The following is a 127,405-nucleotide window of genomic DNA, read 5'->3' on the forward strand; positions in this document are numbered from 1 at the left end:
GTGCTTGTGGAATGAATGCTGCTTTCTCCAAGAAAGCTAGGAAACTTGCCGTTCTTCTAGAATGTTTTATTCTTCTGGTGCATTAAAGAGGATGTTTTGGATTTTCGGGAAGCTTAATAACTATCTATAGCCATAATTAAGGATCTCATTTCAGAACAAAAGAATAATTTATAGGATTTTAATTATTTTAAGATCTAATCATATGTAGACTGGAAAATAATGTTGGGATCAAGGTTTAGTTTGATTTAAAGAAATCTTGATGAATGCAGGCATTCCTATATGCATGTATGGAACATGTATATGGATTAAAACACTCAGTACTAAGGCTCTGATTTCCTTTAAGTGGATGTGTATCATACCTGCAGTATTTGAGCCTAAATTGTTGTAATATAGTCCCTTTACTATACATAGCATAATAATAATGCATTAAACTGACTGCATGTAGAGACCAAGTTTTTGTTATCGGTTTGGTATTTGTGCTTTATGAGGTAACATCTCTAGACTTCTGATAGCACAGGAGATGCGGAAGCAGAAGGAAGGGCACACATTTCAAAATCTGGCTTCATATAAATAATATGAATTCAGGAATAAAAATTTTATTTATGCATTATAAACAAAGACCAAATATATTCTTTCACAACCAAATGCTCTTTTGCAGTACCCCATGTCGCTGCTAGGCCTGTATGCTCCCTGACCCATTTTCTCTTTTTTCCTGGAAATTTTTCCCTGTATTGATTCTGAGGACATCATAAATTTCCCTATGATTTCTGCACATGTGGAAGCCTGACCAGAGTTACTGTTACACATGCCTGTAAACTGTGCAACAATGTGGGGCAGAAAGTAATATAATGTGCTGTGCTGCTAGTCTGAGTGTATTCAGTCAGCCTACTGCATCCTGGAAATACCAGATTTACTGAGATTTATTGTGGATACACAATATATATGACACTAATTGGAAGTTTCTGCTTTACCGCATATATGCCACACAGCATCTATGCTACACTGCACATACTTCTGGCCAAAAAATCCTTGCAAGCAATGTGATAGTGCTAGCCAGAGAGATTCAGGTTCTAGCTATCTCATCAAATTTAACATACCTGAATCTAAACTGTGTTGTTACGAAATAATGACAGAGCATGCTTATCCTTTAAGACTGTATTCCCAGTGCCAGCTCCTGCAGCAAAAGAATAATAGAGCTGTATTTTATGTGGATGGGGACTGTCAGCCATCTGTATTATGTAAACCAGTTTCTGGAATGGCAGCTTTTCTGAGTTGCCATTCTTCTGTTACTTTGTTGTGACACCAACTAGACTGAATTCAAACTTGCAAAGATTTCAGTTCATTTGGCGGAATTTATTTGTGCTCACATTGAAGTATTCCACATTTCCCCCATGTCTCTCACTCACCTTTGTGTTACCTATCCTATAATGGACTGGAAACGGCCTGGTGGTGTTAATTACACCTATGCACAGAACCACGGACTTTTATGAGCATCCCAAGAGATTAAATTCTTAGTAGCAAATACATAACATATTATCCAACTTTTATAGACTTACGTGGCTAGTGGTTGTTGGAGACTTCATTGATTTCCTGAGCAGTCACAGAAGATGCTCTCTGTTCAGACATTCTCTGAAAAGAAAGAGGGAGCGTTACTAAAAAGTAGATATTAAAATCTGGGGGCAGTGTATATCCTTAAGGTCCAGATTTGCACTATTTAGTAGAACCCCAAACAGTTTTTGCTCCTATGCGATTCTCACCAAAAAAAATTAAGAATGCATAACAGAGGAATGCTCGGTTGCTACTACTCCTCCCTGACTCTTTGTAAGAATCCTCATCCCCCTCCAGCTTAGGGAAATTCACTGGCACGGAAAGGTATGAATTACATCTCCGTGTGCCAGCTTCAGAGAGCCCATCCACAAATACTTAAGCTGAGAAGATATTACTCATTCCTTTAAAGGACAGTGACAAAGTTTTCTGCTTTCTCTGATCTCGTAACACACAAAAAAATTATTACAACAACCTTTAAGTCAAAGGATAGTTAAGTAAATGTTTATTTTAGACTTTCATTATTAAGTGCAACTGCTTAAAAGTGAACAATTGCTATCAAAGAGGGCACATGTGAAAGGAGTAAAATGAGATAAATGCATAGGAGAGTAAAAATGCAAAGAAAAAGTCGCTTTTAGCATAGCAATTAACCACCCAATCTACCCTTCCTTTATTCATTGCAGGATAATTCATTGTAACTAAATTAATGGCGAAACATCCAGTAATAGGCCTCCGTAAGGAAACAGGAGCAGTGTATCAGGATATCCTTTTTCCGCCCCAGAGTACCAATACTTTCAATTTTATATACAACGGAAGTAATTAATTGTAACACAAAGAAGCACAGCTGTGTTTCCTGATGGTCACACATGCAATAGCTACTATTGTTTAGCATTTTGAGTATGTACACTGAAAACTGTTCAACTACTTTGAACATTTTATATTTTAGGGATTTAATTTCCATTAGTAGCTTTTGAATTTACAGTGGAATTTTAATATGCTATTATCTTAGATCCAATCCTGCATCCCTAATCAGGTAATTTTTTGCTGATGCCAGTGGGAGTTTAAACTGAATTAGGTAAAGCTGCCAAAATCGGAGATTTGCAGACACAGGCCAGTTTCTCATTGGAAGCAAAGGAAGTTATAGACTATTTGTCAGGATTTGCTTTTAGTTGTGTGTGTTTCTTTAATTTGTTCAAGTTTCAGTTCTAGTACATATTCAAGTATCTCACACACTACAGGAGAAAAGTTTTATTGCTATGCCTTTAACTTCATTACATATTTTCAGACATATTAGCTGACTGCTGTGACTGAAATACAAGCGTATGCTTTTCTTATAATTAACTTAGTAACCTACATTATTTTGTTTTTTCTAGGACGTGAAAAAAGAGGAGAATGAGAGTATTTTGCTGCCTTTATTCTTATTTAACAGCAATGCATTCATGGTTAAAGATATGTTGAGACTGAGAAAAAAAATAAGGATCAATTAGTTGAAATTATTTGGTTAATTTGTTTTGTACAGGATTCAGATCTGTTTCATTCTAAGAGGCTTGGAAGAACATAGCATTTTCAGTCTCATAAATGTCCATCTTTGTAAATCTCTACACTACCCGCTATAGCTGCCAGAAACGCATCCACGCCTCGAATCCACGCCTCTTGAAGACAAAGCTGTTATACACACCAAGACAGAAATTTTCTGTATTGAAAAGAATTCTCCTTGTTTAACAGCAGGTTTAAAAAACATTTCGTCTTTCAGCATTGGTTCAGTTTCTGTTGCTGAAAAGTATCATTATCAAGAAGTGAATTTTTTGTTACAAAAGCTTGAGGGGATAAAGCCTCAGCATAAGGAGGAGAAATGTTAATACAATGTGGTTTTGGATCTAAGGATTATGTGAACTTGTAAAAGAAACTAACAAATACCTCATAATAAAAGGTGGAGGCACACAAACGTATCTTAGATATACCCATTCTCAGAGAGAAGCTAATAATTAAAACTTCCTTGTAGATCATTCAGCATTGCAGACTGATAGCTAATTCAGAATATAAATTTAAAATCAGCACTAGAGTCTAAATACTTAATCTTCTCAGAGGAAACTAAGACTTTCAAGATTTTAATTGCATGCATCTAGGGGAAAACATATTACTAATTCTCCAAACAGCTAATGTGAGTGAAGCACCCAGCTGAAGCCTCTGCTGAGCCTCCAAATGTTTTCTTTTTCTGTGTAAGACTTGTAATGTTCTTACTACCCAACATTGGCTTTAAAAAAACCCAAAATAATTTGAAATGTTTCTTTGTATTTATATGGAGAGTTGTCTCAGGGTTTATTATGGCCTGCTGAAAAGACTGCAATATGGTTTTTATACCTGGGAATCCATAAAAACAGAAACATACACCTCAATTAGGAAGAAAAAACAGCAAAAGCAACAGAAAGTTTGGTTCTTGACTGGCAAAATGGCTCCTAGAGCACTTGTAACATCAAGCAAAGTGCTCTGATTGCTACAGCCCTTTGCAAGATGCAATTGAGCTCCCTACTACACAGCTCAATAAGGAATCAGTTCACATCCTGCAGCAGCTGCCTAAGGCGCATGACAGGTACAGCCATTGTGTTCTCCTTCCTCTCTGCCCACCTGCACAAGGCTAAAGAAGAATCTGGTCTGCAGAAGCCCAGAAGTAACCCTGAAATACACCAAGTACTTAAGCTGCGGGAAGAGTTTCCTGTTTCCTTGTGCCTGCACTCTGCACATTGAGCTGTTTATTCTTTGGAGTATCTCCACAGTGCTCTCCACTGCTGCACTGTGCTCAGTTCCACATCACGCATGTTGGAGCGAAGGTTGGCCAGGGCTTACAGTGCTGATGAATACTTTTGCCTTTTTACTATCAGTGCTTCACTAGCAGAAATTTTAAAAAAACACCTCTCTTCACAGATTTGATTCTGTCTTATTGAATTAATTATGCTTACATTTAAAACGTTTAATAAAACCCATGACATTTCTAAGTAACAGAGAGCTGAATAAATTTATAATCAAAAGAATGTGCTTTGAAGTAAAATAATTCTGAAAAAAGACAAAGCCAAATTCATGTCATTTTAAGTGAAAAAATCGTGTCCCTGGCTGAAGGGCAATATTCTTTTAATATGTAACATGGAATATTTATTTTGGTAACAGTAACAGAGAAGCACTCATCTAATTGCAAACAGTTTTCAAAAATATATTTGTACCACAGATTTAAGACATATGAATTCCAGAGACTGAGGAAAGAAGGATCTACAAAGATAAAGTCCTATCACATGGATGACCTTCTCCCTATATATACCTCTTTGTTCTTAAAGATCTTTTGATATTTAAGATTTGCAGTTCCCAAGTGATTCCAAGAACTAATAAGAAATTCCTGGAGAGGAAATGACAAAGAAAGCAGCTGGAAGACTATCCAGTTCATGACTTAATTATTTTTTTAAATAAAGCTCTCTTCATCATGACAGTCAGTCTTGAACTGCTTCTTCCATATTTCATGTTAGGCTTCTACATCCCATCCTGGCCAAATGTTGAATGAACATATGTTTATTTTCAGATTTTTAGACTACAGTGTCTTTGAATGTCGCTCAATTAACAAAATAAATACTTCATGTTACCAAAACCTGATGTGTCCAAGTTTTTGCAGATTCCTAAAATCTTCACCAGGTGAGATGTCTGTTACTGAAAACTTGCTCACTGTAACCTTCTCTCGGAATCCCTATCACTCAAAGTGTTCATCTTCTGGTTTAAGTAGGTATCTATCTATACCTATCCCGTAAGGTAAACAAAGCAAAACAAATCAAGTTTGATTCTTCGTGGTTTACTTGACAAAAATCTCAGGTTAAATTTCCACAGTTACTTTCAACTGGGGAAATACAATCGGGTTCTTCAGGTGGCGCATAAAGAAAACTCTTACAGCATCAGGTTGAACACCTCACATGTCAGGATTGATCAACAATTCCCTTCTCAAACACAGATCGCTGTATGATTGTAAATAAGGAATTTTAGTTACTCACATAGTTGTCATACTTTTGTTGTAAATCTGTATGTTTCAAAAATGACAGTTTATACCTGTATGAAATCGAAAACATATTGTAAGTACTGCACTGTTTTGAAAGACACCGGTACCTTCCATGTGATGTTTCATCCATCACATCTAAATACTTTTTAAGGTTGTTACGATCCATCATTTTAGAGCAAGATTCAGTTCTGTCTCCTGCAGCCCTAATATTATTATAATGTGGTTTACTTTTACTGACTTTATTCTGTGATTAAGACGAGGATTTATACAGTGTTCATTTATGCGGAGAATGGGCATAATGGCCATGGCAATACAGACTTCATCCTCAGCAACGTTATTTCCGACCCGAGAGGGACTATCACTTGTGGTATCTTCAGTGCCTGAAGTACCAGCTGAGATGGCAATTTCTGCAGTGTGCAAATTTACTCACCAGGAATTGGATGAAAATAGTTGGTCCATTTCACACAAGGGATCAAATAAATTTCAAGGCTAGGGGCTTTTGCTAAATTCATGCATACTGGATTTAAATCAATATCCAACATCTGAAAAGCACAGGACTGTATTACCACACAGATTATTACTTAGAGAGATACTAGCTCTAACAGCTTTGGTTCTGGTTGGGAGCACACACAGGCATGTTGCATTCTTCTTCCATATTGAGTGTCTATTCTGTTGCTATAATCTGATAGTAGACAGAGTGGAAGAACAGCAGACTCATATTTTCCTTTGAAATTATAAACATAAGCATACAAGTTCTGTATTGCTTGGCATGAAAGCTGTGATTTTGTCTTTCTTGCAGGCTGTCTTTGTTTTGGATGCTGACAGATTTTTCTGGATGATGGTCATCGGAAAAAATCTTTCTAAAAGTCTAGTAAGACAAGACCTGTGTTTTTAAATGACTACGACTGCAGTATCTGGCCAGCTACACTTACTAGGTGTGCCTTTAGCTGCCTACATTTTAAAGGATTCTGTAAAGTTGACAGGTTTGAAATTATACTTGCACTTTTGTTTTGTCATATAGGATAGTATGCAAGCTAAGCACTTGCCTAATGATCCGTGAGTTATCACACATGTGAACAGTATCGCAGAGCCAGCACTCCCACCTTATATTCAGAGGTGATCACTCTGGAGTGCAGTACATAACATTTACAAGTCCTATCTGATACTAGCACACAAAAATGGAGCTAGACTGCGGAGAGGTCAACAAAATAAGCAAGCCTGAGTTTCCCACAATATATGCACATGTGGCTATTTGGCACTGATAAGCGAGATTGCTTCCCAGTTGGTTATTCTCTAGAAACAGTTTATCTGGGCAGGCATCTTGACACTAGCAATTGCTGGTGTGTCCTGAAGGCCTAAAGGGCGTTTTGGTCTGCAGCAATGGGAAACTGAGTAAGTTTGTATGATCCAAATGATCTTCATTTCCGCCCGTAGTTGGTTTTGTGTACAAAGTTCTTGACACAGAATAACCAAGTGACAGGACAAGTGAAGGGCAAGACCACATCAGCAGTGCAACTGCTGCCACTTTGTTGAGTGAAGGACCAAAACCAGCAGCCCAGGTGGGAACTGTGCAGTCTTCTCGTCATATGACATACTGTCATTAAAACTCCATCTGCACTACTGCTGGGAGACCTCACTTGAAGACAGACAGACAAATTATTACTTTGCTAATTTTGCCTAATGATGAGGAGCCTGGAAATGCAATGCAAATCATGGCCTTCAGCAACCTTATCAGTGTGCAAAGAAGCTCACTGCAGAAATTATAATGTATTCCAATCTAACTAACTGAGCTTATTTATTTAGAGATACAGGAAATGCAAAAAGGCAAACAAACAATTCTGTCATTTGCAATGGAACTCTATCCCTCATACGGCACTGCAACATCCACCTTTCTGGAACTACTTTTCACACAGCTAAAAGGCCTGTTTCAGGCCGTCATTTTTCCCTGTGCTGCTGCCACCACCGCTTGCTTGTCGCCCACCCCAGCTCACGCACAGGCCCCATTTTAATTCACATCAAAGCTGCTATGGTAATCCTCCACCCCACCTATTCTGTGAATCCTGGCAGCTTGTCCATTTTCCATGGCGCCAACTGCACCAGCATCTGGATGGAGCTTCCCAAATCTGCTGCCACATCCAGCCTTAGCTTCTCACATCTCGCTCCCTCTTCTTGGCCAGCAGTGTCTCCATAATACCGACTTGGCCACTTTTTGCCCTCACGCCTTCCTGGCCTTTCCTAGAGGAGGTCCCCCACCCTCTTCACTGGGAAAGCCCTTCTCGGCGGCAGGGTAAGATAAAGTCTCGGTTCCGGGACTGGGGGAGGGTGCCCGAGCGGGGCAAGGAGCCTAGCGACAAGCTCGCTCAGGCGACGGCTGGCTGCGGCCTGCGCTCCCGCCCGAGGAGGGACTACGGGGGAGGAAAAGCAGGCCCGGCTAGTTCCTCCCGGCCAACTTTTTTTCCCGGGGTGCCCCGCCAGCCCTCCCGCCCACGGCACGTGTTGATGGAAAGGCGGAGGAGGCGGGCGGGCGCCGCCGGGAGAGAGAAGAGAGGGGGGAGCCTGGGCCGCGTCTCCCGCCCGGCCGCTCTGAGGGGCGCCCGCTCCTGCCCCAACGGCCCTCCTCAGCGCCAACGGCCCTCCTCAGCGCCGCCAACGGCCCTCCTCAGCGCCCCCAACGGCCGGCCGCGCGCTCCCCCCCCGCCCCCCGCAACGGCCGCGCGCGCGCCCCCCGCAGCCCTCGGCTGCAGTGATTGGAATCCGGCTCGTTCCCGCCCCGCCCCGCCCGCGCGCCGCAGGGACGGGCCGCGCCGCGCCGGGAGCGCCTGCCGGGACCGAGCCTGCGCCGAGGCCGGGCCGCGCCGTCCCGCCCTTGTCGTCCTCCTCCCCCCCCCCCCCCCCCCCCGCCCCCGCCCGCCCGACACGCACCCGCCTTCGCCCCCGTCTCACCGGAGCCGTCGGGGGCCCCGGGAACGGCCTGCGGAGCGCGGCGGGGAGCGGGCCCCCTTCGCCTTCCCTCCCGCCGCGGAGGATGAGGAGCCCCCACCGCCGGTGAGTGCGGGGCCGCGCAGCGCTGCGGAGGCCCTGTCCGTGCCTGCGTGCGGCTGCGGAGCGTCGGGGCGCCCCGGGCAGCGCCGCCGCACCCCTCCTTAGCCCGGCCGGGGGGCGCGGGGCGCTCCACGGCGCTGTCGCTCCCCGTCGTCGGGGTGTCCCTCCCCGGGCAGGGTCTGCGTACCCGCCCGCCCCCGCGCTCGCTCTCCGCGGCTCGGCCCCCGGGCAGCGTCGTCGAGCGCGGACAGACGCTGCGGCTTCCCCGTCTGCTCGGCGGTTCTCCCGCCCCGGCCTTTCTCCTCCGGGGGCCGGGGAGCGCCCACCGCCCGGCCTCCGCGGCGCTGGGGGCGCTGCCCCGTCGCTCCCCGACCCGGCCCGGGGCGGCCGGCGGGGGTCGGGCCGCGGCCCAGGAGAGGCCGGGCGGCCGCCGCGCCGGCGCAGGGGCTCGGCGGGGCCGGCGGTTTCCTGCGTGGGCCGGGGGGCCGCCGGCACGGCGCTGGCGGGGCCGGGCCGCCTGGCAGCCCGCGTCGCCTTCTCGCCGTGCGTTCCCTCCTTCTCTCCCATCCTCCCCCCGCGTCTGCGCCCCTGGTGTTGTAATGCCGGGCTCGGTGCCCAGCAGCCCCAGCCGGAGCGAGCGGCAGCGCCCGTGGTGGGAAGGGTGCGAGGGATAAGGTGCTTCGCCTTCCTTTTGTGCGAGCTTTAAACAAAGCTGTCTGTGCGCCGGTTTCCCCGGCCTTTGCTCGTGGAAGAAAAACTCTGTCTGAAGGAACAATAAACCCAAATGATCGCACCTACCTCGGCAGCAGAAGATTGCACTGTTGAGTACCGATTAAGTACGATGTTTTCGTAACTGATTACAAAACCTATTGAAGAGTGTTTAAAAACGTGAATGGCTGTTTGCCACCTTCAATCAACCACTCTCTGATTTTATTTTTTTTTTTTTTTTAATTTTTTGGGGGGTATAAAATTAAGAGTGAATTCAGCAGCAGGGAATAAGTTGTGGTATTTCCATTCAGCAGTCGCCTGTCACTTTGTGTCGAAGGTTGGATGATGATTCTTCCCAGTGTAAATTGATTGTGGTTCTAATTTATGTTTTTTTGTTCTCTGTGGACAGGTAATTATTTTTGAGTTCTTTTATCCAGTTAGTGTCCTAGGAATTGTTCAGGCCTGTTATCTGTAGGAATAGAGAAGCTCCTTTTGTAGACGAGGAAGACGCGTTTGAAAAAGTTGCCTAATTTGTATTAGAACCTAGTTATGGAATGAAAAAGTTACATGAGAGCAATTTATATTCAGATACTTTATCAAGTCCATAGCCAAAAATACCCCATGTTGTGGCATTTGTAGCTGGATAAAATTCATGCTGGCAATGTATTTGTCCTTTGTTCTTGTACTTCTATTCCTCTTGTAACTTTTTTGTAGGTTATTCACCACGTTTCGTTTGTTATGTGTGTCTATATTGTATATATATTTTAGAGAGACATATAACCTGGTAGGGTTTGAGTTCTCGTCTGAAATTTTGTGGAGAATCTCCTCGCACAGCTGCAAAATTCAGCTGCCAGTCCTAAGTATGTGCCATTGGCCGCTCTGTTCCAGGGACAATGAATATATGTGGCTGGATCAGATTTTTTAATTATTATTTTTTTTTTTAGTTTTGAAGTAACTTAGGTTTGAAAGGGACGTCTGGATGTTATCTGGTCCATCCCTGGTTCGAATTGGAGAAGAAAGCTGTTAGTGTATTGTAAGTGTGAAACAGCATGTTACTTGGAATTCACCAATCAAATATATGTTTACTGAAACAATATGTAGCTAGTACGTACAGTTTCTTAAATTCAGTGTACTGGACCCAAATCCCAATGTTTTTGATACTGCTCGGCAAGGTTCTCGCAGTGAGAATTGTGTGCTTTGTTATGAGAATTAAAAGTACTGAATGTGGTAGAGCGTGTAAATGATATATATATATATATATATATGTACACATATACATATGTATATATATGTGTGTATATATATATATATACTTTTTCTGGATACCAGCATTCAGGAATTGAGGATCTAAAGTGTAAGTGATGTGACCAAACTAATTAACTTTATACTAGTTGGTGTATTGAACTACTTCAAGTCAGGGCTAACAAAATTTTGATCACATTTGGGATTGAATGTGGTGCTTGTTCAGATGTGCAGTAAGCGTGCTAACTTCTTTCAGAATGGACATGTGTTTTCCATAGATGAGCATTACTGTTTTATGAAATGTCATGGAGTATTGCATTGCAAAGGGAAAAGGATTTTGAAGAAGGAATAGATAGCTTTTTCTACTTCTTAGAGTCCTGAAAGGCACTACCTAAGTGCCTGAAAGGCAAGCAATTGATGGATAAATTAATTTTTGTTTTTAAAAAGAGAAAAAGTTATTTGTTATTTTTAGTTTTTTCTTGGTTTAAAATTAGGAATTATGATAATGTTTTATTTGTTCTCCAAGAAGCAGTATATAGATTCTGTGGCTATGGAATATTAAAAAAAAAAATGTAGGGAAGGACTTGCCAAATATTCATTAAATTGTGGTTTTATAATGAGATATTGGTGCAAGCTATACTTATATTTTAAAAGACAAAAGTGTTTTGAAAATAGTGGTATTAAATAACTCTGAATTAATGGAATCTCTCTTAAATTGTGGATCAGTCAGTGTAACTAAGAACTCTAGAGCTTTCCAAGGCACAGCAGGGCGCAAACGTGTAGATAGGAGGATCTGAGTACATCCCCTTCACAGAAGGGATCAAAGACCAGGTATTAGTGCTTGAGCTGATTTTGGTATAGCCAGGCTTTCCAAGAGAAACAAACCCACCTTCTCCAAAGCCCTTAAAAGCAAACAAACCAGAGAAAAACAAACTCCCCTCCTTTTCTTTTTTTTGTTTGTTGTTGTGACTGGTAACTTTTCTGATGAGGACAGTATCTCTTTCCAAGAGTAGATAACGGTCTGACACAGGGAGCTGCAGTAATTTCTTTGGTAAATTGCTGAAAAGCATAGATGGCTGAATGAGACCAGACAGTACATAGCAGTGTGTTACAAATGTGTGTTTCTCCCTTGCTCATGTCAAGCATCAGTTGAAGATCTGTCCCTTCGATGTGGATATCTGAGAAAGTGTCTGCTATTTCTTGATTACTCAGTAAAAAGAGGACATATCTTCAGTGCCTGGGACTTTCTTCACTTGCCTTATGGTCATCTGTAAATAAATGACAGAAGCAACTCAGTAATTATCTGAGATATAAAAGATATGTCACATGAGAGTAGTTGTATGTGGGTGCAGATGGCATACTTAGAGCCTTGTTTCACTTGCTAGTATTCCCAAAATGCAGGACCTGAGGCAGAGAGTGCATATGCTTGGTGGCCGGACAGCAAACTCTTCCTTTCACTGCTGCTGATTTAGTGGCTCCACTTTTTCCTTTCTTGGACAAGATCTGCAGAATCCTCTGTAGTCGCTCCTGTGCCTTCCATGATGGTTAGTGCTTTAAAGGGAAAGCAAGGAATTTCTTTCTGCCTGGTTTTCTTGCAATCCCTTAGAAGTTGCTGTGAAGTCTGTTGAGGGTTTGAAATTCTCAGACATAAAGTAGTTTTAAACATTTTTCAAAATACGTAAAACTGAAAACAAACATAAATTTTAATCTGCTATATTATGTGTCCTTTAAAAAAAATAATATGGAGACTGGAATAGGCGATGCTTGAAATTGGGCAAAAAGTTGAACTAGTCGCCTCATTTGCCTTCATTGTACAGAAAGCATTTTAGCATTCTGAATGCTCTTATTGAGAAGATACATGGAATAGCTATTTTGTGAGGGATTCAGTCAAGAAACACCTGCCCAGTACTTTGTACTCTGGTTATGTGATTCTCAAGAGGCTTAGTTTGATAGAAACAAAATAGTTGGCCCATTGCTGACCAGGCAGTCAACTAGGGGACAAGCTGCCAACTTACCAGAATGGTCTTCGTTGTGAATTGGCTTCCCAGCACCTCACCGGGTGTGTTTACAGACCGTATTAGGTGTAGTTTATGCTCCCTCTCCCCCAAAAGCAAAACAAAGCAATTACTCTACTAATCTTCAATTTATCTTCAATACAGATTTTGAAATTCATTGTAGTAGGTTTATGACGCTGAAGTATTTTTGGTTGTAGTATATTTGAAGTATTGAAAAGACTGAGAACTTCATTCATGTTGTGGTAGTGATAAGATGCATCAGTTTCTGGTTATAACCCTATTGCTTCAGCTGTACCCAGATGGTATGAAAAATATGGTCATTCTGTTTCAGATTTATAATCCAGATAGTTTTATTCCTTGACACTTTTCAAATGGGTGTCTTAAAGTTGCCTTCCTATTTAATTTGAATTCTGTGTGTGTCAGTTAGGTTTACCATTTTATGATGATATGGTTAATAAAATTGAAAATAAGTATTAAGGTAGGAAAATATACTCTAGTTCATGATTGTGATAATATTCATAGATTGTATATACGTGATGAAAGGAGAAGCAACAGCAAAGCCTTATTTAAGGTGTTACCACCTCATAATTTCTGTAGTGACATCTATTGTTACAAATGGAGCTCTTCCTGTGAGTCATCAGCTGAGTCTGATACCTGTATTGAATTCACTGGTCATTGGGTTCATTGGGGGGAAAGGTATTCTGAGTAGCATGAAGGGTATGAACTTTATTTAAGTGTTCTAAAAGGTTCTGATAAGACAAAAATCTGTGCAGTAGTAGTTCATAGGTTGCGTACCTGCAGCATGTGGCTGAATGCTCTGATACTCATTTTTTCCCCAAAATAGAATTTCCCAAAATAGAGAGGAAAACAGTAGTAGGTTTAAATGTAATTTTAGTATGTGGCAAGTTGGCTGTGCATTGAAAAAAAAATTAAAAAATCAGTATTACTACCTCAGCTCTGCAGTACTGTAGCTTAGTTTGCATTATGTTATAACAGCAGCAGTGTTTTTTACAAAATTTGAAATCACTTCCATTTTTTACAGTGTTTCTTCAGATAGTTGCTTTATGTGGTGGTTACAGTTAACTTCATTAACATAAAACATGGAAGCAACTAGCAATTCTTTGTGTCTGTATTCCCTCAGTTCACCATCTTAAAGAGAACAGTGTCAAAGTGTTTTGGCTGATAAAAATACAAGCAGATGTAGCAGAGATAAGTCGGAGAAATATCAAAGAAAGTCTCAGAAGATGTGTACCAGGATACAGACCTGGTTCATGGAAGCGATTTCCTTTTCATTGCTGCAGCTGTTGAAATGGTCTAAATTTGGTTTTCCTTAAGTCTCTTGTCTTTATAGCGTTAATTATTAACAACTTTTTCTTGATTTGAAAAAAGCCTAAAAGTGTTCATAGGCCTTCAGATTCCCTCTGTGCAAGCCTGATCCCAAACTTGACTGGAAATCAGTGGGTAGAACCGAAATGACTTCTTGAGGAGAAAAGTCGTCAGAGATTTCACTTCTGCAGAGAATTAATATTTTGCTCCTGAAAGCTAATGAGGTGCAGCCATTCTTCTTAGACTCAACACCCAAAGCATGGACTACTTTTGTTCAAATTATTGAAGGGATTTTAGAAATACTAAAAAATTCAGTAGTGGTACTGAATGTTAAATAGAATTATCCTGGATGATAGTGAATACAGGATGTTAATAGGAATTTTATTTTTATGGCTTTGAAGTATTTTTTTAAAACTTGTTTTGAAGGTCATCTTTCTCAGAGATGAAGCAAACAATACATCTCACAGAATGAAAAAGCACTCTTTTGTTTTTATGTATTGATGTATTTTTCTCATTTTGTCTTCTATATTTACTAGTTCATAACCATTTAATCTTTTTTTGGTGAAAATATCCTGTAGAAATTTTTCTGTAGGAGTGTTCTGAAGTGTATGCCATTCATTAGGATTGAAGATTGTGTCCTTCCTCACCCAGGCAAATTATTATTGTGAGCTGGAAATTAAAATAAAAATCAATAGGTTTTGCAGCCAGCCTGTCACATTTGCTGAGCTGAACCAGTGATCCTAGTAGTGATAATTCTTTAAAATTCATAGTGTGGACTGACATTTAAGACAGACAGTATTGTATGCCCTAGTCTTCTAGTTTGCGTAGATGAATTGAAATTTTTTTGAACAATGCTAATTCCATTTAAAATATTTTTTTAAAATACTTTTGTATTTATTGATTCTTTACTGGATTAAGTTGACAACCACTGATACTGGTTTACGTGTTTTGTGAAGCTCTTTTGGTACATGGTGAGTTAATTGTTTTTTTTTTTTAGGATTACGACTATAATTAACTTAATATGACTCTCTGACTCTAAAGAATCAAAATGGGGAACGTTGTCCTACCCAGAAGTTAGGGCAGAGGGCTCTGGTGAAGTGTAGAAACATTCCCATATAGTTGATATTCTTCAGTTTCCTGCTCTTAAAATTTCATGGAAGGAATGCAGTTAGAAACTCGCCAATTTGGGTTAAACCAGGAACTGCGAAATAAAACCCGACCCAGACAGGACAGTTTTTATTCAAGCCCGAGCCTCTGTTGAACTGTCTGTTTTTATTCCGCCCCTGGCCCTGCTTCACTCCCCCACCTCTCTTCAAATTCACAAGTTTTTAAATGTAGAGATGTTTCTAATTTAGAAAATTATTTTGGCATAATGAACTAAAACAGAAAAGAGGGGACTAAACTGAGGGAGGTCAAAAAACAGATGGAAATAGAAAATCTGAAAACATCTAGTAAAAAAGAAAATCACCCTTGAAATAATTGAATCTAAAATGCTGAAATTATACATCTGCTTGGCAGCTGTGCATTCCTTAGACAGAGGTTCTGCTGCAGAAATGGCATTAGTCAACTTTTTCTCAAAGTTTGAAGTGCTGTTGTATAATATTTACATCTCTCTGTAATACTTTGGGTAATAGTCTTAGGAACCTGGGATGGGGGGGAGAATAGATGTGGAGGGAAGAGCTGGTGTAATAATGTCTTTCTTTGTCCTTAAGCATCTGCAGCATGCATGGTTGTTCACTGCAACGAAATCCTGTGATTTTCACTCTTGGTGGTTCTTTATGAGTATCTTTTAATTTCTGCTGACTTAATTTCAGAGGTGAGGTTGGTTACAGGGAAAACAGCCAAATAAAAGTATATGAAATGAGGGTGCACTAGCGACAAAAGAGTGTTACAAATGAAGAAACTAGCCTCAAGTGTTTTGCTCCCAACAATGGCCGGCAGTATTGCTCCAGAGGAAAGCGCAAGACAATCTGCAGCAGACAACTGTGGAATTACACTGCTCTGTGGAAGCTTCTTCCTATATCCCAGTAACCTGTAGCTAGTTGACGCCGTAATGCACATAAAATACGTTTCAGTAGATATCTACAGCATGTTTTTATACAGTACCTTAAAACGTTAAACCATTTTAGTTAGAAAAGGTTTCTATAAGCTATTAAGCAGGTTTATAAAAATGTGTAATTTTATATTTTCCTTTGTGTTCTTCTTTTTCTTTGTACTGTTTTGATGATGTTGGTGTTCATCAGAGTTACCTCTTGGTACTGAGATTTATATATGTTAGAGCAGGTGTTTGAGCAGGGGTTGGTTTGAGTTCTGATGTAAACGGTGATTTAGTTAGTGTAAGAGCCTATGATGGTTTTTGCTCTGTAAAAAGATATCAACCAAGGTGACTCTTGCTTCAAAGAATTTTAGCCAAAATTTTAAAGTTTGAGGTTATAAATGTCGTGGTTTTCAGAAATGTTGAATATCATTTTCAAAGTGTATCTGTTTTTGGAACGAGTAATTGTTTACAGGACTACATGTACTTGGAACAACTGAAGGTAAAATAATTCTCCTTCAGGTTACTTTCAGTGAGAAGAGAAGCTGTGGGTGTGCTGGAAATACAGATGGTAGGGTCTCATGAGGATTTGAAAGAGCAGAAATGGGACTTGGGGCAGGGTCATCGGTGGCTCAGGTAACAGGGAGTGTGGGGCAGAGGAGCAGCGGGGTGGTGAGGAAGGCTTGCTGGGTTTGAGCCCTGCAGCACAGTGGGGAGGGCTATGTGGGCAGAGGTGGGACTTGTCCTTCACCAGAGCTGCCCTCTAACAGGCTTTCTTACCTGGGGGTCGGAGTGACAGAACTGTGTATCTCCCTTCTGTGCATAGCACCTCGTTCCATATCTATGCAAAGGTTTCCTTTCCGCAAGTAGTTATTCCATTGTCACTTTTGATTTTTCCCTCTAGCGTCAGTACTTTGTTATAGTGTGAAATGAGGTGTCAGGCTATTAAAGTATAGCCAATACGAAGTTTCCCTCTGCACAAAGTTTAATACGTTATTTATTTGGTTTTGACTCTGTTTGCCATATGTTGTAGAAAAGACTGGGCACAAACAGGAGAAATCTACATGCAGTTGCATGGCTGCAGTCTTGTTGAGATCACAGAGATGTGGTGGGACAGCTGACATGGCTGGAGTGCTGTGGGGTCTGGTTATGGGCTCTCCAGGAAGGATGGGCTAGGATGGCAAGGGGTGCAGGGTGTTGTGGGGTTTTTTTGTGAGGGCGCCATGGGAATGTGCGGAGCTCTGCTTTTTGGGTGGATGAGGAGTCAGTTGAGAGTTTATGGGTCGGGATTAGCAGCACGTCAGCACTGGTGATGTTGATGGGTGTCTGTCTGATTGATAGCCTTCTGTGATGAAATTACTAGCTCAGTGAACGATTGGAGAGCAGTGGATATTGTTTACCTTGACTTCCATAAGGCTTTTGACAGTGTCTCTTGTAACATCCTCATCACCAAACTGATGGAAATACAGATTTGACAAATGGACAGTGAGATAGATTGAAAACTGGATGAACTACCAGGGAACTACTTCAAAGAGTTGTGCTCAGCAGCAGGAAGTGCAGCTGGAGACCAGTCACTAGCAGTGTGTCCCAGGGGTTGATGCTGGGTTCCAGTACAATGCGACATCTTCATATGACCTGGATGATGGGACAGAGCGCACCCTCAGCAAGCTTGTAGGTGATACAGAACTGGGAGGAGTGTTTGGTAGGCCAGGTGGTTGTGCAGTCACTCAGAAGGACCTGAATGGACTGGAGAAGCGAGCAGAGAGGGACCTCATGAAGATCAATGAAGGGAAATGCAAAGCTCTGCACCTGGGGAGAAATAACCTCACATATTGGTACAGACTGGGGACTGACTGGCCTGCAAAGCAGCTTTGCAAAAAAGGACCTGGGGGTCATGCTGGACAGCAAGTTGAACATGATCCAGGGAACGCACCCTTGCGGCAAAGGGCCTCCTGGGCTGAGGGACGTGATGATGCCCTTCAGCTCGGCACTGCTGAGACACATCTGGAAGGCCCTAGCCAGTTCTAGGTTCACAGTAAGGAATCAGGGGGTACCCCTGTGGCAGAGAGGTGCGAACAGCCTTGCTGGAAGCAAATGTCAGGGCCTGTTCTGTGTGCTTGGACATAGCGTGGAAAGGGGAGTGGATGGTGAGGTGGTGAAACTTGTAGCTGATAGAGGTGGTGTAAACTGGCTGTAGCAGTACTGAACGCCTGGATGATAAAATATCAGATGAGGTACAGTAAGTGCAATGTAATTTAATTCAGACAGAGGAAAAACAGTAATAGGCTCTAAATGAGGTATTAAGATTTGGGGAAATCTTCAGTAGTTTTCCAACAGCTCTTTGCTGTGAAGCTCCAAAGATTGCGCCTATCTGCTTAGGGTGTTTAAAGCTTCCCCCCCCCCCCCCCCCTTTCTTCTCTTTGTGTGTTTCCACTGTCACTTTTGTATTTGTGTAATTGTGGCCACGTGGAGAGTTGGATTTGTTTGCTAATCTGGCTGAAAACTAACCCTATGAAAACCCAGGGGTTTTTAGTAGTTCCAGCTCACGGTGAGACCATATGAGGAGTAAGGAGAGAGAAGCAGCAGCACTTCCCTTCTTACAGTCAGAACAGTTTGAAGCAGCATTCTATAGAGTAATTACAAGTTTTTTAAAAATGTGATTATGCAGATGTACACATTTATTATATATGGACATATGTGTGTGTTATAGTTCTGGTAACACAATTTTAGCAATCCCATTAAAACTAGAAGGTAATTTTTTTTTGTTGTTTTAGTTTGTTTTTTAATTCCCCTAGCAGTACAAATGGGATGCAGAACTAAATAGACTTGGGCCTCTTGAGTCAGGGAAAGAGAAACAGCAGAGAGGGAAATGGTGATGGTGATCTATCAAACCTTAAATGAAATTAAGAACTGATAGGGAATAATTTTTCACCACTTTTTCTCTCCATGGTATAAGGGAAGGGCAGGATACAAGCACAGTAAAATGTGTTTCTTTCCCTCCTTGCAGCAAGTACTTTAGTTGAAAAGTCACTGCCAGAATATGTGGCTGGGGATGAAAGTATTGTGCAGGTTTGCAGTCATACGGATTTGTTGAAGGATGTGTCCACTGATGGCAGTAGTGGTCATTTGTGTCCAGTTGTAGATCAGGAACTACACAGGCTTCTGGATGGAGCAAGGGAGGGCTCTGTTCTTTCGTGTTTCCCAACTGGTCTGATAGCAGGCAGCGTCACAAATGGAGTGCTCGGCTAGACATCTGCTGCCATGCAGTAGGCTAATTCGTGTGCCTTTTATCACACCCACACACACCCAGGCACGTCAGCTTCTCTGCTGTTACATTCAGTAGTGTCTGTACCGCCTACAGCTTTTTTTTTTTATATTGCACTGGCATCTAGCTGCCTTCATTGACATATTCGTTGGCTTTGGTTTAATGATATTGCCATCAAACATGAAGTAACATGTTCTTAGTGTCTACCTTATCCTGAATATTTTCTGTTCAGCTACTTTATTTTGGTTAGTGTGGAAAGACTGATAGTATAGTTTCCTAAGGACTGGAGCAGTGCAGCCAGGTAGACTTTCATTGATGTCTGCAATGAAAATCTGCTAGATGAATAAATAAGTAGGAGATGAAGAGTGCAGTTCTGTGCTACAGATAAGCAAGCCTAGCAGCCGGGTACACTCGAAGGGCCAGTTCTACTCCCTGTTAACGCCACCCTTGTGCGTCCTTGCCTTTTCCTTTACAGCAGCACTGTCTGGCACTCCCGATGCTGTAAGAATTTAAACTGGCTTGAAAGCCAATTACCTTTTTTTTTCCTTTTTCTTTTTTGCGCCTTTTTTTTTTTCCCCATAGGCTTTGCTTCTTGCCAGCCTAGCTGCGGTTGTGGGGGCAGACCAAGCGCCAGTGTTGGTGTTCAGAACAAGAGTGCCCCTTCCAGATGCAGTTTAGTTGTAGCATAGTGTGCTTGTGGGTAAGGCTGTCATTTGGGAGTGTTACCCATTTTGGAACACTTTTTTTCATTAGCTTGAATAATAGCGATCCCATGTAACTTCTTCGTGTGTATTGAGTATATCCCACCTCCCCAAAGCAAAAGCTTACTTTCCCCTTCCCACATTCCTCTTTGCTCTTCTCCTTTTGCAGTCGTGTCCTTTGTTTTGTAGTTTTGTTAAATGTTTCTGTTTCTGATCTAGTATGTAAAGTTTTGGATTTTGGCAAATTCCTAATACATAAAACTTCAAAGACAAGCTGCATGTATCAGCAAGCTTGAAGATTAGATGCCTGGTAAGATTAGGGAGTGGATGGCACACTGCTTCGGTTTCAAAGGTCTTGAGCTGTGTTAATGTCCCCAGAGGTGAAGGATGTTATGATCAGAAGTGTTCAGTAAACTTGTTATGCCTGATAAGGGGGAAGTCAATATGCACATACTGTCCAGCCGGTGAGACATGTTGTTTGGCACCAGAGGATGTGGGAGGGAAAGGGAGAGGGAACTGTGGTTAGGGGAATATGCATGTGAGTGGGGGAATGGATATATTGCAAAGGACAGGGAGAGTGAAATCATACAGGGTATAGGGAGAGGGCTGTGGCAATTACGTTGGGAAAAGATACAGACCAAAATAGAACATAAATCTGTAGGAAACCAGGCCTTCCTAGGTCTGTTGCTCATAGTGTGCAATTTGTTTGATGTGTGATGACTTCTCCTCCCCCCCTCCCTTCCTCCCCACCCCTCCCCCTCCGAATGAAGAGGAAAATTTGAGATGAAAGAATCACTTGAGGTATGAAAACCAGAAATACCATAGGTGTGTGTTTGGCATCACTGCCAGGGCAGAAGGGATCAATTCAACTAAGTGTTTTTTTTCTTCTGTCTTCCTCATCTAACCTAGGCTTTAGTAGAACAGAGACAAGGCACAATAAAATCTTTATATAGCAGGGACAGATAGAACAACGTGTATGCTACTCTTAAATCCAAGGAGTTTTACAGAGGTGGTCAAAAACGAGCTTAAAGTGACATAGCATCTATCAAGTAAAACATGGGTGCTCCTTCCTGTGTATTACATGAAGCTGGCTCACGGCTATGAATGGGGGAAATATATTTGAGAATTAAATGCAGTTGTTTAAAATATATTTTTCAAAGGACTGCTGCAGTTGAAGCAGAAGACTAGCTTTTTGACAATGGTCATAGTGGAATTAAATGCATCTTAACAGTGCAGTTGGTATGAGAGAATAATCTAAAAATACAGTGTTGAAATGTCTGACAAGGTCATAGGAGTACTGATGCAGCCACATGTTTATATATTAGTATGTATGCAGACCACACTCCTCCACCTGCTGAACCGATTATACTGTAATAGAAAACAGATTCTGTGTACACTGCTTGTTGCAAATTCACTTGTTTTTTTCAAATGCTGGATTTTCCTAATGTCACCCTTTTGCACCAAATTTTGTTTTCAGTGGGAAGCATTATCATCCAGAACTTGTGCTTTTGGAAGTTATATTAGGAAATATTTTATCATCATGCAAACAAATTTCCCCATGTTGTTCAGTTTTTAATTTTAGTTTAGAATGCAAGTTTCTAAAAATAGACTTTAAAAATAACTTTATTTAAAACAGTAATTTTGATACATCTTTCAGAAGATAATTTCTCTGCTCTTGAAAGCAGTAACACATGGGCATAGCTTTGTTTGGCTAGACTTAGAGTTCAGTTATAGCTCAGTGGGGCGGCTTGGGCACAGTTATCTTAGAGATCAGTGTCTAAAGTGGCACTTGCTAAAACAGTTAGTAATGTTCACAGTGACGTTTCTCATACGGATAAAGTCTGTTCAAAAGGACAGTTCCTTTAGAATGACACCTGTCAGGGTCTGTATTGCTTGTGCACCCAGGAGTAGTACAGTTAAAAGAAGTTAGAGGAGATTTTCCATTTCAATACTCCTTTTTAACAGTACTTCATGTAATCTGTTTTGTGTCTCTTCTGCGGGTAACTTGTTTCACCATGTATGTAGTCTGCAGCTTTCAAAGAAGGCTGTGATTGTAAAAAAACCAAAAAGTTTTTATAAGCAAATATATTTCCTGACGCTATTTTTCATTTGTTATAATTAGTTTCCACTGACAATGTGAGTTTAGGGTTACTGGATTTTTTTGGTTGGTTTTGATTTGTTTTTTTTTTTTGTTGTTGTTCTTTGGTTTTGGGTTTTCCCCCCTCCAGTGACTGGTTGTAATCTTTGCTGGCATGAAACTTGTGCTGAACTGAAGTACTAAAGGCATTTGTGAATGTCCTCATAAAACTTCACAGTCATGTTTTCCTTTTGACCTTTTGGAAAATAGTGCATTAGCAGAGAATCCTCAATAAAACATGTATACGTTCTTTTATTTTTAGCGCAGTAGGTTGAAGCCTTCAGGATTACTCTGTATTTTTAGGGCTGTCTTAATTTTCTTTATATATAGTGCTTGTGTGAAATATCCCAATAATAGGTCTGGAGACCAAAACACGACCTGTGGGAGTGAGGGGGAAGTTTATGCTAAAAAAAACACACAACAAAGTTAACAACTACAGGGAGGGTGCGAAGGGTGGAACTGTTATATAGGCCTTCTGAAAGAGAATCAACACTAATAACTTCTTGCAAGCCATTTAATAGCTGTCAGGTAATCATGTTATGGTGTTTTGAGCTTCAGTTTTAATGTGTAAACATACTTGCTCTTCCACTTCAACCGTTTGAATAAATTTTATTCCAACTGAGTAAGTGTTATTAAATAAATTTTAAAAGAAAAATAACTGATGATGTGTTAGAATATTTGGAGCATTTTCTGTTACCTTGAGGTTAATATAGAAATGCTGAGTAAAACAGAAAATACTGTCAGTTAGAAATTGTGATCCTACTTTGAATTTTGGTTGTCTGATACAAATTACACATTGGAAATAAATGATCCAGAAAAAAAATTTTTAGATTAATAACATATAAGAGAGGTTCCATTGGGGAAAGATTTAAAAGATTTAGAGTTTTGCATAATCTGAAAGATTAAATGTATTTTATATAATGCATACAAGCAAAATGACTGTATGTTGCCTTCTGTAAAATAACAAGAGGTCTTGCAAATATAAGTCAATATTTGCACTAAATAAAAATATTCATGTTTAAAGTGCTCATATTCTGTAAGTAACAAAGGCATCTGAGTAGGATTTTTGCTCCGATACATAACAAAAAAACCCCGGCCCTGCATTTACTTTGCCTAGAACGTAAGGGTAAAGTAGCCAGCTGTTAGTGCTTCTGATCTTGACCTGCAATAACCAAGGTTAAGAAACGTTCATAGTGGGTTTTTTTGTAAATGTATTAGTATATTGATAGGGGTGATTATTTTAATCATCATGCCTACTCTAGTTTTTTTGCCAGATTTAAAATCTTCTGGAAGCCCCTATCATTAGTGGTATTTGACATTCCTCACTAGATTCTGGGGTTTTAGTGTGAAAACACTGTTTCAGATCAACACCTCTTAACATTCAGAATTTGTTCCTATTTTGTAGTTGGGAATCAATACAGGAGAAGCTGTGTGAGTGAAGGATCCTCTACCTAAAGATCCCTCATCTCTGAATTTCTGGTTTTGACTTCTTAAACATATTTAAAAATCTAGGCCCAAAGCTTGATGATAGTTAAGAGTTTCTGGCAGCCTTTGTTGTTGGCGAGATGTTTTTTACAGGAACAGAGTGGTTCTACAGATGGCCAAAGGTCTCCTCTTGTTAGAGTTGCAGAAGAATTGCCACCCTTACTGGTGTTTTGCAGTGTCATATTTAGTTAAGCCAACAAAAGTATAAACCACCTCCTATGGAAATCACACAAGAGAAAAATCAGTGTGAGCTCCTCACTGCCACGCTGATTCCCTAAAGGCTTGCACCCTCTCGAGATACCTTGAGGGTTTTTTTCTGTTCCTGGTAGAATAACATTTGGTATTTTGTTTAATGAGTAAAATTACTACTGCTTGAAAAATGTTTTTCGAGTTATTTTTTCTCTTTTATACTATGCTATCACTAGAATGATTGATAACTTATTTTTTTCAAGTCTTTGTCTCTTATCTAGTAGGTTAATGGTATCTTAGTAATTTCAGTATGTTCAGAATGGTAAAAATCTTGGCTATTTTGTTTACCGCAAAATACTTATGAAAAAAGGCTGTGGCAATTCGGAATGCTACAGAAATAGTATCTTTTAGAGAAAATAGATGGAGACAGTTTGTATATCTGTAAGATCAGCTCCTATGTTCTCGAGGGATAACTTTATTGTGCTTGTTGTTATTTCTGTGCATGTATGTAACTGATCTGAAAACTTAGACCTTGTAGTGTAGTTGTATCCTAAATAAACTATATGTGTATAGTTTGAAAAATTAAGTGAATTCATAGCAAAATTGTCCCTTTCATTTGGGTTTATGTAGTGGCATTCTGAATGAATTTCTGTCTCATTTGATGCCCAAGAATGTTTTGGTTCTGAGACGCAAAGCTCTCTGGGTGAAGAAGAGCTATTCTTGCTAACTCCTTGCTCCCGAGTAAGATCTGTTCGTTTGTTAGGGTAGTGAGAGTGAACTTTGAGTGCGGGTATGGTGAACTGAAGTGGTACCTCGGTGTCCCGAGTGCGCAGCAGCTGTCCCCCGGCCGGCGGCGGGCTTCGGGCTGTCACCGCCGGCGGCGCGGCTCCTCCGCCGCTCGGCAACAAATAAATCGTTTTCTTTCCTATTTCAGCTCCGTGCCCTGCTCGGCAGCGCCGAGATGCCATTTTAAGAGGTTAAATGACTTTCTGAGGGCTGCGGGGCGGGAGGAGGGGCGGGAGGAGATCGGGTTACCGGCCGCGAATTCCAGCGCCGCCGCCGGGCCCGGGCCCGGGCCCGGCCCCGTCGCGCTCCCCGCTGGCCCTGCCCCGCTCGGCAGGGCCGGGCCGGGCCCGGGGAGGTTCTCCGGGAGGGGGCCGGGGAAGGGGAGCCCGGCTCCCTGCCTCCAGCGCCCCTCCCAGGCACCCGGGATGCGAGAAGGACACCGGCTCGTCTAGTGTCTTTCGTTTCTCGAGGATTTCGGGGGTTTTGGGTTGGCTCCGAGTAAGCCTAAGAACTTGCTAGGAAACAACTCGGTTTTGAAGTATTTTTAGATACCAGAAATCCGCGTTTAATTCTGCTTAGCTGTAGCAGTGTTTATAAGGACTTTCTGGAAACAGGTTATTGTGCTTAAAATATTTCTTTCGAGAGCTGGAAAGTTAGTTATCTGATGCATTTATTTCCTTCTCATTTTTCAAGTTGCTACCTATATTTACAGTATTATGTAAATTCTAGGCAAATATTTACTTTTTTCATGGAGATATAGGTTTGTGTATTTTGCTTGTTTTCCCATCTCTTCCCATGGATACAAAATAGCAATTTGAAGTAATGTGTTTTAAAGATCGTATAATTTGCATTTAATGTTTGCACTGCAGCAGTACTTAGTTGTTCCTTGGCAGAACAATGGTTGTGTACTTAGTGCACACTTTTTAAAGCCTTCACCGTTAAAAAAAAAAAAGCAGGAGAATATCATTAAGGCTTTTTATAATAGAACTGTGTTTGTATTTAAAGTTTCAAGTTGACTTTGGAACAGAATGCTCTGTGGAATATTTATTGTAGTAGTTACAGTGCAAAGATACAGCAACGTCAGCTTATATCTACTCTTCCTGTAGGGTCATTACCATGTGTCTGGTGTACTTTCCTGAGGCTGCAAAAATATTTTCAGGTAAAAGAAACTAAGGAGGAAATCTTAATTTGAAACTCTGACCATGTTGTGTTGTGGGTTTTGGTGTGTTCCTTCCCTTTCCCCCCTCCCCCTTTTTAATTCAGGTTCTAAATCATTCTGCCAGTGAGGTGTCTGTAACTTGATTTTTTTTTTTCCCCCTATTTTCTGTATCACAGAAATTGGGTAAGTAATGACTCTAGATTTCCTCAAGAGCCAAGTACAGCTTTATTCAGAGAAGACAGCAAGAGCATGAGATACCACATTTATTGGAGGCTAAACGATGACCACTGTATATCAAGTGCTGTGAAATGTACAAAGCAAATCAACTGCAAAAATATCTTATATAGCAACTGGTTGGAGTTGTATTATTTGTAAAATAATATGGAGCTGTTAGATCATGGGATTTTTCTTCATGGCATGTAACCTCTTTGTAGCAAAAGAGGTAAAATGATCCTGGTTGTGGTTAGCAGTGCAGCTTTCTTGTCAAAGGAATTCCTTTTATTCCCCTCCCTCCTCCCACAAAAAAAAGCAATCACCCACTGAAATGGGGAGTCCTATGTCAAAATTCTACAGTTGTTTTAGTTAGCACAAAGCACTAGCAGAGAGTATCTTGTTCTGATGAAAATTCTTTCTAAGAGTTGCTGCTGCTTTATCCCTGAGCTCCCCTAAACCAATGGGGTCAGACTGGTTATTTCTGTTTCACTGCAGGGAGTCTTTTACCTCTCCCAGCAGAAGTGTCTCTGGGACAGGTTGGAGAATTTTTCTTCTCAGTCTGAACAGGAGAAATCTAGTCTTGACTGGTTACTGTCTTCTCCACAAGTTTAAAATCTGAACATAAATTTTCGGGAAGATGGAGTTTACCCCTAAGGTCAAGAAAATTTGACCTTAAGAGTAAAAATGAAAATGGACACTATCTCAGTTTTTTTAGTAAGACTATATATAGTAAAAATAAATGACTTGATCATCTCATCTACTCTTTAGCCAGATTCTTTTCAGCATTTTCTCAACTCAGCGTGTGCCACACTATATTTCAAAATCTGTTTAGTGTTGGTTAAAAAATATGTTTATTCCAAAAAAGCAGTATGCAGCAGAGGCAGCTGATATAAAAAGGTAACTGATATAAAAAACCTTCACCTTCTTGTTTCTGTTCCAGTGTGTATATCTATAATGGATTTCAGTGCAGTTCAGACAGTTTCATGATTTTTAAGCTGAGATCTCAGTGTGTATAATGCCTAGAAGTGGGAAAAGGACTATAAATGCATACGTAATGTATTTTACTTAGGTACTTGTGCCAGTTCAGAAACTTCAAGCAGTCTAACTGCGATGGTTAAGCCCCTGCGCTGGGATCCAGGGTGAATTAATAGATGGAGAGCTAAATGGGTAAAATGGTATCGCCAACGCTCCTGCCTTAGTTGAAACGGAGTGTAGCTGCTGCAGTCACGCTGTAAGTTAGCAACGAACATATCTGAATTATGTTGCTTCTGCCCACGCATGCTTACCTTGCAAAATGTTTGCATAGGTCTTCATTAAAAATACTTCCCTTAATCTGCTGTGGCAAGCAACAAGATTATTTTGGCACTAAAATAACCCGGTATTTGAGCTAACAGGCTTGCAAATGGAGGATATGCTGTATGTTTCCAGTGTTGCATTCTCAGTAAAACTCTCTCAGGTGTTTGTTTGTCTATCTGGTAGGGCAGTGAGCTAATGGGTGGTTCTGCGCCTTTCACTTCTTTTGTTATAGTCCATCTAGCAATTGTGGTGACCAGGTTAAGTCATTTCATTGTCCTGATCAGTCAGAAATCCAGCCTATCAAAAAACAAACCCAAACCAAACAAAAAACCCAACACCAAACCCATCACATCAGTTACTTGAGGAGCCTCATCCTTTGGTTACGTGGGGTACCAGCTCTGGTCTGCGAGTCGGGGGAAGGTAGCGGGATCAGGACTAAACCTTTTGGTTTTGACTCACTGTTCTGCTGAATTAGAACAGAAATTGTAGCCAGCAGGCTGCAGGCTTGGTCTCCCAAGTCTGGGTCCCCCAGTAAAAGAGCGACTGATGGAATGGCTTGGCCTGCAGCAGGGGGGCTGCCAACCACCAGGTGTGTTTGTTCTGCCTGCAGAAGGCTGAGGAATGATCTGTTTGTTGTCCTCAGCTACCCAATGGCTGTTTTAGAGAAGGTGGAGTTAGAGTCTTCCCAGGAGTGCAAGTTGAAAGGATGATAAACTACTGGTTACGAGTTACAGCAAGGTAATTTCTTACTGGATTAAAAAAAAAATAGAATAGCGAGGTACTGGGGCATGTTGCTGAGAGAGGCTGCAGAACTGCCATTCTTGGACATATTTAATGTATTACTGGACAAAGTCTTGAGCAACTTAACCTAACTTTGCATTTGGCTTTGTGTTGGGCAGGAGGTTGGACTGAGTGACTTCCAGAAATCTGTTCCATCCTCTGTGAGCTGATGGTTCTGTCTGACAGCAGCTAGAATGCATGAGGTTTCCAGTTCGTGTGGTCACCTTGTCTTCCTCTGGAGCTCTGACTGTTTGTATCTGATCTGATTTCTGACCCAGTCTAATAGATTGCTTGGTTGGTCCTTTTTGATTGGCATCATTTTACTCGAATGTGTGGGTGAATGGAGGACAGGAGCAAAAAATGCTTGACCTTGTTCAACAGCAGCCGTGTTAGTTTATCTATATGCAGTGGATAAATTTGATTTGTATTGTGTGTCAGTGAGTTAAAATGAAAACTGAAACTTTAGTGTATAGTTTGCAAGTGTACCACTGTCTTCCTTTTGTTTCACAGTTGAGGGAAGAACTCAGCTAATAGATGTGGCACTGAGTGATGGCCTTTTTTTTTTAGGGTCAGGTAGGTGGGCTTTTCTAGTAGATCTTTCTTTAGAAGGAGACTTCACAGGACTTTATTTTTTTTTCAATTCACTTCTAAAATTAGTTACTTGTAACTGAGGTATGCTTATTTCGGATGGCCTGAGTTCTCGCTTTCTAAAGATCTAGGTTGGGGCATGAAAAACTATGTAGGCAATTTTTTCTGTTTATCCCCCATTTGTGGTAGTCTTCTATTCCCTGATTTAAGTCTGTCTTTATACAGAGAACTGAGGTAGGAGAGCTGCCAAATGGTTTACTGCTACAGGCTATCTGAAAATCTCAATCTGAAAATATTTTGTCAGTGGGAGCTATTGGGTAGATGCCTAGCATTTTAATTTTTTTTTTGGTTGGTCTGACCACTTAGTTGTCTAAATCTATTTGGGCTCCTATTTTATTTTAAATCTTAGTATCTGTATTAGCAAAAGTAACTGTACGTAGTCTTGTGCTTACAGCAGTTACTACTTCGGGTTTTTTAAATTGTGGGTGTTTGTGACCTGGGAAAGAGAACGTAATACGATGGTTGTTAAAATGTTGTTTGTTTCTAAGTGCATATTTGAAACAATGGAAAGACTTTTAAAAATGTTGAAGTTCTGAAGTGTTTCTTCTGTCAGTGTTAGATTTGGCAGTGGTTCACAAACACAAGAAACAATTTGCCAGGAAAGGAGTAACTCTTAATGTACTTCTTGTGAGTCCCATGATTTTTCTGCAAATGTTAAAATCCTATTGTAGGACTTAGAAGGGGGGAGTTTACTTCCAAGTGAAGTAAAATTAGTTTTGTTCCTTCCTTTTGTGAGGTAGGATATGAAATGACTATAGGTGGAATCGTTGGCCTGTAAGCAATTATTTTTAAATAGATGCAATCGAAAACTGACGGCAAATTTTTTCAGCTTAAGTTCATGCACATCGGGTTTTCAAACTCAAGAAAGGACAAAGGTATCATTTGTGTAATAATATTTAATAAACTCTGGCAGGTTTTGAATTGGTGTTCTGGCTATCTGCAGGTCTTGCACAAGTAAATCATTACGTTCTTTTTTCAGTTGGGTTTTTCTTGGCTACGTTACCAAATGTGAATGTTATCACTCAACTCCATAGAATTCTTTCTATTTTAAATGTTTAAATCAGATTGTTAAAGAAACCATGTTGGAACTTGATGGAGGACCAGAAACCTTAAGGCAGATTGCTAAACTAGAGAAAATTCCACAAATACTAAAAGCAAGAATCTTTTTCACTCGTTCTTTGTATGTTTTCCAAATATCAGCTGTGGACTGGCATTAAGTAACATCTCTTAGTCTATCCTCTTGTTACTACTTCTTTCAATTTAGACTGTTTGAAAATTACAATTTCTATACTGCACATACGTATAAACGTATGAAGATAACTTTGAAGGACAAGCGTTAGCTTGCAAGTCATGTTTACTTGTAAGATGGTGCATATGAGTTAGGCCCAAAACCAAAATATTCCTTTATTTGTTTACATGGTGTGTTGATAGCCATTGTGCAACTGTTACTTCTTTTCTGTAGCTTGTTGTTTTCCCCCCAGACATCATTAGAAGGTAGAAATATAAACATTTAGTATCTTTCTTGGCTTTTATTTAAAACTGTGCATTTGATGTTTTCCTTTTTGTTAGAGTTTTTAATTAAAATGTACTGCAACATCAACAAGAAATAGGATGGATCTGTGAGCTGGAAAGCTTTCTCAAATATGACTGTAGTTTTATCAAAGAGAAAACTCAAGAAAACGTCAGGCAAATACAACTATGTTTTTTCATTAAGTGGGGTTTTTTTGTTTTCTTTTTTTTTTTTATCTTGCATTAACTCAGACTTTAAAAAAAACATGTTTCCTTGGAATTCAGGTCTTTCTTCCTTGTCTTTTGGGTTGTTTTTTTTTTTTGTGTGTATCATTTAAATTTGAATGATTGGTTTAAATATCATTACTGTCAGAAAAGTCGAGGTGTTCTTGCAGAGGATTAGCTAATGAAAGAAGTGAAAATTGTTCTTCCCCTGATATATTCTTTGTAACAACTGTATTTGAAAATTTTCTTAGGTAAGAAGTGGCTTTTTTGATTTTTTTTTTTAACTTTTTTTTAGTAGCACATAAACTGAATAGCATCAGAGGAAGCCTTGTTAAGGAGGATAAAATAAAGATAATAAGATAAATGTAATAAAGATAAGACCATATTATAGGCAACATCCCATCATAATTCTTGTGCAGTGTTTCTTAGTACTGCAGTAGCAGAAATCATGATTTCAGTAGTTCTAGATTCTCCATAAATTACTTTAGTTTCACTGTTGCTGACAGTGGCTTGGAAAGCTCTTTATCTGCTTTTCAGTGGTAGCTGCATATCCTGGTGGTGCTGTTTAATTGGTGTTTCACACAATTGTTTGTCCTAAAAACATAACATCAGAACAGTCTAAAGTATTAAATGTGCTTTTCTGTTTGTTCAGTGTTGTATCCTGTCATGCGTTTTAGCAAAGAGAAGCCCTTGTAGCACATCAAAATACATCCAACTTTACAGATAGAGCTTAAGCTGTGAAAAATTCTAACATTCATGACCACAGGAAAGAAAGAGCAGCTGACTAAAGAGTGTAAGAATTGTAAAAGTCTAAAAATAGAATTTTTTTTAAATGTGGAAAATGTTTTTAAAAATAATCCAGGTGCTGAAAGATCTGTAGAAAAATAATGTACTATTACTGTGCAATAATGGAAAAGTTGTTTGTCATTACTTCATATGCAGTAGACAATTTGCTTTTTCGGATGCCGCTCTATGGCATCAGTGCAGCTGAAGCAGCATGGCAGGGCTGAGGAGCTTTGGGGTGGGTACTTCCCTCGCTGTACAAGTAGGTTGAATTATGGAGTATTTTAACTTCTGTCTGGAGAGGAGCAGTAGCTATAACAAAGCTGTTCTCTCTGCACATCTTTTCCTTACCTCTTTCATTATCCTAAGCAGTCTCCCTGCTCTACATCCCATTCAAAGTATAAATATTTTCAGTTATTCAATTATTTAAGACGCCTTCCTATATACATTGCTGATAAACTTTTCTTTGTTATGACCTTTGAACCCGATGGTGGGTGAAATCTTGTTTTTCCTCCTCCTATTGATACACCTTTGAAAGTCTCATCTATCAACTCAAATAGAAGGGTATTGCTTCATCCTGCTAGTGTTTTTCCTGTATTTGGCTTAACATATTCTGTATCTTTAAGAGCATCTTGAGCATGTAGTTTTCAAATGATCAGGTGTCTTTTTTTTGACACACACTCCCCAGGCAGGTAATTCAGTTTGTCAATTCTAGGATCAAGTTACAAATAGTGTGGTAAGAATTACAGATCTGAACTGATGCTATTTTTCAGTATCTAAGAATGTTCCTCTTGAGATAAATTATAAATATTTTGCTACCTTTAATAAGGAGGAACTATGGGCAGGTCTCAGTTTATTTAACAGAACAAAACAGCCCCACACCAAGCAGCCAAGAAGACCCCCACCTCCGCCAAACCAGTTTGCTGGACTGCGCACAGAAGAACTGATACTGTCATTGTACAAATTGCAGCGTGTTAGGTTCTGTTGACAAAGAGATAAACCTTACCCCTGAGTGAGAGCATGGACAAGGAAAGCCCACAAGCTCCTCATTCATCAAAAGAATTCTTGAATGCTTCAATCTTTAAGCTTTTTTGAGCTGTATCTTGAAGAATATGTATTAAGAGGGTTGTCCTCTCTGCCTCCCAAGTTGGCTAGGGAAACACAAAATAACCGGAGGCTGTTTAATGCCTTTGCAAGCCTTGGCAAGAGTTAGCAGTCCAGTTCAAGGACACTATTGGGAGTTTTTGGTTTGGGTCATGCATATCTCTGTCCCGTGTCATCATTGTTTCCTCCTTATTTTCCCCGCTCCCTTCTCCAATTTCAGGAAAGGCCAAGACCCATGTAGTCTGATCTACGTGGGGTTTTGGTGGTTTGACAGTCTAAAACTTATTTAATCACATCACTGGATTATCCTGTAACATTCTGGTTTATTAGAGACAGACGTCCTCTATTTTAAAGAACTTCAGAATTTCTGGATCTCACCTGACTTCCAGGCATAAATGCACAAATAAAATACATTACAGCATCTTGGGCTCACCCTTTCCTGGGTTTCCTGTAACTTCAAACTTTTTTTTTTTTTTTTTTTTTTAGTTCTTACCCCAGGTATTCTTTTCCTCTCTAAATAAGGATGAGTTAGGCTATGGAGATGCTTATGTTACACTAATGGCAGGCATCTGCTCTAGTGACTGCCAGCATATGATTGCATACTTCTTTGATCGAAATGTAGTTGCATTGCTTAGATCTTTCAAGTTCTGTTTTCTTTTTAAATATAAAGAGCTGTAAACTGGTTATTGAGTTGTTGTGTGGTTCTGTTTAAATATACTCAAATCTGTTCTGTTTTAGTTTTGAGAATATACTAATGTGAGAAGGAATGTGCACGAGTACTGCATCTATTCAGCAGAACTTCTGTTTAAACATATTCATTTATTTCTGCTCACTTTAGTAACTTTTATTATCTTGTGACTCTTCTAGAGCCAGCAGAACCAAGTCAGACTTTCTAACCTTCCTCATGTGCTTGAAAGCTGTTTCCTGAGTTGCAGTCCTGTATACTTCAATAAATCACTTGAAGTAAATGCAGGGGCATATCTGGGGTACATGCTTTCTTAGCATTGTGTTAGTGGTGGAAGATTCCACAAAGGAAAGTAACCTGGTTTTGACCTTGGGTTGAGTTGGTAGGGCTGATAGTTAGGAAAGCTGCATACTTCTACGGGGCAAGATGAAAGATACTACTATAAACAGAGCCTGCTCCTGCATGGCTATGTAATTCTGTGTCAGTTTTAGTTGTTTTAGAAGATCCTTATAAAAAGGTGGAAAGTTGTTTCATCCTTCCTAACATTCTGTAGCTTATAAGGAAGGGGCTACAGAAATAACATGTTCTTTTACATTTTAAAAACATTGGAATATAAAACTTGTTCCTGCTTGCCGTTGTAAGACATATCATCTTACAAATTTTAAATCCATAACCTGTACATTTTTCCCAACAATTGTTTGTTCCAACAATTTTATTTCAGATTTGAATAAGCAAAAGCAGTCATGGTAGTGTCTGTATATCTCTTCCTTTTGTAATCTTGTTTAATTATGTGGTATTCATATCAGAGTTTTAATTGATGTACCTTGCTCTAAAAAGAAAACAGAGGCAAAATGTAAATAACCAATCCTTTTTAAAACACTTCAGGAGAACCTGACTTTTCTGTTGTTTACTTTCAGTTTGCTCTTGGACAGCCTTTCACCTTTCTTCACCTGAATAAGGAAGCTGCTGTCCTGAACTGGGATTCTTTGCTATTTTCAATGAATACTCTTGGAAACTATCCAGTGTTGAAATGTATCAGCACTTGCAAGTGTCTTGCATTCTAGTCAAAAGAGAATGCTGAAGTTCCAGTCAGTCATTAGTGGGCTGAAATTTGTTTCTGCAAGGAGTTAGGAAATTCAGTGGCTTCCTGGTTTGGTGGGAATGATGTTATGGTGAAAAGGCCTACCTGAAGACTGATGCTTCAGTTGCATTGTTATTATCTGTTTAAAGTATGAAAGTATTCCAAGGAGTGCTCCTGTTGGTGAGGTTTGTAAGTCATATGCAAGTTTGTCACACACCTAGATGAGGCTGAATTTCTTTAGAGCCCAGGAGATAATTCTTCTGCAGTTGAGCCCTTTCCTTGCTGCATCTTTGAGTAGTGCTATGTATAGTCTGTATTCTGTGACATAGAACATTAAAACACAGAAACATAAAAAATAAGATAATCTGACAACTTTATGTGGAAGCCTTTGGCCTTTGTTGCCTTCCCCTAAATTTCACAGTATTGATTGCTATTTTATAAATAGTTCTCTAAGTTGCTTAGGAGGAGTAGGCAGCTAGGATAGTAGGTCAAAATATTTAGCTGCAGTTTTCCCTCTATAATTTTATAAAATAGATGTGCATTTGAAGTGTTAAATCAACTGAGATTCATACAGAGCTTTCGTGTAGCCTATAAAGAAGCTACCAATGTTAAACATTTTGCTGTTTCCTTTATTTTTCTTTCTGTAAACCTTGGTACTTGCTTGACAGTTTAATAGAATCCAGATGATTCTCAGTGTAGAGAGGGACAGAGGTTACCTCTATATTTAAACTCCTTTTTGCATTTTTTTTCTTGGTTAAAATAAGAATTTTATTCACTTATTTGGGTAGGAAATGAAATACCTAAGTTAAGGGAACGTGTAAAGATGCTCTGTTTTCCTTTCTCTCGAATATCCCAGAAAATAACAATGGAGCAGCAATTACTTAGGGTAATTAATAATTTAAAGTGTATCTGTAAAATTTATTTTAGCTTTTTGTTAAAAGATATACATTACCTGGTATAATAATATATACATCTGCAATAGCTCTACTTCCATCTTTTTTCAAAGATTTTTTTTTTTTAACGTTTAAATATTATTAATTAGCAACAAGCGGGACAGTGCTGGAAAAATTAAAGATTAAAGATCTTCCTGTAATGGTCCATGCTCCGTGCAATGGAACTTTGCCTCCACTGAACTCAAAGTGGTTCTGTACATGAGGAGCTCTGCTTGGCTAGTCTGAACAGAGCAATGTGTGGTGTTTTCAAGTTTGAGGAATTTTACTTGAGATTGTTCTCTGTTCACGGACTTCAGGGCAAAAGAGGAAACCCACATAAATGCCTACCCCAGTGTGCCATAAATGCACTTAACTGTAATATATCCAGTATGCCTTTAGCAGACTGCTCACAGTGGAGAATCCACTGCAGTCATGGGTGAATCAGTCTATAATTGATAAGTCTTTAAAGTGTATTTCCTGTTTGAATTTAGATGAGATTCAAATGTCATCTGCTGGCTCTAGTGCCTTTACTAAGTAGAAAAAGCTGCTAGTGTCAGTGGGTTGGTGTGGGGTTTTTTTTCCTTTTTGTGTTAGAAGTCACATTAAAGCAACAATGTCAAATATCTTAAGTTTCTTGCAGCAGGGCAAGTTTTCCAGAACGAAAATAAACATGAAATTTCCAAAAACGTTCTTGAACAATGTAACTGTCACAAATGTACATATTTCCCTGATGGTCTCAATGTGGTGGAAAAGCTTTTATATTATTCTTTATGCCGCTCTGGAACACAGACAGTGAAGTCTAACTTACTTTCTCTACCTCCCAATAATAAATTAACTTCTTGTTTGGAGTGTATTTTGCTATAAAGCATACATTAAAACGTGGTCGTATTTCAAGAGTCTTCTCCTAACCCAAGTATGCTTGATTAGCTAAAAACCAATTAATACCCGTTTTCTCCCTTTTACCCTTTCTTCCATGAGCCTTGTGCTCTTCTCTGTAAACTGACATGTCTTCAGCAAGTGCAGCAGAGAACAATCACTTGTACTCATCAGGTCTATCTTGGAACACCCTGTTCATCCACAACTTGCAGGATGGTGCTTTAACTTCTGTACTAATATATTAAAATGTGTCTGAATGAAAGCATCTGTCAGTTAAGTTTGTGAGCATACATCAGTGTTGTCAGAGTGGTTAAAGGTATGTGCAGAATACCAAGCGTGTCGGAGTTCTCAGCAGGCTTAAGCAGATGGGTGCTTTTTAGCTTGGGTGGTAGCTACACCTCTGGTGCCTGTAGAGCTTTGTTGACAAAAGCCTCTCCCCAGCTGATGAAGCTATGGATTTAATTTAGCCATTCTTTTTAAAGTCCTTTTTTTCTGGATACATCCCATCTTTTACAGTATTTGTTCATAGAAGGTGGTTTTGCTATGTAAATGATCCTGTTCCCAGGCAGTTAACCAGAAGAGAGCTTTATTTTTCTCTGTAAGTGGCCTGTCACCAGTGTTTACCAGAATTTTTTTTCATTGTGTGTTTTCTTAAAAAAAAATTTAAAAATTAAAAAAAAAAATAAAAATGAAGGCACCAGCAGTCCTGTGAATTTGGAGAAGAGAATTTGAGATGAGATGAACGGGAATTCTTTACTGTTACTTCTGGATATATAAATTGGGAGGAAATGCGAGAGGCATTAGTTTAGATATTTAGGTAACTATGCGGCATGTCCGAGATCGCAGTGTTGAGTTTTCCTGCCCTGTTTTGCTGTGGGCCTCAGATCAATTCTGTATGGAGTATTTTTTTCACAAATCCGTCATTAGAAGTCTCAGGCCAAGTTGAAAGAGTCCATGATTTAGTGGCCAAAGAACTGCAGGCAGTATAATATTATAGCATTCTGAATATATAATTGTTAGACTTAGTAGCAGAAATGGCTGAGGATTTTTGAGCAGCTTAGTCTCTACACTGAATTACCCATGTGTATTACTGCCTACGTGATGCAGCAATGCCTTACTCCAACCCCTTCACCTCAGCTGGAGCCATGGTGGCCTGAGTTTAGACTTGCAAATCGAGTTTTATATCATCACGCAAGTGGTAAGGAGGGCAATTCTTTTTATGGTCATATCTTCTGAGATCCTAATGAATAAAATGGTACTTTAGCAGTATCCAGTTTGTTTTACTACTTGGGATTTTTCTTCTAATACCCCTAATTAATTTTTTTCAGAAATAACAATGTTTGCAGAAATTCCAGAGACAGAGTATGCAGGGATAAGTCCCCAGTGCAAACTTCTTAATAGAAGACTTCTGATTTCATGATTATATCTTTCTTTTGAGTTGCCTTTTTTTTTTTTAATGTGTAACCTCTTTTGCAAAAAAGGACAACTTGTGTTTTCTGGCGATGGGACTAACAGTTGTCTGAATAAAAAATCTGTCTTATTGCATGAGGAAGAGTAGTACTCTGTTGTTTTGGTTTTTTTTTAAACAGATGAAGGAAGGTTCAATCTGCTTGAGATCAGATACAATCAAATGCTACCAAGGTAATTTCATACAGGTTTCTGGATTATAAAGCACTCTTTCACTTATTCTTCTATATAGAAGGGTTTTTTTGTACCACTGAATTACAAAAAATGGTAAAACTTTTAGTTCTGTATCTTCTCTGCCAAAGACTTACAGTTATTTCTGTAACATCAGTAAATTGTGGAAAGCTAGAACATCCCGTTAAATAACCATGTGGGACACTGCATTAGAAGAACATCGCATTCTGATTTTCTGATGTTTCATCCAAAAGCTTCTAAAGTATATACCACGGAAATACCTGAATTTTAGATACTACACTTGGACCAAATGAATTCTGAAGTTGTCTAGAAAAATTTGAAATATTTTTATATGCCTTTCTTTTTTTGTTATACAATATTGTATAGTTAGTGACTTTAAAGAGAGCAGAAGGCTGGATGTAATGTCTTTTATCCTTATCTAAAAGCTGTTGTCCGCAAAAGGACAACTTTTGTGCTTGGTTGTCTCCTTTAAAGACTTTTTGGGGGAGTTCAGTTATTTTCCAAATGTCATATCACTATTTTACAGAAATGAGGTTGTATTTTGGGGAATCTGAATAGGCCTACTGGGAACAAAGCTTTATATATTTATATATCTTTTTATAGATGATTGTCAACAGCTGGAATCTCCAAAGGATGCACAGATCCTTTGCAACATTCTGAGCCACCCCATCTGCTTTCTATTTCAGCATCCTTACTGTAGTCAGTTTTTCCCAAAGCAGCATTGATAAGTCATAACTAGTCTGAAGGAAAACACTTTGCAATACGTTTTAAGAAAACTCTAGTGTTGATTAAAGTATGACTAATCAGTTATAGAAAATAAAGTATGCATTGTGGTTTTTTTATCACTAGGGATTGCATCAATAGGAGCCTAAATTTAGGGTTTGGTGTATAAATGTGAATGCTCTTCTCTATGTTCTTGATATGATGCACACTGTATGAATTTCATCTAAATGTACTTCAGTAGGTTTTGTAGTCACTGCCAATTTTAAGATTTAATGATAGTTGACCGATTCTTTCATTTTACTTTATAATGGTGGAAACAAATGCAAATTTTAAGGTTTATATGTTTTAGCAGAACTTAAACAGATTTTATTGAGCGAGGCAAGAATTCTGTGCTTTTGTGCCTCTAATGCCAATACGACTTTGTTTTCAGTACAGGCCATTTAATAGAATATGTACATTTTTATAGCGCCGGGGGAAAAAAAAAATGTTCAACTCTGTCTCTGTGCCAGCTACTAACTTCTGGACCTTAAGTTTTTCATATTCTTTTTAAACAGTTCTCATTGCAGACAACTAACATGCATCATGACTGACCTCCAACTGTTTTCTGTGTGTCAGATCCAATAGGGGAAACCATTCATACTTTGAGTGTTCTGTTGTGAAAGGCTTGAGTTATGACAGAGACATAGGTGTTTATTTTGCTTTTGGGAAAGAACACTTTTGAGCTAATAAAGAAGTGTTTTTTATGATTTTTAGAAGAATGTTAATTGTAAGGACTCTTAGTACTTAAAGTCTGTTTAAAGTGCCAAAAATGTCTAGATATGTTTGTATTCTCATATCTGAATGAAAAAGTAATTTTTTGAGCTCCAGCACATGTTCCCCCAGGAGTGTCATTTTACTCTCCTGAATGTTAGAGTATAGTCCACGTCATCTTCTGCAGGAAAACTTACGTACATGATAAGTCTGCTCATGTTGAAGGCCTTTAACCGTTTGGGGGAGGAAGTGAGTGTCTGAGGTGTCTCCTGATTTCCTTAAAGATGCTGTCAGGCTTCCATGTGTTCAGAGCTGTTGAGATGATGGCTCTGACTTAGTGGTTTGCTGAAGGCAGTGATCTCCTTTGAAAGGTTTTCTCATTCCCAATTATGTGTTCCTGTCACCCGTGTTCCTTGTCAGAAGTTACCAACCCCACAAGCTGTGTTTAATACGATTCTGTGTGGCTATGTGTATTGGGTTTGTGTGGCAAGGTTTTGGTAGCGGAGGGGTGGGGGAACGGCCTACAGGGGTGGCTTCTGTGAGAAGTTGCTAGAAGCTTCTCCTGTGTCTGATAGAGCCAATGACAACTGTTTCCAAGACAGATCCACCGCTGGCCAAGACCAAGCCCAGCAGTGACAGTGGTAGTGCCTCTGTGGTAATGTATTTAAGATGCCAAATATGAGAGAATATGAGAGAGCAACAATGCTGTAATCACCAAGGTCAGTGAAGAAGGAGGGGAGGAAGTGCTCCAGGTGATGGAGCAGAGATTTTTTTCCTTGCAGCCCATGGTAAAGACCACGGTGAGGCAGGCTGTCCCCCTGCAGCCCATGGCGGTTGACGGTGGAGCAGTTATCCACTTGCAGCCCATGGAGGACCCCATGCCAGAGCAGGTGGATGTCCCAAGGAGGCTGTGACCCTATTGGAAACCCACACTGGAGCAGGCCCCTGGCAGGACTTGTGACCCTGTGGGGGACCCACACTGGAGCAGTCTGTTCCTGAAAGACTGCACCCCAGGGAAGGGATCCATGCTGGAGCAGTTCATGAAGAACTGCAGCATGTGGGAAGGACTCAAGTTGGAGAAGTTCGTGGAGGACTGTCTCCTGTGGGAGGGACCCCATGCTGGAGCAGGGGAAGAGTGTGTGGAGTCCTCCCCCTGAGGAGGAAGGAGCTGGAGAGACAATGTGTGATGAACTGACCACAACCCCCATTCCCCATCCCTGTGTGCCGCTGGGGGGAGGACTGGTTGTTGTGGCAGAACTTTTTTTTTTTTTTTTTTTTTCAATCAAAGGGAAAATGTTTCTCACTATTTTAATTACTCTATAAAAATACAAATTGAAGAAATACTTGACCTTTTGCAGGAATCTTAAAGGGAGGGAGAAGAGGATCACCTATCAAAATGTGGTCTAATATGTCCTGCGGCACAGGCAGAAGCTAGATTTCATTGGCTCTTTCGTCAGAGAGAAATTGAAGTCTGGGCAGCATTCCCAGGATCAGTATTATGATAAGAATGCATGCCTCTGGGTCTGTGTGCCAAGTGATCCAATTCTGTTCTTTCTTCCATCCACACAGGGCAACCTATTAGCCAGGTGGCCAGCAGGACCCAGTGAGGGTCTGAAGCACGCTGGGAAAGTTGACTATGAAATTTGCTTGATACCTAAACAGCATGGAGCCTAGGTATTTTTTGACAAATTTTTGAAATTTGGGAAGGCTTGTGCAGTCTATGGTATCACAACTAGCCTTACGTTTTCAGGGGTGTCGAGTGTAACAGAAGACTTTTAATTGTGGGCCACTCTGTCTTCAGTATCCTGACAGAAAGTTCAGATTGTGCATGGAGGAGCTTTGGGTTGGGTACCTCCAAAGTTCAGGTAAAACAATTGAGTTTTAGATCTCTCTTGAAAATCAAAAGTACTTGTTAGAGAACTGTTTTGGATACTTAGAGAGCTGTGGGATATGGTGAAAGGAGTTGCACAGCAAAGGTTTTAGCCCAGTTGTTTTTTGACAAAGCTTGGCAAGTCAGATTCTGACTTGATCTCTCCATGCTGCATGAACTGTCTGGCTTTGATGCATCACCAGTGCTGCAGGCTGATGGGATTGCCTTTGAGGGTGGCCTACTATATAACCACCTTTGTTTTAATAGCGAGCTGTTGTCAGATTCCTTTTATCCCCAAAGTATGGAGAGTCAGCTGATTTTTCAGCTTCTGCTGGCTCATTGAATGAAGAACATTTACGACAACTGAGAGGAATACTGCAGCTTCACTGGGAGCGCAGAGCCTGCTCTGACAGCACAGCAGGCTATGAAGTCCTTCAGATGACTCCAGATGATGTAGCTAGGTGTGCCAAAATAAGATATCCTCTAAGAAATCAGGAGGCTTAAACTCTTTCTAATATAGGGAGTTACATCTGCCAGGATAAGGTAAAAGCCAAGGCAGGCTTACATTATGGGTCTAAGACGGTTTTTGTCTGGATTCTCATGGCCCCAGTAATGAATTCCTTGTGTCAGTAGATGCCGTGGAGAGTATGGTGCATTGTGATTCATGCAGATTCATGTCATTCTGGAAAATGCATCCTATCTGTCTGGTACTGCATAGTCCCGCCTTGCTCAGGAATTTGTGTTCTAATACTTCTAGATATATCCAGGGGCAATGATTTGCAGGAGCTTGATTGTGTAGAACACTTTGTTTTATATATTGGCAGGAAACTCAGATGATGAAAACAGAAATGTGTAAGGAGGACAGGGAGAGTGCCTAGCTGTGAAGCAGTGTGTCTGTTTTTCAGATATTGCCGGTTCAGGGTATTGTCTGTCTGTGCCCGCTTGCATGGTTTTAAGGCCTCAGAAGAAAAAGCTCAGGTTGTTCTACGGCACAGGTTCTCTCCTTCTATGTAAAGGGATCGAATGATGTGACATGTGAAGAGTCCTCTGATACCTGCCAAGTAGAAAAGTTCTTTAAGGACCTGGAAGAGCAGCTGTCTCTGTTTTGCAAAAAAATTACATCAGTGTGCTAGGTCTAGTCCATTGATTTAACTTCCGACTAATAATGTTCATGAAATAAATAAAAATTCTGTCTCAATAAGAAGAAAGTTGCATGCCTCTGATAGAGAAGAAAATTTTCCTAAAAAGAGGGAGACGTCACTTAAAGAAAAGCAGTTGTATTTTTTTTTTTTTTAAATTTACAGATTTGTCCTATATTTTCTGTCAGACTGGAAATGAAAGGTCAATCAAGAGATTTTGGACTAGTGGCAACATCACTCATTATTCTACCTACCTGCAAAAACAACCAGCCGGGTTAGATTAGTACTTAAATTGACTAGTTGATGCTTTTCTGTATTAGTTTAGGGAATGCAGTCATAAAATTAATTTTTAAAATTAGCTTTCATGTAGATATATTTTTACTTGGGTGATTTTTAATAATTTTGAACTAGCTTACCTCGAGGACTGGATGAATGTGCTTGAACCATATTTCAGGCTCTTATTTCCCATCTTGCTACTTGGAAAACTTGGTGACCAGAGGCTGGAAAGTGATACGTACGCTTGCTCAGCCTGTTCATTTTATTTCGTGTAACAGTCCCATTGAATTTGGAAGGGCCATTTGTTCAATGGGATGTTCTTGCTCATATACCTTCACTGTTCTACAGACAAAACTACCAAGCCCTAAATGTGCTACAGGCAGTATTACATTTGCTCTTTCCAGCATGCTGGGTTTTTTTTCTTGCATGTAAATTTGTTGAAGTTTTCCTTGAGAAATTCATGTCCTTGGACATGAACTTTGAAGTAGGATTTGGAAATTTGGTATGGCTGCTTTCCCTTTAAAATTCTACTCAAATTTCACAGCTATAGTAGACTTCTAAAAGCATTTTTCAAACTTTTTAGCTTCCAGCAACTCTGGCTAAACCAGGACAGGCAGTCATGAGACTGTTAACTGAAGCATCTTCTAGGTTGCTGTCTGGGCCTGCAGTGTATTTTTTTGGTGCATAAAAAGCCTTTTGTTTAGGACTGTAGCTTACCCAAAAATGAATAATTCTGCTTCTGAAACCTCTCCCATTTATGGTTAACAGAGCCATCAGCTGGCCATGGACTCTCTGACACTGCATACAGACACACGTTGCTAGCACAACCTGCTTTTCTCCTCCCCTTTGCTCCCACCCCAAATCAGATGCTGAAGGCTATCGCTGCTGGGTTGTTTTTTTTTTTCTGATTTAACTGTTTGTCTCTTATCACCCGAGCCCGTGTCAGTGACATGATCTGAATTTACAGGAACTTTAAAACAAGTTCTGTTTCGTAAAGTGGGGTAAAGGTCTGATTAGCTGAACAGTTAACCCTGCAGAAGTGAAGCACCGGTGGCTGGAGAAAGTAAAAGAGCAGGAAAGATGTAACTGGAAGCTGGAGTGAATGAAGAAGTATTTAACCCATAGTCCATAGCAATGAGTCCTTGCATGGTCGTGTACTCAATTGCAATTGAATTATTTTAACTGTTACGTTACTTCAATTAAAGTTAATTCCCAAATTTACGTTCCTTAAATACACATAATTTTGCATTTAAAATGCACACCTGAGTTAGAGATGTCTAATAGCACAAAGATTTGCCATTTGCACCCTTCTGTTTCTAAAAATTGTGGTAAGTCAATTTTCATAAAGATAAAGCCCTTCTGAGCATCCTGTCTTCCTGCAATTGCAGATTTCCCATGTGCCAGCCTTTCCTGTCTGTTTCTGGGCTAAAAGCTGCGGTGCTTATTCAGCTATAGGTTTGTCAGGGTGCTGGGTGGGTATAGCCACATCAGGAATGCCCTTCGTCTACTTCTGGTGTCGTATTCTGCTGTGAAATTTCTAATTCATACTGAAGGAATGAGTTACATATCCCACCCACCCCATCCCCCAAATAAAGGGCAGTTCTCAAATCTTGGCGTATTTCCCCAACCGTAACAAGTAGCAAGGTCCTTTGAGGAGGAAGATATAATTTAAGATGAATAAAGTAATTCAGCTGAAAACTCGTGAGGCAGTTGGGGCAAAGGGGGAAATGAATCGGACAAACAGCGTGCAGGGAGAGTCAAGTGCCAGGAAAGTTTTTAGCATGAAAAGAAAAGACAGGTGAGGGAATGAGTTGCACGTGGCCCTGGAGCTGGAGGAACCGGAGCTACTGAGAAGGGAAGCAGGATCTAGAGATAAGTAGGAAGACAAGAAAAAGGAATCCACAGCCTGAGTACGGTTTCCTCCTCAAGGTGAGTCAGTCTGACTCGAGCTTTGCTATTGCGAGTCCTTCCTGTCTGCCTGTCCTGCTCATGGCTGTTGGTTTCTGCCCTGTGCTAGCAGGGTACACACAGGATGAGGCTTAAATCCACTCGGCTTAGATATTCTGGCTGTTCCCTGGGACCTGCCAGTGGCACAAAATTTACATTTCTCTGGGTTAGCTAGGTAATTAGTGTATTCATGTAATTCAGATCTTTCTTTTCCCAGAGTGGGTGCTGATATTTCTGAGTTAATAGTACGTGAAGATCCTGAATTTAATCCTAATACTTAGAAAAAATTCCCAAATAAATCTGGATTTAATATGTAACTAGTGACAAGCACTGTGAGGCTCTGTACTTTTGAATTTGTTTGTGTGTCTTGTAGTCATCGTAGTAGACCAAGTTCTAATACAGTGGAGGTGGAGTTGTGCAAATAATTTATTCATAGTTTTATTTTGATCCTGATAGCACTTCTCTGGAAGATGCCATCAAGAATGGCACTAAACATTTTGAGAAACTAATCTATTAATAATTAAGCGTTTTGAATAACTGTATAAAATAAATATTTAAGTCAATTGATTTTTATAAAATTAAGTATGTTCTTAAGCAGCATCTCATGCTGATGAAGAATGGAAGAAATGGTAACACAGTGAGGTCACTCACATAAATTAGTAATTATCCTTAACTTCAGTCCCATCTCTGACAGTGGTTTTGTAGTTCCCCTTTTAAAAAAGGGAGAGATGAATTTGGAACTGACACAAAAATTTGGTAAGTCATAAAAGAGGCTGTGTCCACATTACCGAGCAGTGTGGTGTAATAGGATCAGATCTGTCAGGTGCTGAGAACCTGGCATCCACGCTGAACAGGTTGTGAGGGTTTTATTTCAAACTGGTCCTCGTCTGATTCTGTGGCTGGATTTCTGTTAGTGGTTGGAGCATGTACAATGCACACCTGAAGCTCATTCTCTGATCTAGTTTTATTCAAAAGAAATCTGGTTCACGTACTTGGAGACTGCTTTGCAATGTAAAGCAAAGCAAGGAAAATAAGAGTTGTTTGGGAGATGGATTTCAAAAGTGCAATCTTGATTTGAATTAAAATGCTAATGTAGACGTACCTACAGTTGTGCAGATCAGGAAGTTCACTAAAATAATTTTGTTTGGTAAGACAGCTTGGATAACTAATACGTGGGAGTGGGATCGGGAAATGCAATGAATGCTTACAGAAATTAACAGTTACTAAGAATTTCATCAATTTGAGAGTTTGGAAAAAATATCAGGAGGATATAATTTTAAAAACAAAACAGAATGCAAGTGTTGTTCAGAAATGTCTTTACCCTTGTAAAGCGGCCTCTTTAAATAATACAAAGTGGCCTTTGTATAAATCAGATACTAGATACAGGGGGATTGGAGGCGGTGTAAAAACAGAAAGCACACCAACTTTTTCTGTTTATAGTAGCTGTTCGTTTTGGAGTCCAACAGAAGATGAACTTGGGTTCCTTGGTTATATATAGAGAGATGGATATATTTTGCAAATTCTTTACTTAAAAAAACAAAACAAAACAAAAACAAAAAAACACAATTTCCACAAACACTTTTGCATGGCAAGAATGTTTTTTTTTTTCAGTTTTACCATGGAAGAAATAACAGTCAAGTGTCAGCCTGTCTGCTCGGTGGAGACAGTTGTCTTTAAGAACTGGTGCTATCTGATATTCAGGATGGTGTCGGGTTACCATTTTACACAAATTTATTATTTATTACCAAGACTATTAAACCTCAGTGTGTGAGGAACAGTGCTTATAAATGGGCATGGAGACAGAAGTATTCTGACCTTCTTGTAATGGTAGAGGTCTTTATGGTGCTTAGAAGGGAAAGGAGAAGGAAAGTGAATGCTGAAACTTCCTCTGCTGGAAATCACGCAGGCACATGGTCTACCCATCCCTGTTCCCAGTACCGTTGGCCTTGGCATTCAAAAATAACTCATTACATCTCTATACTATAAGATAGGTTGTATTTATTTTTTTTTAACAGTGTAGCTGGATTACCTGCATTTAAGCCTTTGTGTTACTTTCAAGGTTCTGTTTGCAGTCACAAGACTGGGACTTCTAAATGATAAAATTCTTGTATGATCTTTTTGAAAGCCTCAGGTGATGAAAACATTCAAAAATGGTGATGTTATAAAATGTGAAGAGTGGGCAATAGGTGGCGTACGCTCAAGATGGAATCTAAATAGTAAAGCTGATAGCCCAACTTAGTTATCCACAATGCATTTGAAAACTTTGGGACTTGACACAAGTCAGGCTTGCTCACAATTGTTAGAGTGCCGGGTAAGAGCCTGTGCCATACTTTCCTCTAGTGCTTGGATGTACGCCAGTTCAAAACACAAACAAAAAAGTCAAACCCACCCTATTGCCAGTATTTTTTTCCAAATTCTTGGCTTGCTTTTTCTTCCCAGGAGTAATCATGCCTGTGTGCAGCTACAATAAACCTATTGATTATTTCTCAGTATATTGCAGTTCCTTGTGTACTGGAACTAATGGGGTGAAAGCAGTGAATTTTTGTTGTGAAACTGCAGTCTTCCAGATTGTCTAGTGTTTATAAAGGTTGACTTGTGCATTGTTTGTTTGGTTTTCCCATTGGTGTCACCAACAATGTGTCCTTCCTCTAGTCTGCTAACTGTTTGAAAAAAATAAATAAGAAATGGGAGAAACCTGGTATCTGGAGGTTCGCAAGTTGGGCTGGTGTCGACCAGGTGAATCCAGGACTTATTGGGAGAGATCAGAATGGCTTATTTTCATAGGAAAACTACAGAGATTTTTAACACCCTTCCTTTCTGACAACACTTAATCTAAGGCAAACCTATATTTAAACTAAAGGATAGAAATCTTTTTTTTTTTAAGTATATGAGTGAATGACTTGATGATCTAATATATATAAAATGAATTTTAACGGCTTTTTAGTATATTTTACAAATATACTGCAACCATGCAACTATTAGTAATGCAGGAGTCTAGGAAATTCTTTATAGCTCATAATAGCAGAGAGCTTTCATAATTCCACATACCAGTATCTGCAATGTGCAGTTCACATTATGTACTATAAACTGTCAATACAATTTCTTTGGATATCTCTTAAGTCAAATTCCCTTCCTGTTTTACAGATTAATAGAAATATGCATTTCCATAATATCACCTTTGAACTAATGAAGTGGAAGTACAGATGAAAACAGTCTGGAGGAAGCTTGAAGTACAATACAGTTTAATTCAGTTTCCTAATTCTGAGGTAAGGTTAATGCATGCAAAATTTTATGTCAAGTATTTCAGGGATAAAAAGCATATGATATGCAGCCACCATATCTTTCTTACAAAAATTTCTGAGCCTTCATTTTTATGCTAGTGACAGCCTTTAATACCATACTGAAACAGCTGTTTGATCAACTCTCTGTCCGTGTTTCAGTTATGAAAAAAGACAAAACAGCATCAACTACACAGACATCTGTTGCAGAAAGATACATTGGAGACAAGTTACCGTATCAGACAAATTTTGTTTGGTACAGTCTGTCTGGCCATGGTTATTACTAATGCTTTAGTTGAAATAAAGGACTTGGTAACACAACTAAGTGGCATGCCTGCTGGGCATCTTGTCTTCTGGCACAGTGTTTAATTTGTATAAAATGTTATTACACTGGATTTTTTATTATTACTGCTATTAATAAAACATTCTGGGGTTTTTTTTCATACAAAATTCCACTGCCTTGATATCTTAAAGGCATTCCTGTGATTGATTATGAGTAGTGGGGGGTGTTTGCTTCATAGTTTGCTGCTTTGTGGTGTCTGAAGCTTTTTTTCCTTTATGTAACTAAGAGGCTGAGTAGAATAATCCTGAAATGTCAGATTTCTGACAGATTTCAGAATTCTCTTCTGCAACATTGAATCTGGTTTTTTAAAATAAAAAAAAAAGCCAACAAACAGATAGTGAGCACGGGCCCTCATCTATCTAGCGTCTCACTGTTCCAGTTTTGCTTAACTGGAGCTGAGGGAATGGCCACATACAGTGGTTTTTAAGCTGTGATGCTGTTGGCCCTTCTCACTTTTTCCCATTTGGGTAGAAGTGGGGTCTTTGTAACAGGTGGGACAGCTTCAAAGACTTAGGCTAGCAGGTTTCGCCAGTCATCATCTGCTCGTTCTCAAGGGAAGTTTGCATCTCCGATTATGCTGTCTTGCAGATTTGGGCCCCTGTTACAAACTGACGTTAGACCCCTTTTCAGGAAAACAGAAATTTTACTTACCACAGGACCGTGCCTCTTTCACTTATGGAGATCAGCCAAGGAATCTTAACATACATTTGACATTCATACATTTGACAGCGAGGAGCACGTATCCTCTTTTAGAGATCAAATTTTAGAGAAACAGCTCCTAGGGAAAGATCTGCATTGAATTCAGCTAACTTATTTTACCTTTAGCTGATTTATTGCTCAAAACTTTTAACTTTCAACTTTCTGCACACCGTAAGCAAATTCACAAAGCTATAAAGTTGGAGCTCATGTTGACAAGTGCAAAATTTGTAGTCAATCTACAGCATTTCAGGTGAGGAAGATCATAATCTGGTCTACATGCTGAATGCCTGTCTTGATAGTGTATGTTAGCTTCTTTCACCTTCCTGCTTTACTTGGGTTATTTTATGACTGACAAGACCAAGAAGACAGGCAAGTACTATTTCTCTTTCAATCACATACTCCTAAAAAGACGCTGGATAATTCGAAGGCCAGTTATACTGTGTATCTCACAAACAAAGCAACAGCTAGCATAGACTTAACGTACTTGTGTACTTCTCAAAAGTGGAGGACTTGAAGTCAGTGCTGAAAATTATGGACTTTGCACTGACACAAAACCAAGAACTAATTTCCTCCCTTTTTCTCCCTGAGGAAGGGAGCAGATCATTTTTCCTCCAATGAGACAGACAGTTGAACAATAAATAACAGTTCTCAAATTGCTTATCAGTAGAGGACTTTGCAGATGAGGCAGTGTCTTGAAAGATTGCTCTTTTGTCTACCAGAAAGAACAGTTTCTATTCTCAGGCTTGTAATTACAAGCAAATTTCAAAATGGAGATTAAGTGTTTGGGGAACATGTGCGTACTAATAGAAGACTCTGTGCTTTAATAGCTAGTTGTAGCATTAAATAGCTTCATTAACCTAGGTGGTCTGCCATGGACACCAGAACCACATAAGCCATTTAGAAGTGCAGTCAATGTGCTAAAGTGAAAAGATAATCTGCGTTTAGGTAAAACTCAGGGTTTTGTAGGATTAGAGAATGGTAGAGGGTAGAGAATGGGTCATCATAAAACAGTTCTTTGATATTCTGCTCTCGGTTCTCAATGGTCCCCCTCTCAAAGCATTTAGAGCTGATGCAGTATTTATAGAAGTGATGCTATAAACTTTATTAATGAAAAATCTCACTCCTTTCATATAAGAGATTTGAGGGAAGGGTAATGGTTAGAGACACCACGTATAATGAATAAAGAATAGCAGTAAATGCTAATTAATATGTCCTCAGGATACTATCTGTATTTCCCTCTTAAATGTCTTTCAGATGCTATCCCGAATTGAAATTAGCTGACAAATGGGTGGATGCCCTTCTGTTACAGAGGGTGGCAGGGCATAAGCATATGCACTTGGGTTGAAAACTCTCGATGCAATATTATTTTAAAAAGGGAAAAACAAAACAAACCCACCACCACCACCAGACTAGCTTCCCAAGTTTCCTTTTTTTCCCCTTCTTGTCCACTGTCTTTTTAAATAGTAATAGTATTGGCAACAATTGAGGGAGGGAGGTTGTTTAATGCTTTCCCTGTATGTAAGTAGCTGGCAAAAAATAAAATGGCAACACCACTCCACCACGAAATTTCCCCATCTTGACACAGCTTGTCCTGTTTTTACTGAGGTTTATGGGCTTGTAAGTCAAGAAGAAGAAGGGAGCTTATCAGAACCAAATAAAAACAAGTCCTTTTGCTAATCATTTCTGTTCCTATGTATGTTCTAACTCCTGTTTTCATAACTTTATACTTCAATTTCAGTAGCAAGGTGACAAAGAAAAACGACAAAAAATAAGGTTACTAAGGCTAAAAGAGGTAAAAGCTATAAATAACCAGATGTGGACAGAGTACATCATCCCACATGTTGATCAGACATTTTACATGCTTCCTGAGTGTGAGAGATCAGTGGTAATGTATTTCATAGCCTGACCTGCTTTCAGGTGTATGTTTTGAGCCCATTTATGATGTTTCACACCCGCAAAACTTTGTGAAATTGAATGCTTTAGTTTTAAATGTGCATTTTGTTTGCGTCTAAAATTACTGCCTGATAATGTTATTTGTTAGTTTCTAGTAGGTGTACAGAGAGAAATTTTGATTAAATCTCTCTGGTTATCTCCTCCATGTTATGCTCAATGAAGAGTATCATACATCTCTTTGACAGTTCTTAAGATGGTTATTTTAATCTTTCTTTAGTGTGAATTAGTGCAAGTCTTCAGCATTTCTAGTGTGATGTAACTGGAGAAATACTGCTTAGTATATTACACCTAATCGGTACGGCTATTATATGTGCTTAATTACCTTCTGCAGCTCGTCTCCTGTATCATGTTTTCTCTTTATTTAATATAAAAATTTGAGTTGAAAGATTACTTTGTTTTCCTTGGGGTATCGAAAACTGAGTTTGGATGACTCTCCCCCCACCCTCCATTAAAATGTAAAATACTCCCTTAGTTCGACGTGCCTGCAGCAAGGCATCAACTAGAATGAGATTAAAGACCTCTAATGTACAACTGTTGAACCAATAACTTTAGTTGACAGTTTAGCAATAACTTCCTACTTCAGCTTCTAGTGTCTGTAGAGTTGTCATCTTTCTGTCTCCTCCCACACCGGCTGTGGTAGAACCATCTTTTCTCATGTGATGGAGCTTTTTCGTTCAGTAGCCAGGAACACATGCCAAGTGTTTCAGAAGGAAATCTGCCAGTGATGAGATGGTGTTCCTGCAATGGTTTTCTTATTAACCATGAAGACTGCATAAGATCTGCTCTGTTCAGTTAGGAAGCAATTATTCTGCCACTGAATTTCCTTGGTGGCAAACTATTTGCTAGGATTTAATTCCATAACAAACAGGCTGAGCCACTTCAGGCTCAAACCACAAATGGGAAATGCAGGTCAGTGTGCTCAAAGCATTTTCCAGGAGTGGAGTAACCAGAAGTCCGTGTTGTCTTCTGAATCAGTTGATCAAAACAGGAAGTGCCAGTGATTCCACTCCAGAGCCGCTCTGTTCTGCGGCATGCTGTCACACGTGTTGCTGGGCCTTTGACCAGTATCCTCCTAGCAGTGCTTTGCTTACTTCCATTTGGCCTGGCTTTGCCCAGTTGGTTCCAGTAGTGTGACCATCTCGATCTCAGCCTGAAACAAGAGCCTGTTGCTAGGCCAAGACTGTCAGGTTCAGGAAGGTCAAGTTAAGCTGTCCAAGCATTCCTTCATTTTATAGTCTTTATGTTGGCTGTGTTTGGCTCAGAAGCTCCTGTTAAAAGTGTAGTGGGTAACAGATCTCAAAAAAAAATCCAGACAAGTTCCTATGTAATAAGAGGAGGCTAAATTTTATATCTTATTTCCATATCTGGAGATGGGTATTTTATGGGGTAGGATAGAGAACTAATTCAAGAACTTACAGGGAGAAAAGTATACAGGCAATGCATTCACAGTACAGTTTGAAGGTGTTTGTATTGATAGGAACATATCTTACAGTCAGATTATTGTAATGTGGATATGTAATTAGAAACATACCAGATTTTCTTTTTTGCTTATTTGTTGACTTAATGTTTAGATTAAGAATGGTAAAATGTGGTTACTACTAAACATTAATACAGGCATTGTTTTAATTTTCAAGAATTGCTTTTATTTTCCTTTTTATTTTTTTCTTGAATCAAAACCAAGCAGATAAACCTTTCCTTCTGATGGCAGTATTTTGAAACAGTCCTGAGAAGTCAGTTATGGAGTAGGTTCCTCTGAGCTAGATTTAAAAGTCAAGAATATCCTTCTCCAGAGGTTCCAAGGTTATGATGTTATGATAAGTTTCATGAAATGTTAGGTGAAATATTTCTGAAGTGTTGTAGTTGACACAGAATTGCATGGAAATAAATCTAGGTGTCCAGTTAAAATGTATTTTAAATAATAAAAAGCTACTTGTTAACTTACCAAAATCTTAAGATTGATTTAGATAAGGGTCCTTGTACAGTATCCTTAATCGTCATAAAAAACAGTGTGAGAAAAACTTGCCACTTTTCTTATTTCTAATCCAGATACGTAATATTATTTAAAAAACTTAAATGTGTATCATAGCCAAGTCTAGGTAAAGAAGACGTACTTTTATCATGTCCTTAAAATATGTACGTTTTGCATTTATAACATGGTACAGGAATTTCAGGATCTTGAGTAATAATTTGAATCTTCTAAAACTTAAATATTCTGTTCTGAAACTTTTCTTTGTTAAAATACCTATGGTGAAAAATAATCTGAATAATTGGGAAGTAAATACTCATGAATTGCTTAGTCATATGCCAGTTAATTTAAATATTTTGCCATTTTTGGAAAATAGGGAAATATCTTAATACTATAGAATGGAAGATAACTTCTTGAATGTACAGGTTAATTATTTTTTTAAGAGGAAAAAAAAGCAGTATTTTTTTTCTTTCATGTGCTTTGTCATGAATGGACATGATGCGATAATGCCAGTAGTTAGTTTTTAGTAACATAATCCGAATATTAGGATGGTGTGCTTTATATAGGGAAGAACAGATGTAAAACACGGGTTCAGCTATGATGTGCAAGTGCACAAAGTCTTAAAGTGTATGTACCTTTTAAAGTCTTAGGCTAGTAAGTTTGCTAGTTACAGTTAGAAATAGGCAGAAGTTGCTGAGAAAATTAGTGAGAAAAATATTATAACAATATTCTGGTTTCACAATGGAATGACTTGAAAAATAATTTAAAAAAAAAAAAGACAGGTGAGGCAGCTATATGCCAAGAAGTAGTAATACTTCAGTTGTATTTACTAATAATCTGAAGGGCAAGCTAACAGGAAAAAAGGCAAGGTAATATAGCTTGGGGAAAAATAGAGGAAGTACACAGCTCTAGAATGACTGAAGAAGCAAGGATGACGAAAGCAAAAATTTCTTTAGTAGTACTGTAGTATGAATTTAGGGTAAGGAAAATGTAACTATTTAGGTAGGATGAGCTGTGGTCAAATATTTGCTTTAGGGGAGGAAAGGGGAGCCTTGCTGCTGTCTCCACGAGAACAACGGTTTTGGTGTTGCCACAGTAGACAGTTCTTTATTTAGTTAAAGTAGTAAGGCACAATTGTAAAAAATTAGAACATTACAATAGATAAGAAATTGAGAAGTAGATGTTATTGTGAAGTTTTAGAAACATGTATCTGAAAAGCTGTGAGAGACTGTCATCTCGGTAAACAGAGACCTGCTAGAACCTGAGTGTTACCCATCCGTTCTCATGAACCTAGCTGTTAGCACCTGCACTACATGCATAAAGACAATGAAATGGATGCCCCTGTCTTCTGCAATTCTGTGAATGAACAAATCGGAAAGACAACATATGTAGAACTAAGTGCTTGGTTTACATAGTCCTCTGAGTTCTTGCCTCTCGGTGAAAACTTGTCTGCAACACTGTTTAATATGTATTAAAAAAGAATAATCATGTGGATGATCAAATGCATAAGTTGCATGGGAAAAAACTTATGCATATGCCTGCATTGGTCTGTGCTGTATACAAACTTTTGAAGAAAACAGCAGCTTCATGTTCCTGATTTTTAACGTGAATTTCCTAGAAGCTGTGGCTTGCTTACAGTAATGAGGAAATTTCTGTGCACTGATTATTCCATGTTTTGATATAAACAGGTCATCTTGCAGTCTGACTTTAAATGTTTGCAGTTAATCATAGTTAGTGACAGAAAATTGGAATCTGTTAGAGTAATGCTAGAGGGGTCCATAGTCCCATCTGTTAGGAAAATTTCCACAGGGATGATGTGCAGGAGACCCAGATGGCTACACTTGACCATGCTTCAAATGCATTTTGTTGTTCATCTCCCAAGATCTAAAATGCTTGCTCTCATTCAAACGTGTTCCTTCAAGTTGCCGGTTGTTCAAAAACAGTGATTTGTTTCAATTGTGAAATATGAAATTTTTTTATGGAAACAGTTTGGTCCTAGGTTTTCAATGGAATGATAGTGATTAAGGGTCCGCCTGTACATAGGAGACTCCCTGTAGTCTTTGAGATGGCAGTGGATGAGAAGAAGGATGTTTATACAGGTGTCTTGAAGTTCTGTGCACTTTAATTTATCATAGAATTTGTAAATGTACACTTGTAATCTACTCAGTTTTTGCCCTTAGTAGATTTGTTGTTTGGTGATGTCCCCAGTCTTTGAATTAACAAGACTTTTTTAACTGGGGGGGGGGGTGGTGTTCTTTATCAGTTTTACAAAGTTAGCATCAACAGTTCTGTTGGTTTTTACTGTCTCCATACATTAGTAGATGGTACCTTTCCCCCTCCCCTGCCTATTACTCTGCCAGAGCCTGATCAGTAGCTGAACCCTTATGTGGATGTACAGTCTCATGAAAAGAAAGCATATTGTCACCGTTCCTGTGAGTGGGAAGAAAATCCTAAAAAGCATCTGAAAAGATCTTCTGGAAGACTTAAACCAGTGAGAATGGCTGCACTTGCTGGGTTTTGTCGATCACATTTAATAGAATTCAAAATCCAATATGAAATGTACTGCGTACTTGAAAGCAATTAAGTCTCCTAATTCCTTGCTCTTGTAAACATTACTTTGAAATGCGCTAATGCATCTGAGGATTTTACAGTTGGTAAATTGATAAGCTGAAATGAATTCCTTGGAAAACTAAAACATTTGTCTCAGTGGCAAATAGGTATTTAGTTTGACTGTTCACCCCCAAAAAAGAAAAAAACGAATTATGTAACTCATGTTGTAACTGAAGAAAGAGGAAAAAATTCACAATTGAAAATAAAAGTTGGGGTTTTTTTTCTTAATAATCATACGTACTTACATAGAAATGCTTAAATTAGAGATTTAAGCTGCTGTTACTAAAAAGGGAGCAGTTACAACAGAACATGTAAAGCATTTATAGATTTGTGATCTGGGAGAAGTATATTGTCTACAGTCTGCTGTACTACTTCTGTGCCACAATATCAAAACTGTGCTTCAGATAGATAATAAAAAATACCTTCTTGTACGTTTCATGCTGTCCTGGGAGAAGCAAAATGCTTCTAAGGATTATGAAAGAAGTTCTATATTTTTCTTGTAAAACTGGAATTTTGGTAAAGTATGTTCGTGTACCTTGTGACAGCCAATTGATAGCTTATCACCGAAGTTTTTGAAAGCGTTAGCAGTGTTCATGTATCGGTTTCCAGGTCTTTGAGGTGTTCTGTTTTTTTTTTTTTTAAATATAGGGCAGATCTACATGGTGACATTCAGTTATTGCAAACTGTTGTAGAGACCGACATTTAAAATGGACTTAAAGGGTGTATATGGGGCACATTCATAGTGAGTAGATCCCTCTGTGGGTATTGGTGATACAAATAAATTTTGCAGCAGAGGCAATGATTGTAGTGGGATATCCGGACAAAGAACATCCTAATTGTTCTCTGGGTTTTATACTCTTGCCCTAAACACTTCCTTCTGACTGTTCTTAAAGTCAGGGCATAGGAACGGTGGGCCGATCTGCCTCTCTGGCAGAGCTGTGTTTATACTACAGTATTTCATCTGCTGGTTTTGTTTCAGTACAGTTCTTAAGTCATATGTGTGAAAAATCTCAAAGAAAAAAGGGAATGGAAAAAATACTTGGGAAGTGATAGAGAATTGCTCATTACAAGATACTGTATGGCATTTGATATAGAAGGTTCAATAACAACGACTTTTTTGTCCCCTTTCTTTCTCACTAAAGTAATTCCTTATTCTCTTCAACTTGCAACAAAAAATTCATCCCATTGTGGAATCTGTGGTTTTCCTGTAACCCTCAATTTTTCCTTCACAGATTTAATTTGAATCAGCCTTAATTCTGTCCTATTGGAGGTGATTAGTGTAGGCTGAAGAATCATGAAAGAAAGAAGGTTTTGATAGTGGAGATGTGGAAGGAATAAGTGACTTTTAGGTATAATAACTTCACAGAAGTAACACAAGAAAAGGCAGAATGAGATGGTTATAAGAATGTGATCTTGAATGATTGGGGAATAATTGAATTGCCAAAGTTAATGAAGAAGTGACTTGGGAGGCAGATGGATTTACTTTTAAGATTTTTAGCTTAAGGAGCTCTTGAGACGTCAGAGGAGATACTTTCAAGTTTAAGGATGATGGGGGAATGGGGGAAATATATGCAATTAAAAAAAAAAAGTGTCCAAATCATTCCTGTAGTACTGAGTATGGGCAGTTTAAGTTATATACCACAAGGGTCAAAGACAAGAAGTTGGAAAGCAAGTGAAATTGATAGAAGGAATATATAGTATAATCTCTGTACCTTCTTAGTTTCCTTAGGTACTAGTCCAGTTGCTTTCTTACAATATGGAGAGAAAAGCAAAGATTTGAATGAAAAAAGTAAGGATTTTATTAGCTGAATGTGAAGTTTCATTTAATCTAAAACCAAAACAAACAAAACCAACCAAACTGCTACCTTATGTGTTGATGTTTTGCTCTTCTTAGCTCTAATGTGCAAAAGTTGTTGAAAAACTTCTCTTTCTCAGTGTATTAAAATAACCTTTTTGCACTAAGAAAAGAAGTAGTGTAGTTGCTTGAATACTAATGGGAGAGATACTACTAATAAAACCTCAAAATTCTAAATTTAAATGTTTTAGTCTTATTGAGCTTTCTAGTCGTGCTTCTTGTGTGTGAAATAATGTTGTGTGGCGGAAAATAAATAAATAAATAATTACCAGTATTGCTTTAGCACTTCAGTGCAGGGAAATAGGGGACTATAACTGTTGAAGTATAAACATTACCTTTGAACTCTGTCTTTGTCTACTTATTGAAAGATTACTGTGTTTGGATTTAGAAATGTCTTTGAAGCTATATTTGATGAAAGTACATTGTTTAAACTTAGGAGTAGTATTTTGTGTGCAGGTGTGAGCCATGTTGTTTCTGTAGTTAGTTAACCAAGCGGATCTACAATGCACTTGGAGTTTAACTTTGGTTTGCATTAAAATGTATTTTCATCTCAGCAACACTTGCAGAATACTAACCCAGTAAGATAGGCTCAGACACATACATCTAGAGTCCTGGAAATTTTTCCCAGAGCAATAATATTTTCTTACAGACTTCACAATTAAAAATTAAGTATTGCAGATGAAAGTAGAAACCGAATGCAGCGTAGAATTCATTTTAGATTATTTGTACTGTGGAAGCACTTTCTTAATATAGCCATCTAATTTAGTATCTCCAGTATTTGTGAAATAACTCTGTGCGTGAGCATGTCATGCTTTATACAGAAGCATTTGTTGCTCTACAAAACTGGAAATAACCAAATACTTTGCAGGCTCTATGTAAGATAATGAATATTGTAATTACAAGGTACGCGCTCTTAGATGGATTTGGGGTTTTATTCTTTTTTCCTTTCTTGGTTTTTGTTTTTCTTTCTTTTTTTTTCCTCTTTTCTGCTTGGGCCTATTGAAGGTTTGTTAACCTACTTGTATGCATTAGGGTTCTCCTTGCAAGCTCTGGGAGTTCCTAGTGAGGCGGCTTGTGAGGTGACTACCCCCAGCTGTCCACCTTGCTCTTTTGCTGGAGGTCAGCACCTCTGTGGCAGTATCAAGCAAGCGGCAGCTCATCAGCCACAGCTGTTCAGAGCCCGACATATTAATTTAAACTGCCACTGATTCTGGTTTGGGCTATGCTAGACTTGCCACCGACAATACTCGCTCACTTCTCTTGCCCTTGCTGTGGAGGTGGTAACCTCCGTGTGTTTTGTGTCTGGAGCTTGTAACCTCGTAAAAATATCCCAACGTGAGTTTTTAGGGTGAGTGTCGAGGCTCACTGAGGACAGAAGAGCTATTAGCTGACTATTCATATAATTCAAAAGACTTGTAGGAGAGGTTGAAAGGGCGCGTTTCAGTAATTTAAAGTTAGAAGGGCAATGTAACTAACATGAAGAACAAACTTAACAGTTAAATGTAGTTTGCAAAGTACATATCTAAAATTTTATTTCTGTAGTAAGAACACTTTAAAGAATAATTTCCCCTCGCCACGTCTGTGTTTAGGGGAGTGTAAAGGAGCAGCATCTGCTACTTCATTTATTTGGCCTCCCCAGCTACGAAAAGGCCTCTTTGGAAGACTGGTGGAGATCACTCCTTTGAAAATATCCATGTGTTATTTACAGTGATTTGTGAGAACAGGTAGACAGAGACTTCATCCTATCAGCAGAATATGGTGCTTCTATGGGCATGGCAAGCAGGTGAGGAAAATGAGGATTAAGGTTTGCCAAGCAGTGTTTTGTATTAGCAAATCGTGATGACATTGAACTTGCCAGTCTTGTCTCTGCTGCTTGTATGTATTGAGCAAACACTGTTAAAGGCGGCTTTTCTCTTGCCCATTGCAATGAGGAGTGCTGAATTTGATGATTTAAAAATTATGCATCTTGCTTATAAAGTAACATTTGCAAGTGTGCTTTTATCTTGTTCACAAAACAATGTATGAATTAATTTGGGCAGCAGTTATCTTATGGGTAGCAGAACAAAAAATGATGTCCATGTTGACAGTTTTAAGCTTTTTGAGGGCAAGCAGTTTGCTTCTTGTGAAATGCTTTTCTTGTTGGCCTTTTTTTAATGTCTTTTTTGGCCTTTTTTTTCCACATGTCACTTGCTTTACAAGGGACACTGTAGTGTCTTGGTCAGATACCAGAGGAAAGGGTTTGCAGTTGTATAAGTAGGCAGCAGTGATTCCTGTGTTTAAGGTATCGCTACTAGCAGTTTGGAGGGGGGTTGTTTGTATTTTTGGCTGAGGGTTGTGTTGATAAGTAATGCTTTCTGTCTGTTCTCACTAATTTGAAATTCCCTCTTCCCAGGGGTAAATTTAAAAAAAAAAAGGGGGGGGGGCGGGTTTAAGGTCTTCTTTCTGTTACTCTTTCCTAGAACTTATTTATTCTCTGCTCTATTTGGAAAGTGTATCCTTTAATAACTAAAATCATAACCACAACGTGAGTGTGAGGAGTGAGGGCTCCATGAATAGCATTATCAAATTGACTCTTTTGACCTTGGTAATTACTAATCTATGCAATCGGTTATTTCTGAGCCTTGTCAGCCTTGCTTATTTAGCATTTTATTTATTTTATTGGTTTTTACAAGTCTTGAATAGGAAAAGGGGCTTTAAAGAGGAAAATCTGAGAAAAAGAAACCCAACCCCATGTTTATTCTTAAGGGGTAGAGGTCTTCTAGAGGGGAGCTGGCTTGCAGAGGGGGAAGACAGTATTCTTATGCTAATCCGCGCTCTGGATAAGGAGCAAAGCAGCCGTGCAAACAATGGAAGTGGAGCCAGAAAGTCTGCTCTGCAGTCTAGCACGCCTGGAAAAGCATGTCAGGCTGGGCGCCTAGGGCTGCTCAGGGAGGGGCCCGGGCAGAGGGGAGAGCTCCGCTCCGGCTGCCTTTATGGAGCTGGCAGCTGGCCATAAGACTTGGAAAAATCTTACTACCTAGAAAACAAGAATTAAGGGTGGAAGCGAGGGGAAGAGGGGAGAGAAGCTGTTGCAGTCTATTTTTCATGTTAAAAAAACCAACCCCTCCCCAAACCCCATTCAGCTGCCTCAGTTTTGTTGCTGCTATTTTCTTCTTTGTACCAAAATTGAGATTCAAGTGATGCGTGTGTTTTTTTTGAAATAGTAACCACTTTTTCTAAACAGCGTTCTGCGGGAGAGATGTAGATTTTAGCAACGTGCCCCTACTCAGAAATTAGCTTACACTACCCTCATGTGGGCAAAATGTTGGGATGGGAAAGTGTGCTGGAAGCTGGAGCTGCAGGCTGGCTTAAGGGCGGTGGGGGGGGGCTTTTGGTTTTCTACTCCTTGCTCTTCTCTTGGAGGAGAAAGCAATGTCAGTGACATCGGGGGAAAAGCATGGGTTTGTATATAGCATGCTTTGTTATTGATTAAATTCAGTATCCAAAAAAAGGCTGTTCTGCCTAGGCACCGTGAAATGAAAAATATGCTGTGTAACCACCAAACAAAATCCCAGTTTCTGGAGAACTCTTCACGAGTCCCAGAATTTGCATAATCGCCTTCGTTTTGGAGACAAAAAGTAGTTGGGGATTTCTTTTTCTAGATTGGGCAAAGGTTATAAGTGTAACAGAAACAAGCCAAGAGCATGGGATCTAAGTATAATAAAAGCTTACACTGTCAGTTTTTTGGTCTGGGGACTTTTTTGGCATAGATTAATGAACAATTGTCCTTAAATTATGAAAAAATTACTGTAAGGTTGTGAAAACATTCATTAGTCATCTTCATAGTGCTGAAAGGGATGTTGCACTTTATTAGAAGCCCTTCCTATGGAAGCATTTGTACTTTTAAAGGCACTGGCCCTGACTTTAAGGTCCATTGCTCACTTTTTAAAAAGTGAGTAAGTACATATTCAGGATTGAGGCCCAGCTTTTTCCTTTCCTCAGCCTAGGTATGTTGTTTGTATAAAATAATTGTAATTCAGAGCCAAAGTATGCGACAGGTCTTGTAGGCGGTATAGTATGGCCATAATATTTTCAATAGCAACGTGTGAAATTTGTAAGAATTTAAATGACTTTTTCTCTTGCTGCTTATGTTTAGTGAATAAAAGGCATTCTTTAAATAATTTTCTTGGTGAATGAAATTTAAAAGGTTTCCGTTACATTCTCAGTTTGGATTTGTTAGATTTAGAGATGGAATGTTATTACATGTGGAGACTTTTCTCCTCATTCACATTGACTGGTATGACAGTAAGGAACTAGCAAAAATGATAAATAGATAATAAACACATTTAAAAATGATAGCTTCTGGGTAGAATAGCAGAAGTTGATGTCATTTGTAGTAGAAGGAGCACGGGTATCCGTTTGCCAGTTGTCTTAAGGGCAGAAGCTCTCACCCAGCTCATCACCAAAGTGATGGAGTTGAAAGAGGGGAAATGGGTCAAGATGAATAAAAATTGTGTAGCGAAATCCTATTTGAATACACTCAAATAAGAGAATGTGTCACGTTTGTAACACACTAGGATATTTCTGAATACCTGATGGCACTGGGAAAACAATGTTACTGAATTTCATTACTGTTAATTTAATGGCAGAAACTTTTTAGCAGTTAGTTAATTGGAATTCCAGAGTAACAGTGAGATGGGCATTCAGGAGTCCAATGAGTGGCGTCCCCAATTACCTAATTGTGCTGGGCATGGTAAAAAGCAGCTAGGCTTTAATTTCTTCATGGTTAACAACTTTGTTTATGAAACAGACAGATCTATCATAATTTAGTAGTTTGGCTTCTAAATTCTGCCGTAATGTACACACATTTGATATTTACAAGCAGTGTGAAATCTTCCTTTTTTTTTTTTCCTGTTAGATTTCTGTTACAGTATCCTAGGTGGATTTTGGTGACTTTTCTTCCAGCTGTTCAAAAATTATAAGTCCTTTTCTAAGACTGTGAACTCTTGCTGCAGAAAGCAGTTGTTAGGGCCTCGTGGTTTTTGAATGAACAAGCCCACTGTTGCAGTACCTGCATTATAAATACATGGTTATAAATGTCCTACAAATAGAACTCAGATATTTTTTCATTTCAGTGTTTTGAGAGGTACGTAATACACACACACACATGTGCTTAATTTAACATTTTGTAGCAGTTTGTAGAGGGAGAAGACATTGAAATAACTTACACAGTCTTTTGGCTTTTAAATTTATGCAGTCACTAACAGTTTTAAATAATTCTAATACAATCCATGGTTTAATGTAATTATTTTTGTGAGCTTGCACAGATTAGTGCCTAAACAAATAGGGCCTTATTTGAAGTAGTTTTTGTTGATGGCCATGCAGCCAACTACCTTGCAATAGCCAGCAGTCTTCTCCATCGACTCTGTGATTTTTTTCATAGATTTTGATGGTGGATTTACCTGCATTTTTAACTTAACATATTTGACAGCACCTAAGCATAGCTAGTTCAGCTGTTTCAGTGTGACACTTAAACAATTAGTGTAGGCATGCCTTGCAATAAAGTATTAGAAACACTTTAAAAAATGCTCTTGTACAAGTATTTGACAGAATTACACCGCAGAGAATCTGAAACTTTTATTTTAACTTTCTTCTTGTTATGGATTGGTTAAATTTGACTGTTTCACTTTGAATAAGATGAAGTTAACTATAGCTCTTTTTGTATTAAGAATAACAGGATGGAGACGCAAGGGCTCTCCTGGATCAGTCTGCTCCCATCCTGTCACCTGCAGCTACGTGGGATAGTGGCCCTTGTAAACTAAGGACTAATTAAGTTTTTGGACTCCTTTTAGTTTGAAAATCTGCCCTAGAACCTTCTAACCAGTGGTTAGGAATTGTCTTCTAATTTCTGATCTAAGTGAATTTTAATGGCCAATCCATACCTAGTTGTTGTTGAACCAGTAATTTTCTTCAGGTTGTAGCGCTTTCTGTCTTTCCTTGTATTTATTCCCATGTTACATTTTCAAAGAGTAATCATTTCCCTGCCAGCTTTCACTGTATTAATCTTTTTCCTTTCTTTTTGTCTCCATTCACAGGACTTTCCTGTTCTCCAGATAGTATTATCAGTCCTCCTAGGCATATGTTGAATTTATCAATCGTACTGTCTCTGCTGTTCATGTTTTACCGTTTCCCCTGGGAAATTTCCCTAGGAAATCCTAGAGTTGTGTCTGTCTCTTTCTCCCACCAGCACCCCATGGATGTGTCTGATGTTGTGTAATCAGTTAGTGTACTTGAGTCCTTGGAGGTGGCTATCCCCTGTGTGTGAACTCCTAGTCCATGTGATGCAGAAACTCTTCAGAGTTCCCGATATGCATAACTTAAGCAATTTCATGCTGTTGTATTTAATTCCATTTCTGTTACTTCAGTTCTTCATGTGGTCTAAAGCTTCCTGCATAAAAACAACACTCAGCTGAATTGACAATTCATGTTTGTCAGCAAGGTTTATCAAAGTTTTACTTTTTGTGTTTAGTTCATTAATGAAGAGAGGTAAGTGTTCTTGAATCAAGCTGATTCAAGAATCAAGGTCCTTGAATGTCATTTGAACTACACTGCTAATCTCTGTTCATGAAACTAGTTGTCATTTGCCCTGTAGTGAATTCTTTACTGTTCTTATAACCACTCTTTTCTTCATCCAAATTAATAATTTTCTTTGTGGCACCATATCAGGTTTTTCTAAGCTCTAATAGAGAAGTTGTTGTTGCATACTGGCTTAGATTGACAGTCCAGTTCGTCTCTGGCATTCTGTTCCACCTCAAAGTTGTGTTCAAAACTGTACATGTGATTGAGGTAATAATATGCTTACAGTTACCTAAGTCACTTCTTGCCCCCATTACACATAGGAGAGACATTTAGTACTTTTCGGTTTTGCTCTGGCAAATACTTTTACTTGGTATTGTATGTACTGCTGCAAATGTTTTGAAACATCTTGTGTGTTGAAATGGATTTAATGTTCTAATGCTTGTGAAGTCTGAGATTGACGTTTCTTTTTTCATGTGTTCCCCGTTTACAATACTGTCTTTGTGGTTACGTTCAGTATTATCATTCTTTATTGAAATTTGGGACAGTGCAACTCATTTGGTTTGGGGATCACGCTGTTAAAAATATTACAGAGCCACATCTAAAGAACAGTTACTACTGAACTCCCTGCTTCCAGAATCTTTTTGGACCATATGACAAATCTTGCATACTTTAGCTTCATATATTTGGAGTCATACAGAGTGTAGGGCTAAGGCTGCCGTGATAGTGCCATGAATTCACAGCTGAGTTCCAGTTCAGAAACTCCCCCTCCCCCATTTTTAATAACAAAAGTATTTTCTCCAATAAACTATTTTTAGGAAGGATAATAGATTACACTGTAGACAAGTTGGGTATTACAATTGATGAATAAATTACTTTTTAACGGATTATAGTTGAACGCTTCTTCATGGCTACAGTAGGAAAAAGAGAGAGATTGAGGGCCTTGAAATCAACTGATTGGCTTATGGGTTTGAATTTCTTCAGCATTGCTCTGGCAGGGTAGCATTCCAGGTGTTAATCGCTGCTTTAACACATTTGAAGTAGTCATTTAGTTGTGTCGTTCTACACTGTTGATATGAGGCAGGTTTTGGAGACATTCCAGCTGTTGCTCATTTTAGGTAGTGTGCCTTAGCAGGGCTACCAGTCTTCATCTTCAGTGGGAATCCAGAAGGGGCTCAGAAAAGGTGTCGCTGTGGCCTCTTCAGTTTTGTCAAATGTGTTTTTTGTTGTTGTGGTTTGTTTTGTTTTTAGTTTTAGTTATATTCATAACTGTGTCATTTTGGGGTGTGGCATTTGTTAGAAGCACTAGAAAAACTAGTCAGATTTTTAAAACTTTTTTTTTAAGCTGTTAAACTACATAGCTATATTGGAGTGCCAGGTGATTTTAAGAACGAAGTGTTTTCAAACAGTGTCTGTTTCTGCGAAAGAGCAACATAGGCTGTTAGAGAACTAATTGCCTTAGTTTGTTTAGCTTAGAAACTTACATGAGAAGAAGGAAGAGCAGTTGAAAGGATGGGTAAAAAATGCCTGAAGTCTCTTCTGATACCTGTGACAGGAAAGCTCTGCTGAATTGTACTGTGGTGACTGAAAAAACTGCTTCAGTCCGTCCATGTGGTGTTTTTGACGTAGCTTTCTTGCTTCTGTAGTGTGGGTGGTAGAATAGGACACGTGTCCACGCTGCAGTTCACGTAGTTCGTATTGGGGCATTTTATGGTAAATCACTGTTTTTACATCGGTGACTTAGTCCCACATGCCCATGGGTGAAATGTTCCCGTTAGTGCTGTGGGTGCAGCAAGGCTCATCAGGGCTTGTCTGCCGAAGCCTTGCCACCAGCTGCGGGGCTCTTCTGATAAACTTGACACAGGCAGAAGCACCAACAGAAAGAAAACTTAAGTAGTAGTATTATGGTGTCATACATGCATTTCGGGGGAAGAGAAGGGAATTACAGCCCTGCTGGGTTTTGCTTTCCATTTTTGAGGTATTCTTTTAAATGCTGATAAGTGTTCTCAGAATGATTGTAAAATGGGGAATTATGACAGAATTTCTTCTCAGTATCATTTTATTACATGTTTTTATATATATTTACACTTTAATACATGCATATCTGTGAAAAGCGAAGTTTTAGTGAAAGGAAGATTCAGGTACAAAATACTGTTTCTAAGTGGAGAGCGTTGTTTTCTTGAACAAGCTTGGACAACATTTTTGAAAACTGCCTTAGATTGTCTCACTGAACAAAAATCGCCATGAAATTGGCAGTGGGTTGCATTAAAAGGTTCTCCTTTTTCCCCATTTCTTCTTCATTTTTTGACGTACTGTGTAGTAGAGTGGTAAATACACGTTGCGTGTTAAGTTCCCATGCCAGTGTATGCCCTCTTACCTTACTGAACTGGGGAGCGAGATCCACCAGTTTTCTGAAAGTTTAAAACTTTCCTGCTCTTGAAATGTGGAAGAGTGAGACTGTGTAGTCCTTACTGAAACTTGCATGGAGAAGACAGACAGAAATGATTTTCAAGTATAATTTAAACAGACTATTAGTGGGGTGGTTTTTTTCCTTGATGGACTGCAAAAATAATACTGTAAAGAAAGCCTTTGTTGTTTCACTACGTGCAAGCAGTTGGCAGTGTTCGTCTTCCACGTGTTTTATTGAGGATGGAGGTGTGTGTTGGAGTTCGGCGCGTGAGGAGGTGGGTGAAGCGCGTGGTGGCGAGGCTGGCTGCGGGGATGGGTGAGCGCGGCGCAGCCTGGATGGCAGCTCGCCCCCGGCCTCCCCCGGCGCGGAGCCGCTTTGTGGCTTCATTAGGGAGAAGTCAGAGACGTGTGAAAAGTAGGCCAGGGGTCGGGGGCGGCCTGCCCCGGCCCCGCCGAAATTGGAAGTGACGGACACCTCCCGGCTCGGCCGCTAATTTGCCTCCATGTTAAATGCCTCCGGAGCACTAATTAAAATGAAAAGTTCTTGGGTCTCACCGACGGACAGATTGAGTTATTGATGGTGGAAGCGGCCACCAACAGTAATTGCAGCCCATCCCCGAGCGAACGCCAGTTCTGGCATTCATGAGCAGCGCCGGGCTGACAGGGGTCAGGGGGGTCAAGCTCACCGAAACAAGAGGCCGAGGAAAGGCAAAATCACTCCTCTGTTCCCCTTTGTGCAACGTCGCTTTTGTTGCGATTAACTATTTAGGTGTTCGAGCTGCTTTTTAGTCCTTTGAGGCCCAATTATGCTTCCCTTGTGAATCGCTGTAGAAAGTTCGTTAAGCAGAACGTGACCGCAACTACTGCAGTCTGAAAAAGTAACTTCTTATTCAGTTTGGCTGTCTTAGCTATGTGCTCATCCACTGCATGAGTAGGATTATATTTTATTTTTGGAGCAAATGGCGTGTGCGTATAGTAGCATAATTTTTCAGGAGGGATTAATTTGCACAAAACTTGGAAATCCAGAAAGACACCGGGATTTTGAATTGGAGTTAACAGAGATTAATAATAAATGTTCGTTGGTGTTGTGAACTGAGCTAAATTTCTATTCTCCAGAAAACACTATATAACGTGGTAGTCAACAGGAAGAAGGACTGGAATATAGTTGATGATAAATGAGAAATTAATTTCTTCATTCAAATGTTAAATGGGATTGTGGTTGGTTTTTGTTGGTGGTTTGTTTTTTTTTTTATAAAGACATACTAGTCTATAAGACAAAAGTAACACTGTAAGTAAATCAGGTAACTAAACCAACAATTTTAATACAAATTTAGCTTTCATCTAGCAGAGAGGCTGGAATTTTATTGCAATAGAGGCTTCTCTGCAAGCATTTTTCAACTGGTGGCTCAACATGGTGTTGCTTTTTTCCCCCGTAGTATTATTGGAAGTCACTGCTGAGTTTCATTTTAAGAAAAATAGTATTTTAAGTTCCATTAAGAAAATAGTTTTCAAACAGATTTGCCCTTACATGTTAATACGTTGTTTATTACCTATGATAGCTTTCTGTGAGTCTAAAATATATGTCTGTGACTAGTGAGTTAACATATCTAATATTTTTGATAGGAATGTAAAAACATTCCTGTGGGTTGTTACCAAAAATGCATATTTCAGAAGAAGCCTACTGTTCAGTTGGATAGTAAATATGGATAATAATTTACATTCTTAATAAACATATGCTTTTTTAATTATTTTTTTGCAGCCGCATGGTTGTGATCAGTGCGATGAGAAATCTTGATGAGGGGTTTTTCCTTGCTTCAGAAATGCAAGGAGTTTCTTAACGCTTTGTTTTGCTTTATTTTTCAGGAAACGAAGTTGGAAAAGTTACAAAATCATCTTTGCAGTCAAGCACCAAATCTTGTATTAGGCTTCACCGAACAGACTAAGCTTAACATTTGTCAAGCAGAGAGGCCAGTTGCCTTGCACAGGAAGGATTAACAGTGAACAATGACTCGACTGAGAGTTTATGAGCGATTCCTTGGAGCCTACCTGCTTATCGTTCTCCATGTTCAAGGTAAATATATGCTAGTTGGAAAAAGTTTTTGGTTTTCATCTGTAATGGAGATGTATGTATTCCAGTGGTTGGGGTAGGTTTTTTTTGGTTTGGGGTTTCGTTTGGGGTTTGTTTTTTTTTTTTTTTTTTTATTTTTTTTTATTTTGGTTCTTTTGCAGGCAGGTGGCTTATTTGCCTGACATGCCATATTGACACTTCCCTAAAAAGAAGGACATTACAAGCATCATGTGTTGTTGTAGTATAGATTATAGATTAGGTATATTTTAGCAAATGCTTAAATAGAGATGATACCAGAAAAGCATAGTACGCTTTCGAGCAAGTTATATGAGCAGCAGAATTGAAGGTTTGACTTTCTAAATTTCAGTTTCCTATGTGTGCATCTTTGATCCCTTTAAACTTGACCCACTGAAGAAATTGCGCTATGCAGTTCCCCATGCCTTCAAATGCTCCCAGCAGCCAAGAGATAGTGGGGCATAATGAATCTAAATAAACTTGTTATGCCTACTCGATGGGCCGACGTGAGGCTATGTGATGTTCACAATAGGCTGGTTTTCAGTTAGTGAAGATACTTGTTTGTGGTGTTCACAATAGCCTCGTTTCCAGTTAGCAAAAATACTTGTTTTGTACATCTGTTGTCTTTCTAGCCACCAGTTATTAAAAACTTCTGGAAATCCGGTTATCACTAATCACTAGGACCAACTCCTCTGTCAAATCGGGTTGAATTAAAAAGAAAAGTAGTGGGAACTGACCAATGTGCCTTTCTCAAGCTCTGTCAGAAATTGAAGCTTAAGTATAAAGATTGTAACTAGTTTGTGGGAAAATCCATTCCTTACTCCTTATTGGCACCTGACCCTGGCAGATCTGGTTCTGTAATTGCTTGTAGTTCGGAGAAGTGTCAGCATAGCAGAATGGTATCTGAGCTGTTAGTGATATCATATTCTCACATTTGGGATGTGAACAGTAGTGCTCTTCATGTCCATCAAGTGTGTACATCCGTGGTTGGTCTCTGTGTAAGATTTTTTGTTCTCCCAGCTGTGCTTCTATCACATGTTTGAGTATACAGAGCTTTCGGTCTGTGGGAAATAGACAAGACTAATTTGGTACTGCCATTTTAATACTTGAATATAAAAAGTTTCATATTCTTTTTTCATGCTTATATCAATTACTGCTTAGTGCTTGATTTTATTTTAAGATATTCTTTGAGCTATTTACTTTCAAGAATAACAATTCAATGAACCCATTAAAATGGGGAGAGAAGAACGCCTTGTAAGTACCTAAATGACAATCTTCGTTCTGTTTGTGATGAGTACCTGCACTACTAGATTAAAGGATTTAACGGGACTGTCTCTTATTGAGACTATGGTTGATACATAGCTTGACACTGATTTTAAGAGCAGACTTGCATCAAGTGTGTAATGGCCTGCCCCTATCAAGCCACTTGATTCTGCCTCTTCCCCTGTGCTGGTATTTATCCTCTTGTAACGAAGTGCCAGTGTGTATTTGGGAATTGCTGGAGCTTCTAACCTGGGTAAGGAGAAGCACTTAGAGAAAAAGGACATACCCTTAAACGTAACCCAAACCTTTATTAAGTGGTAAATATAAATGACACTGAAAATATTTACCTGGAATTGACCAGGGATGAGCTGCCAACTACACTAAGACCTGAATGAAATGAATAGTGCCTCAGTGCAAGGAGGATCGTCTTTAAACCCTTTCAAGTACCATCCCACACACACATTCAGAGCTAAGCTTTTATGGAACAGGGGTCCTCTCTCTGGATCTCTGCAGAATTGCAGTTTGTTAAAGCTATTTAAAACTGCCATTCTTCCTTTCAACTTTTCTGTGGTATTCAGTCCAGGAGGCTACCACGTACACTGAAGACTTCTGTGTCATTGAGTACAGCCTACAGATTTGTAAACACTTTTCTTCCAAAACTGGACAAGTGTTCCTGTATAATTGCCAAGTTACTTGAGTGCTTTCATCTTTTTTAGCCTGCGGGGGCTCAGAATAGTGTCGCCTAACTTCTAGGAATGTGCTTTAAGCACTGATGTTTGGCTGATTTCACTCTGTGTGTGTGCGTAGGCGTTCACACATGTATTTCAGGAGTGCAGAAGAGCATGGGTCTTGGTTTGAACCTTTGCCATTGCAGCAAAGATTTCAAAGTTGAAAGCAACAAATGAACATAAATCCAGTGTTCTTCCATCTTCATTACATTAGTCAAGTTGGAAGAGGGAAATTCTCAAGAGCAGTCCCTCTTCCTGTTGTGGACATACAGTTTTTAATTGTTGAGAAATAGCTCAATCTATTTAGGCAGAAATAGCCTAGTTTGGATATAGTTGAAGTTTATAGTACAGATTTACAAATATTTACAGGTAACTCTATGGTGATTAGGTTGGTAATGGGCACATATCGTAATAAAGGAAATTTTGGTGAGAAATCAGGAAAGAAATTTTTGCTATGAATGTGGTTAAGCATTAGAACAGGGTGCCTTGAGAGATTGTGCAATATCCATCCTTAGGGAGAGTCAAAACTTGACCAGAATGACTTTGACCAACCTGGTCTAACTTAGAAGTTGGTCCTGCTTTGACAAGGTGGTGATATCAGGTGACTTCTAGAGGTCTCTTCCACTCTAAAATACTTTCAGGCATAGCAATTTGCAGTGGAGCTTGTTCTACTAGTATTCAAGCGGTTTTGCTGCCTCTTGTAGAAGATACCAGGTTCTTTCCTTGAAGAGATTGGGAATTACATGCTTTGTTTTTATGGAAATCATGGTTACCCCTTTGCATTAGTCAATATTCATCATTTTATTCAAAGGCGATAGCAACTGAAGGACCAATTTTTTTCTCTCTAGATACAAAAATAATAATACAAATATACAGGTCTTATAGTGGGTAAAATTTAAATTGCATTAACTCCTGCCATGATCACATTTATTAATAATGGTTCAGTAAATACCTTCTAACAAATAATATCGCTAAATAAGGTTTAAAGACCCTGTAAAATCTTTTTTTCAGCTTCTAAAGAAGAAATTGCCTTGTTTTAGGCATGTTTCTAACTTTCAAATCAATACTGACTGAGTTCTGAAAGCCATGGGAAAGTTGAGCTTGCTGAAATGTTGTTGGTTCTTTGATGCAAGTTGCCTGAGGGCTTGTCTTCAAACATATGAAATATGCTTGGTTTCTAGAGGTGGTGAGTAGAAAAACAGTCAAGTCTCTCTGCTTGTCCCCAGATTCATGGAGGAGTTGTGTTTGGGGGGAGGAGGAAAGAATAATAGTCAACAAGTATTTCAAATTTTTATAGGAAAGAGGAAATCAAAGTGAAAAGTCTGAAAAGTGGAAATTGAAAGTGAAAAGAATAGTTTCAACAAGGAAAATATATGCAGGATGTGACAAAAATGCATCATAAAGGAACCAGTAGAGGTGGAGAAGACATGAGAGGAGTTGAAGAGAGTTTGTGTGATTTACAGAAAGAGGAGGGAAAAGCAGAGAAAGTAGAGGGCACCCAGCGTGTGTGCTTTCAGTGACTGGCATCCAGTGTAATTGTTTGCTCCCTTGCTTGTTTTGGGGGCTTCTTCAAAAGAGTAGGAATCTCCAGGCTTACCAAGACCTGAAAGAATGATAATAGCAAGTGTGTCTGTATACATGCATGTATATATACACACTAGATTCCTTAATAGGCAACTTAAACGCAAGTGGCTGCATGTGTTGATTAATGTGAAAATATTCTTAAAGAACAGCAGAACACAGAGGTCATTTCATGGAATTATTGGTGAACAGCTGCTTTTTCTTAGGTTGCTATTACAGAGCAGGGGGACACAGTGGTTACCCTTTGGATTGTGTCTTCTTTCTAGGTTATGGGACTTTTTCACTTATGTTGGGAAATGTTTGAAAATAAACCTGGGTAGCAGATGGCTAGATTTGATAGCACCCTTTTCAAGAAAACCATTTTTGTATTTCCTTTTTGGCTGTGGAAGGCCTTTGAAATATCTTTAGACCGGTGAATTGCTCGGCATCTTCATCCACCTACTTTTGCTCATCTAAGGCAAGGGTTTACCAGCTTCAGTCGCAATCAAGGACTGTGGTAAATATGCTTTTGTCTTCCCACTAGTGCAGGGGTTTAGTTCAGATGACCAGTCTTACTTCCGAGTAGAGTTCTTTCTTTGTTTTTATAATGCATCGATGAGTGTAACTAATCAATGTACGTAATGGTGTAGTTAAAGAACTAAATGTATACTTAAACATGTTCTCTTAAATTTTGTGCTTCATTACTGTCAGTTTCCCATATGATGTAATGTTAGATACGTGGTTCATCCCACCTTTATGTGTTCTTCAGAGACACCACAGAAGACCAGTATTCTAATCCTTGTAAATTAGATGACTAAAAATGTGTTAATAGTATTCAATATGTATGAAGAAAGGTTCATTAAAAGTTAAGTTTTAAAATAATTAGTGTTAATATTCGATATTAAAACAGACATTAAAGTTGTCTTTGTTAGTGAACTGACAAAAATCTGTAGACATTTCACTGTCATACTTGCTTTTATTCAAAGATTTCTTACAGAAAAGGATATTACTTTTTTTTTTACCTTTATACACTTTCTGAATTTCAGGTGAAATAATTACTGAATTTAAACATATAAAGAAATCTGAAATAAAGAAAATATTCTAAAATCTGCAAAAGGAACTTAGAGTTGTTGGAAGCTGATCTATTGCTTGAGGACAATGTAGTTCTGCTTACCAGTGATTTCCCCAATGGCTGCATCTGTCTTTAAATGTCTTTAAAATATTGGCAGCAAACATGTGTTGTTAAATATTTGATTAAAGTTATTTTAATGGATTATTAAAAGGTTATGTATTTCTTTATTATAATGTCAAATTTAGTTTTAAGTAACTTTATTCTTTAAAAATCCATTTAATTTAAATTAGAATGCAGTGTACTTTTTAAAGTAAAATACACGCAAAATTTTCTTGTCTCTGGCTTTTGTATTGAATACATATGAACAGAGAGTAGTCGTCTTCAGAAGTGACTTTTTTGGGAAAGGGAAGTGGGAGCAGAGGCTGGTTGGGAAGGCAGGGACCTTCTGTGTTGAGCACTGGTGTAGCTCCTGGGAGAGCTGGAGGGTGGTAGAGAGAGATTTTAAACAAGTAGTCTGGGAACATGCTGTGATTTTTAGGAACCAGTTCTGCTAGATGGAGCTACGTCTAACATGCCTAGTCCTCAGAGATCACAGGCTTGATATATAAAAATGCACTCTGGGGAGAATTATGGTTAAAATGCCAGACACGAAGCTCACAGAAGCACTTAAGATATTTTCTTTGCACTCATGAAACTGCTTTTTCTGACTTCTTTAAAATTGTTTTGTGTTTTAAGAAAAAGTACTAATACTTTACTCAAGCTGTTATCAGTTATACTGAGATTTAATTCACTTAGCAGTACACATTAAATCATTAGGAAAGCTTGTGATAGGTAGAAAGGTGAAATGTCCTTGTTGGAGTGGATGATTCTGGAGTATCTGCTATCAAGCAAAAGTACTTTAAAACTACCACATAAAAATTTCAAGGTTATGTGTTTTTCATACGGATGGCCTGTCTAACATAAAGATCTTTGGTACAATTTTTATCTTTTACGAAAAGAGCCCAGCATGGTCAAGCTCTCAGTGTAAGCTGGCCCCAGCAAACAGCTTTAGCATCAGCAGGAAGGCAGATGAAGGTGGTCTTCTGACAAACATTCTCTTTATTAAAAATATTGGGTTTATTGGGTTTTACAGGCTTGGATCAGAATAGCTACAAAGAAACGCGGAGAGTACTGTAATTCTGCTAGGATAAATCCCTTTTAAGGATAATTTAGGCTGGAATAAAAACGTTTTTATGTGGAACATCTATATTAATTATACCATTATGAATTCAGAAAGGTATTGAACAACTTGAATGCTGTAGGCTACTAGTTCTAGCATTGCAGCGTTACTTGTGGAGGTAGAGGGGACACAGTTAAGTAAGAAACCATAGGCATAATTTGACTTTTGTATTTGTCTTCTTTCACTTAACTGTTCTCTGTCTCTGCATTTCTTAATAGAGCTGGGTTTTTGTATGGGTTGTACAAATATTTTCTTAGATCAGAAGACTTAATGAAATTACATATGTATCCTGGCATTGAGTTGCAACCAAGTTAGCTCAGTTTTTAGTGGTTAATAGCACTTCACTGTCACGCGCAGTACCATTTAAAAATTATTCATATTAGTATTTGAAGCCATGCAGTCAAGTAGACTTACTTTTGTAACATAGTGGGTACTGTACTGCTTTAAAATACATTTTATAGTCTTAACTTATTTTCTATGATTGGAAGAAGTAGTTCTTTGAATAATTTATATTTGTGATCATGGTCTGGATGTGATACGTTGGCAGGATTTGATCTTTTTTATTTTAAAAAAATGGTTTATTTTTAAACAGAAAGACATTTTAATGCCTTCTTATCTGTAGCAATTGTTCACACTTCTAGAAATCTAAAATTAATGCAGTATGTATGAGACTATGTTGCAATGGGGCAGAGTAAATGACAAACGGGGAACTTGAAGTTCCATCAGCTTATTTCTCTTTATTGTCTTATTCGGTGGTTACGTGAGGGGAATGTTGCAGCTCACACTCACTCTTGATATTTCATTAAATGTTGTAAGTTGGTGTTTTTTTGGAAATGTTGTAAAATACACATTATAGAGCAGTTTGTATGGTAAAGGTTAGACAAACAGGCTGAAACTGGTCCAGGATCTTGAACAAGACCTCCAGCATGTCAGTTTATTTGCTGCTAGTGTATATTATTTTGCCCCACCAGCCTGGTGCAGTTTAGAGATAGAGGGTAGGAAATAATGGCGAAAGGAGCTTTGCTGTGCCTGAAATCCCTGGGTACTATATTTCAGTGCAAACATTTTTCTTTTGAAGCTGTATTAATGCACAGCATTTACACCTTTGAAGGTTATGTAGGATTGGTGTATGTGTGTTTCTTGGCTGCACCACAGAGCTGACAACTGCATGTGTCATGGAAAAGAAGCCGTTAATTACATCATCAAGTAGTGTAGTGTCACAAGATCCCTCAAACGTGATCCTCCCTTTCTCTGTCCAGCTCCCAGAAGGAAGATAAAGCATTGTGAATGTTTGAGAGGTGGAGCTCAGAGGCTGGGGGATAATGAGAGCACTGGTGCAAGAAGGTCGGGTGGTTCCTGAAGCAAGATGTCATTTAGGCATATCCTTCATCCATTCTTGTTGGTTTACCCAGTATCTATTAACCAGGAAAAACAGCAATGAAACATCCTGTGACCCCATTCAGATCTTGATCTGCCCTCTTAATAGCTCAGGTGAATGGAAGCCAGTTCATTTTCCACATTCAACTCCCTTCCCCATACCTAGCATCTTTAAGATAAACACTAATCTCTCTTGAAACGCTGAGGATGAATTGTAGTACTGCAGTAAAATATCTAGATGGGGGGCTATTAAAAACTTTCTTCTGAAGTGATCTCAGACTCAGTATTTTACTTTTTTCTTCCTCCCCTGGATACCTAATTAAACTCTTGTTTAATAAGAGTTCTCTTTATGGTCATAGAAAGTAAAAATGCAAGAGGGAAGTGATTTTTTTGTTGTTCTTTTTTTTTTTTTTTTCTTTTCTTTATGACCCCCCATTCTTTGTGCAGTTACCTGTAAGATGAAAGTGGGCTACCATGGAGTATTGTTTCTCTTTCACATTACAAAGATAATGAAATTGTAGTCTGTTTTTGCATTAAGTAAAAATCTTTCCCTATATAAACTGTACAAAAGGCAAAGATGCTGGTTCTTTGAAAATACAGTTAGCTGTTTTGGGTTTTATTTGGTATGTATTCTTCATAAATCTTGTTATACAATCCATCATAATAAATTAAGAGGAAAAAATGTATTTCATCTCAGTATAAAAGGTTGGTATACCCATAGTCATGCATCAGTGTTAGTTTACAAAGAATAATACTGTTTTAAAAGATCACAGACCTGCATAGAAATTTTCTTCCTTTTCTTCTGAGTTGGGAGAAGCCTTGCTTTAAGTGCTCCTTGATTTCTCTTCTAACAAATTGAAAAAATGCTGCATTCGGTGCTTAGGGTAGGAAGATGGATGAGTGACTGAGAGATAGATCATAAAGTATTCAGACTTTTAATATGTGGAATATCCCTGAAGATAAAGGGTATTTCATAACATTAATTAGGAAAGATACCTTAGTAGTTCAACAATATTAGAAGGAAAGACAGTATTTGTACATATGCAGTGGCATTTCAATATTAAGTAGAATTACCTGTTCTCTGAGCAGGTAAGGGTCTCTTAAATGTGAATACAGACTGTTGCGTAGCATCTGTAGCACAGTATTAAAATGAGCTTTCAGTTTTTGCTGGGAAGAAAATGGTAGAAAGAGAGAGGGGACAGATGGGAGGTGCTGCTATTTTATATGTGCAAAACTCCTTTTGGTTAAATTGGAAATACCTATTGCACACGTAAACTCTGTGTTACTAGCACTGGACCTTCTTGTTAAATGTTCCCAGTACGTACACTGTTAACTCGGGTGTTACTGAAGTACCACTGTTGAAAACTACATTTCAAATAAGACATGGCTAAGTGATTTGAGGGTTTAGGTAAATGGTGCTGTATTTCTTAGGATATACTCTTAATTGTGTCTGAAAAAGGCACAGTGTCCTTACTTTCAGGGAAATGGCTGAATCGGGACAATGCACTGGGTGTACTGTATTAATTGGATAGGGAAACCTTTTTTCAGAATGATAAGATCAAATTTCACAAATACTTAGTCACACATTTGGCTGAATGATATAGTGGATGTTACAATGGAGTGATACAGAGGGTGGTATCTGCACAGGGTCTTGATTAATTTTTTCTGCACATCTTTCAAGCACGTTCAAGCAATGTTCTCATTACTTCACAGCTAGTGTTCAGTGGGTTTGATAGGAAGCCGCAAAGATCTGTTAAAAGAGACTTGAGTTTCCTGGTCAATTTTTTTTTTTTTTTCCAATTCTTAGATAAATCAATGTTTTTGTAGTGACTAAAATCTTTTTGAGTGCTACTGAGATACCTCCACTTCTTTAACTGTAACTGAATTTGTAAAAGTTGCTATCAGTCCTAACTGGCTGTTCAGGTGTCTTGCACACTGAGCCTCCCGCAGAGACCTGCTGTAAATTGTGACGATGCAGGTGACACTCTGTTCACAATTCTTATAGCTTTCTTTGATTCACACTTTGAGGATTTAGAATCAAGAATACTGTTAGATGATGGAAAGGTATTTTCTGTTGGGAAAATTATGCATGATAAAGCTGGAGGAGATGGATGAAGATGTTCTCACCTCATACAGTGGTCACAAAGCATATTTCAAATGAGGCAGATAATGTTCCTAATTTTTTTTTTCTGGATGCTCTTTGCTAAGAAGAAAACAAATGGAATTTTTCTTCTGAATGCCTACATTCACAAAAGCACTTTAATAGAACTAGAACAAATGATGCTCAGCTCTCCTCCTGTTAAGAAATTGAGGGCTACTTGGAATGTAATTTAGCCCTATTTTTATTCCCTGAAAGCTCGTTTGTGTGGATGTTCATGTCATTTACTGAAATTTAATTTGCAAACAAGATTTACTTTAGTTCTGTTTTGAACTGCTAATGCATACAGAGATCAAAAAACCCAAGAGATGTTGGAGTTATTACTGCTCTTCTATGAGACTGTGAATCCATAAAAAATTACTTCAGTTCAGAAAATGAGAAAATTGCATATTAAGTATGTTCAGTCATGCATAAAATTATACTGTTGTGGTTATCAAGTGGTCAGCATTTTGGTTTCCTAAACACATGAATGAGAAAGCCTTTCTTCAGAAAATTCTTACCAGTTACATCACTATTTTCAGCCCCACCTCAGAAAGGGAAAATATCCTCTTTCTGTTTACATTGATTATGGTTGGAAGATCTGCTCTTGAGATACAAAATATTTGAGGCAGGTATTTCTAGAATAAAATTATTAGCTCAAATTTCTGCCATAATCTTGGGAGAGGGCGTTCTTACATCTTGTATGATTCAATTATTTGTTAATACAATTATTCTATTGTTGTGTTTTGCCTGTGAAGCTCTTGAACACAGTTATCAGAGATGCAATTTTATTTTTATTTTTTTTAAATGTCCAGGTCAAAATCTACCCAGCATGCTTCATGGCACAGGAATGAAGGCAAATCCTGACCAAAAGAAACAAGCAAATGGAGTAACACTTGCTCCAGAGGACACCTTACCTTTTCTTAAGTGCTACTGCTCAGGACATTGTCCAGATGATGCTATTAATAACACATGCATGTAAGTATTGCGTACAGGATAGAAGAGGCTCTTTGAAGGGGCTCATTTTTGTTCCTGAGAGAGCAAACTATCTGTAGAGTGCTAGCTGAGGTTCTGCCAGGTGATTTGACCATGATTTATTAGAAAGTCACTGGTTCTGTGGAGAGCTGAGCACTAAACCCCAGGGTCATCTGGATGTAAACAATACTGTTTTCACCGTACCTTAGAACCGTTTGCTGTTGTTTTGCCCAGCAACTGCTTTGAAGGAATGAGGTTTTAAGTAAACTGTAGCATTTTATAACTGGGTGAGTATTAAATGACCCAAATCTAAACCTTCTGATATGACTACCTGCTTGCTTAGTCTAATGTTTTTTCACCTAGTAGTCAAAAGGTAATGTTACCAACATGGCCATTTACTGAGAATTGTTGTTACGTGTTCATTAGTTGTAGAGTATGAGAGAAAGGCAGGGAAAAAAAAGACAAGCCTCTGAACATGTAAGGGCAGGAGGGTTGTTGTAACTTTGATAGGCTCAAGAATTCTAACAGACTTGCGCACTGATAATGTGTTTGCTTAAGATGACTTTTTCGTGTTGTGAAATGTCCCTGTTTTTCTTCTTTTTGCTTCATTTGCAGTTCCATTTTTAAGGCCGTTCTATTTTCTTCCTTAAGAATTAATATAAAGATACATAATAAAAAACATATTATTTGCTACTGTAATTTTAGTCTTCACTTCAACACGTAATATTAAGCCTCTCTAAAGCTGTCACTTGACAGATAAAGCAGTTTTTGTGGAACCTAAGAAGGTGGAATAAACACTAGTATAGTTTTAAAATGTAAACACAAGTAGTATTTTGCAAACATAGCTTTGCACCTAGAAAATGTTCAATTGGGATCCAGTATTTTGTCTTTCAGTTCCTTTGGTAGTTATTTTTTGCTTTTTATCGCCCTCTAGTGTCTGTAGTCAGTATTAGCCTTACTAATTTTTTGCCTCTGAACTAGCGGCTGTATAGATGACATTCTGATAATAAAGCTGTTAGAAAGTTAATAACACTTATGCAGCGTTGATGGGCAGGGTATTTTAGGGCATTATGCTTCCCAAATCTGCATTTCATTAGCTTCATTTAAATAAAAAAAAAAAGGCAAAGAAAAATATTCTGGATTTGTTTTTTTTTAATATCTGTATGGAGGGAATGAATGAACTTTGATTTACTTAATAAAATCTTACTTTTTCAGGTAGTGAAAGCACAGACCTACCATTGTGAATTAATTTGGGATTCCTTACAAATATTGTTGACAATTTCATGTAGGATAGAAACCAAAGCATTTGTATAAAGAGATAGTGGGTAATTGAAGTGCCTTTTTTTTTTTTTTTTTTTTAAATAATGTAATCTATTTGTTGTTGTCAGCTTCAGAAAGTGGGTTTGCGGGTTTGTTTGATTGTTTTGCCCTAAAGGCTGAATATTTGAGAGAGTTTATGCGGGAAAAGTGTAGCTGAGTTTTTGACCTTGAAATAGCCACCTTTCACATACTGGGACTTCTCTTTGAGAGTTTATCATTGCAGTTTCAAGAACAGACACAAGTGACTTTTAATATTTTTTTAAGCTATAAAATTGTAGTCAGTTTAGTCAGATCTTGTAGTCTTTTTTTTTTAGTCAGATCTTGGATCTTCCACCCCCTCAGTTGTTTCTGAATAACTGTGTATGTGTGGTTGGATACGAGCAGTCCTGAAGGGGGATGAGGAAGCAGACGACAGAATATTCGGGAGAAAACATCCCTACAGTGTTCTGTTTGAAAATACTGTGTGGGTCTTTTGTTCTCAAACTGTATGGTAACCACTATGTTAAAGAGGAATTTAACTAGATATTGTCATTCTAGTATTCTTAATGGGTTTGTGGTCAACTAATGCAGCATATTAAACAAACATCCTGGTAAAGCACAATTGATATGTTTATTCCAGAACTAATGGGCATTGCTTTGCTATCATTGAGGAAGACGAACATGGAGAACCCACGCTTGCTTCTGGCTGCATGAAGTATGAAGGTTCAGACTTCCAGTGCAAGGTAAAAAAATGAGATATCATTACAAATTTAGATCTCTGTGGAGATTATGTAGGGAAACCATATAAGCAGTTTAAATCTCTGTAGTTTACAACTGCAATCATAGAATTTTGCATGTTGCCACTTACCACTGAGGAGAATGGGACTTGAACAATCATGGGCGATTAGTGACAGAAGGGACACTTAATGGTGTTTGAACAAAGATTGGTATAGAATCTTAGGTTGTTGGAGTTCTCTGCAAGTATCTGTAAGCCACTGACAAAATGAGCGGAGGACATCAACCTTACACTTCTGTCAGCTGATTCCTGAGTTGAAGAGACAACTTTATAGTCAATCTAATTGATCTGCGTAGTTTATGTTTCAATGCAGAATTTCTTGATTGTTTTAATTTGGAATTTCCTGTTTTCTTCGGTTCATTTGACAGATGAGCATAATCATACAGAGGTGTCTTCACAGATTACACAAGAGCTTCATTAAAGTTTCATGAACATGTACATGGTTTATCACATCTGCATGTTTTCCTGTCCGACATATAACTTTTTTCCTTTCTAGAAGAGAAACGTATTGTTAATTGCATGAGTATAACTTGCTTTTAATTTAAAGAGGTATAATTAAGTAGACTGCTGTCTTTAGAACTTCTTTACCTATTACCAAAGTTGGAACTGAAAACACACTTAAGAAAGCAGTGATTTGTTTAGAAGACAGGAATATAGCGCTAGCTGGGCAAATGAATATTGCCTTGGAAACTGGATTTTGCTTTTTCTTTTGTCACATTGCTTACATTAAACAAAGCTTTCAGAGATAATCACCAGCCAGGTTGCTGCTTCCCCCCCTCCCCTTTCCAATATGCTGTCACTGGTTTGTATACTCAATTTTAAAATCTCTAGGACTTCAGTTTCTATATAATGTACATGTCAGTAGCACTGGTTTGGGGAAGCACTGTTGACTTCAGTTATAACTGTGAGTGTTTAAGGTTACTGCAAATCAGACTTGAGCTGTCATGGTGACCTCCTGAAATTGTTCTTGTATTTATATTAGTGTCTTACCTTCAGATTAATTTTCATGCCCTTCCATCTTTTATATGTTGTATTGAAGATGTTTTTGAAGCAAACAGTGCTGCTATGATGAGTGCAAGGGAAAAGCTTCTAAAGGGATTTGGGTTTTTTTTGTCTCACGAGCAGTATTTATTTAACATATGACTGGCTGCTTTTGACCAAGCTTAAAAATGTTGCAGTGCATGAAATAGCAACTTAAGTAGGAACCATCTCTTTCTGCGCACCACGTAAAAAAAAGTTCCATGAAAAATAAAAAAATGTGAACATAGAACATACGCATTAGGGGATGCTTGTCTGCCACTGTGAAGTTGTCTCTTACATTAAATAGTAAGGTTGAATTGTTTTGGCTTTTTTTTAATAAAATAGCTTAAACTTTTGTCTGTGCTGTTTTGTATCAGTAGCATCATCTGTCCCCATCCTAGGTGATCATTTCAAAATCTGAATGTTTACTCAATTCTCCTTCAACAGGACTCGCCTAAAGCACAATTGCGACGAACGATTGAGTGCTGTCGGACTGATTTCTGCAATCAGGATTTACAACCAACATTACCACCACTTGATAGTACAGGTAAACAGCTCCTAGATGTTCACACTGCTACTAATAAATGCTACTTGGATTCTGTTCATCCTGATGAACAGATAAAAATAAGGAGAAAACGTAACTGTAGTATTGCAGAGATCTGGTTTTTCCTTACTAAGTAATTTTGATATGAAGCTCTGTACTACACGTCATACTCTGTTTCCAGTGTTCCTTTGCTGCCACTTCCAAGTTAATCTTTTCCTCCATCAGTCTCTCATGGTATTTTTATTTTCATACTCAGTTTGCTCATATCTTGATTTGCATGTGATCTTTTGATCTGTTCTTATTCTGTTTCCACAACCTGCTCTCGTATTAAAATTATTTTCTTGAGCTCTGCTGTGCCTTTGCCATGATGAATGTATCTTAAAAAAGTATTCTGACATTATTAACTATTATCTACTCTAAGTTCATTCTCTTCTTTCTGTTGCTTCCAGTGAAAAGAGTTTATATTTTCATGCACTTACTCATTCATTACTAGGCAAGTTGTACTGGTTTAAGTGTTGGTTAATACCTTCTCAGAATCTTACTGCTGTAAATCCTTCATTACTATTTCTAAGAACTAACAAGAGTCAACCAAACCCAACAACTCCAAAATCTCAAGTTAAATCCTTTTTTTTTTTTTGTCATGGCACAAATGACATTATCTCTACTTTCCTGATGTAAATACTTACTTTGATACTAAAATACCATAAATTTTGTGTAACTTCATATGAACTGATATGTTACATGCACCAGCTGTCATGCTCCTTTCTGACGTTTTGCAAGACATCCTGTCGCAGAATCACAGACTGGTTGAGGGTTGGACAGAACCTCTGGAGATCATCTGGTCCAGCCCCCCTGCTCAAGCAGGACAACCTAGAGTCAGTTACACAGGACCATCTCTGGAGAGCTTTGGAATATCTTCAAGGAGGGAGATGCCATGGCCTCCTTAGGCAGCATGTTTTGGTGCTTGATCACCCTCGCAGTAAAGAAGTATTTCCTGATGTTTAGACAAAACCTCCCGTGTTTCAGTTGTTTAATTAATAGACTTTGGAAAATTAACTTTTTTTTTCTTTTTAAATAGATGGACTTTTTGATGGCAGCATTCGTTGGATGGCAGTGCTGATTTCTATGGCAGTCTGCATAATTGTCATGATCATCTTATTTAGCTGCTTTTGTTACAAGTAAGGAAAGCGCTTTTTTAATTGGCAATGTTTTTAATTTCCCCAAAGAGTGTGAACAGTTATTTTGTAAATGTACTCAGTTAATCATATGTATTTCTGACAGAAATATACCGGAAGTGAAACTGTTGTAACTTAATTTCACATTTCTGTGGATAGCAGTTTGCATTGCTAGGTAACGTGAAATCTCTGCAGCATAGACTTTAAGTGAATTTGATCCTTTCCTCTGGCTACAAAGTGTTTACAGTTTTCTAAGTTACATATAACTTTGGTGCTATAGCATCCAGTAAATGGGATTATCTTAATGCTTTTTATGTTTTTGGATCTTCAGTCACTTTTGATTGTTAAATTCCCTCTATTTCTGAGATTTACCTTTGTGAAGTGCTTTTGCAAACCTAAAGTGACGTATAACTTTTCCTTTTTCTGCTGTGTTTCAAAACAGCTGAGCTATGGCAATTCATGCAGGTGCAGTTTAAGAGATGATGCCTGCTGCTGTCAGCTCCAGTCCTGTGCTGGAGAGATGATTGTTGTTCTAACAATTTCGGTAGAAACGTGCATGTGCCAGCCTCATCTGCCGTGGTCCAAGGTTCAGTTTGTTAGTTTAAACCAAAACCAGCGATGTTATGCTAGTAACGCTGGTGGTGAGCTGTGTATTAAAAATGCTGGGTTTCTGCCTGACTCATAATAAACTGATGTGCCTCTACATGCGTTACAACAACTTCTTAATACTAAAAAACTATGTAAGTTACATTTCTGAAAAAAAAGGTACAGTAAAAAAAAAAAAATTGCCTAGCTCAATTTACAACATATATTGAAGAGTGTTTTGGAGTTGAGCTTCACTTCTCCTGTTATTTTTTGCAGGCATTACTGTAAGTCAATGGCAAAGAGACACTGTTATAATCGTGACCTGGAACAAGATGAAGCATTTATTCCAGCTGGGGAGTCATTAAAAGACCTTATTGACCAGTCACAGAGTTCTGGGAGTGGATCAGGACTACCGTTGTTGGTAAATCAGAAACTAATGTTTTTTTCTTCACTGAACTTCTCTCCATCAAATACAAAGTTTGGTTTGTACCTATAGCGTAGAACAAAGCAGTTTATCCATACAGTATGTTCATTATTTTATATAAAATTACTGTGAAAGGCACAGTACAAGCTAAACATGTACAAAAGCCGTTCTTACATGTAAATAAAATGAAGTGCAAAATTAGATTATATTTTGGAAAATCTGTTGGCATCAGCAAAATTTAAAGAAAAATCAGAGCTTACGGACATAAAGATAAAAATGCAATGAATTGAGTATCAAATTCAGCAAACTCCAAGGTATTTCTTTTCTTAGTATTTGCTGTCTGATAAAATAGATTTGTTTTTTATTTGCCGAATCATAATTTTTTATTCACCTTCCTATATAATACTTGCATAAAAATTAGCCAGTGAGACAGATGACTGTAATTCTTTATAAAATAGAAACAACTAGAATGCAGGAGAATGCATCTGAATTAAATAAGAAGTTGAGCTGATTTAATCTTTAGGGGTTTGTTATACAACTCTTCCTTGGAGGCAGCTATAATGAGTTTGAAATGGGAATAACGGAAAAATAATATAGACAAATTTTACAATGGGATCAAAATTCAAAGCAATCCAAGCTTGAGAGCTAGCTTGTCCAGGTGCTTTTGGTTAATCGTTGGGTTTCCCTCTTCCACCTTCCCCTCATTTTTTTTTTCTTTCTTTTTTTTTTTTTTCCTTCCCTAGGTTCAGCGCACTATTGCCAAACAAATTCAGATGGTGAGGCAAGTTGGAAAAGGACGATATGGTGAAGTGTGGATGGGTAAATGGAGGGGTGAAAAAGTTGCAGTGAAAGTGTTTTTCACCACGGAAGAAGCCAGTTGGTTCCGAGAAACAGAGATTTACCAAACTGTTTTAATGCGTCACGAAAACATCCTTGGTAAGGAAGCAGCACGTTGTTTGGCTACTGGAGGGCTTGTGTGAAGATGAAGGAGGAGGAGTTCTTAGTGGGTGGCTTGAGGGGTATGTGGTGGCTTCTGTGGAATGATCAGATGGGTGTCCTGTAATGTATGCTAATAAAATATTATTAAAAGGGTAGAATCTTGCTGCTCTTGGTTGCAAATGTGCCTGCAATCTTTTTGCTGGAAGACTGGAATGGTAACTTCATGCGTAGTTGAAATCTGAGCTTTACATTATTAGTTTTCATAAAGGTAACAGGTATCTTATGATACACTCCAAGACAATATAGCTTTAGGAGCTCTTACTAAATCTGTTGTATAAAAAAATTGTGTACAAATAAATTGTAACTTTGTTTTTATATTTCATAGGCTTCATAGCTGCAGATATTAAAGGCACTGGCTCCTGGACACAGCTTTACTTGATTACAGATTACCATGAAAATGGATCATTGTATGATTTTCTGAAATGCACCACGCTAGACAACAGGGCTCTCCTCAAACTGGCGTATTCTGCTGCATGTGGCCTGTGCCATCTACACACAGAAATTTATGGGACACAAGGCAAGCCTGCTATTGCACACAGGGACCTGAAGAGTAAAAACATCTTGATAAAGAAAAATGGAACCTGCTGCATTGCTGACTTGGGTCTTGCAGTCAAGTTTAACAGGTAGATGAACAAACCCTCTGTAATGGGAAAACTTTTGTGTTTTGTTTGGGTTTTTTTAATGCGCCAGATGTCAAATTTGTAAGGAAGACGGAGTAATTTGATTGCATGCTTTCAGTTTTTTTCAGTTTTGAGAGTAAAATGCTGCTGTTCCTTTGAATGCTGGTAAGCATCAAGATGAAAATAAGTTAAGAGAACAATGAAATGACTCTTGTGGAAAATAAAAGTAGCTTTGTAAAGGAAAGGAAGAGGAGGCTAATCATTTGTCACTCAAAACTGGCCTTTCATAATAATTACTATAATGTAGTTTCATTATAGATTAACTCATAGAAAATCTGAACAGTGTAAAGGGAGTTGAAACTTAATTGAAAAAGTAATGCTACAATAGTATTATAGAATACTTTTTTAGGTTCAATGGAACCAGAGAATTGTCTTTTGCTGCAATAGAGCCTGAAAGAAAACATAAGCCTAAGTGTAGTATTGAGAGGGAAAGAAAATAAAGAATTTGATTTGTAAAAGGGACCTTTGCAGTGTAATGGTTGCATCATACAGGATTTCATACCGTGTCTTGTAATAGTCCGAAATTCACTAACTTCTTGATATTTTCATATAGTGACACAAACGAAGTTGATGTTCCCTTGAATACTAGAGTGGGAACAAAACGTTACATGGCTCCAGAGGTCCTAGATGAAAGCCTGAATAAAAACCATTTCCAGCCATACATCATGGCTGACATCTACAGTTTTGGGCTGATCATTTGGGAAATGGCTCGGCGCTGCGTCACAGGAGGTAAACTTTTAAATATTCTGTATAAAATCTTCCAGGCCCTTGTCTCACTTTAACAATACTTCTCCAGGAAATAATATAACAAGCCTGCTATATCAACAGGCTTGCATTCTTTAAATGCAGTAGTAACAGTCTGTCCAGACCACAGCTTGAAAAATCACTGAACTTTTTGATTGTTACACTTAAGCATTTCAAGCTTTTTTTCCTCGTTGAAACAGCAGAGTGACTGGTCTAGGAGAAATAGTGGGATGCAGATATATTTCACTCTCTATTATTAATAAAACTTTTAAAATGTAATTGATAAGGTATTATTCTTCTGTTATACTTTCTTGCCTTTCTGATGTAATTCGGTTTTCTCCTTACACGTATTTTTGTGATTTGTCCTTCCTTTTCTTTCACTCTTCTTTTGTGACCTTATAGATCTTTACTTGTATTCTCTTCTTCTTCCATCTTACACTTTCCCTCTGTTTCTTTGTAGCATGTGGTAGATTAGAAGATGTCAAACTCTACATTGAGTATCAAAGTCAAAGGGGCTGCAAGGAATTCTTGTAGCTATTAAACTTAATATTCATAATATTGGAGTTTTTCTGGGAAATGTCTGATTGTTATAGTGAAATTTTCAGATTTTCATCACATACAACACTGTGCTGGGTTTGCCTTGACGCAAAACTGAGTTAACTTTTGCTCCTGGCTAAGGAAATCTCAGAGTAGATATATAGATTATTTTTTTTTTTTATTTTTTTGTAATGGTTCGTGATCTTTCACAATTATCTCCAGGTATTGTTGAAGAGTATCAGTTGCCATATTATGACATGGTGCCAAATGATCCATCCTATGAGGACATGAGAGAAGTGGTGTGTGTCAAACGCCTCCGCCCAGTAGTATCGAATAGATGGAATAGTGATGAAGTGAGTATGCTCAAAGGAAAAATTAGTTCAGTTTGTTCACTAGTATGGAAGGGTATTTTAGTTTAATAAATACTAAAACATTGTTAAATAGGGACTACGTTCAGCCATTCTGATATTTTGAAAACCTCACAGCAACAACAGGAGAAAGATATGTTTGAAGTCAACTCAAAATACTGTCTTTTTTTAATGTATCTTTTCAGTAATCTAAGGGGATTATATCTTTATGCAGCATTGAAGTGTATGAATACTGCTCTGGGATCTTCTTTTTAGTCAGCAGAATATTTTTCAGAGTTTTGATTGGAGCTAAAACTTAAATGAGTTTTTAATGGGTTTTATTAGTCTTAATGTATATAGCATATTGGCTTGTCACTTAAGGTGTTTCATGGAATACGAAACAATTTCTTTGTGTTTGTAGATTTCCTCTTTTTTTCTTTTTTACTGTACATTCCAGGGCAACTATGCTGTAACTAAAATATTAAAATTAAGCATGCTTGAATACAGTAACTAAGATGTAACTATTTCACATAGCAAGCTAGATATGCCATATCCTTTTTTCCCCAAATTCTTGATTTCTTTTCGGATTTCCCAATTTTTTCCATATTATTTTTTGACTGCTGAAAGAACTTTTGTCGTATCTTCGTTTTCTGCGGGAAAAGTTCTCCACAGTTTTTCTGACATATATATGGACATTTTCCTACTTATTGCTACCGGTTTTGTACTGCTGTTCTTGAGTTGTAATGATAAGTTCTGGTAACGCTTCTTTGTGAAACTAAAGAAACGCTTCAGTTAGTGCCAGCTACTGTAATACCAGGCAGTGAAGGGGAGGAAACAGAAGGAGTGGGACATGGTTGCTGGTGGGGTGTTTTGGGTTTTTTTCAGTTGATGTATTTATAATAGTTCTCTGTCAGCAATTTTGGAGAAAATGTAGAAGTTGCACATTTGGACTTCAGAGGTCTATAATTTGGGCTTGGCAGCAAACCAAAAGTATACACCTCTCAGGTCTGTCACTTGTTACAATACTGTTCCTTTGTTTCTTATTTTACAGTGTTTAAGAGCAATATTGAAATTAATGTCTGAATGCTGGGCTCATAATCCTGCCTCACGGCTCACTGCCTTGAGGATCAAGAAGACGCTTGCCAAGATGGTGGAGTCACAAGATGTAAAGATTTGACATAGTAAACAGACATGGGAGAGCAAAGGTGGACTCCTAGATCTTTTCACTCAAAAATGGGTGAGACCTATGTGGAAAGAGGAAATAACTGAGATTCAGTGTATTTTCTCAGCACATTTCTACAGGCTGCTAATCAAATCTTTCAGTACTTCATAGACTGTGATACTGAGAGCATCTGTACGCTACATGCTACGTATATGGACAGCCTTGATAAAATACACATTTTGTTTTTGTTTGAGCTGCATTGAGACTTCAGTCATACTTAGTGAGTCTCCAGTAAAACTCTGGGTACTGAATTGAATGTTCAGATTACAGTGCTTTCTGTGAAAGCCTAACAAGCTATATGGATTCAACAGAGATGGAGAATATAAGCTTTTTTTTGCCTTCTACCTGATAAAACCTAGTCAATCCATGCAAGTTTTTGTGAAACAGCCTGTACGTTATGAATCTGTTTGTGATACTACTCAGTTTAACAGTTCCTTATGCCTTTATGTGTGTGCCAGGATTATTTTGCTGTCATTTGGAATAGATAAGAAACCATTTAAATGAACAAAGTTTTATGGTCAGGGCTCTGCATTTTGTGGCTTCACAATCGGAGATTTGCTACAGAATTTACTCCTTGCCATTAAGTTATCTTCCAGAATCTCAGTTTTAATTTTATTTCTATTCTTGGTTTGGTCACAAGGAGAACTGTAAAAATGTGAACCATTAACATATTAAGGAATGCCTGCCGGAGTCTGTAGAGAGCTTGAAACAATCTTTTTTAGACGTATAGACTGCCTTGGTCATCTCACTTACAGTCTAGTCAGCTCCGTAATTGGCAAATTTGGCATATTTTTCACAGTGCCACATACAACCAGTGTTTTTGCTGTAGAATACTTAACATCTCAACAGAAAGACCATCGATGACGTGTTTTGCCTTTCTACTTTATTGGGACTCACTGGTAGGTGTCTGCAATGCTCTGAACTTTTTTCCATACAGGAAGGAATCAGTCAGCTGTAGGAGCGTGCTTGTTCATCATCTGACAAAACCAGGCAGAAGATGAGTTTTGAAAGGCTTGAGAACAAGTCTAGTTTACAGACACAACAGAGGGAAGGCAGGAGACGCAGGCCAGGCACTTGGAAGGTTAGAGAATACAGTCAAAGTCAAGGCCAGGAGAACTGAGTATGTGAACTGTTGAAGATAATATCCACAACGTGCAGGAGATTTTGAGCTGGCTTGTCCCGATGTACGTGTGGGAGGCTACATCTGTGGGCCACTTAGTGGACAGCTGCAAAACGCAAGATTTGAGACAAGGTAAATCAGTGGGTGTTTTAAGTTTTACTTAGGCACGTTTGAGAGGAATGGCATTGAAAGATAATCCATGCAGATAAAGTAAGTCAACATAATTGCAAAATTTAGTCCTATTGTGCCAACTATTTGGCATGCACAGGAAATTGTAGTTCCCTCCTTTTCTTCACAGATCCAGACAAGTTGATTAAAAACCAGAACCCCTCCATGAGGTTACTGTAAAGGCAGAATTACTGATTTATAACTCTTTTGGCACTTCTACTTTGAAGTTAGAAAATAGTACTATAACTCCAGTTGAAGCTTCAAATGCGTGAATCATCGGAAGAATGAACACACAGTATTGGAACCATTGAACTTATTTGATAATTTAAGTGCCTATAACTTTGTACTGTAAATCTTGTTCTAGATAACTTTAAAAAGGGAAGTTATTTATATGGTGTGTTTTGTGCTTTAGTGAACAAAAAACCACTTAGTCCTAGGTACATGTGTACAATTATATACATGCACACACACACACGCCATAGTTGAGATTTGAAGAAAAAAGTTAGGAATAATATTAAAAATGATGAAAAAATGTTAAAACTTCAGATTGATTTATGCCAGATTTTTGTTGTCTTAAAATATGTACATGGAGATTGTTTTGATATGTGTTTAAATTTCCCTTGAAAATACAACTGATAGAAAACAATGTAATACAGAACTAAAGTGATTTGTGAACAATTACAGCTTTCTAACATGTTATTTTTTTGTTCTTATTCTGTAGTTCACATAATGTAAATGGTCAGGCAAAAGATTGCAGTATTTTTATTTTCTATTGTGATGTACAGACTTTATTTAACAGTTCTACATATTTTATAGAAAACTAGCTATTTCGAGGGACATGTCTTTTTTTAAAAAAAATAAAGTCATTACTTTTGTTCAGTAATGTCTTTAAGTATTAATACGTATTCTCACAGAAAAGTTCATAGGCGTGTCAGCCATGATTTTAACTTATTTGAAAACAGCAAGAGATATGTGATATTTTGCCACAATTCTCATGATAAAGGACTTTTTAAAAGAAAATTTCTCCGTCCATTGCCAAGAAATGTGTGATGAGTTTGAAATTGTTACTCATGTCTTCGCACATAATTTTTGCACAGGTAGTTGGAAAATATTTGGTATGAGCCAAAAAAAGTAAGAGTTAAGCTTTTCTTTTTTTACCCCCTTCTCTAGGATTTTTATCGATAAGAAGGAAAAATGTTTGTGTAAATACCCTGCTAGCTTAAACTTTCAGAGCATGGAGGTCTATTTAAATTAACCCATTCCTATTTAGAATATTTTTTTATTTCTTCTAGAAGTTGCCACAAAATTATTAACTGTAAACTTGTTTTATGAATTTTTTAATTCAATTCATTTTTTCCCAAGTCTTCAGGAAGCCATTGCTGGAAGTGTGAATTCCGATAGTTTTTAATTATCCACATAATTTCTCCTCCATTGTTTAGGCATTTTCAAGGCAATAGGATGGTGATCTTTGGTAGACATCTTAAGACTTGAATTGATTTACACATTCACTTTAATGCAGAAGATGTGAGCTGACTGCTACGAAGATGGTCTTTGAGGGAAAAACCCCTTAATTTTTCAGCATTTCAGTTACTAGATTCATACTCGGACGTATCATGCATGTGCAGTTGTCATGGTCCTGAACAGGAGCTGCTAGATCTTTAGCATTCCGTGATTCCCCGATATTCCCAAAAATGTTACCGCTAAAGGACCTGGTTACATAAAGCACTTGAGCACGAATGTACATTCCATGCAAAGTCATTCACTCTTTGGAGTCTAAGTGTGTCTATACTGATATTTTAGCAATCATTTGGAAAAAAAATCTTTGCTTAAAGTTAGCCCATTAATTTTTACGTAATTAAGCATCCTTAGTGCAAATTCTAAAGCTAAGTTGTTGCTTTATGCAGAACTGTGGAGTTCGGAAGCCTTTAAGGTCAGGGAGGGGTAATAGGATTTTTCTGTTGGAGTGTGATTAGTCTCATTTGCGTCAAAATTTTAAGCATTTGTCATCCAAAAAAATTATCACCCAAAACTGGCAAATGTGTTTTCATTCTATTTTTTTTAATATAAAAATCAGAAGTGTGGAAAATATCTTCGGGAGTCTCAAGATTGTGCCTTGGAAGTTCTTAAACATTCACATATGGAGGGGTTTTATTTATTTATTTGTTTATTTAACCCGCTCCATGTGATTTCAGTTAAGTGGAAAATAATTGGAGTCGCTTATATAATTCTTACTGTTACAGCAACTGAAAGGAAAGTTTCTGTGTTCCTGGTTAACTTGTGAATTCCACAAGAAACATGGTAGTCCTACAGAAAAATGTAGGCTTACATTTTGAGTTTATGCCGAGTTTTACTCAATATGTAATTTTTCCTGAGTTTTACTCAAGAAACTGACGTTTTTCCCCTATCTCTGTCACTTTTTCCCAATTATTTTCTTAGTCTATTTTGAGGTATTGAATAAAATATAAAATCAATATTTTAAGTTGCCTCCATAGTAGTCTAGAATAAAATTTTAGATCTTGATCTAATTGACCGTTTGAATGTGTTTATAAAACAAATCATTTGGATACATTTCATCTACTCTGTCTTCATAGACTGTATTTTAACGGTCTAAAATGTTCGAAAAGCAAAGATACTGAGTTAAAAAGCATTCTTTGGCTACTGCAGATGGTTTTAAAGGGAAGTTACCTGCTTATCGTCTTCAACTGTTAAGAATGATTTAGCACTTCCTCATTCTTCTGTCAGTGCCTGTGGAGTCAAGTCTTTCTCCTGTGCCCATGATCTTTATTGCAAATAGGGGTGATGTCTAAAAATGGCTGGCAATGTTGCACAATACAGTGCTTTATGGAGCCATGGTGTATTAGCCTTGGTTGGTATTGCAGAAGTGGAGTGCACATTACTTCTAATTTTTGAACGAATCTCATGTACTTGTTGCTTTGTAATATTTTGCCTTTGAATGCAATTACAGAAGCCCACATCATGTAGTGACATTTGTGCTCTGACATGCCGTGCCCAAAATGAAATGTACTATATTGTATACAAGAAGAATAAATAACATTGTAGTTAACCTAGAGAAGATGTAAATAAAATATGAAAGAAGAGTGGAACGAGACAAATGGTCACACTCTTGTGTGTGTTATATGCCAGAAGTGTAGAATACTCCTTTAAAAATGTAACACACTAATGTATTTTGTACAGCATCTGCTTTAGAAGGTGCCTTATTGAGTTTACCATGAATTGCTTGTTCTGTACACAAATTATGTCCAATGTATCATTTTTAAGTAAATAACCTTATTTTAGTACACATTAGTTATGTGTTTTGTTACTATAAGATTCTGCCTTAAAAATGTAATGACTTGGAAATCGTAATACTGTGACTAAATAATTCCCTACTTTTTAATACCTCGTTTATGTTTTTTTTTCCCCACAGTCTTTGAATAAGTTGTTAATGATCACTTTTATTGTTCAGTGGTGTTCAGAATTATTTGGTGCTCTATGAGTTCAGGCTCTGTATTCCTTGGACAAAATTTGGGCACAACAGTAAAACCAATGTTTCCTTCTTCTGATTTTCATCGCTGGTTTATAGCAAAGCCAGAAGCAAGTCAAAATTGAGTAGTACTTTTACTTGAGCATATCCTGGTTCACTACACGTTGGTTTTATCCATATAAATTTGCTTCAAGCTCTTCAAGTAAAAAAAGAAAAAGGGGTGGGAGGATTCTGTAATTGGTATTTGTTCCTTCTGTATGCAACATTCTTTTTGTGTAGTGATATCCAAGTTAAGAGGTTTGAGCTAATATATTTAGGTACTCTTGGTTATAAAATTATACAGGTGCTTATGTATAGCCTGCTAAATTCACTCTGGTTTTTATGATTCAAGCAAATGAAGACCAATCAAGGGGATATCTCATCTGTGAGTACACAACTATATAAAATCTCAGAATTTGTTTTCTCATTGCAGAAATGTATCGGCTACTACTGTTGTTAGAGTTCACTTTTAGTTTGCAAGCAGGAAGAAGTTAAGATCAATTTCTATTCTCTTTTTGCTGTTGTTCAGAAATAATCTTGGCTTTAAAGATAGGCTTATTTACAGTAGCTAGAAAGTGTTGATATGTGAACATCATGTAAACTGTTCTCAGTACATTATAAAGATAATTATAACACTTTTTTATGTAAATTCCAGTATTAAATTTTGCATTAGAGTTCTGGAAGGTATAGTTGAAGACTGTATGTAGTTTTAAACCTTTTTTCCCTCAATACGCAATACCAGGAAATTAAACTATTGTGTAGTTTGTGGAATATCTTCACTAATTACACTGATAATGGTTAGATTGAAAACTGGGATTTTTACATTAGCATTACAGCAGGACATAATGAAAATACTGTGGGTAACTGAAACTTTTTGCACCAGTCTTTTTGTCGAGCGCTTAATTTTTTCCCCCACCAGTGTTGCTTCTTAAAGTGACCACAGGATGGTGCTATAGCCTAAAGACATGAAGATCCTTTTCAAAAAACTTGGGGGTTTTGATAAATGAAAATAAATTCTACTGCCTGCTAATAATAAACATCAAAATGTTTGTGTATGATTATTTTTGACCTCTATATAAAAACATGTTATCGATGAGCTTGCATCAATCTTTAAGAACTGAAAGAGACATATCCAGTGACATGTCTAAAACAATCCACGTTTATTTTGTGTGCAAGCCAAAAAACATACTGAGTAGTTGGTGAATTGAATTGCAAGCTTTTAAATAAATTGAAGAAGCATCACTAATTTCATACAGGATCAGATTTAATTTCATTAATCCCTTATGCAGCTTTATCTTCACCTCCCTGCAAATTACCACTTCAGTCTTTCTCACTGATGTTAATGTAGTAAGTCAATAGCAGCTGTGACTCTGAGTCACAAGAGGACCACTACTGTGGGCTGACCACCTCATGAACCTGGTTCATGAGTGGTGACCACCATGGACTTCAGAAGCTGCCTTGATGTGGATATCTGAAATGAGTTCAGATGAAAAACTGATTGCAGAATTCAGGCACTGATGGATGTATAGAGGATAAAATTGTTGGTGTACAATGGGTACTTGCATTTTGAGTAATGGAAGGAGATCATCTTAGTAGTGGAAAAGAAAAAAACGTTAGGAGACTTTAATTCTGAAATGTAAAGCATTATAAGATACTGACATTCATAAGGCAGTAAAAGTTTCAGTAAGAAAATAATTACACAAAGTCATTAAGATGCATAGCCAGCTTTGTTTATCTTTTATAAAGCTTAGTGGTTTGATCTGGAAATCCAGAGACCTGAGCTATCGGCAGTGTTTTCTGGCAGTTGCAGGATGTTTGGGAAGTTCAAAGAGAAGTTGGAAGCCTTTTTTTAAATGTGATGCTCAGTTTGATTTTATATATAGATATATATCTATATCTATATATATCTTGGAACGAGCATACATGTTTCTGTTGGTGCTTGGCTGAAACTGCCATCAGGCATGCTAGTCTAGTTGGTCTGCTATGAGATAAACTGAAGCAACTTGTCTACTTACAGACTGCTCTTTTCCTAATGCTTATGGTCAGCTTCAGTTTGTTCTTCATGTTTGAAAATCCCCTATTCTTAATCTATTGAGCTAACCAATTTTTTAAAATTATCAATTAATCGTCCTTTTTCCATTTTTGTGGCAAGTTTTTATTTCCTTTAGGTCCTAATCTGGAGTCTGGTGTCTGTTCATTAAAATGGTTTCCTCTACTTTGTTACCTAAAAATGCAGGTCACGGTGATGTGGCCGTAAAGAAATTTGTACCAGTAGTCAAATAGTTTGCTTGTGTTTGAGAGGTGATTTAGATGGAAGTTTATTAAAAAGCTGAGGTATTCATTTAAAAAAGAAACACACCACAAAACAGTAGCTTAATCATCTTTTCTCTTGTTGCTTGAAAAGCAAGCCAGGCTTCCTGGCTTATGTGGCCAATAGAATGTTTTAACCCATTCTCTTTTTTTAATTTTTTGCTTCGTAGTCTAAAAATAAGAGTGATCCAGTCAAGTGTATCTTCTGTGTATATGCAGGTGGCTAACTTAAGCGCATAGTTGAAGAATACAAATATGAAAACATCTTTATATTAACATTGTGTTCACTCTGGAGCGGATGATCTCTGAACTTGCCTGGCTTATTCTTCAACAAAAGTAAACTCTGGTAAGCACAAGGATGCTAAACCCTTAAAAGTCCTGTCTGGATGAACTGCAATCCTGTCTACTGCCTACTTTTCCAGGTAGCTGTGTGGCTTTCATTCCAGTTGACACTTTTTGTTAAAGTTTTAAAACCAAGAAAAGTGTTTTTAAATGTATATATATCCCCTGCCTGTATTTAATTGTGGAACTTATCTGGTAGCTGCACAACTGGGGTGTTCCTTGAGCTACCCAGACCTAGACAGCACACTTGGCTTGGCCCTGCAGGACGCTGCCACCACAAAAGCCCATAGTCAGAGCATCACTGGTAAAATCATCTGGGTCACCCCAGCGTAGTAGCTTTGTACTGAAAGAATCCAATCTTACAATTTGTTGCTTTTCTTCCTTTTTGACACTTCACCTCTTGAAATTTTTCTTCTTCCCTGAAATATTTGAGTGATCTGTGGGACTGAAGATGACACGGAGCGTGCGGGCACTTTGTGCTGCCTGCTGTGGAGCAGTGCCAGATGTGGCTCCCTGCTAGATAAATGGGGAGACTTGTCCCGTTAGTCTCGTGTGAAAATCACCATTGGCTAGGAGTAGATGGGAGATCATTTTCAGTCGTTTGCTTTGTTGGATTTTTCAGGATGGAGAATAACAATCTTCTCAGCAAGTCACCAGCTGAAACTGCTTGGTAGCTTTTTTTCAAAAGGTACATGTTGTCTGCTTGTCAAACTGATCTGGAGTGCAGTGATATCGGTACTGATGCGTGTTTTAATAATTTTGTATTTAGTGTTGCTTAGCATACACTTAGGTGGGGAGAAAACCCCTTAGCAGGATAGATTTCTGTCAGAAAATGCTACCTTAAAAAGGCATAAAGTACATAATAAGAATTTACCTCTTTCATCAGAAATACTGGGAATTTCTAAATGCATTTCATTTTGGCAAATTTCATTGTTTTAATGTTATTGTGCAAGGCAATAGGATAGACAAAGAAAATACCACAAAAATTGAACTTCTTTAAAATGAAAGCCTTTGGGATATTTTATTTGACAGAAGAAAAGTTTAGGACATGACCAGATATGGTCATCTTGAGATTTTCGAAATTCAAAAAAACTCCACAGTTCAGAAATCCTACACTTTGGTTTACTGTAATTATAAATTTATCTTATATTCAACAATGACAGCAGACCAATGAGCTTGTCTCTTTTTGCTTGCTTGCTTGGGTTTAAACGATTTACTAAGTGCTGAACTGTGGGCTGAATTCACGATATTCTTCAGGATTATCTTTAGAAATAAACTGCATTTTCACCAAAAATGTTTGAATATTGTTGACATTTTCCTAATGTCTAAATGTAGGTGTAATTCATCATAGCAATGTTATATTACTATTAAGTTTTTGCAGTGTAGTTGAAGTACAACACAGGTCCATAACCAAAAAGAACAGGCCATTTCTAAGATACTTGCTTACAAATACTAGCATAGGGCGCATCTTACTGGGTTTGATCGATCTCTTCTAGTGTTCATGTTGTGCACAGACTGAAACATTGAGTTGGAGTGAGTTGCGAAGTTTCCAAGACAGTCTGTGACTGCCTGTGGTCCACAGAGAACTAAAAGGTAAAATTGTTTGTCCTGGCTTGTTGTTTTTAAGCTACTATTTACAAAATATGAGAGTTGATACATACAGTCCTTCCTAAAATTTTTTCCTTGCCAATGGTGGGGGTCTTTGCCATAGGAGAATACTCTTTTGCCATGGGAAAGGAGAAATTATTTGTGCTGTAAGTGAAGAAAGTCCCATAAAACATATTTTCTAATGAGGTACAATTCTCACAGTGGAAGGATTTGGGAACGTGTGTGCTGATACATTTGGAGTCCAAACCATTAGCTTATCACTTGAAAGGAAATCCCATTGCTGCTCATAAGCAACTAATCAAAAGCCAAACACTTCCAGAAAAGAAGCATGAAGACAAATCTAGGGTATTGCTATGTTTAAACACATGCAGTAGGATTGAATACATCACAGATGAAGCAATAGGGAATTGATCCATTGCATCTATGGAAAGATATCAATAAAACAAAATGTCACTATTCAAGTTTTAAATATTAGGAATCCACCCATTGTTGTCCCAGGTGGACTCCGTTTCACTACAGAGCCCTGCAGCAATTCAAAGCATACTTTCTCCCCCTTCTCCATTTCGGCCATAGCAAAAGTAGTCATGGTGTTTCCATTTGGTGTTTTCCTCTGACTACTTGAGAGAGTTCTTTTGTACCCCCGGCTGAAGGAGAGTTGTCCTAGTGCTGGTCCTGAACTAAACTCCACAGAGATGACAAACAGGTAGACACCTTTATGCGGTGCTTTGAAGTAGCCGTGTTCAGGGAAATAGCCGTTTCCATAATTGAGGTAAGTTTCATTAAACCTCAGAGTTTTTTCTTTATCTGGTCCTCCTGGGAATGCTACGTGGAATGCCACCAATGAGTCTGAAAGAGAAAGAGGAACAGGATTTTAGCAGTGAGCACTCTTCTTCCTCTGGGATTGTCAGGGTGGGTGATAGGGTGAAGCCCTACCACTCCTGATTTCTACATGCTCCTTTGTAGAGCTAAATGTTTGAAATGGGCACGTGCCTGGGATGAGATCAAATGGTTCCCTGGAAATATCTGAACCACTACTTTTGGAAAAGTATAAGGCTGAGACCACCCAGAAAAAAAAAAAAGAGGCATTTTTTTTTTCTGTCCTAAAAATAAATTAGTTTGAAATACAGTCTCTGCTTATTTAGTCTTAACTACAGTTTTGCAGCACGGATACCTAAAAGGGCTGATTTTTGCTCTATGTTATATGTCTATAACAGGGGCTACATCATAAAAGCCAGTGCTAAAGCTGTGGTGGTTTTAATTGCGAGGTGCTTATGGCCACATGTTTACAGGGAAAGGGAACTGGCCAGCCAAAGTGATATAAGGTGAAAACTTGCCTCTGAAGCTTAGCCATAAGAAAGAGCGTGTGGTCTCTGGTCAGTCCTCCCTGTTCCACTTGTGCAAATTATAGCAGGTCACTTAATATATCTGTCCACGCTTGGAAGGATTTGGTGCTTTGAGTACGCCTCTTCCGGACTCATACAACAGAGGAAAAAGAAGCAAGACCAGGAAGCCTAGCGCTCCCCATCAGCTTCAAAAGAGAAAGCTGCTACTACATTAACATGAGCGTCCACAAACAAAACTTGTGTTCTAAACATCTGAAGGTGAATTAGTTCAAGGCCAATTTCCCAGCAGCTAGAATGGGGATAATTTTATTGGCCTCAAGCGTAAGTGCAGCAGTGTCTCAACTTGGTTCTCACTCAAACTGTTTATTTTGATGGAGGGGAAAAGATGTAAATGATGCCAGAATTTCTCCCTCCAGCATCCCACAAGATGCTGACAGGTCTCACAACTAACGTGCTCTGTGTGTGGAACTTACAGCAGGGCCCAGAAAGAAGCTAGACCTGCACATGAGTAAGTAAAAGGAAAGAACCTACCTTTCTCCAGAAGTTCTGTCTGCACTGTATTTCTTCCACTTATCATTTGTGTATTTTCTCTGTGCTTCTCAGGCTTTTTCTTGTCTCTCTGCTTGTCTTGACCTTTCTGTTGCCTTCTCCCTTTTCTGGTCAGCATTGACTGAATCTTTGTAACATCCAGACTTACATTTGAGGCAACTAATTCTTCATTGCTTCCAAATAGCTTTTTAAAAATCAGCAGATGTTCCTCCAGCTTCCGCTTGATGGTTGCGAAGTCTGCTGAGAGAATTTCCACAGAAATGTTGAGTGGCTCAATTACATTTGCTATTGTACGATTGCAGCTGGATTCGTGCCTCTTGATTGCCAGGCTCAGGTGTTTGATATCATTCTTCAGAGTCATGATATCGTTATAAGCTGAGCTATCCAAGGAGTCATCTTTGGCAGCCTCGTAGTTAGGTTCCATATGTTCTACGACGCTGCGTTGACTGCTAACTTCATCTAGAGTAGAGGATGTCTGCGTTTCTTCTGTGGGATGCTTAGGAGATATACGAGCATGATGATTATTCTGTTGACCTCTCTCCAAGAGATGAAATCTCTTCATAAGAGATTCTAAAGTCACATTTTGTTCTTGGAGTTTATCTGAGATGTGCCTGAGAGATTCTTGCAGCTGAAATACTGATGATATTAGGATACTAGGATCTTCTTCAAACAAGATTTCCATAAATTCTTCTCCCAGTAAAGCCTCCAGTGCTCCTTCATGCCGCATGGCATCTTGCAAAAGAGAGCTGAAAGAACTGTTGAGATACTTAATGTATCGATGAATTTCTTCATCTTTCTTCTTCAAGGAGCCTATGTCTTCCGAAAAAGCCATAACTTGCGATTGAAGCTGTCTGTTTTCTTCTTGACGGAGATTAAGGGACTGATAGATAGATGGAAAAGCTGAGGAGAGCTCTTCAATTTCATTCCTCAAGAGATCTCTGAAAACTGACTCTAAGTGTTTCGTGTCCCTTAAGTTTGATTGTGTGCCTTCAAGGGAATAAGTGATATTCTTTAAATCTTCCTCCAGTACATCAGTGTCAGAAGATATTCTCTGGCAATTACATTCCTCCATGTACCTCAACAGATCTGAATAGTTTTCCCGAAGATTTGAGAGGGTATAGTTGAGCTCTGAGATCTGCCTTTCCATTGCTGCTTTGTTTTCTTCCATAATAAGTGATTTCTCCATTAAAGTTATTGTAAGATCATCTGGCCTATACTTTGAGATATTTTTTTTTAACTCCTTGAACCACCTCTCTAAAACGGCAATATTCTGAAAGGCCACATCTGACTCCATATAAAGTTCTTTAAGCTGCTTTGCGTGCCCTGCTAGCATGTCATTTATTTGTCTGATGGTTAACTGGGTATTTTCATCTTTGGGACCATGATGTGAGGAGAGTTCTGTTAAATTTTTTTTCAAAGTCTCAAATTTATTTTCGAGATTGTTTTGCTCTTGTTTCATGTTTGCTATGCTGTTGTTGAAAGCTAAGAAATGGGACTGCTGTATCTTATGAAACTTCTTGAGCTTTGTGTCAGTATCTGCCTTGATCATGGTGAGATTGTAGTGAATATTAGCCTGCTGCAGTTGCAGTTGGTTCTCAATATCTCTCTTCACCTGATCAACTTTCACTACGTTTTCTTGAACTTTTGATTCAAACTTAGTTCCCAGCTCCTGGAATTCCTTCTTGGGCACAGTGCTCTCTTGGAATCTTTCTATGCTTTTCTTGTTGGCTTCCACGTCATGGGACAGATTTCTTACCATGTTCGAGAGGTTTTGTAAGCTTCTGTTGAAGCTTGCCCACATAGGGGTAAAATGTTTCCGTAGAAAATTCTCCACATGGGGAAACAGAACTTGCTGCAGAAGCCTTTCCTGTAGATCTGTTAGCAGAGTTTTAAAAAAATAATTCAATTAAATTTAAATTCTGCTTTTGGAACACATCTTAATCTGGCCAGGGTAATTCAACTGTGTATTTTTCTATAGTAACTGCCATCTTACTCCCCAAAATCTGACCACATGATAAATTTTGACAATTGCAAAAATAGCCTAATTTTAAATCAAAGTTACTGTGAAGCACATTGTGTCTTTGAGTCTGCAGACGATAACTTAGATATCTATTGACTGCTCTATTTAATTAATAAAAATATTGCATTTTGAAACACCTGGACAAGCAGTTTTGTAAGTGGCTGTAACTGCCTGTTTTCACAACAGTTCTTATCTGGTGAGCTCTTGCTTATTTGACTGTCTCATAACATTGTTCTTTTTCTGATGCTTTCTACAATGCACCTTCTACTTCACAAAGTTATACAGCATCTTAACAGCTGACTATTCCAGGCAGGAGTAAATAACTTGAAAGATCTGTGAAGTATCTGCACTAGCTGTGAATTATACTAAGGTTTGATTTCTGACTTTAATGTTCAAACTTGAGTGCCTTGAAGTTCACTGGCAACAATAGTCTGTATCATTAGAATATGTTTCTGCAAGCCAATGGCTCCCATTAGTAGGTCAAATTTGGTAGCTCTTTTTTTCCCACTCCTATATATGGCAGGAATAATGTTCCAGAAAAGGGTCGAATGTTACTGGTTTTTGTTTTACGTGCTCCAGTTTGGTATTCCACACTTTGGACTATATAGCATGAGTATGAAAAAAGGACAAAAGCCAACCCTAAACTCCGTATCCCCATAGACAAGAAGAAGCCATAGAAGCAGAAAAGTAAGCTAACAAATTCAAAGTATAAGCAACCTCTATTCTGTTGTTAAGGCATATTCTGAAATTCCAGAAAAGTATGAAGGAATCTACCCTTCATCTCATTTCCCATTTCAAATTACTCTTGACTTTGCTTCATTCATTTGTATTGGAATTGCATCCATTTTTGCTCTCTTTAGAAACAACCAGCAGACCAAGGGATATCATGGTATTTTTGTTCTCAATTTTTCTTTCTGATCTGCATGGTTTTACATGGCCTATTGGCAGGCTGATAGTTCTGTGTCAGACCTCTCACCTGAATTGCTCTGGTTCACTTCTAACACCATGCTTGTACCGTTGTTTTCAAATAGTCTCTGTAAGTCACCTAAGTTGCTGACTGCTTGATGAATATCACTTTGAAGATCATCCAGTAAAGCCTCATGATTTTGAATGACTTCCAACATTTCTCTTGAATCCACAGGTGTTGACACTAATCACAAGATTAAAAAAACAAAGTCATGCAACGGAGTGCAGCGACCAGGTGACAGGTATTCCTACAAGACCTCTGAGGACACCTGTGTACTTTTTGCACTGACTTTTAAGGAGGTTTGTTGATTTATAGCACCTAAACTCGCGGTGTCTTTGCAAAGATTTTTTTTCAACAGTGATGAAAACCTAATATATTTAAATATTAACAGAAGAACTGCAGCCATGCTAGCCATGATGGCAGTAAAATGTTTTTCATTTAAAATCTCCCCACGCTCTTGAATAATAATTCCTTACAAGCCAATTGACTGAAAGCATAGCAAGGTTTAACCACCCGTAATAAAAGGAGAGGATGAAAGAGCAACTGAGGTGTTTCACTAAGGAATCAGAAGCATAGGGTGTAAGTGTCAGAGCTGACTCTTGCTGAGGGGGCCTTTAACTGATGTTATTCTAAATAAATACCTGCTAATTTTAGCTATAGATTTCAAAGTGTACACTGAGAGTTGCAGAAACTGATATATCCCAACTGTACCATCCTGGGAGCCTCTTACCCTCCAGGGTTACCTTTGACATTTCAATCTAATGGTTTTATAAACTTAAGTAAGTCCTGTAAAGCAACTGCTTATTCATTTAGTGCTGAGAGCATAATGTAAAGAGGACTCCCTTTCAGGGCTGCAACACTACCCTAAAGCCAATTGCTACAAGATACTTAATAGCACCACAAGCCACACCACTTCCCCAGAGGGTAAGGAAAGGTCCTTCTTGGATGCTTAGATCGGTAGGATAGAGTGCATGAGATAGGAGTCTACAATACCTCGTGATAACAATCTCAAAGCTACTGGGTAGATGCTCTAAAACAGCATTTTGAATAGATCGTTTTTCTGGTAAGACATGTGCTTTCCTGTGAAAGACCATAGCAGGGCAAGACGTTGAACATCCCTGCCATTGAAAGGTTTAGCACTCTGTACCAGCTGGCATTCTCACGAGGTATCGCTGATGGCCAGCCAGCTTACAACTTTTGAAACTTTTTTGGATGCTTTGTCTAGAGCATTCATGTAGTCTTATACCAAAAGCCCTCATTTATGCCAATAAATGTAGTTGTGTAAAAGCTTTCCCAAATAATACTTTCACTAGAGATATTGTCCATAGCTTATCTTGTTAAAATTGCAGCTAAAAATGGATCTCTTTTTTCTGATCTGTGACTGAGATGTAAAAGAACGGCAAGCAAAATGACTTCAAACACATACTGTGGTTTGAGAACTCCTCCTCTTCCCGTCCTTCAGTTTGATTTCCTGGCACTGGAATAAAATTGGGATCTGCAATTGAGATGTAACACATCTGTGAAAATGTTTTAGACACAGAAGCTACTACACTTTAGCAAGGCATCGCAGGGCAATTTCATGTGTAGTGTGACTGATGTGGAGACAGGCTTCTGCATTGCAGGTTTCTTATGGAAAGAACATCTTGTCTGACGATTTTACTTGCTTATGGTACTGCACTAGCATATTGCATAAACGGTGATGCTATGCAGTAGGGGTGGGGTGATGCTGCATTATTGCTCTTAAGAAATGAGTCTATTGCAAATATCTGGGCTTTTTTTTTTTTTTCCTGGGGGTTCCTATCAAAAGATCTGCAAATTCCTCTTCCTTGTTCCACAGTTACCTGAACTTTCTGATGGCACCAACTACAGTGAGTGATGCTGTACAAATGAGGAGATAAAGATGGAGCAACTGGTTTCAGTCAATGAGTGTAACGAAGGAGAGACTAAACTAGAAGCACTGTATTTGGTAATATCTTTACAACATTATAAATGAAGGTCAGGCTGGGGCACCACCTAGAGATAAGTCTATGAATAAAAGCTATCTGTGAAGCTAAACCTACAGAGATAAAAAAAAAAGGCACTCCTATTTTATGTGTGGAGTCTGTAGGTGAGTTAGACATAGATTGTGTGAAAATTTTCACACAGGTGTTTGCCTTTTTTGTTATGGTTGCCTTAATTTCTAGAGGGAATTACCTTTTATCCATTTAAATTCTCTTTTTCCTTTTAGTGTATTACTTGCTAAATCCTGCCAATGCCATGAAGCGCTCTGGTTTTTAAACCACACTGTCTCCCCTCTCTTCTACTTAGCAGGTACATGCATCATTATTCAGCAGCACAACGGGTTGTAGTCGTTTATTGTTTGTAAAGGCTATTGCTAGAGCTTCCGTGGCAGTAATAACCTGGGCACCTTTCTCCATGGGTAAAGATTACAAAGGTGCTTCTAACAGAAGAATAAGTAGCTAATGCTATTAGCTACTAATTGCAGCTAATTATAACTACTCCTTGTTTCAAGGTACCGGTGATTTGGGACATAGCAATCCAAAGAAAATAAGGCATTAATTCTCAAAAAAAAGAGGGAAAATGAATAGGCAAACTTATTTCTTGCCACCATGACTGGCGTTTAGTCATTAATTCTCACGCTTTTTCTCTAGCTTTCCTTACCATGCTGTTCACAGTTCTTGCCGATAAATCCAGGGCAGCATTTCCACTGCAAAGACTTCAAAACCTTCTGTTTCACTTGATAGATTGGCTTCAGAGCTGTCCTGTACCTGGGGAGTAAGGGTCTGGGCATTAGACTCCAAGTTATTGTCAGTTGGTGTCACTTGGGGTAAATTCGCTGACTCTCGCAGCAGTCTGGTGCCAAGTGTGTCCTAGATGACTAATGCAGAACACAGTAAAGAAATTTGTCATAAACTGTATGACTGCTGCTTAGTAAAACACTTGGGCAGTCCACAGCAATTTTTTTCCCCTACATAAAATTGCCTTTCAGGACTATTTCCTGCAACAGGAGATGTGTGCAAATTCTTACACGCTGACATAAAGGTAGCTACTATTCAGTGAGCAGGGCTCCAGTGCTCTGCCTCATGCTTTTTTTTAAACAAATATTCCTAAATTTCACTCTTACCAAGGAAGATACAACTTTGGTTAAAAACTTCACTAGAAATAATCGTGAAACTTTTTTTTTTGGTTGTTATTCAGAGAAAGAGAAAGAAATTGTATTAACAAATAGCAAAAGCATTTTTGCAATTAAGTAACTACGTAGATGTGAAAACATATGAGTATTAAATATTATTTCACTTCAAAGGTGTGTTGTGATTCAAGGTATCCAAACTTAAAAAATGAGTCAGTGCTGGTGCCTTAAGGTACACTATTGGGCTTCCGCAGTACCCTTTGGGCAGCCAGTCCTTCTGAAAGGAGAGTAAGCACTTGGGCAATTGCACATCTCTGACTCCTGCCATGTAAATAGTCTCACTGATGGCCACAGGCAGAGATTTTTTTTTGAGTTTTGCATGGGTATTATGACCTGAAAATCATGGAAAAAGTATGGTCTCTGTTTACTTTTCTCTGAATAAGCGTGTGGGAGGATTTGAAAAATCACTTAATCACCTTGCAGTCCTGTACTTGATGGCTTGGAAAGGCAGTTGTTCTCCCAGGTTACTTAAATGCCTGATCACCTGAGGTACATAAATCAGAACCTTACATCACTTTGGTATTAAACTGAGTTAATGCTTTTAATTGTTTTTAAAATGTGTCATTAAATACTTCTGAAAATATTATTTAGGTACTTCAGACAAAATTCTGTTCGGTGGTTTTATTTAGGGTACTTACATGATCTTCTGGCAGTCTGGTGCTCCAGTTAGACAGGGCTGTTGGGAATTGACAATGTACTTCTCCTTCATGCAGGCTTCTATGTATGTTACCAGCCGAGACTGCAGGAAGGAACACCAGTTCCTAGTGGAAGAAAGACATGGGAAAGGAATTTGAAATGTCTTTTTAAGCCTGTGCTTGTAACACTGCCAAGGAAGAGTGAAATGCAGAAGGGCCTTCTGGGTTTTTTTTCTTCTTTTTTTTTTTTTCCCGTTTTTGTCAGCTGGGTGATGAGGAAAGTGGAAAATGCTAGCTTCTCCCTCCACTCCTAGTTCATTTGTTTTCATTTGGGATGTTTATCTCAGTTTGTTACAAAAGGGTTGATTGTCTGAACTTTGATGCATTAGTTCCATTTCCAGTCCTTTCATTTAGCAGAAGAAATTTCCAACCCATGATAACCTGCAGGTTAATGTCACTTTAAGTGTCAAATTGCCTTTCTCGGCATGTTGCCATTTCAGATGCCTAATGACTGACTCATCAGGTTGAAGCAGACTGCTTCTGAAAACTTAATCCAACATAAACTCCATTAATAATCAGTGTCTCCCTAAGTATTACTTCTTCAAGATAATATAGTAACTGATTGGATTTTATTAGTTAGACTAGCTTTGAAGTAATTTCTCCCATCACCTGCAGGAAAACAATATTGGAAAAATGAGAGTTGTTTTCTTGGGTTTTAGTTTTATGCTTCTAGCAAGGACAAATGAGTTTTACTGGTCTGGTAGATTTTCTAAGTCAGAATTATATAGGCAACTGTTAATTCCAGAGTGTAGGTAAGCCTCTTCCTTTTCAGGAGTTTAAAGTCAAGACATGGAACTGTACTGTTGGTTGAAGTTTGATGGTTAAAATCTAAGATGAGAAGTGACAGTAAGTGAGGAGTAGTAACTATAATGGGAAATGGAAAAAAAAATAGTTATGATTAGCATCTGATTAATTAGTAATTGCAACTTTTGTTCATAAACTATGCATGTATTCAACACATTATTTCAGATAGTGTGTTTACAGAACTTCACCGGTTAAGCACCAAGGGATCCTGCCATTCTGTATGGATAGCGATGAGTAGAAAAGGGATGTGATGGCTTTGTTTGGCCAGAGGAGCTCTAGGGAGATAAGGGGTCCCTGCTCTCTCACTCTGTAACTCTGGCTACAAAACCTTCAGAGGAAGGGTCACTGAACCAACAATTGCATTTTACAGACAACCTCTCTTAAAGACAGTCTGGGGCCTTGTGTTTCACAGGAGTTTGGCTACGTGTCCTGCCTGTTGTAGGAGAGCACCTACAATGGTTATTTCTAAAACTGTGCACACGGGGCACTTTAGGAAGTTGCAACATATCACTTAAAAACATACTGGTGTCAAAATGTGCTAAACCTCTTCTTTAGGGAAAAGGTGGCGTTGAGTAGTGGGGAGAGAGAAATTAAACCCTCACGGCTATAGCTAATTCACCATAACTTTTCAGGGCGTCTCTGTATAGACAGGTCCAAACAGGCTACCAGGTTAACACAGTTAACCTTCTGGTTCCTGTCTGGGAAATGGAAGCAGGGATTGGATTTAGTTCTTCTTTTTGAATGAAGATGCAGTTTTTGAGGGATAAGGGGCTCAGAGTGCTACGGTGACTGTGGCAGCTCAGCCTCTGTGGTTTGGGCTCTAAAGTGGTGACCGTCCACAGCCCATGCTGCCTGGGCACCAGGCAGGCTGCAGAGGACTCCATCTTCCCAGTGACCCATGAAATCCAGCTCTTCCCCTTGCAGCAGAACCTGTGGCTCCTCTAAACATCCCTTGATGCTCACTGGGTTGGGGCTGTTCACTATTCTCAACCAAAACGCTAAACTCCACAGTTTAAATCACAGTCTTGTTTTTCAGAAGGGAAGACTGGCATGAAATGAGTTGCAAAAGGGGTCTGAGGCCTTCACCGCTCCCTTGGGGTAAAGCACCCACAGAGGAAACAGCTCGCTGACTGTCATGAAATTAGCTGTTCTGGTTGAAGACCACTTGGATCTCAAAAAATGAGCTAGATGTCTGTGTGACAGGTGTATTAGTGATGACAAGAACTGGTCGTTATGGTATTTTTTTTTAACATTGTTCTTCCTGATACGGCCACTGGCAATTCAGTGTTTGGAAAGTTTGAATGCCCAAGAGTAAATCTGATGAGTGAGTAGGTGCTATTTTCACATGATTTGGAATTTTTCCCTCCTCTGTCTGGCATCTCTAGGGGTCTGCTGTTCTACCTCTAGTATGGTTACTCATAGCCATTACTATGAGCCTTAGAGCTTGCTGGTGTTAATATACACAGCGTATCTGCTTAAATGAAGCCTGGAGAAAAATTAGAAATCGCAGTATATGCCTTTGTGCATACTATTGAATTCCTTTCCCTTAAGAAATCACCACTAGTTTCTCAGAACAAAAGTAATATCAGACCTTTTACAGTACTGATAGTGTCAGATGGGGTATTTGGAGGTATCGAGGTTCTTGTACTCTGAATTTATTGCAGCTCGTGTTATAATGGAGCAGAGCATTGTGTGTGGGAGAGCTGTAAAGAATAGCTGAACTTCAGGCAGTATATTTTTAAATGGGAACACAGGAACCAAATCTCTGATAATCAGCATATATGGAAAAAGTTTGCCCCTCTGAGAGAGTTGCAGAAACAATGGGGAACTGAGTCCCACGCAAAAGCAGAAGCTGCGGCCACAGCAGCCAGGCGGCCAGGAGAAGGGAAGGAAGCTGGAAACCTCAGGAGGGAAAGGGCAGACAGCCTGGGCTAGCTGGGGATGGTTTACCATGCCTGCTGGGACATGGACAGCCTTTCTTGCTCCCCCGTTTCTTAAGGAAAACGTGATTGTGATTTCAGCAAACACCCATGCAAGCAGAACTCCTCATCTCCTAGAAGCAGGGTCAGGAATGTGGCAAAGCCTGCAGTGCTGGGAAAGCAGAACGGGAAAGCAGAACAGGAATGCAGGCTGCTGCAGCCTTTGTTGTGATTTCAAGCCAAAACAGCTGTTTTCGTGAGCTGAAGTTTTAAGGCCTTTACAAGTGACTGAGGAAATTTTTGTTGGGTATTATCAATGGGAGTCTTTTTTCCTATGGGACAGAACCAGAAGACAAATCGTCAAGTTTTCATTAAATCATTACTCTTCCAGAGTCAAACGCTCTGCTTGTGTCACTGGGCGGTTCAGTTAAAGCCGGCAGACCCACACACGTGCTCTGGCTGACGTCTGCCTCTGAGCCGTGCATGTGCCCCCCAGGCTTTATAAGCCTGCATTGCTTTTCAGCGGTCGGTGTAAGATGAAAAGTTCTGAAACAGAGACTCTCATTGTGTTTGCCGTTAGGCTGTCCTCTCACATGTGCCTGGCAAGCCATAGCTGGGAGTGGCTTTTACTCCCTCAGATCCTCTCTGCCCTTTTTTTTCTGGGGAAATAAAGTGACCCGATGCTTCTGCTGGAGTGCGCTGGCATCCTTGCGAGGTGCAGTATCTTGGGTCTGCCCGCAGGATGCCCGCCAGCTCCGGGCAGGAGTCTGCATTCAGTGGGGAAACCTCCTTTTAAAATAGGATTCTTTCGCTTTAGTGTTTTGTTCTTTCCTAATGAAAACAATCCCCACCCTATGAATCATCAGCTGGGCTGATTTGTTTTTCCCACCATATGCTGCTCCCAGACACGTCCTTTGAGTCGTGTAGGCCATACAAATCTAAACCAAGTGTTGACGTGCATCAACACGTGTGTGAGCAAGAATGTGGCACGGTATGACTGTGACTACTTTTGCTATATTGCACATGTAAATGTGCACACAAATTTAATAGAAAACATGAGGATTACCTTTCCAAACCTGTTAATGAGTTGGACGTACCTGTAGTGCTTCCCACTTGTAGAAAGGGCTTATATTGTATCAGAAATGGAATCAGTGTTTGATCCCAACTTGAGGCTTACTTAGGACAGTTATTAGCAGTATGCAGAATGAATAACATGGAGAAAAAGGGAATTTGATAGTCTCAAAAATTTCCTTTAATGGTGGTCACATTTCTTTGTGTCCATTTTTCTTTAGTATCTGGTCACTAGTTCTCCTTCACTTGATCTTAAAAGCTGAAGTGCTACGTGATACCATGTTTTGGTTTTAATACTAAAAACCTTCAGTGGTTTTGAGTTGCGTGAAGCTTACCAAAATTTATTCTTTTGTCAAACAAGTAAGTAAGACCTGTTTTTCCCATCTGTAATGAGCTGCAATATAGATATGTATGCACAAAGGTGAAACTTTTATTGCAGTATTTTTTGCACATCTAGTCAAATGCTTCCTTCAAGGAAGCTTTGATATTTCTTACTAAAAATACTCCTTAGCTGTATTAACCTTGAGGGAAAATATGTCATTCTTTAATGTTAAGTGGAACAATTTAAAGACTTACAAAGGCTTGAACTAAAGTTCAGTGAGGTGAGCGGGACTACTTCTGCTGGCACCAGTGGGCTCTGAATCAGGCTCTGAAGTTTCAAAGAGCTGCTCTTTCACAAGTAGCCCTTCCTTTATTCAGCTGGAACACAGCAGCTTTGTGTTCTGCTTCTGTGTTTTTTCTCCCTCTTTGTAATTCTGTTGCTTCATTCACTGAATATATAACCAGCTTAACACCCTCTGCTTCCATTCTCTTTAATGCACTTTCCTTTTGATTCAAGGCTCTGCTGCCAAGGAGAGAGGAGTAGCAGCTTTCTCTGCAGTCTGGGGAATGGTAAAGTTTATAACAATACTACAAGTTAGAGCAACACTTGAGGGAACCCTAGCAAATCCAGGGCTACAGATGTTTCATTTGTTCAGTTGCGTTTCCTGTTTTACATTCCAAGTAAATTAATCCTTTTTCTTTAAGCAGGAAAAAAGGATCTGAATAATTTTCTTTACTAGACTAGGGTTTTTTTTTCTAGGCTTTCTTCTAATCTCCTTATTGAATAGAGTCTTCATATGAATAGAGTCATCCAGTTTTGCCTTATTTTGAAGTAAGTGTGTTCTTTTGTCTGACGTTAAATACATCTGATGACAAGGTGTTCTGTATTTAAATAAGATTCAGCAACTTTAGGTTAGCTCAAGCTCCTTTTATTTGAACCTTTAAGGTCTTTAAGCTATAAACTGAGCAATGATATTTTTTTCTTATGTTGGATACTACTTTTGCTTTTACTGAAACATTGCAAAATGCAAGTAGTTCTATCTCTGATTCTAGAATTTGGCTGCGCCAATAAAATAAAACCCACAGAACCAGGAGATAAAGTGAGATGGCTGCTCTGCAGTAATTATCACTGCTCAATTGAATCGCTTTTTTCATACACTGCTACACTGACAATCACAGCATGATGGTGTGAATATTGTCCCCCAGCTCAGCTAGGTACTTTACATGCTTTATTTTTCTTAGTTACATATTCTCATGATTGGCACTGCAACGCATAATTTTAGACACTTCCTAGGCCAGTGGGATTTTTGCCTGAACAAAAGCTTCAGGACTTCAGGACGTTGTTTTTCCAGAAGTTTTGTTATTCCTTTGGCTGTACAACCAAATTGTCTTTCACATCAGTTTCCTCCTGTTTCTAAAGCCAGTTTCTATAATTACTTGGAAAACTCCTGTCCAGCCATTCCTGTGCCTACCACCGACAGAGCACAAAACTTTTCAGGTCCATGACACTTTCCTTTTCTATACAATGCAAAAGGCACCAGATAAGCAATGATTGCTGCTTAAATGTGCTACAAGATGACAATAGAAGACTATGTTCTTATTTAATCAAGTGATTTTCTGCTAATGTGTGCAGAGTGACTCCTGGCTTATACCAGCTGAAGTGGAAAGAAAAAAAAAGAAAAAGAATGAGGCATTAGCTATGGAATAATCTATGTTCTGTTTTTCCCTCAGTGCAAAATTCTCACTGACAAGAAAAAGCAGTCTCAATAAAACAGAGGAACAGAGGTAAAATATCACATTTAAATTCATCTAAACTAGGCCTATGCAAGTCAGATTTAAGTCAGATGTATCTTTTTATTCGTTATGGAATGCAGAAGGCATTCAGCTGTTGAAAAAGGTGCTGGCTCTCTGAGGGAACACAGTGTGCCACTGGGCTTTTAATTAGCAGCAATTAGTGATTGCTGGTGGTCTGTCAGTGAATTCTCCATCTCTTCCTGAGCAGCCCTGTGTTACAACTAAACAGCAGAAATTCTCCTATTTCTCTGCCTTTCCCTTAGGATGGGTAGACCTCCCTCTCAGGCAGGGTCTGGCACCTTCCTGTGACTCATCCCATGAAACACCCGGTTTTTCCCTGGGGTTTAAGCAGGCTGGTGGATTTCTGGTTTACCTTAACAAGCTGGGCTGAAAAGAGTGGCAGTGGCAGTTTGAAACATGTGGATTTCCGTAGTGCTGGAAGCCTTCCAGAGCCCTGAGTAGTGCTGGTGGAATGCCACTTTTATTCCAACAGTAGTGCCAGTTAATTTGTTATCAGCTGGGACTTGTCCTGCAGAATATCCTAAAGACTTAGTGCAGTGAGGGCTTTCTGAGCAAATACAGCCTTGAACCTGGAGCCTCACTGGGAGCAGACGCCCTAGAGAAAGCAGGCTTGGCTGGGAGCTGGTTTTGAGCCAAATCCAACTGCTGTACAAGCTATTTCAGAGAAATAAATGGAAGAGGTTTTTCCTCTTCACAAAGTGTCACAGCCGTTACCTCATCTATATTATCCTCCCCACAATACAAGCTCTACAGCCCGCCCAGAGTGCAGCTTACACTTGGATTTCATCTTTTGATTCCTGCAGACTTAAGTTCACCCTGTGTAGAGCACACTCACTCCTTTGTCCCACCTTGTCTTGAAGCAGGAATGGCAGCCAGTGGCCACCTACTGTCACAGCTGTGCTGATGCCAGCGAGGCAAAGGTGCGGGGGAAGACAGGCTTCCCAGAGGGCATGAATCCAGGGTGCAGACAAGGTGTGCCAAGGCTTGCCATGATTGTGTTTTGGTCATGGGTGTGATTTTGTTCAGGGTCGGCCACCGATCATTCATTCAAGGGGTATTGACCCGCAGGAGTAGGAAGCGCTGACAGTGGTTCTGTGGCTGTGGTGAAACCAGAGATCCCTTGCTATCTGCTGAAAGAATGAACGGCTGCAGCTTGCACTAACGAGCTCTGTGACAAAGGAAATAAAACAATCCTGTAGGCACAGAGGGTTCGATAACACCTGTGTCACATGCCATGAAGCTGATTCACTTGCATCAAATACCCTAATGGGGAGCAATTCCACCTGCAGCTGTGCAGCTCAACAAGAGAGCCAAATATCGAATGATGGCTTTTGTCAGCAGTCACTGTCTGAGGCAAAAGCTTAACTGGAGAATTTCCTGAAGTCCTGAAAGGAGCCAAGTGCCTGACTTTGATGGGAAACCATTGCTTCTGTTAATGAACTTGGCACTGTGGAAGCTATTGTTGAGCACTCAGTGGCCATTCCACTAGTTCACAGGATGTCAGGGGCTGAAGATCACATTTGGCTGCATTTCATCCAAACGTGTCTTATTTTAAGTATATGTTCTATGCCCCTTTGCTGGGAAATTTCAGTATCGCGTAAGCTTCCTAAGAGAAGTCCCTGTCTAATTTGGAAGAGATAGATGAGTTGGTGTGAAACTGCTCTTAATTAAATCAATGGATATTTTCCTGTAAAAGTAGACAAAGAAAATAAGCTATTAAGGTTGAGCATTGTTCTGACTTTCCCTAGAATAAGTTTATCCCTAGTTAAACTGATTTGGGTTTTCTCTGCTTGTCTATAGTTCAGAGGATAGTTGTTCTGTATTTTGACACCCCATATAATCAGAAAAAGAGGCCTACTTCTTTGTGGCTGTCTCAGTGCTGAATTAAGGAAGAGATGTGTGTTTCACTGAGATAACAACACACCTGGTTGACATCAGGAAGCCTTCCTGTAACCAAGGGTGACTTCATAGAATCATGTGTCCAAACCTCCAAATATGTTAATGCAATTAAGGATTTACTTATGCTGAAGATTCTTGCCTCTGCTATTTATAATTCAGGTGGCGGAGTTTGGTTTTGGTTTGTTTGATTGTTGTTTTCATTTTTTGCAAACACATTGCAATTGTAAGAAAAATCCCAGTAGGTGCAAGATGGAGCATGTGTTTGCAGATTAAAGAGAAAGACAGAGAACTAAACCACCTGCCCAACCAGAGGGCAAATCCAAACCAGGAGCTGCTTGGCAATGATTACACCTTTGGAAAGACAGAGGAGAAGGTCTCTGAGACTTTGTCATAGCTGGGGAAACCAGCTTTGGGTGCTGTGCTCCTTCCCATCTCATCACCACAGTCCATGTCTCCCTTACTGGGTCAGCCGTCCATTTGGGGACCAACTCTGTCAGTGTGGTTACTGAGGGAGAAAGTTAAAAATAACCTCTGCTTTTTTCCTAAGTTTATTTTTAACCTGGAACACTTAAGTGATCTGGTTTACAGTGTTACTTGCCACACAAGTCAGGTCAACTGAGAGTACGGGCAGCTTTGGGCTTTGCTGTGGTAGCATGTGGTGGAATTGTACCTTTTAGATGCTTCGTTTATCTTTTTTTTTTTTTTTTTTTTTTAAATATGAACACTAAGTGCATGAAATCTGAGGTGTCAGCCTGACTGTTCTTCTTGTTGTGGGCACCTGGATTAAAGCCAGCTGGCTGCAATTGTGCTCAATGCTGTGAAAAGATAGGAGCTTTGGGCTACAGTGCTCTGCTAGTGGTGCTTCAGTGCGTTGCTTGATTTAAGAAATAATCCCTTTGTAGGGAGAGAAAACAAGCCCTTCCAAGTATAATTGCAGTAGAGGTCTTTCCATGGATCTCAGAGCAACAGATATAAATCCGTGGCAAGGGTATAGAGAAGATGGCATGTTCTTCCCAGGGCCAGGGAACCTTTCTTTTCAAAGGTTGGGTCACCATGTTCCTGGCCCTCATACAGCCGTATGGAGGAGGACATGTATTCCAGTTTTATCTGCCCAGGTCTGAATTCTACAGCCTGAGGAAGGGCGCACAGCTGTATACTTACGTGGCCCTCTCCTTCAGCTCCCCTGAGGTCGGCTCAGCACCATGCCTTGCTCAGGCATGCGTCATTACCAAGTATTTGATGGAAGTGGCTCTAAAGAAAGAAAAATCTCCGAAGTGGCTTGTCAGTTTAGGACAATTTTCACAAACTATCAGGTGTGTCATCCACGTAGCAATTATCAGAATAACAATAGTGATGTATTATCTCATTGACATGTTTATTGTCCCTTTCAATATGACTTATTAGACAGCAGTTGAATTGGTTACACCTAGTGGTAAGTATCAGAGTAGGTGATGAGCTAATGCAAACTTGAAGGCTCTTATTTGATATTGGGTCACTTTTAGAACTTCCACATATCTGGTCATGACCCAGGCACATTTTCAAGCCTCATTTTGGCTGCCTGTGTCCGCACGCAGGAAAGCCACCAGTAACAACACAGCGTTCCTATAAGGTTCTGCGTTAGGCATCTTGTTTATATGGGAAATGAAGAATGCAAATGTATTTATTACCTTTTTTGGTTATTATGCATTGAGGATTTATGAAATCCAGAATCTGTTCTTACTGTTCTTTACTCTTCAGCTTCCATTGCTAAAGCAAACGCTAGTACAGTCCAGCAATTTCACAGTACAGATCTCATCATATACTGGTGCTTTCATTTCCCTTTTTAATTCTGCTGGAAGTTTCAGTACACATGGATCCATTCACCTCAGCCATAGAATAAAATGTTTAACCTCAAACTGATCAGCTCGTACGAGGCACGGCTGCTGGGGGGGGGAAGAAACAGGTGATTTCCTTTGGAAAATTGGCCTTTTCTGATAATTTTGATTTTTGTAGTTAACATGTGCAAACACTGAACATGCAGAGCTTCTCTGGTGCACTCAGATAAAAGCAACAGCTGAGATGCTAAACTGTTACCTAGTTCTTCCTATAAAGAATAGTTGAAACAAGGATTATTATCCACACATTTCTTTTTAAAAAAAGTCACCTAAAGGCCAGTGATGTCTCACTGATTGTCTTATTTTAAAACTCTTATTAGAATAATTGTGTTATTCTAAGAGGAATTAATTAGTAAAGTAACATATCCAAGCATTTGACTGGGATCTAAGGAGTCATTTCACCTTACATGCTGAAATAGAAACCAGAGAATTCTGTCTGACTAATTACCTTGGACATGTTAGTCACGGTGGTCTCAATTATTCAAATAACTGCAATGAGAAAAATAATGCTCTAATTTTTTTTTAAATGTAAGACTATTTTGCAACAACCACTATTTCTAATACGTAGGCAAAATAGCAAAAGGTCGGAAAAACCCATCATTTTTGTTAGAAAATGATGAGACAAAACTTTACCTCAGAGACAATTACCATAGTTTTTTTCATGTGTTTATTTCCTAGTTCTGAAAATAAAGTGTTCGCTTATTTCAAAAGTGAACTAGAGGCTGGACATGGCTTTGGTAGGAAATTACTTTCCACCACCCCAGGCATTTTTGTGGCATGTCTTTATCTTCCTGTATCTCTCCGTTCCTGATGAACTTCTGATGCTTTTCTTCTTGCTCTCCCCTTTAAGAGATATAAGCTCAGTTCCGCAGGGTTTTTTCCAGGGCACCTGTCACACATGTGAGATACCAGATTCATGACAACTTCTTGCCTGTGCATAGCAGGGTACTCTGGCCATGAGTACTTGAGGACTTCAGGCTCTGAAGGTACATTGCTTCAACCATTTGCAATGACTTTGGGAATCTGGAGGGTGGTTACAAGGGGAGCTGTGCTGTCCCTTCTTATCTGCACTCTCTCCCCTCAGTTTTAGACATAATTCTTCTCAAAGTCTCAGATTTCTTTCATGGGATGTACCAGCTTCCTGGGCTTGTGTGCGCTATAAAAGAACAAATACCTTAAAACTACTGCCAGGCTACGTTTTTGTTGCCTGTAGTCATCAACATAGTTTTATAATTGGGAAGAACATTATGATTTGACTCATTATGCAACTATCTCCATAAAAGGAGGAAGCATTTCTCTTCTTGGGAGGAAATTAGGATGAGTAATAGCTGGTCCTGAACTGAATTACACAAGCTGGTGCTGAACAAGTTGCATCGCAAAGGAAGAAATCCGTATTAGGACAGTATATTACAGCATCTTGCTGACCTCTACGTGCACCTTTTTACACCACTGAATTTTCAAATTGCTCTCAGCATTTCAACCAGCAATCAAGTCCAGAGTACCACTTAGGCTTTGTTTTCCGTCCTCTGACAGTGTCTGAAATGCATTAACCAGGAGTTGGTGAATTAACAGAGCGTGTCATTATTGAACACTACCCATCAGGAAACTGGAAGTCAACACTTACAAGCTTTAGAAAATGACTTAAGGGTAATGGTGGGAGATCAGATTTGTGGGACTATGTAGTATGAAGGGCAACAGGGTTTGAATACACTCACCATGCAGGAGGCAGGCCTTAATTTTACATGTAGATGAGATCAGAAACAAGATCACATACTTTAGTTTGCATGAAAGGCAAGCATGATATGAGCAAGGTTTTGTAGTCTCTTTCCATCTCCCTTTTTACCTTTCCTCAGGAGCATTTAAAGGGAAAAATAGCAGGGTATCCTAAAGCACTGAGCTGTGAACAGCACTCTCTGTGCTGCTGTTTCAGCTCTCCCAAACAGGGCTGTGCAGTACCCATTCATCAGGGCTATAAAAGATGCACTCACCGCCCTGCTTTGTTTTCATCTATTTTAAACATTTAGAGACCTACTTGCGTGCCCTGTAAAACTTACAAAAATCATAGTGTTTGGAAATGTTTCTAGTGAAGTACATGACTTTTCCGCTCAGGATGGCTACTCTTCTCCTATAGGTTACCATGAGAAGCGTTTCACTGTCATGAAAACATTTTGGAGGGGTTGAATCTGTAGTCATTTTCATGCTTATTTATTATTCCTTACCTTGTTATATTTACTCCTTGCTATTTTTATTTTTCTAACATCCTGCCATTCTCTTTCCCTTTCTATTTCTGAGGCCCAAGCCTGCAGCTAGGCACATTCCAATGATGGGCAAAACTTGTCATGATCAGCAAAAATAATCAGCATTGGTTTGTGATGAGAAAAAAGTCAGTATATTAATTTCATATAGTTCTGTTTTGCCAGAAATAGCGTTTTGTTTTATGGTGCTACAGCAGGACTGGAAAGCTGCACATCTGCCAGTTGTGTGCTGGCACCTAACCCCATTCTGCCTCCTCGGACTAGGACAAAGAGACAGTCCCACCTGTGGCTTCATCCTCCACAGCAATTCAGCTTTCTGTTTCTGTAGTTAAAACATTTAAAGCCCTCCTGTTTGGATATAGATTGGTCCCTAGAATCTAATATATTTTAATGAGAAACTTCTATTGAAAATGGTCCTTTATCTAGAGGATAAAAAGGCATCAGAATCAGACAGGACTGCACTACCGTTACATGTAAGACAGAGATTGGGGTACTTACCCATTTCGGAACTGTGGGCTCACAGTTTCCAAATCCTCTCTCTCGTCCTGATGTGGGGAGATCATACTTGAAGGGTAATCTTGAGTATCCCCCCTGAGCCCTTCTGCCTCCCAGTAAGCATCTTCCTCGCGTGACACAGGAGTTCTCTGGGAGTATGCAGAGGTCTCATGAATTCGTGGCTTGTGCACGGAACCATCGTGGTACCCGTGAGAGTCTGAGTGTTTGACCAGCTTTGCCAACCCTATTGCATTACAGATGAGCAAAAGCTTCACTAGCATCGTGGGCTTTTTCCCACACAGTTACACCTGTCTCTTGTTCTCTTCTCTGAACCTCAGCCTGGATTAATTCAGGAATGCCCCGGCAATATTCTTTAACTGGAAAGTTGGAAGAAGGAAGGAAGAAAAAAAAAAAAAAAAAGATATGTAACAAAGAGCGGAAAAAGCTTTCGACCCTCCCAGCTACTGTGGAAACGTCCGTGGCTATTGAACAATGTGAGCCTGGTTCCTGTTGGGGCTCAAATGTCTCTGACAGAGGGGAAAAAAAAAGGTGGTAGGAATATAGCTTATTCAAGGAACTTCTGAGCTTGGCTGCCTTCTAAACTTATCTGTGAACAGGAACTTGGCTTTTATCAACTGCCTTCTCCCTCAGGCACAGGAAAAGGATGTTAGCTTAAAGGAAAGGAAGAGAAAAGAAAGGAAAGAAAATACTAAGCGGTGTAACAGACTCTCATTACCATGCCAGAAAATGTCACAGACCTGCTTGCTCCAGTGTCTGCACATGGTTTTTTTTCCCTACAATTTAAAGGCTGAAATACCTTGGCTTTAGCAGCAGAATATTCATGGTATGTACAGCTGTGGTGGTGCAACACACATCTCCCCCCTCAGGTGGTTGGAGCAATTTCTCCCCGACCCGGGCCACATAACAATACAATGGACAAGAATATTACCTGAGATACATAATGGTCTAACATAAACAAGAGAAAAGGCTGGAGAGTAACAGACCAGAATACTATGGCAACCCCTTAGCATACCTGGCTCCCATGAGTACGATGGGAGCTTGGGAACAATAACAATAATCGATTGTTCCTGACAATGTATGGACAGTGCCCAAAGAGGGGGGTGATACCAGAACTCCAAGACCTGGCAAGTCCTGGGCTTGCGCAGCTGATAAAAAGTGCCAGAGTATTCCATTGTCTGAGTTGGGCCGGAGTGGAAAAGTACCTGACAAAAGCCAATTTTCTCGGACCCTATAAGCAGCAATTCTAGCGAGAGCCTTGGAGCTATTGAGGTGGTGGAGGCCCCATCCCTGGAGGCATTCAAGGCCAGGCTTGATAAGGCTCTGAGCAACCTGATCTAGTTAGAGATGTCCCTGCTTACTGCAGGGGGGTTGGACTAGATGACCTTTAAAGGTCCCTTCCAACCCAACACATTCTATGATTCTATTCTGGATCACAGCAGGCTGTGACCAGCATCTCCCCTGAGTCGGGACACGGCTCGGACAGACACCTCCAGGATCAAAAGGCCAAGGTGAGTCGATCCCCCCTCGAGTCTCAGTTTAGGAATGACAATGCAGCGTGAGTATCTACTCCAAACTCAAAGAGGGAAATTTAAACTATAGGCTATGTAGCCTCTCTTTCACCCACCTCTCTATATACGCATTAGCTCTTATGAGTGCGGATATTCTCATATTTTACTGGATCCAAGTATTTGTCTGTGTTCATGTTAAAAGGGGCACCCATGGCCTCATTGGAGTTGCCCATTGCGAAAGGACCTTTGGTCCCAGCAGATAAAACCTCGGGGGGGTGGTGTGTGCAACCCCTCAAGTGGCCTGTGCTTGTGATCATGTGGGTATGTATTGATTTGGGATACCTTATGGCAAGTTAGTGTGAATTTTGCCATTTTCGAATCTCTAGTCAAGTCGCTCAATTATTTTGTTAAATCATCTTGTAAATGCTTAAATCAGTTAATGATTAAGTGCTGCTAAAATTCAACCTCTTAATTTACCTGAAATTGTTAGTGAATTTTGAATTGCTGCTAAATCATAACTGTGCCAAATATTTCCATCTGTGACAACGACAAATTATGGGCATTAAGGGATTCAGAGTAAACGCACAGCAAAAAGGAGTTTACAAACATCGGTTTTTGTGTGGCCTTTGCAAACCAGCTCTGTGAATCATATTCTGTTCCCATCAAAGTGGAAGACTTTCATGATTTCGCCCTTCAGAGAGGTCAGGATTATTAACCATTTTTAAGAATATCTGTTTGGGTTGTCAACTTTGTATCTCATGCCTAATTTTTTTGTGCGTTTTTAATTAGCATTACCAAAAAACACTTGCCAAGAGCTGCTGTGAATTAGCTACCTCTGTCACCTTATGCTAATAATGAATAAAAAAAAAGGCTGAGGAGGTTGGATGTAGTTTTCTTACTGGTTTTGCTTTACTTGGTGGTGCTGCTTTTAGTTTTGTTGCTGACATAAACTGTATTTCTTTTCTCGCTGTCTTGCAGGGTGATGTGCCTTGGCATTTTTAAGAATAAAATGAGGGAGGATGATGCTCCACTGACAAAACAGGTGGGAATTCTGGTGCAGGGCTGCTAGATCATGTCTCAGTTTGAATGATGAGATGCGCAGCCCAAAGTTGAACACACCCTGCAGTGCATTAAATGTAAAGCTTTTTTGGACACATTCCAATGCCAGCTGAAAAATAGAGGAGAAAATCTCTAGGATTTTGGAAAGCCGTGTTATTAAAGGCAGTGGATTTGCATCCCCTTATCACTGGTTGGATCTGGCCCCCTTTCCTTCTGGTTGCCCCTCTTTTACGCTTAATGGAAGAACCTAGAAAACTGCAGAATTGCCCGTACCAACCTGTGACAGACTCCGCTGTGTAAGAGCAATTAAGCCCTAGGGCAGCGACAGTGGCACGTGGGGCAAAGCAGAGAGAGATTTTGATAATTTTAAGGGCAAAACCTGCTCTTGCTGTTGTCATCACTTCTCCAGGGAGATGAAATCACAAGTTCTGGACTGAAGACTGAAAGAAATAAGCAACATCCCTCTGTTCCTTCCTGCTGCTTTTATTTCAGAATTGTGTGCATCCTGCTATAATATGTGTTAATGTGTGAATATTTTATGTGCCGTGTTTCACATACAAATGTGCCTTTCTTCCAAGTAACTGGATGTGACCTAAGCATTATGTTTGTTTACTTAATAGGACCTGTTATTGGGAAGGAACTGAAACAAACATGAGACAAAACAAACAGGTTTGTAATCTGAACTGCTGTGTGATTGTGGCTTGCAGAAAAGTGATTTTTGTGCTACAGGTATTGAAGTTGTCCCACTCTACTTCCAAACCCTTCGGACTTGTCTTTCAATACATACCTTTCCACTTAGTCTTAACTCATCCATTAAACCTTTATTCTTCGTGGATGTGATACCTCCCAAGAGGTGGGGCGATGTTTCTCTGCCGTCCTCCTGGCTCAGAACGTCTGCTGCTCCTTCAGGTGCAAGAACACGTTCTCTGTGCCCTTGCAGTGATGCTGCCAACCAGTGCAGCAATCAGGAGGCACAGATTGCTCAGCCATTTGCAAGTTAATAATTTAGCATGACTTTTTGGTAGCAGTTATGAAAGATGTTAAAATATTGAGCGTGGCTGTGACTGACGTCTCTTTCCTTGTGGTGGGCATAGCACAGGGTGCTGCTGTGAACACATGGAAGGCATGAATTATTCAAAGGATCCTCCTTACTAAGCACTAGTTAAAGTTTCTGTCTGATAGCTGTTGTGATTTGGTAACGTATTCAGGTCATACTGTTGCTTCATAACATTAGATTTAGTGGCAGACTGATGTGTAAGTTTTCTTGCTTTAACATCTGTAGAGGAACAGGTATGAGGAATGTACCTTTTTAGGAATGAGATACACCACAACTTTTGCCTCTTTTTTTTGAGCTGGTGGCTCAGCATGGAACCAGGGAAAACAGATATACAAGGTCATTTGCTGTAATGATTTGCTCATTGCTCTCTGAGGTCGATCTCTTCTAGGAGGTACCTTCTAGATGAGAAAGACCAACTAACATCAATAGAGATCTATTCACTTTTCACTTGCCTACTTTAGGCTTGGTGTACCTCACGGAGCTGGGTACCATTGCTGGAATGGAAAAAATGTGTGAGATAAATTTAAAACATAATTTGGAAAATTATTTGGAAATAGGTGTTACTCCAAAAGTATACTTGAAACCCTATTAGTAAGTGACGTGATAATAGCAGCGTGGAGATGTTTGGAGCTGCCCAGATACCTCTCAGAAGTTTCTAGCAGTTCTCAGAACAGCTAGCCAAAAAAACCCACCCCACTCGCTCTTTGTTTTGGCAACAAATTTGACAGGGGACAGATATTGTTCCTCCACTCTTGGTCCCCAGTCATTGGTGGCTTTTTTTTTCCTGTGCCCTTATTCATGAATAAAGTTTTCCCCCAAGTATTTGAGAAATACTTATTCAATCTCTTCAAACTAGTGTCCAGACTTCAAACTAGTTTTGCCTTGTAATTATAACCATTTCCATTAAACACAGCTCTTAACCCCCTCCAATGTTGCCTACCTGGAGGATTCAATGTCCCATTTGCAATTCCATAATCAAGTCTTTTGGATAATCTGTGTAAGATGTAAAATTTCATCTTGGCCCCTTTCAGTTTGCTTGGAGCCAGAGCCCTGCAGCCGCAGATGGGTAGGAGGTGGGTGAGCACAGGGTAAACAGTGCCAAACAATACGCTTGATAAATGGCTTGTACGGACTTGGAAAGCAAATGCGCTGGCTATTCCAGTCGGTGTTTCACTGGAGAAAGAGCCCTTAGAAATTAAATTTTCAATTAATAGATTCAGATTTTTTTTTTGTTTTGTATCTTCCCAGATTCACTGCCTTCTCCATAATGCTCTTAATTATAGACTTAAATTCAGAATCTGTGTATTTAAAAGAAAAAAAAAAGCCTTGGAAAAATGTTTTAAAAGCAAAAAAAAAGCTGGAATTGTTTTAGTAAGCATGTGGGCATTATTTTAATAAGCACGCATTGCTTTAGATTCATGTATCCCAGGTCCAAATCTCTGAAGCAGACTGAATAGCTGAAAGGTTTTTATGTCTGGGCAGATGAATAGGACAGTTTTGTTGCTAGCTGCACAGCAAGGGATAACTTCTCATTAGGCATTGGTTTTCAGAAAACGCTGTCTCATTCCCTGCCGGCTGCTGATGCGTGCACGTGCCTGTGCGGCAGCTCCGGAGAAGAAGGGGAGCACAGGGAGAGGGGTGTTGGGAGAGGGGCTGCTGGGCTCAGAAGGGTTCCTTTCAGTGGTCTCTCCTTCAAAGGTGGAAGATGAATTCTTGTTGACTATATTTTTATTAGTTTGTTCAAAAGCTATCAATGGTATTCAATGGCAGGGATCAGTCACGAAAGACTGCTGGGTGCTGTACCGGCAGCACTCTGCTCACTTTACGTGTGCCTTAAAAATGGCTCGTCCGTCAGCCTTCACGCTATTCGTTCCCTGGCAGAGGAAATTACTCATTAACTATGCAAACGTACATGCAGGGGTGCAAGTCCTAAACTGTTTGCCAAGAGGATGTCAGACAGAACTGCTTGTTTTTGTTAGGGCATGGAAATGAACAATCTGAGACAGTTCTCCTTTCGGCATTTTGAAGTTTTCATAAATGGAGAGAGAGGGAGGATTTCTGTTTATATAGTGCAAGGTTTGATCCCATTAATGTTAATATTATTCTCGATACAAAGACTTCCTGAGCAGAGGATATTTATCAGCCACAAAAGCAGTCTGTCTTTCCTTTCCTTACCTGTCTTTCAAACATCAGGCACCATTTAAATACTTCAATAGAATATGACCGAATCCCACTCCTTTCATCCAGCGAGATGCCTTTGTTGGCTGATTGATAGTCTCCGGCGTAAGTTCACCATTAAAGGATGAGGTTAAGGTTTTGTTGAAATTAGAAAAAATAAAGAGGGATGAGATGCAAATTAAGTATGATCCTGTTTTAATCTGTTGTGGACACAGAGACAAGTCAGGCCATAGAGGACAGGGAATCTTGATTTCTGCTTCGCATGTTTGTGTTTTTTTTTTCCCTTGCGTCTATGCTTTGGGAATAGGTAGACTTGAGTTAGACTTGTGTTGCCCATATTCCAGAATTAAGGGCAACCATTGCACAGGTATCCTTCCAGGTATAAACCACCAACACCCAAGAGAGGTATAGGCATGTGGGGGACCACAACTTTCTAGACTCTCCAGAAACTACCATTATGCAGCAAGAGACTCAATGAAGAAGCCTGAGCAGCCAGAATTCAGACTATAAATGAACAACAGTTGGATGGTTTGTCATTGCACAAATCAAGACGAGGCTTTCTTTTGGTGTTACGCAGATCAGCTAAATGTTTGTGAGATACAAATTTGTTTACAAAGTGATATGGATGCAACGCGATAGGAAAAAAAAATGGGAACTTAATGTCTAGTTTAACTGACTTCTCCCCAGTGTCCCAAGGTAGGTAACAGAGAAAAAGAGATTGCTGTCAGGAGACATGGGAACTTGGGTTCCCTGAATGGCCCACTGGAGGAGCTTCTCTTTAGCTGCTGATCGTGTTATCTAATATAAGGGAAATATTGGGGTTTTGGGCACAAAGTTAAGATCCTTGCAAAAATCTGAAAGCCAAGGTTGCTTACATTAATTCCTGTTGTTAGGTTTGTCCGAGGCAGGATTGGCAACAAATCAGAACTGAATCCTCTGCCTAGAATAGAAATAGGGTACCACAGTTGCCATGGGGTGGCAAACGTTCAGGAGCTGTTATTGATGCTTGCTCTATATAGATCACCTACGGTGTTGTCCTGAGTCCAGAGCATTCCTAAAAGGGTTTCAAGGTAAAACAAAGCCTGTGCAAACTGCCTGCCACCTTGGGAGTGATCCAATGGCATTTAAATGCCTCTTGTGAGCTCTTTCTGAAGGTCATCAGGAGAGGAAGAAGCAGGAAAGGAGTATCCCTCTCGAGTACTGGCTAATTCAATCTGGTGATGATTCATGTTTCACATCCCAGGATGGCTTGATATTTCAAGTATTTATTACCTTTTGTAGCAATGCAAAATATGTAGGATTCAATTGTACAAATCACAATGCAGAGCAAGAACTAAACAAAATCAAAATATGCTTCTCACTCAGCCTTATCAGGCTAGGCGTTCTCCTGAAAACCCACAGCCCTGGGAAGTGCTGTGCTCTGCTTTAATGCTCTTTGAAAGTCTAGTGCAAAAGGAAATGGGCCGGTAGCAATCCCGAAGATGGCAAATTCCCTTTTTACCAAATACAGTAAAAACAAGACTCCTGCCCTCTGCCTAATGAAATCAATGGGAGTCTTGCAACTGACTCCGAGAGCAGCGAGCTTAAACCACTGGTCATATGATACAATACAACACCTATTATCTTCAATTTAAGAATATACTGGGAGCAGAAATGAACCCCAGCTGTGCACCTTGGATAGTGGTCAATCAGCCACTTACAAGAATTTTTGAAGAATGGTAAGAAAAACCTTTTTTCACCCCTTGCTGCAACTGTCTAGAACAATGAGAGCTCTTATAATAATTGGTATATCGTGGTGGCCTTCCTCTGAATCTTGCACTTTTTTTAATTAACAGTTGATACATTTATTAGTCTGTCAGAGGTCTGGCTACTCTACATTCAAATGGAAATTTGTTCTTAACTTATAAGTAAGGGGACCCATTTGTGAGAAAAAGATTAAGAAATATGTATGTTATTTCCCAGTCCAACAGTCTTTCAATTGTTTCAGTATGGACTAAAAAAATGCTCCCAAAAACTAAAGAAATAAGCTTACTACCATAGGAAGAACTATGTTTGTGTACATGTCTGCATGTATGTACAGACATGTCATTTTGTATGTGCAGACATGTCATTTTTTCTTCGGACTTTTGTCTTTTCTCTGTAGTCATTCCCCATCTGACCCTTCCAGGTGGATAACTTGTGGCAGCAGTGGCTTACGGACCACCATGCTTCACAATGTTACGGTGTGCTGCCCTCCCATAGCGCAGTTAAACCTCTGCAGTTCGTGTTCTCTTTGTTTGCCTGGTAGGGAAAAGCAGCCAAAGCTGGCCAGGGTTTGTGCTCAGACCAGTGCTCCGTAGCTTCTGTAGTTTCAGATATGGCACCATTAAACAATAATAAAAATAAATAATCACCTTGTTGCACCAGCAATTGTTTCATGGGTGCCTGCGTTGAATTTCGTGCTAGTGGGATGACAGCTGATTTGGGCCACTCAGAATCTACTTCAGAAAACAATTATCTCAAGTTCAACTTTAAGCGCATTAGGATATCCCACTGTGATTAACGATGATACATTTTGGTATTTTTTTGCTAGTGAGGCCTTGAGGCTGGATGGATCCTCTCTGCAAACTGTAAGATTTCCCCAGTCGGTTCTCAGCTGGATGATTTTCTGCAGCACAGACCTCTGACGTGAGCCGTGGC

At 39.0% G+C, this 127,405-nt stretch overlaps 3 protein-coding genes across 4 annotated transcripts; 1 reads left to right on the plus strand and 2 right to left on the minus strand.

Moving 5' to 3' along the window:
* Positions 1–467: 467 nt before the first annotated feature.
* LOC128911124 (translation initiation factor IF-2-like) lies at positions 468–9,184 on the minus strand. The gene is made up of 2 exons (XM_054205441.1): positions 8,519–9,184; positions 468–1,629 (listed from the first exon to the last, which is right to left on the minus strand). Exons 1-2 carry the CDS (start codon positions 9,182–9,184, stop codon positions 1,561–1,563), a joined length of 735 nt encoding a protein of 244 aa, XP_054061416.1. The 3' UTR covers positions 468–1,560.
* Positions 8,481–94,885, plus strand: BMPR1A (bone morphogenetic protein receptor type 1A). Of its 2 annotated transcripts, none has more exons than XM_054206936.1 (13): positions 8,481–8,620; positions 47,306–47,427; positions 67,693–67,900; positions 78,084–78,246; positions 80,183–80,285; positions 81,806–81,905; positions 82,981–83,080; positions 83,939–84,083; positions 84,830–85,022; positions 85,411–85,708; positions 86,319–86,494; positions 87,269–87,399; positions 88,445–94,885. In XM_054206936.1, exons 3-13 carry the CDS (start codon positions 67,834–67,836, stop codon positions 88,568–88,570), a joined length of 1,602 nt encoding a protein of 533 aa, XP_054062911.1. In that variant the 5' UTR covers positions 8,481–8,620; positions 47,306–47,427; positions 67,693–67,833; the 3' UTR covers positions 88,571–94,885. The 2 variants fall into 2 exon arrangements, with proteins under 2 accessions (XP_054062911.1, XP_054062912.1); XM_054206937.1 differs by lacking the exon at positions 8,481–8,620 and adding an exon at positions 9,274–9,453.
* Positions 94,886–97,070: 2,185 nt separating this feature from the next.
* Positions 97,071–119,385, minus strand: MMRN2 (multimerin 2). The gene is made up of 7 exons (XM_054206915.1): positions 118,907–119,385; positions 106,394–106,516; positions 105,227–105,333; positions 103,992–104,060; positions 102,575–102,748; positions 99,561–101,453; positions 97,071–98,532 (listed from the first exon to the last, which is right to left on the minus strand). Exons 1-7 carry the CDS (start codon positions 119,182–119,184, stop codon positions 98,144–98,146), a joined length of 3,033 nt encoding a protein of 1,010 aa, XP_054062890.1. The 5' UTR covers positions 119,185–119,385; the 3' UTR covers positions 97,071–98,143.
* Between the last annotated feature and the right edge of the window lie 8,020 nt (positions 119,386–127,405).

This window comes from Rissa tridactyla, chromosome 6 (assembly GCF_028500815.1).
Source record: "Rissa tridactyla isolate bRisTri1 chromosome 6, bRisTri1.patW.cur.20221130, whole genome shotgun sequence".
Taxonomy (NCBI): domain Eukaryota; kingdom Metazoa; phylum Chordata; class Aves; order Charadriiformes; family Laridae; genus Rissa; species Rissa tridactyla.

What these genes read in the sequence shown, in the direction of transcription:
- LOC128911124 (XM_054205441.1), bottom strand. Translation starts at nt 9,184, where the DNA reads ATGGGAGAGAAGGAGGGAACGCACGGCGAGAAGGCGACGCGGGCTGCC. An exon ending in CGGGGCCCCCGACGGCTCCG is followed by an intron (nt 1,630 to 8,518) that starts GTGAGACGGGGG and finishes CTTTCTTTTCAG; the next exon opens with AGAATGTCTGAACAGAGAGC.
- BMPR1A (XM_054206936.1), top strand. Translation starts at nt 67,834, where the DNA reads ATGACTCGACTGAGAGTTTATGAGCGATTCCTTGGAGCCTACCTGCTT. An exon ending in GTTCAGACTTCCAGTGCAAG is followed by an intron (nt 80,286 to 81,805) that starts GTAAAAAAATGA and finishes CTCCTTCAACAG; the next exon opens with GACTCGCCTAAAGCACAATT. An exon ending in CTTGCAGTCAAGTTTAACAG is followed by an intron (nt 85,709 to 86,318) that starts GTAGATGAACAA and finishes ATTTTCATATAG; the next exon opens with TGACACAAACGAAGTTGATG.
- MMRN2 (XM_054206915.1), bottom strand. Translation starts at nt 119,184, where the DNA reads ATGCTAGTGAAGCTTTTGCTCATCTGTAATGCAATAGGGTTGGCAAAG. An exon ending in GGAGGAGTTCTCAAACCACA is followed by an intron (nt 102,749 to 103,991) that starts GTATGTGTTTGA and finishes TCTTGTGATTAG; the next exon opens with TGTCAACACCTGTGGATTCA. An exon ending in AGTGAACCAGAGCAATTCAG is followed by an intron (nt 101,454 to 102,574) that starts GTGAGAGGTCTG and finishes CTCTGCTAACAG; the next exon opens with ATCTACAGGAAAGGCTTCTG.